The following is a 121,566-nucleotide window of genomic DNA, read 5'->3' as shown; positions in this document are numbered from 1 at the left end:
TTTTTCACTCAACTCATAGTTAACCTCCGGAACTCATCGCCAGAGCAAGTGGTACAAGCAATTAATGTAGCTGGGTTTCAAAAAGGTTTGGATATGTTCCTGGAGCTTAAGTCCATTATTAAAGTAGACCTTGGAAAAGCCACTGCTTACCCCTAGAGGTAAGTATCATGGAATCTTGCTACATTTGGGGGATGAGCCAGTTCAGTGGGTGACACTGGGCTCTTGAGTACCCCAACATTGAGCAAGCTCCTTTATTGTGTCCAGGGATGGGTCATTTGTATTGAGTTTGGCACCCCCTGTCATTCTAGACTGGGCCACTGGGCTAGAAGGACCTTTTTTCTGACCCAGTCTGTCAACTCTTACGTTCTTATGCAAGAGATGAGAATGTGAAGATCAACTGTGGACCGGCAGCAACCTTTAGGCAGGTTTGAAACTGTTGAACAGCAAGGAACAAGGTTTCTTCTCTTTTTGTGATGTTGGTCTCTGGCTGCTTTCGTCGAGGCTCTTAGGCAAGAGACGTCATTCTACTGCTGTCTGATTTCTCATTCTGTGAACTGGCGTCTCATCGGAAGAACATCTGTGCTATGCTATATTTAATAAATTACACACAGAGGCCTATCATCAGTGTGGATTTTCCCAGAAGGGACTTTGTCAGTAATGAGTTAAGAAAATCCCCTCCACCCCCATTCCTTCTGTCAATCTCTGCTACTTACTCTATGTATATCTACAGCCACCCACACAGGAATAGCAGAGGCGTGATGAGACCACTTTCTAGAGGCCTATTTCTGGCCCCCATTGCTGTTTAAACATGTATTAAGGTAGAGGATAATTTTATAACAAGTCACCCATGTGTGAAGGCCACTTAGATGCCTGTTTCTAGTGCAATTCTAGAAGCTGGTGCCTGAATTTAGATGCCAGTAGTGCGTCTGCTTTCTAGAACAGTAGTGTTACATGCGTGATTGGCGCCGATAATTGGTAGTTATGTGTATAAGGGTAGCTGCTATTCTGTGGATGGTGCAGGGGCATAGCTATGTGGGGCCACGGGGGCCCATTTAGCCCTGCCCCCCCGCCACCAACCTCTTCGACACCCCCTCCTGCTGCCAACCTTTCCCCACCACCGCCGCCGTCGGGTACCTTTGCTGGCGGGGGTCCCCAACCCCCGCCAGCCATCCTCTTCTCCGGTGCGGCCGCGTTGCTGATCTGCAAGGGCAGGCTTCTGTTTCTGTGAGTCTGACGTCCTGCAAATCAGCAATGTGGCCGCGCCGGAGAAGAGGACTTCGGCTGGCGGGGGTTGGGGACACCCGCTAGCAAAGGTACCTGGCGGCGGGGGATGGTTGGCGGAAGAGGGGGTCGAAAGGGTTGGCACTGGGGGGGTTAAAGGTGGTGGTGGTGGCGGGGTCAAAAATGGTGGTGGTGGGGGGTTAAAAATGGCAGGGGGGCTCGGCGGTGCTGGGCGGGGCTAAAATGTGTCCCCTCACCTCGGGCTCTAGACCCCCCTCCCGCCGAAGTCTGGCTACGCCCCTGGGACGGTGCACAACTGTTAGAGAGGTAGATATGTGGGCGGAGCATGGGCGTGTCATCAAGTGACCTGTGCAGCTTATGGAATACTCTCAGTGGTGTGCGTTGCACGGCAGACACAGGCATGCACACTTGTACTAGCCATTGACCTGTTGTAAATAGGTGCATCTTACATTTGGTGCACCAATGTGGCTTCGGGCTAGTAATGAAGTAAGAGCTTAGGTGCATTCCTTTGTGGCACCTAAAATAAGGCAGCAATTTATAGATTTGCTGCCGTGGGCTCTTGGTATCACGGTAGTTACAGTGCAGGACACGGGGGCAGAATGTAGCCACAAATGTAGCCCAGGTTGATAGTCCTGTCCCCGGCCCTGTTCCTCCCCTATCCTCACCTAACTTTGATACTGTAACCTCTGCTTCTCCAGGCTCTGAGCCAGGGGTGTCCAATGTTGATCCTTGAGGGCCACAGTCTAGTCAGGTTGTCAGGATTCCCCCAATGAATATGCATGAGATCTATTTCCAAGCAGTGCCTCTATTGTATGCAAATACATCTGATGAATATTCGTTGTGGAGATTCTGAAAACCCAACCTGGCGAGGGCCAAGATTGGACACCCCTGCAACATTACTGTTCCATCCTGGTCTCCTCGTCTCCCCCTCCCCTTACTGGAGTCTGTCCTTTTAAAGTCACAGGGGCTCATAGGCTGGCAGCTAATCCTATATGACAGGCCTGCAAACTCCTGCAACTTTAAGACAACAAATTCGGAGTCAGAGGGGACATACTGCCCGGGACGATCTGACAATGCAGGCAACTAGGCAGCGCCCAAGGGCCCAGAAGGCCTTGGGGACCCCGTGCCTGTCTCCCTTCCCCACACACGCACACTACAGCCGCTGAGCCTCAGTGGGCCCTCCCCAGACCTACTTTGAGGGGTCCTGGTAGTCTAGTGGCCTATTCAGGGCAGGAAAGAACCCCACTCTTTTCCACAGAATGAAAAGCTCAAATACATGAAGTTATCATATCTATTTATATGTTTGTTTATTGAGTCGGTTGGTTGGATATATAATCCTTCTTTTTATAAACCACCTCAAATGGTTTACAACCCTATGAAGCTGAAGAAGGGAAGCTCATAAAGAATGCGAGAAAATGGCCTGGCCCTGATGGCTACAACATGGCAGCACTGTTCCCTAAAGTGCAGAAGGCCCCTGGTTTCATGGAGTCAGGTCTTTGGTGCACCTGAGGCTGGGAATGCTGCAGAAGCAGCATTCACAAAGCCAGGTTGGTATTGGGGGGGGGGGGGGTGGTATGGGGAGTCAAGGTCAATGCTCAGGGTGACACCTAGTGGCCACATTCAGAGGCCATGAGCACATGATTCTTGAGAAACCCAGGTGCATGGCCCCTGGCTGACAACAGTCACTGCAGTTAGCTGACTCAATACGGGGGAATTATAAAGCAGGGAACCCCCCCCCCCCCCCCCCCCCCCCACCAGCAGTGGTAGATGAAGGCTCGTTGGTTCCAGAATCCCAGTATTAGTTCCAGCTGCACTGGAGGCGTAAAAGGTGCAGGAGGAAAGAGCTGAATCAAAAAAACAAAGGTTGAGAGCAAATATTTTTTCAGTACAAAGCTGGTGGACACCTGGAAACAGACATTTATAGTCGCCAAAACAGTGGTAAAACTCAAATGTGCATGGGATAAACACAAAGGAACCTTACTAGCAGAGAGAAGAGCACCGATCCAGGAAACAGAGCAGACTAGACAGGTACAACTGGGCAGTCTGGGTGGATCACACATGGCCCTTTTCTGTTTTCTTCTACTACTACTACTACTACTTAGCATTTCTATAGCGCTGCCAGGGTTACGCAGCGCTGTACAAGTTTAACATGGGGAAGGACGGTCCCTGCTCAAGAGAGCTTACAATCTAAAGGTTACAAACTATGTAGTCAGTGTAGGTAACATGAATGGGGAAGGTGGTTAGGCGCCAAAAGCAAGGGAGAAGAGATGGGTTTTGAGTAAGGACTTGAAAATGGGCAGGTGGCGTATGGGCTCGGGAAGTCTGTTCCAAGAATAAGGTGAAGCGAGGCAGAAGGGGCGGAGTCTGGAGTTAGCTGTGGTGGAGAAGGGTACAGATAGGAGTGATTTGTCCTGAGAGCGGAGGTTACGGGTGGGAACATATGGGGAGAGGTAATGGGGGGCTGCAGATTGAGTGCACTTGAAGGTCAATAGGAGAAGCTTGAACTGTATACGGTAGCGGATCGGGAGCCAGTGAAGCGACTTGAGGAGAGGGGTGATATGAGAGTATCAGTTCACACGGTAGATAAGCCGTGCGGCGGAATTTTGGACAGATTGAAGGGGGGATAGGTGGCTAAGTGGGAGGCCAGCGAGAAGAAGGTTGCAATAGTCAAGACGAGAGGTAACGAGTTTATATGTATGGATGCCTTTTAGTTAATGGTCTCGCAGTATTCCTTAGGACTCAGAAGGAGAGAGATTGTGGCCTTAACTCCAGTCCCTGATGAAAGTGTTTGAAACCCACGGAGTCGGGAGGTTTCAGGGGAAGGCGTCTGTTGAACATTTAAAGTTCGCATCTATTTTCAGCGAGGCAACTTCAAGATAAGTGCACAGTGTTTTACAATTTATTTTTGCAAGTTGATTAATGATATTATTTATAGCACTTGGGTGATGGGGTGCAAATGACAAAAAATACCCTCCCAAAAAAATCTCTAAGAGTACCCCGATGAAAGAAGTGCTATACCACTGAATAGCAGCTTTATTGCCTGCATTGAACAGTGCGTTATATCTGAGGGTACCCTAATTATACTATAATTGACATATATATATTATACTATAATTTACTTTTATATATATATATATATATATATATATATATATATATATATATATAAGTCAATTTAGGCAAACTGTGACACTAAGATATTTTTGTATATATTTTTGGTGGCTCCAATCCTGGTTGTTCTAGTATCCATATTTTAGTTAATTAAAACATCCTGTTTCAGTGGCAGCAGGATCTGGCAGGCATTGGGCACATGCAAACGCTCAAGGTCCCATGCTGGCCATGATGAGGCTGATGAAAGCCTTGGTACCATGGGGGTAGGAGGTGAGATTATGTTGGTCACCATAGGGAGGGGAGGTAGAGAAAGAGAGATGCTGGACACCTGAGGTTGGGGTAGGGAATCATAGCGATGCTGGAGACCTCAGGGAGGGGAGATAGGGAAAGAGAGATGCTAGACACCTGAGGTTGGGATAGGGAATCATAGCGATGCTGGAGACCTCAGGGAGGGGAGATAGGGAAAGAGAGATGCTGGACACCTGAGGTTGGGGTAGGGAATCATAGCGATGCTGGAGACCTCAGGGAGGGGAGATAGGGAAAGAGAGATGCTGGACACCTGAGGTTGGGGTAGGGAATCATAGCGATGCTGGAGACCTCAGGGACGGGAGATAGGGAAAGAGAGATGCTGGACACCTGAGGTTGGGGTAGGGAATCATAGCGATGCTGGAGACCTCAGGGAGGGGAGATAGGGAAAGAGAGATGCTGGACACCTGAGGTTGGGGTAGGGAAGGGGAGATGCTAGATTATGGGGGTGTATGTCTTCTGCTGCCCCTTGGCGGGGGTCGCACAGCTGTTGGATGCTCTTGGGACAGCCCTGCCTCTAGTCAGATGGACTGATCTAGTCTCTGAGCAGATTTTCTTTTTTATAAGTGAATTGAAAAGCACCGTATATAAGTGAAGCTGAGGGCCTCTGTGGTATTATCAACAGCAGTGTTAACAGAAGGCTCTGACTTCACATATATTTAAGAGGAATGGTTGGTGACTTCATTGCATTCCTACTCCAGAGCTGCATTTGAATTTCTAAAGAAACCACAAAAAAAAAATATTAATAAAAAATAAACTTGATGAAGCCCTGTCACATTAGAACCGGCAGTGAAAGAAAAAAAAAATAGATGGTACCAGATTGGGAGCAGCTGCAATGGGGAAAAGAAAGCAATTTCAAAAAGGTTCCAGGTCAATGACCTGTCATGCTTGGGCAAAAAATCCTCACTGGGTATAAGGTTGTGAGGTGTGTTCAGCCCTTGAATAGCTGTGTGTACTGGAAGGTCCTTGTAAATGAGATTTAGAGATTGTGCATGTAATTAGTGTGTGTTAAGAGTCCCCTAGAGATTTTAGTCATGACATAGTAACATAGTAGATGACGGCAGAGAAAGACCTGTACGGTCCATCCAGTCTGCCCAACAAGATAAACTCATATGTGCTACTTTTTGTGTATACCTGACCTTGATTTGTATCTGCCATTTTCAGGGCATAGACCGTAGAAGTCTGCCCAGCACTAGCCCCGCCTCCCAACCACTAGCCCCGCCTCCCACCACTGGCTCTGCCATCCAATCTCCGCTAAGTTTCTGTGGATTCCTGACAATTTCCACTTTTCAGCCCACTTCTACGTTGGCCATTTGGTTTACACCCAGGAGGATAATACAACACATTTCCTGAGAATTCAGTCTTTTCTGGAATCCTTTGTACCATGGGAACAAGAAGAAAACCAATATTTCCACACAAAAGCGCAAGCAATCTTCAGGAGTTGCACCAAGATGATTCAAAGTGGTAAAAAAACAATTTCTTTATTGATGGCTGTATATTCAGTCTTGGTCAACGTTAATTACATCCAGTGCAACACAACATTTTTATTTTTGTAGCACTGAGGCTTACCCGGCGGTAATCGGGCAGTGCCGCGTGCTCCCCAGTTACCGCCGGGTTAGCGCAGGAGCCCTTACCGTGACCTAAATAGGTGACGGTAAGGGCTCCCACCAGGGGCGTAGCCAGACTTCGGCGGGAGGGGGGTCCAGAACCCGAGGTGAGGAGGCACATTTTAGGCCCCCCCTGCTGATGACCCTCTCGACCCCCCCTCCCACCGCCAACGCCGCCGCCTACCTTTGCTGGCGGGGGACCCCAACCCTCACCAGCCGAGGTCCTCTTCTTCTGGCGCAAGGCTTCGTTCAGTTTCCGAGTCTGACGTCCTGTACGTTGTACCTGCAGGACGTCAGACTCACAGAAACAGAACGAAGCCTTGCAGATCAGCCAGCGAGCTCCTCTTTTTCCGGCGCAAGGCTTTGTTCTGTTTCTGTGAGTCTGACATCCTGCACGTACAACGTACAGGACGTCAGACTCAGAAACTGAACGAAGCCTTGCGCCGGAAGAAGAAGACCTCAGCTGGCGAGGGTTGGGGTCCCCCGCCAGCAAAGGTAGCAGATGGCGGCGGCGGGAGGGGGGGTCGAGAGGGTCATCGGCAGGGTGGTACAGGGCCAAATCTACGGGGGCCCCGGGCCCCCATGGCCCCACGTAGCTACGCCCCTGGCTCCCACCCCCTGTGATTAGCGAATGGCCATTTCTTTTTGGGGGGGCGAAAATAACTTTTTATCCGCTACAATAAAAGGGGACCTCAGCGTGTGGCAAATCCATGCGCCAGCACCACTGCAGGCCCCCTTTTACCATAGCTTGGTAAAAGGGGCCCTTAATTCTCTAAATGGGGCCCAAATTTGAGTGCCCAAAAAAAGTGCATTTATGCTAGTCTATAAATGGCAGTCAAAGTTGGACACTGTTTATAGAATAGTACTTAGCACTGGAATCCGCACCCAATTTTGGGTGCGAGGATTTACACCAACTGAACCCTGGTGTAAATTCCTGCGCCCGAATTCTATAGCACTGTGCGCAAATGCTAGAAGTGCTCCTGACCCGCCCATGGCCACTCCCCCTTTTCGGATCTGTGCAGAAAAATGTATACGCACATCTTGATAGAATAGCGAATATACAGATGTGCACGTAAATTCCAATTATTGCCAATTAGTGCCCAATTATCAGCGCTAGGTGAGTCGTTGGCAATTAAATTGCGAGCACAATTTGGGCATGCGCTCGAATTTGCACATAAAATTATTGTGGATACTAAACCCAACATAAAATGACTTCTTCCTGAGCATAATCAAGGAGTTTGTTCAATACTGGGGGTGCTCAAGCATCCACAGCATCTACAGGGCTGGTCCTATGGGAGGATATGTGCGTTAGATCTGCTGGTAACATATTCCGTAGTCTCGTCCTTGCAAAGGAAAAGGAATTCTCGATAATGGTTTTGAAGCAAATGCACTTCAGTGATGGAAAACCTCATTTCAGCGTTCTCGGAAAAGTGATAGACATCCATAAACCATGACTGCTGCAAACTAGGAGGGCTGGGATCATGCCACACCTGTCCACCGCCAGACACAACATTGGGCTTAGACAGACGTTTTTCTAATTCCTATGTTCATAAAGAGGCCCAGTCCTCCGCAACGTGCAGCTCATTGTCCATGTACAGGTGGTTAAGAAGGAGTGAGCAGACTAGGATGTGTCCTTGTTGGCAGACTGGTTTTTCACATACAGCAGCTGGGTTTCTTTTCGTTTTCTGATCTTAATTTCACCACTTTATGTTTCAGGATATCTTCGTGCGCTTTCAGTGACCTGAGTGGGAGAACAAAGCACGAACAAGTTACCATGAGGAATTTAAAATCAATTGTTGTTTTGTTACATTTGTACCCTACGCTTTCCCACTCATGGCAGGCTCAATGTGGCTTACATGGGGCAATGGAGGGTTAAGTGACTTGCCCAGAGTCACAAGGAGCTGCCTGTGCCTGAAGTGGGAATTAAACTCAGTTCCCCAGGACCAAAGTCCACCACCCTAACCACTAGGCCACTCCTCCACTCCGCTCCAGTGTGGAGAAGCCCGATTGTTCACAAAGGCCTGAAGTTCTGGGACTGCACAACTGATCAGACTGACACAGAGTTATGGTGCCTTCAAACCCTGGTGATCTCGCAGTTCACTTCCCAGGGACAGAGGGGTCCAAAGTACTAAAAGTAGCAACATAGCTTAGCAACTAATCAACAAATCTTGCTGAGTCTTATTAGAAAAGCCAAAGCTTCCACAGTCCTAGAGACTGAATGACCCTCTCACTATCATCAGTCTCCTACTTTTCATTACCACTAAACTCAGGGCTTTTTTTGAGGGGGTACTGAGTACCGGCACCTGCTAAAATGGACCCAAGGACCCTGAGTTTTAATGAAAGAGCTCAGGCTCTACACACCTAGGGTTACCATATTTTGTCCCCCAAAGAGGAGGACACATGCTCCGCCCCCACCACACACCCCGCCCCGCCCCCTTTCACACCCTCGCTATGCCCCCTGTCACATTTCCCCTCCCCCTGTCACACACCCCGTCACCCCCTCCCCTTACCTTACTACTGCCCTGGTGGTCTAGTGACCTCTTCGGAACAGGAAAGAGCCCCCTCTTTCCTGCCCGGAGCGCTGCCCTGCATGCATCCTTCCTGTTGGTGATCTCGGCGCCGATTCAAAATGGCCGCCGAGAGTTGAAGTCTCGCGAGGTCACTTCAACTTTCGGCAGCCATTTGGAATCGGCGCCGAGATCACCAACAGGAAGGATGCATGCAGGGCAGCGCTCCGGGCAGGAAAAAGGGGGCTCTTTCCTGCCCCGAAGGTGGAAGAGATCACTAGACCACTAGGGCAGTAGTAACTAAGGGGAGGCTACCAATCTGCCCGTTTGTCCAGAAATCCGGACAAACAGGCAGATTCGCAAAACCCGCCCGGTTGCTCGGACATGTCCTCAAAAAGAGGACATGTCCGGGTAAATCCGGACATATGGTAACCCTATACACATCAATTCTACCTTGTCATAGATTCTGTGACTGGTTGCAGGGGGCCTGGCTATTGTGGGGTGGGTCCCTCAGTGATCACCCTACCCCTGAAGGGTGGCCTGGCATTTGAGTGCCGGCACCTTTTTTGCTAGAAAAAATGCACTGACTAAACTTAGGAGTGCAATCTTCAGTAGGCCAATATATGCTTAAAGATAACCAATTAACTTATCTGTTTATTCTTTATCTGGTTAACTCAGACCTGCAATAAATCCAGGAAGACCACCGTGGTAGTATCCAGAAATGACCCAGGCACCGACGATATTTGACAGTACCCGAAAAACTATCTGGTTTATTTATTGTGTACCACACAAAGGCCTACACATAGACAAAATTGGTAGTTTGCAATAAAAACTACAGGGTTTAAAAGAAAACGAAGCCTACAAAGCAGGGCAGCTAAGCGGCTTACAATAAAAATCAACAGTTCAAAAGCAAGGACAGGTAAGTGCCAGGTAAATGAAAGCAGCTAAATCGACATAGAAAGGAGAATTAGGAAGGAAGGGAGAAGCAAGTGGAGAAGAGGTGGGTTTTAAGAGCCTGTTTAAACCCACCTCCCCGCTCCCCCCGTTTTCTATTTCTGTTGATGGCTCTCTCATTCTCCCTGTCTCCTCAGCTCGAAACCTTGGGGTCATCTTTGACTCTTCTCTCTCCTTCTCTGCTCATATCCAGCAGACCGCCAAGACCTGTCGTTTCTTTCTTTACAACATCCGTAAAATCCGCCCCTTTCTTTCCGAGCACTCTACCAAAACCCTCGTCCACACCCTTGTCACCTCTCGTTTAGACTACTGCAATCTGCTTCTTGCTGGCCTCCCACTTAGTCACCTCTCCCCTCTCCAGTCGGTTCAAAACTCTGCTGCCCGTCTCGTCTTCCGCCAGGGTCGCTTTACTCATACTACCCCTCTCCTCAAGACCCTTCACTGGCTCCCTATCCGTTTTCGCATCCTGTTCAAACTTCTTCTACTAACCTATAAATGTACTCACTCTGCTGCTCCCCAGTATCTCTCCACACTCGTCCTTCCCTACACCCCTTCCCGTGCACTCCGCTCCATGGATAAAGCCTTCTTATCTGTTCCCTTCTCCACTACTGCCAACTCCAGACTTCGCGCCTTCTGTCTCGCTGCACCCTACGCCTGGAATAAACTTCCTGAGCCCCTACGTCTTGCCCCATCCTTGGCCACCTTTAAATCTAGACTGAAAGCTCACCTCTTTAACATTGCTTTTGACTCGTAACCACTTGTAACCACTCGCCTCCACCTACCCTCCTCTCTTCCTTCCCGTTCACATTGATTTGATTTGCTTACTTTATTTTTTGTCTATTAGATTGTAAGCTCTTTGAGCAGGGACTGTCTTTCTTCTATGTTTGTGCAGCGCTGCGTATGCCTTGTAGCGCTATAGAAATGCTAAATAGTAGTAGTAGTAGTAGTAGGTCTGATTCCTAATGAAGAGAGGCAGGTTCTTCTAGAACTTTGGACCAGTATAACGTAAGACAGAGACATGGGAGGAGGAGAGGCAGAGTTGTGTGGGAGGTGGTAAAACTAGGAGGTTATTATCAGCAGCAGAGCGGAGGCATCAAAGGGGTGTCCAGACTTAACTGGGTAACACCACTGAATACTGGTGATGCACGGGGAACTCCAGACAGCCTGCACCAAATATCCAGGCACAATTCAGCAGGAGGCAGCCAGCATTTAAAACTACACTGACCCCTGCTGGCTGAACATTACCTCCAGAGTTACTAACGCGCTGTAGTTAGCTGGATAAAGTTAACCAGATAGTACTGGTTGGCTTCTAGGAACACTTCTTGTCCCTCCTAAAGTTAGCTGGTTAAATTTTAACCAAGGAATTGCCCAGTTAAAACTGATGCAGTGAGAGGTCCGGGAAATGTAAAAACGCGTAACTTATCCAATTAACTCTGAAGGTTAATTCAATACATTTTTTAAAATACCAACCCCACTCATTTTTTTTTTTTAATCAATACCACTTCCTTCCCACCCCATGAGTAGCTTAACCATTAGATAGACTAGGTAATCACTCACACCGCCAGCTGCTGGGGGTGGGGAAAACAAAACAGATCTGCAGTCAAGGCAAAGCAGTAGAAAACAAATAGACCTGACAGCCACACAAAGCACACAACTCAAAGAATTATCAGTGCATAGCTCTACTTGCAGGCACTGTTCCTTCTAAGCTGAGTGGGAGTCCTCCACCTACAGTCCTGCCACTGGGGGGTGCTGTCTCACTATCACATTTTCAATAGTGAACGATAGGCAAGAGCTGAAGAACTCCAAGGAGTCTGCATGTCCCTAGTGATTGAAAATACAATATGGAAACACCGCCCCCGACTGGTAGGACTCTCGAATACCTTAGAGGGAACAGTGCTTGCAGGAAGGTGGGCAATATCCAAGTGAATGGCTACAGTCTCAAGGGGGGGACCTAGGGACTTGAAAGTTAATTGATGGGGCTGCAGGGCTGAGGTTCACCTCGGGCGCCAAATCCCCTTGCATTGGCTTTTGATCCCCTGAAGACGCAGAGCCATTCTGGTGAAACTTGTCAAGGAATTTAGTCATTTGAACTTACCACAGGAGAACTCTGTAAAGAAGGCCAGAGTTACTGAGAACAGGATTTGGTTTTGCAGTTGTGAAATCCTAGCTTGCAAAAACTGCTAAGATTACCGTATTATCTTAAGTTTTGTAGAAGGCTTAGATGTAACCGATGAGTGTAAATACAATGGAAATGGAAAGGTCTTGCCTCATCAGAGGTCGCTGGAATTACTGTACAGCGGTGACGTTGCTGAGGTCTGGGGGCTGCAGGCAGGCAGTGGCGTTCCTAGGGTGGCTGACACCCGGGGAGGATCACCGATGCAACCCCCCCCGGCGAAACGACGGACACCCCTCCCCCCGGGTGCATCTTTTTCTGCTGGGGGGGTGCCGCGCGTCTGTCGGCAACGCTCGTTCCCTGCTCCCTCTGCCCCGGAACAGGAAGTAACCCGTTCCGGGGCAGAGGGAGCAGGGAACAAGGATTGCCGACAGATGCGCGGCACCCCCCAGCGGCGTGCACCCGGGGCGGACCCCCCCCCCCCACCGCCCCTCCCCCCACTTGGTACGCCACTGCAGGCAGGGCTGGACAGGCAAATGTTTCACTTCATCCTTCAGCGCTTGAGAGATACTACTGACAAACACAAAGAGCTGGGGCAAGGATACTGGGCAGACTAGACAACCCATCGGCCTTATCCACCCTTCAATTAACTCTCAGGACTCTAATGTCTCTCCCACTTCCCCAAGAGCTTGGTCATTAATAATCATAATCATTTCATCACCACCCCTCAAATAAGAATCCTGTAAAAACGCATAAATATACTTCACACTTTCAAATATTAAACTCTGCTTTATATGTGTGCGATGAGGGTAACTGCCCACCCTCCCTGCAGGTAAAAGCAGTTTGCATTGTGTGGCTGTGACGCCCCATTGCTTTGCTCTGACTGTAGCTGCTCTGTGGAGTGGAAAAGATAGATATGGAGCGTTTGTTTACGCTTTCCAAAAATACTAGGACAAGGGGGCATGCGATGAAGCTGGAGTGCAGTAAGTTTAAAACAAATGAGAAAATTTTTCTTTACTCAGTGCGTAATTCGACGCCGGAGAATGTGGTTAAGGCGGTTAGCTTAACAGAGTTTAAGGAAGGTTTGGACAGCTTCCTGAAGGAAAAGGCCATAGAATGTTATTAAATGGGCGTAGGGAAAAATCCACTATTCCTGGGACAAGCAGTACAAAATGCTTTGCTCTGTGGATCTTGTCGGGTGATTGTGACCTGGATGGGCCACTGTCGGAGACAGGGTGCTGGGCTAGTTGGACCTTTGGTCTGTTCCAGTGTGGCGATGCTTATGTCTTATGTCAGTGCCCTAGGCAACTTGCCTACGATTATGTCAGCCCTGAACACTGTCAGCCTATTAGTCACTGCACCAATAATCTGTGTCCCTGATTCTTCCAATTTTGTTTTAAATAAAATATTGTCTAAATATGTCTTTGTGGTGTCTTTCCACTGAAGAGACTGAGCCGGACGCTCACCTGGCTAAGTCAGTCATGGTCTCGAAGACGTTGGAGCCATCAGCTGCACTGCATTCAAAGAACAATAGGTTGTGGTCCTGAAAGAGAAAAGCAGACCCCCCCCCACACACCCCCAGAAAACACCCTATATGAATAAATATTCCACAAGTGATCTACCATTAACAAATGTTACTAGTAAACAGGTCTCACTGCATAAAACAGAACCTGCCAGAGCTGGACTGACCATTCGGGGAAATTGGGCAGTGCCCAAGGACCCAGAGGCCCAAGGACCCCACCCCGTCGCACACTACAACCCCCCACCTAGCCCTACCTTGAAAGGCCCTGGTAGTCTAGTGGCCTCTGCATGGGGGCAGGAAAGAACAACACTCTTTCCTGCCCGCTGCTGCTATTCTGCTTGGCACCACCGTGTTTTCAAAATGGCTGCTGAGACTATTGAGACCTGCGAGGCTACTACGGGAAGTCTCAGCTGCCATTTTGAAAACATGATAATGCCGGGCACAGTGCCGTAGCAAGGGCGGCTGACACCCAGGGTGGGTCGCCGCTGCGCACCCCCCTCACCCCCTGGGTGCAGCACGGCGCACCCACCCTCGACGCGCGCACCCACCCCCGGAGCGCATTTTTACCACTGGCGTAGGAAAGAGGACGGGTGGGAGGGCTGCTCCGCCCCGAGTGCACGTCGCTGGGAGCTGCGTCGGCTCCGCTGGTTCCCTGCTCTCTCTGCCCCGGAATAGGAAGTAACCTGATCCGGGGCAGAGAGAGCAGGGAACCAGCGGAGCTGACACCCCTCCAGCGGCGTGCACCCGGGGCGGACGGCCCCACCGCCCCCCTTCCTACGCCACTGGCTGGGCAGAATAGTGGTGGTGGGCAGGAAAGAGTGGGCTTCTTTCCTGCCCCCGAAGAAACCACTAGACTACCAGGGCCCTTCAAGGTAGGACCAAGAAGGGCCCACTGAGGGGGACTGTGGTGTGTGGGAGGGGTGCAGCAGCTGTGGTGGTAGAGGGGGGCGGCAGTGAGGCGGTGGGGAGGCCCAGATCACTCTCAGTCCACCCCTGAGACCTGCACTAAATAATGCCTGTTTGCATACACACCTCTGAATTCTGTATAGGTTACTCAAAATTAGGAGGGCAATTTTGGGTGCAGATTACAGATCTTCATATAAACTAACTGGCTAATTATTGGCATTGACAAGCACTAATTGGCAGTCATTAGCAGTTACATGCAGATCTGCCCTATGCGCTTATCCCATACCCTGTGCGCCTAACTTATCTTTTGCACAACTCCAAAGGGGGTGTGGCTAGGGGAGGGTCATGGATGGGCCAGGACATTCCCCAGATTTAAGTGCTTACATTTCCGCACCCAACTGCAGTACTGTGAGCCTTTATTTGCAACTACGTGAGGGGGAGGGGGCGTATTCTATATCCTCTTTCCATCCACCTAGCACAGCCATTGAGTTCTTTCACAGAAGCCCCAGACCCTGGTTTTCTCTAGAGCAGGGTTTCCCAAATTGCGGGTCACGACCCCAAATGGGGTCACGACCTGTGCAAGCCCTCCATAAAGACATCATTGGCCTATGCCTCCAGGTCACACGCTTTCTGTGGACAATAATGGGGTCACAGCCACAGAAAGACCGATATGTGCTGCTCTAGAATTCAGGTAACACCGACCTGGGTCTGACCCCAAGATGCCAACAGTAAACAGTGGCCAGAACTTCCCAGGGGACTCTGTATGCTGCCTCTAAGTGTCCCCAGCTCAGCTAACCTGGGGCACAGAAATCAAATTCTTGCCATGGACTCTTGAAAAATCTGGTGCGAATAATAGCAAAAAGAGAGGACAACCCAATGGTCTAGTCTAGTGGTTTGCATCAAGTGAGAGACCTTGCTCGTATGATCTTGCTCTTGGAAGAAAGCTTCTCAAAGTGTCTGATTAAGAACAACATGTAAATAGGATGTAATGGGGTCAACCAACTGAAGAGAAGGACAAGCACGTAGAAAGCTGGGAATAAGAATAAAAGCTGTTATGGAAGGAAGACCCTGGGTAGAGCTTCAAAAGAAAGAGGTAGCCAAATGGTTAGATCAATGAGCTCAGAACCAGAAAGGCCACGGTTCAAATCCCACCGTGGCACCATGTGAACTTGGGCAAGCCACTTAACCCTCCACTGCCTCGGGTACAAACTTAGATTGTAAAGTCCTTTGGGGCCAGGAAAATACCTATTGTTCCTATGTGTAATTCACCTTGAACTACTGAAAAGGACCAAATGGAGCCAGTCTCTTTGGTTGTGAGGGCCAGTGGGTGACCAGAACTTCCTTCCACACAAGAGTTGAAAATTCAGAACGCTCACCAGTTCCTAGGATGTCTGGAGGAGGCAGGTGACCACCCTGCCTAGACCCAGGCCTGCGGACAGGGAAGACACCAAAGTAGTGTGACCTGGACCATGAACAACGTGTTAGTTAACTCAAGAAACAAACACCAGCTTCACCCTAACAGTGTAGGGTAGATGTTGATGGCAAACCTTGGCACAGGTCTCCTATGTGGCACTCAGGGGGCAACTACTCTCAAGCAGCTATCAATGAACTCCCACTGTCATTGACCAGTAAATCCATCTGCTTGATACCGTAGACCACCAGATGCTGAAACGATTTCCCCATCCCTACGGCAGGGAAAGTTAGTGTGAAATGGCAGCACCACAAAGGAAGACAGACGGAAAAGAGCAAAGTTCATTTACCAGGGGCAAGGTCTCAAATTTCAGACAGGTGTGCCCCTACCTCAGCCAGCTGCTTTCCCTCCTGGGTTGGCACTTGCCTCTCAGACTCACAGTCAATTTTATTCCCAAGAAGGAGAGTCAACACCTCTTCACCTGCTTTCTCCTGAAAACAAATTCGTGTACCATTAAAGACTGAGATGAATGATGTTTGAAGCCAGATGAAGGCATCCCATTTACATACACAGGAACGTACGTAGTAAATGACGGCAGATAAAGACCTGTATGGTCCGTCCAGTCTACCCAACAAGGCGACCAGAGTTGTACCTGCCACTCCATGAGGGTCACGTCCCTCTTTTCCAGGGAAGGGCAACTTTTATACACAGAGGACCGCATGAATGTCAGTACAACCCCCAGCAACCCGCAATATTATCTAATGTCAGAAATGGACATGCACTGAGCTCCATAGACCTTCTGCAATGAATAAATATAACTAAAAATGATCCACCTGATATTTAGCGCTTTTTAACCGTTCAGAACGAATGCTGACCAGTTAAATAGTGCATAGCCGGCTATCCTCCGCTGAATATCCACAGTTAGCGGCTGGCAGATAACCGGCTATATCACGTGATACAACCAGCTATCTGCCAATTTTTAAACCGAGTTTGGCGGCTCGGCATTGAATATCCGGGTTCAGCAAGGACCACGGGAGACAGCCCAGCTGTCTCCCATGGTCTGAATATCAGGGCCAATGGAAACAAACTCCTTGAGTGCCAAATGAAGTATTAAAAATTGACAAAACCCTGGTTAATGAGGTTTTTTTTAAGGTATATAATACAGTCTCAATGATCTGACCTTAGCTAATCTGACCATCCGGTATATCCAACAGACCCCCCCCCCCCCCAAGTGACGTCATTGCATTGCCGTTAAAAAGTGCACAAGTTCTTTCTGTTTTCCGGCTTCACATGCTGCTCATTAGTGTTAATAAACAATACTGTATTTGAAATACTGATTCCCCTATGCCTGTTCTTTATGCATAAAGTTAGCTTTCCGTGTGTTTTTTAAAGGGGTTACCATTGCTTTCCGTATTATTTGACGTTTCCCTTATCCGACAGTGGATCGGTCCTGTTTAAGTCAGACAATCAAGTCTGTACTGTTTTTCCTGTGGTCTTGGGGACCACATAAAATTCAATGGCAGGCCATATTTGGCCAATGGGCTGCAGGTTGCCCACCCCCGCTGTATCCCCTGTTTAAAGTCGCATAAGTTTGCAGAATTATTTGTAAAGCAGTAGCAAATCTGCCAGTAACAGGGCTTAGTTATAAATAAAGATGTGCTGCACATTGCCCCATGTAAGCTGCATTGAGCCTGCCATGAGTGGGAAAGCGCAGGGTACAAATGTAACAAAAATAAAATAGATACTATTGGAGATTCTACATGGAATGTTACTACTATTGGTGATTCTACATGGAATGTTGCTACTATTGGAGATTCTACATGGAATGTTGCTACTATTGGAGATTCTACATGGAATGTTGCTATTCCACTAGCAACATTCCATGTAGAAGGCTGCGCAGGCTTCTGTTTCTGTGAGTCTGACGTCCTGCACGTACGTGCAGGACGTCAGACTCACAGAAGCAGAAGCCTGCGCGGCCACATTGGTGATCTGCAAGGGCTGACTTCTACATGGAATGTTGCTACTATTGGAGATTCTACATGGAATGCTGCTATTCCACTTGCAACATTCCATGTAGAAGGCTGCGCAGGCTTCTGTTTCTGTGAGTCTGAGGATGTCAGACTCACAGAAGCAGAAGCCTGCGCGGCCACATTGGTGATCTGCAAGGGCCGACTTCTACATGGAATGTTGCTACTATTGGAGATTCTACATGGAATGTTGCTATTCCACTTGCAACATTCCATGTAGAAGGCTGCGCAGGCTTCTGTTTCTGTGAGTCTGAGGATGTCAGACTCACAGAAGCAGAAGCCTGCGCGGCCACATTGGTGATCTGCAAGGGCCGACTTCTACATGGAATGTTGCTAGTGGAATAGCAACATTCCATGTAGAATTTCAAATAGTAGCAACAGTGGAGGAGTGACCTATTGGTTAGGGTGGCGGACTTTGGTCCTGGGGAACTGAGAAACTGAGTTGGATTCCCACTTCAGGCACAGGCAGCTCCTTGTGACTCTGGGCAAGTCACTTAACCCTCCATTGCCCCATGTAAGCCGCATTGAGCCTGCCATGAGTGGGAAAGCGCAGGGTACAAATGTAACAAAAATAAAATAGATACTATTGGAGATTCTACATGGAATGTTGCTGTTCCACTAGCAACATTCCATGTAGAAGTCGGCCCTTGCAGATCACCAATGTGGCCGCGCAGGCTTCTGCTTCTGTGAGTCTGACGTCCTGCACGTACGTGCAGGACGTCAGACTCACAGAAACAGAAGCCTGCGCAGCCTTCTACATGGAATGTTGCTAGTGGAATAGCAACATTCCATGTAGAATCACCAATAGTATCTATTTTATTTTTGTTACATTTGTACCCTGCGCTTTCCCACTCATGGCAGGCTCAATGCGGCTTACGTGGGGCAATGTGCAGCACATCTTTATTTATAACTAAGCCCCGTTAGTGGCAGATTTGCTACTGCTTTTCAAAGAATTCTGCAAACTTATGCGACCCCTGATGCAGGCGAATAGTAGCTGAAACAAGACCCGTGTCGGGTTCTTCAAATAAAGAATTGGGTCTTTCCCATGATCCTGCTCTTGGAAGTCTTTCTGTGCATTTCGTTCTGCTTTGCTCGATTGTGTACTTTGGATCCTCTCTTTTACCTGTTACCATCCTGCGACCTCAATTCATGTCCCTCAGGTTCTACCACTTCCCCGTCTCTGAAAAAAAAGATTTTATTTCTATATTACTTCCTGTCTAGCCCGCCGTTTCCGTTTATTTACCTTGATACAGTCAATCCAGTAGCGCACAGCCACGAACGAGGGCCTTGAGGTGACGTCATACATCACAATCACACCGTCTGCCTTCCGGAAGAACTGCTTGGTGATGCTGTGGTACCTGAGGAAGCCCCGTTACCGCAGACTGTCAATATCAGCTACCAGAAGGATGTAGGCATGTAAATAATATGGAAAACACAACAGGGGCCGATATTCAGACCGCAGGAGTTAGTCTGGCTAACTTCCGTGATCACCGCTAAACCCGGATATTCATAGCCGCCGGGGGGGGGGGGGGGGGGCAGGGGGGGACAAAATTCCCCGGGCCTCCAAGGGGGACCCGGCACCACAGTCCCGCCTGCCCTCTATCGTCGACCATCTGCCACCGGGCTGGGCCCCCTGTATTGAAATCACAGCGCCTCTCACCTCCGTGTGAAAGCGCTGTAGGCAGCAGGGCAGCAGATCACCTCCCTTTGGGCCTCCTTCCCTCCCTGTGTCCCACCCTCGTCTGACATAACTTCCGCGAGGGCGGGACACAAGGAGGGAAGGAGGGCCGAAGGGAGGCGATCTGCTGCCTTGCTGCCTGCAGCGCTTTCACATGGAGGTGCGAGGCGCCATGATTTCAATGCAGGGGGCCTGGCCCAGTGGCGGATGGAGGGGGTGGGTGGAGGAGGGGGAGCGGTAGCAGCGACCTTGGGGTGGGTGGAGGAGGGGGAGCGGCAGCAGCGACCTTGGAGGGGGTGGAGGGGGAGAGCGGCAGCAGTGACCTCTGGGGGGCAGCAGGGCTGGGGCCCGGCCCAGTCTCTCGGCGGCCCTGCGGATATTCAATGCTGGGCTGTTTCCGGTGACCGGCATTGAATATCCGTTTTATTTTTGGCCGGTTAGAAGATAACCGGCTAAGTTGATATTCAGACGTAGCTGATTATCTTCTAACTGGCCAAAGATATCCAACATATTTACATGGCCAAATATAGCCGCTAAAGTGGGGCTGAACATCAGCGGATAGCTGGTTATGTCAGCCAATAAAACCAGCTATCAGCTAGCCACTAACTGGTGATATTCAGCAGGAGATACCTGGCTATTCCCCCCCCCCCCCCCTCGAATATCGCTGGATAGCCGGTTATGGGGCATTTAAACAGTCAGGTGCCAATCCTGGCCAATTAAATGCTTTTGAACATCGAGGGGGAACAACATTTCTTGTTTCATATCGTTTCCCCTCCGAAACAGCACCAAAAAAGCTTCATTGTATCATTTTAGGTTGTGTAAAATGGTTTTAAGCGTATGCTGAAATGCTAAAATGAAATGGAAAAAAAAACTTAAATGAAAAAAAAAAACCCCAAGCCAAAACTGTTTTCAATTCACACCCCCAAAACAATAATGAGTTAGGCCATTTAAAAACCAAGTTAAGCAGCAAATTCCAATAGTTCATAAAGAAAGCAGCAGAGTAGAAATTATTTTAAATAAAAAAATAGAAATAAAAATCCAGGCACCTCTACTCTTGGGCTGATGACTAGAGATGTGGAGGACAGTTTCTTGTTTACTTGGATAAAGTGGCTGAAAATTGCCCTCAGCCGAAGAATGCACAGGTTTTCACAGCGTGTGTCCTTTTAGCCAGGCTGTGAAGAGGGAAACACCACACAGGTCCGCCTTGGGTGTCAACGAGTGATGGGGGTGCTCCGTCCACCCCCCCCCGGCGTGGCCCCCCCCCCCCCCCCCGGCGCAGCGCCTCTCACTCCCTCCCATCCGACAGTCCCCATCTGCCTACCAGCTGAGCTCCATGCACCCGGCACCTCGAATCTGCAGCACTGCTGACTGTAAAAGAAAAAAATTGTCTCGTCATTGGCCCTTTCCTCACTGTGTCCCACCCTCGAGGAAATAGGAAGTTACATCAGAGGGCGGGACACAGTGTGAGGGAAGGGCCAACGACGAGACAATTTTCTTCTTTTACAGTCAGCAGCGCTGCAGATTCGAGGTGCCGGGTGCACGGAGCTCAGCTGGTAGGCAGGTGGGGACTGTCGGGTGGGGGGGAGTGAAAGGCGCTCAGTTGGTAGGCAGGTGGGGACTGTCGGGGGGGGGGGGGAGTGAGAGGCGTTGCGCCGGGGGGTTCACGCCAGGGAGGGTGCCGTGTCACGCCGGGGGGCGCCATGTTGCACTGCACCCGAGGGGGGGTGTGCGCAGCGGCGATCCGCCCCGGGTGTCAGCCAACCACGGAACGCCACTGCACAGGTGTGTGACATTTTCACAACTGTGTGTGCTATTCTTCTCCCTTGCAGCTGCTCACACAAAAAGCACACACAAAGGATGTGGCTACTTTCAGCACACATTCTGCACCCTCATTTTCACAGGGAAATTATCTGCTTTGTTTCTCTTTAAAAATGAGCAAAAAGCGTGCATGTGAGCAATTACTACAGACCTTACAACTATGTGGCCTACTTGAAAATAAACCCCTTAAGAACTGAACAAGATTCCATGGGAACCTGTAAGGTCTGATCTACAGACTGAGGTTCCGGTATTTCACGGCAGCAGTCATCAGTTAAGTAAAATGCCACGGTTAAAATTAAACTGGATATTCGGTGCCGGTCCCTGGATATCGGCCAGCATTCAGTATCTGCTTTCAGCACTGACGCAGAAGTGCTATCTGGTTAGTGGCCAGATTCAGACCCCGAACTGGATAGCTAATCATGTTTACTGTCCGCTCACATGGTGGAGGTGGGATGAGGCAGGAAGAAGGACCTTTGGCAGCAGAGAAAACTTAACACATTAATGCACTAACCCGGGTCCTGGTTGGCACACACGAGCAGGAGACCAATGCAGCCTGAGCCTTTTTCTGCCTGCTTGTCACCAGAAGCCTTGCTGGGCCCCCTCTTGGAGTCTGGACCCAGGAAATCTTGCCCTCACCCTGCCTCCCCCCCTCTCGGCAGCCCTGCACTAGCCAGGTAGTGCCAGGGTGGTCAGAGGACAAATTCAGTGGCACTTTCTGTTAGTGCTACCTTTGAATATCAGCCCCCAAATTTTTACTACAAACCTCCTGGGGGAAAAAAACCGTGCAAACACTTCAGAATTTGACAAAACACCATGGAACTTTACTGACAATCTTCTCCAGATAACAGAGAGATGGCTGGCCTGTACATTTTAAGAAAACCTTGCTATGACGAATGGGGTTCGTGAAAAATCTGCAGGGATGAAACGTGCACAAAGTTGCTGTCTCACTTTTGCTGCAGATAGATTTTCAGAATACCAGTGGCCACCACAGGAACAAGCTAATGCTTAACTCCCCCATCCCTGCCCCCCCCCCAGCCTTCTGCTTAATTCCTTCCATGCCTGTTCCCTAACCTTGTGCTTAACTCTCTCCATACCTGTCCCTCCCATCCTTGTGCTTAACTCCCACTCATGCCTGTCTATCCCCCCCCATTCAGTGGCATAGCCAAGGGTGGGCCCGGGGCCCACCCACTTTGGGCTCAGGCCCACCCAGTAGCAGCATATCTATGATGTGGCTGACAGGGATTCCCCAAGCCCCACCAGCCGAAAACTCCCAACAACTGTCCCTCCTGCATACCTTGTAAGTAGCAGATCTTCACCTGCAGCGAGCAGAGACTGATACATACTACTCGCACCAGCCCCACAGCCTTCCCTCTGATGTATTCCTGCCTATCAAGGTTGCCAGGTTGAAAAAATTTTCCCCACCCAAAACGAGCCCAAAACCCGCACAAAGGTAAACCCCGCCCCCGACGTCATCAACCCCGCCTCCAACGTCTTTAACCCCGCCCCTACGTACCCTCCGACATCATTAACCCCGCCCCTGACGTAGCCGTCAACGTCACTAACCCCGCCCCCAACGTCGTTAACCCAGCCTCTGCGGGGCTTCTAATGGACCAAATTGGACCAATAGAAGCCCCAGAAAACCGCCCAATCCGCAACGTGGCTTTTTAAAAGCCGCCCAATTTCCCGCAGCTGGCAAAAATTGCCCGCAACGGGTCGCGGAAAGCAAACCCGCAGACCTGGCAACGCTGCCGCCTATGCGGAAACAGGAAGTTGTATCGGAGGGAAGGCTGTGGGGCCAACATGAGCAGTGTGTATTTGTTGCTGCTCGCTGAAAGTGAACATCTGCTATTTAAAAGGTATACGGGGGAGGGGGGATGTTTGAGAGACCATATGGCATGCAGGTGAGAGAGGGAGAGACCAAATCATTTGTGGGACAAGGTGGAGTTCTTCTGCCCACCCATCTTGGGCCCAGGCCCACCCAAAATTGGGTGTCTGGCTATGCCCCTGCCCCAATTCAAGTACTACAGCAGCATGCTGAAGGGTGGAATGAAGGTTCTCATTTGGACCATGATGACATCTACAATTTCCCTGTGGGCTGACAGATTTCCCTGTGCATTGTACCTTTCTTGCCCAGCTGTGTCCCACAGCTGTAGGGCAAAGCTCTTGTCATCCACAGTGAGGGTTTTGATCCGGTAATCCAGCCCTAAGGGACAGGGAATATCTGAAGTCATTTCTGGTCTTGCTTTAATTTTTCAGATCATAATGAATTTAAAATATCTTAAAAAAAAATATAAGGTGATTTTATTCAATGGTGGATTTAAGTCAAGACAACATCCAGGGAGAAAAATTAGCAGTTAGGGGCGATGCCTCAATCCCCTCTCATATACTTTTCTACTATTGCATCTTCCATCTAGAGTGGAGCAGTGGTGTAGCCATAAGTGGGCCTGCGTGGGCCGGGGCCCACCCAATTAAGGCTCAGGCCCACCCAACAGTAGCACACGTTTAGTGGTAGCTGGTGGGGATCCCAAGCTCCGCCAGCTGAAGACTTCCCCCTGATGGTAATGAAAACACTATTCTCCATGATACTGGCACCTGCACATGCTCAGTTTTCGGTGCGTGCCTGCTGCCGACTACTAAGGTGGAAAGAAGCGTTTTCCCACCAGCTGAGATTTTTTTTTGTGCTGAGTGAAGGGGAGAACACTTGATGCCCACCCCACTTCTTGCCTTGGCCCACCCAAAATCTGTTGTCTGGCTACGCCCCTGGAGTGGGAGGCGTAGCCCACTGGTTAGCGTAGTGGGCTGTGAACCTGGAGAACTGGGTTCAGTTCCTGCTGTTGCTCCTTTTGATCCGGGATAAATCTCTTAGGGGCCCTTGTACTGAGCCGCGGGAGGCTCTACGCGTGTGCAGCGCATGCTACCGCCAGGCCGGCCCGCCCTCCTGGCAGTAATTTCAGATTTGGAGCCAGCCCGTTAACACCCGGATGAATTATTTATTTGTTTCTTCCTATGCGCGCCAGTTCCAGGGGTTAACTGGCACAGCACGCACCAACCCGTCACCACGCACGTAGCATGCGAGCCTTTACCGCTAGATCAACGGGTGGCATTATGGGCTCAGGCTGGTTTTGGGCACGCGCTGGTTTCATTTTTACCGCAGGCCCTTTTCCCGTCCCATTAAAAAAAAAAAAACAGCAATGTTTTTTTGTAGGTGCGGTAAAAACTGGCTCGGCCTGTGCCCAATATACACGCCTACACTGCCGCAGGCCACTTTTTACTGCGGCTTAGTAAAAGGACCCCTTAAGCCTCCCATCACTTATTCTCTGTACATTACTAATTGTATCTGATACCTCGGAATGACAATGTCATAACAAAACTCTGTAAGCCACATTGAGCCTGCAAATAGGTGGGAAAATGTGGGATACAAATGCAATAAATAAATAAATCACCCCCCAGTACAAAACTCAGATTGTGAGGCCATGGACTGGGGGGGGGGGGGAGAGAAATTGGGCAAGACTGGATGGGAGGAGAGGGAGAGAGGAAAGGAGAAAGAATGACAGAGAGAGATGGGGTGATATTAGATAAAGGGATGGGGAGAGATAGGGAAATTGGGCAAGACTGGATAGGTGGGGACAAAGGAGTCAACTTTTCAAAATGATTGGGGATGCTAAACCCAATAGAAATTACTCCTCCCTGGACACAGTCAAAGGGTTTGCTCAATACAGTGGCGTTCCTAGGGGGGCTGACACCCGGGGTGGATCGCCGATGCGCCCCACCCCCCAGGAGCAGCGCCCCCCCCCGGCGAAAGGACACCCCCCACCCCGGCGAAAGAACCCCCCCTGGGTGTACGCCGCTGGGGGGTGCCACGCACTGGTCAGCTTAGTTCATTTCCATGCTCCCTCTGCCCCGGAACAGGTTACTTCCTGTTCCGGGGCAGAGGGAGCATGGAAACGAACGAAGCTGACCGGCGCGCAGCACCCCCCCAGCGGCGTGCACCCGGGGCGGACCGCCCCCACCGCCCCCCCCCCCCCCCCCGGCTCAATAGCTGGAATAGATCAGTGTTGGAGCAGGTTGTAGTGAAAAAGGTGAAGAAGGCAGAAGACGAGAACAAATGATATATGGACAGGAGACCCTTGGAAAGAGAGTTAAAAGAAGAAGCAGACACTGGGACCAACACAATTCGAAAAATTAAATGGCCAGACAGCAAAGGTTGAAGAAAGAATTTTATTTTTAATTTAGGATTAACTAATGCGGTAGCCGTGTTAGCCCACTTTAAAAGTTAATAAATACAAATAAAAGAAAAAAAATAAGGTGACACAGAAGCTTAGCTAAATTGGGTGGCGGGGGGGGGGGGGGGGGGGGGGGGAAGAGGGGTTGGTGGTTGAGAGGCTAGGATAGGGGAGGGCAGACTTATACGGGGTCTGTGCCAGAGTTTATCGTGGGCAGACTAGATGGACCGTGCAGGTCTTTTTCTGCCGTCATCTACTATGTTACTATGTTACTATGTTATATTGAACTATATACATTTTTTGACTAACTTTCGGAGGCCAAAACCTACTTCTTCAGGTTGGGACAGTATACTGCTGTAATAGTATGCTTGTCCCCTCCAAAACCTAGTCAAAAAAGGTAATAACTTAGCTCGATAAAAATGTATCACCTTATTTTCTGTTTTATTTTGTTAATTTTTAATGCAGCAATTGGAATACGTATGTTTTTGAAATTTACATCTGCTCTCTTTATATTTTGCATGGTACAAAGGGACATATCATTGTTTCTGTTTCTTTGGTTTTGCACTGAATGCAGTATGACTTCTTGGGGGTTCAGTTTAATTTTTGTCTACATATTTCTATTTTTAGTTTGTGGTTCTTATTCTATACTTCATGAGGGGCTACTTCTACTTATGTGTGAAAAAGGCTGGATATTCTGTTAGCATTAAGTGGCTGTGTAGGACTGATCTGTACTAATCTAGCTTGTTTTGTTTTCTAATAGTTATAATTGTATTAATGTTCTTCTGCCCGCTGCAATGTTCATTTGTAGGAAGGACCTTGTGTGACCCCCCCCCCCCCCCCGGAAGTTAGCTTGTAAACTTATTAGATTCTATGATTCTATGGTCCAACTTGTTAAGAATACTTTTTACTTTGTAGTAAAAAAAATAAGTACTTTTAAGAGCTGTACTTTGGGTGGGCCTAGGCAAGAAGTGGGTGGGCACCAAGTGTTCTCCCCCCCCCCCCCCCCACCACCACCAAAAAAATATCTCAGATGGCGGGAAAATGTTTCTTTCGGCCTTGGCATTCTGCAGCAGGGATGCGCTGAAAACTGAGCGTGCGCAGGTGCCAGTATCGTGGAGAACAGCATTTTCATTACCATCAGGGGGAAGTCTTCAGCTGGCGGAACTTGGGATCCCCACCAGCTACCACTAAATGTGTGCTACTGTTGGGTGGGCCTGAGCCCTAAGTGGGTGGGCCCTGGCCCACCCAGGCCCACCTGTGGCTACACCACTGTCTATGACTGGCATAAGGGCTTGCTTGTGGCTAAATGCCAGGTGCTTATATACCCAGTTAGGTTAATATTCTATACAGGAAGGTGTACGCCTACACTCCCTTACAGAACTGACTCCTTTCAGTTGCCCTTTTTGTATCTCGGGGGAAAATGCTTATGCCTATATTTATTCATTTTTTTGAATATGCCGCCTTTCAATTTGTGAAGATCAAAGCAGCTTACAACATCAATAGCAGAAAAGGAAAACAACCACACTTCTCATATAGGAAAGAGAATTAGAGGGAAAGAGAGAAAACTGTCTGGAACGGTAGCCACTACATCAGCCGCCTCCAAAACCCTTCAAGGAGGCTCTAGTCTAAACCAAGGATACCAAAGACTTCCTCCTTCTGGTCTTAGCTTAGAGCCCTGTCTTACTAACTTGGGTTTTAAAAGGGGTCTCTTGGCTCTTTTGCCTCCTTTGCTCCTCGTCCCGGGGGTTGACTGCTTCTGCCAGTCACACTACAAAAAAGGGCCTATGTATGCTTTGAAAACGTACAATTTTAAATGGTGCTTTGTTTTGGTCCAATTAATATGCACAAGGGCACATGCAAGGGAAATCCCCATAAAACAGCTTGAAAAAGTTTCCGGTGGTAATAGGGGGGAGTCTATGTCTGAACTCTGCCCCACAACCAACCATCTCAAATTCCAGGCATATGCTATCAGGACTGACCCTTCCCCTATCACTGACAACATGAGCAAAGATCTCTTCAATGGCCACCAGGGTTTACATTCTGGTCAGAGGCATTAGACTGAAATGAATTCCATCATGGTTCGGAGCTCTCACATTAGTGCACTTCCTAAATCTTTACTTGTAGTACTCAAAGCAAAGGGATAACGTCTTACCTATGGTGGCTGTCATGTCCCTGCGATATAAACCATCATGCAATCGGTTCAGAAATGATGTTTTTCCAACATTAGTATCTCCAACAAATAAAACCTTGTAGACATGGTCAGGGTTTTGCCTGGCTTCTGTTGACGGGTCAGGTTTAACAGTCCTATCACCTCCTGGTTTTCCAGTACTGTGCAGTTCCTCCTCCTCTTGCAGATGGGATCCTCTACTGTGGTCCTTCTCAGGTGCCACCTCTTCCAGGGCATTCTCTAATCTGACGGCTGGATGATCAGTCTCCTTTTCTTGAGCCTCTTCCTCTGATGCCTCCTCCAACGTATTGCTTTTCAGATCTGCTTCTCTTCTGTCCTCTCTTTCGAGAAGATCATCTTCTAACCCCCTTCTCCCGAAGTTATTTCCAGCAGTGGAGGCCTCTGGTACTCTGGGTTCAAATAAATTCTCCTCTGGCTTTGTTTCTAGAGCATCCCTTTGCAGTTTTTCCTTTGCTGGAATGGCCGACTGCTCTGTATGTGGAATAAGAACATCCTTCATTATAGGTTCCTCTTTGGGGGCATGACCTTGTGCCACTTCCTGTTCGGAAACAGCAGGCCACTGTGAATTGTGATCAAGGATATCTTTTTGTGCAGGATACCATTCAAGAGCTTGCTGCTTGGAGATTTCTATCTCAGGTTCTGAACTATCTGCATGCCTTATGTTTTGCTCAGTATCTGTGACCGTGGGAGTAGACATGGTCCCTGGCATTAGAGAACCATCCATTTCAGTCAGTTCTGCTTCCTCAGCAAGAGACTCCATCTTTGGTATCCTTGGGTGTGACAGAGAGTTCTGGAAGTCCATATGGTCCTCATTCATAAATTCTGGCAGGGGATCCTCTTCGATGGAGATTACCCTTATTCTCGGTGCCGAGTTGGCGTCAGCAACCTCGGAAAGGTTAGGTAGCGTACTGCAAGACAAAGGCCAGTGGATTATGTGTAACATGCTATTTTTATTTTGAAATTAATAATCAAATGAACTTATGTACAAGACAGAAGCTGTGGATGCATAATTGTTCATATATCAAGGGCAGTGGAATGCCTATTGGGTTGGAGTGGCCAAACAAACCAACTTCCATCCCTGAGCCTCAAGCTCCCTAGTTTCTGATACTGTGTGGGCCATGGCTCCAAGGAGCCCACCCCATTTTGTTGCCTGTGTCCTGTATAGAAACATAGAAAAATGAAGGCAGATAGCCTATCCAGCCTGCCCATCCATGCAATCTGCTATCCCTTCCTCTACCTTTGAGATCCTAGCTTGCTTAAATTCAGATACAATCTTCTTCCCCACCACCTCCACCAGGAGGCCATTCCATGCATTTACCATCCTTTCCATAAAGAAGTATTTTCCTAGGTTACTTCTGAGTCTGCCCCCTTTCACTTGCATCCTAAGTCCCCTCATTCCAGAGCTTCCTTTCAATAGAAAGAGACTTGATTCCTGTGCATTTGTGCCGTGTAGGGGGGGAGAATATATAAAAACTTGATGACTGTATAATGGATCTGTTTGAAGGGTTCACTATTGGAGAATTGTATACGGCTGTAGAAACTGTCTTTTCATGAAGGCTTTATGCTTTATGTTTGTCAATAAAAAAACTTAAAACATAAAAAAAAAAAAACATTTCTATTATATTTCACTTCTTCTGCCTTTCTTCCAAAGTAGAGGAGTGTGGTAGCCGTGTTAGTCCACTCTTAAGGTTATCAATAGAAATCAAACAAAATAAAACATGGAAAAGAAAATAAGATGATACCTTTTTTATTGGACATAACTTAATACATTTCTTGATTAGCTTTCGAAGGTTGCCCTTCTTCCGATCTGACGAAGAAGGGCAACCTTCGAAAGCTAATCAAGAAATGTATTAAGTTATGTCCAATAAAAAAGGTATCATCTTATTTTCTTTTCCATGTTTTATTCCAAAGTATACAAATTAAAGTCTGTCCCCATGTGCTTTATGATAAAGACCACTGAGCATTTTAGTAGCCTTTCTCTGGACCAACTCCATCCTGCTTATATTTTTTTGAAGGTCTCCAGAATTGCACACAATATTCTAAATGAGGTCTCACCAGAGACTAATACATGGGGCACATCACCTCCTTTTTCCTACTGGCCATTCCTCTCCCTATGCACTCAAACATCTTTGGATGTATAGGAATATGCAGCTGTGATATGTACAGATGTGCAAGATGGGTTCAGGAGATGTTATAAAACCAGGAGCAGAGATAGAAACATAGAAACGTGACGGCAGATAAAGGCCATATGACCCATCCTCTGTAACCCCCAATTCTACCTGTTCCTAAGCGATCCCACATGCTTATCACATGCCTTTTTAAATTCTGAAACAGTCCTAGACTCCACCATCTCCACTGGGAGGCCATTCCACGTCTCTACCACCCTTTCTGTGAAGTAATACTTCCTTAGGTTACTCCTAAGCCTATTCCATCTTAACTTTGTCGTATTCCCCCTCATTCCAGAGCTCTCCTTCATTTGAAAAAGGCTCTCTTCCTGTACATAAATGCCCTTGAGATATTTAAATGTTTCTATCATGTCTCCTCTCTCCCTCCTCTCTTCCAGCATATATGTTGAGGTTCATAAGCCTGTCCCTATAATTTTTGTATTCAAGACCGCTTACTAATTACGTAGCCGCCCTCTGGACCGACTCCATCCTGTTTATATCTTTCCGTAGGTGCGGTATCCAGAACTGCACAAAGTACTCCAAATGAGGCATCACCAGAGACTTATACAACTGTACTATCACCTCCTTTTTCCTGCTGGTCATGCCTCTCTTTATGCACCCAAGCATCCTTCTGGCTTTGGCCGTCGCTTTTTCTACCTGTTTGGAAGCTTTAAGGTCATCAGACACAATCTCCCCCAAGTCCCACTCTTCCTTCGCACACTGAAGCACTTCACCCCCTATACTATACCATTCCCTCAGATTTTTGCAACCCAAGTGCATGACCCTGCATTTTTTGGGATTAAACCTTAGTTGCCAAATATCGGTCTATTCCTCTAGCTTCGCTAGGTCCTTCCTCATGTCATTCACACCCTCCAGGGTGTCCACCCTGTTGCAGAGTTTAGTATCATCCGCAAAGAGGCAAACCTTACCAGACAGCCCTTCCGCAATATCGCTCACAAAGACGTTAAAAAAGAGCCGGCCCTAGGACCGATCCCTGCAGTACTCCACTGACGATATCTAATGCCTCTGCCTACAGGTGTGAGGTAACAGAGACACTTCATGGGTGTCAAATTCTTTGTGGTCTGATGCCCCACCACATCCCATCCCCAGTCCCAAGTGCCTCATCATGATTCACTTCTGTCAGAAAGGGCTAATTAGATCCCCCTTACACAGGCCCCAAAAGAACCTTGGTCTAGTGGTTAGGGTGGTGGACTTTGGTCCTGAGGAACTGAGTTTGATTCCCACTTCAGGCACAGGCAGCTCCTTGTGACTCTGGGCAAGTCACTTAACCCTCCATTGCCCCATGTAAGCCACATTGAGCCTGCCATGAGTGGGAAAGCTCGGGATACAAATGTAACAAAAATAAAATAGATACTATTGGAGATTCTACATGGAATGTTGCTATTCCACTAGCAACATTCCATGTAGAAGGCTGCGCAGGCTTCTTTTTCTGTGAGTCTGACGTCCTGCACGTACGTGCAGGACGTCAGACTCACAGAAGCAGAAGCCTGCGCGGCCACATTGGTGATCTGCAAGGGCCGACTTCTACATGGAATGTTGCTAGTGGAATAGCAACATTCCATGTAGAATCTCAAATAGTAGCACTAGTGGAGCAGTGGCCTAGTGGTTAGGGTGGTGGACTTTGGTCCTGAGGAACTGAGTTTGATTCCCCGCACAGGCAGCTCCTTGTGACTCTGGACAAGTCACTTAACCATCCATTGCCCACCGCATTGAGCCTGCCATGAGTGGGAAAGCATGGGGTACAAATATATATATATATATATTTAAAAAAAACAAACAAACCTAACACTGGTGTTAGAGCCAAGGCTAGAGTTAACCTGTGCAGAATGTTTAAAGGGGTTTAGCGCAGAAAACAAGGTGCACGCCAAAGATGGCTGCAAATTGTATTTGAATGTAGTTAAACAGATGTTAACGAGGTTATTTGCTATTCCCTCAAAACGTTCACACAAACCAACCCTGTTCTTACCGCTGGAAACCTGCCACCAGTTCAGAGCTGGGGGGGGGGGTCGAAGAGAGGATTTCTTAAGATTTTTTGTTTAAAATCTGCCGGTTCTGATTTATTTCAGAAGTGGAAGGAAGCTGTGCAAGCCTCTAAGCGCTGGTACTGAGAAACAAATATGTGTGATGACCAAGCAAACCCGAAAGTGAAAGCACACATTGGCTCCTGTTTTCTGCGTTTAAATAGAAGCCTTCCAGGTGAAAAACCTTACATTTAAAGGTGCAGATGAATGGCATTGATGTGTGCCTCACGTCAGGGTTTGCCTGGGCATGCGCACAAGAGCTGAGCTTACTGCAAAACTCTTGTATCCATGTGCCAGGCATGTTCCTTCCCCTTACTTTCATCTCACAGGGCCAGGGCTGCCGAGAGGGGGGGGGGCAGGGGGGACAAAATTCCCCGGGCCTCCAAGGGGCACCTGGCGCCGCAGTCCCTGGTCTCACCTGCCCGCCCTCGGCTCCGTCGACAGCCCCCCTCCGTCCGCCACCGGGCCGGGCCCCCTGCATTCAAATCACAGCGCCTCACCTCCGTGTGAAAGCGCAGCAGCGGCAGATCACCTCCCTTTGGGCCTTCCCTCCCTGTGTCCTGTTCTTGTCTGATGTAACTTCTGCGAGGGCAGGACACAGGGAGGGAAGGCCTGAAGGGAGGCGATCTACCGCTGCTGCGCTTTCACACGGAGGTGAGGCGCTGTGATTTGAATGCAGGGGGCCTGGCTCAGTGGCAGACAGAGGGGGCTGTTGACGGGGCCGTGGGTGGGCGGGTGGAGACTGGGGACTGCGGCGGCAGCGGCGGCGACCTCGGGGGGGGGGGGGGGGGCCAGGCCCAGTCTCTCGGCATCCCTGCACAGCACGTATATCATTTCAGTGCCATTAGCTTTGAGCATTGGATAGTTATTTTTCTTCACTGTTCCTGCAGTAGGGAGACGGGCGCTGTTGGCTTTAGCACCGAAGCTTTGAGCATTGGGACCACAGTATTGTATCTTGATCCAGGGGCGTAGCCAGACCTCACGGTGGGAGGAAGCCAGAGCCAGAGGTTGGGGGCACATTTTGAGTGCTGCCCCCCCCCCCCCCCCCCCCCACTGCCTCACTTCGCCTCACCCCCCACCCCTCCCACCGCCTCGCCTCCCTTCCCTCCTTGCCGCTTCCCCCTCATAAACAAATACCTTTGCTAGTGGGGGTCCCCAACTCCCGCCAGCCGAAGCCTTCTGCAGCGCTGGTCTCCAGCATAGCCATGTTTGCTGCCCTGCTCTTCTTTCTTCTTGACGCGGAGCATCAGCGTGCACAGGAGGAGCAAGAAGAAAGATAAGCAGGGCAGCGAACACGGCTGCACTGGAGGCCGGCGCTGAAGAAGGCTTCGGCTGACGGGGATTGGGGACCCCCGCCAGCCAAACCAGGGGCCCAGATGAAATTTGAGGGGGCCCAGGCCCCCCATAGCTACGCCCCTGACTTGATCACTCCCCAAAGGCAACTGGTGCACTTGAACTGTGTTTCCCAGGCTGGTCCAGCATCTCGGCAGTAAGTGCCAACTGGTAAATAGAATCTGTTAATGAGGAAGTGCTAAGCTGAAGTGCTTACACATGAGAGACCGTGTCTGGTACCGTATTGTTTGGCACCGGGTCCACTTTCTGCTCCGGTTCTAGTTCCAGACTCAGTACTTCATCTTGCTGAGACATCAACTGAAAGGAAATATATGGGAATTATTCGATGACCCATGTACTTTGTTGTCAGATAATACCGCAAAATGTACTTATGCCCATGTCACAGGGTGACAAGACAAGCCCAGGATTGATGGGATTTTGTGTATTCATCCTGCCTCCTAAAAGCTCCCTACACAGAGGTGAATATGTGTCGATGTTACAGCGCTCCTAGAAACACAGGTACTCAGAGTAGAGACAGAGACATGCCAAGTCAAATGCATTCGGGCCCCTTCTCCAGCTCACCTGTTCAAGTGGCCCGATCTCATGCACTGACTCCCTCTGGCTCTCTTCAGTTTCCTTCCCCTAGTGCTCCCACAGCTTGGCATCTCTCACATTCTGCATCCCCTGCCCCCGTGGTCCTCCAGTCTTTGTGGCAGTAGTGCTGCAGAGACAAGGCTCACAGCCAGCGTTGGGTCTTTCTTCTGCGCCTCTGATGCTACTTCCAGTTTCTGAGGCGGGGCACAGCAGAGGGAAGATGCCGGGTGAGCAAAAAGCTGTGTCTCTTCAGTGCTATGGACCAAAATTAAGGTTGGACGATCACAGGGGCGGGGAGCAGAAGAGAAAGTGAGACACTGGAGGGGACAGAGGGAGAGATGACAAGATGGTGAGAGGAGAGAGAGAGAAAGAGATGCCATGATGGTGTGTGTGTGTGTGTGTGGGGGGGGGGGGGGATAAGAAGATATGCCAAGGTGCTGGGGGGGGGGGAAGATATGCCAAAATGGTGGGGGAGGGAGAAGAAGAGATGCCAAGATGCTAGGAGGAGAGATGAGGAAGAGATACCAAAATGCTGGGGCCAGTGAGAAAAAATTCACTCATTGGCCTTCAATCTCCAATATAGCGATGGTAAATCTCCAGCTTTGGGATGGGCCGCCTTTGGCATCTCTGGAGACAAAGCCCTCCTTGATGTAGCTTTCAAGCTAGCCAACACATGCAGACAAGACACATATGAGGTTTTGGGAAAGAAAGACTCTTGTAGGGAATAGTTTTGGAAAGAAGGGGACTGTATGAGTGCTCTTCTTAACCAGTACATGTGGGAGCTGAAATGCCTGATGTCTTTGGAAGAGAGATACTCCTTGATATCACTTAGATTGTAAGTCCTCTAGGGTCAGAGAAAGTATTTGAATATAATATACGTAAACCACTTTGTTTGTACCACAGAAAGATAATATATCAAATCCATGACCCTTTTTCCTGTGTGTCTGTTTACTGAACCGACAGATCATTATAATTACAGTATCTGTAAGGCATGGCACAGGGTTAGATTTGTGCCATGCTGGGCATGAGCCTCCTCTCCTTCAGGAGCTTTTCTCTTCCCTTATGTTCCTGTCTTGGATGGGTGCACACTCTAGTGTCTTGTCATTGTCTGTCTGTTGGGTATGAATGTTCCTGTGCCTTGTCTGTCTTGGGTTGTCTGGGTTTGTCTTGTCTTGTTGGGGCCAGTCAAGAAAGCTGGAGGCCTGGTGGGTTTATCTGCCCTGCCTGCGGGCTGGCTCACTGTTGGGTCTGTCACATTCCTGTCTGACCTGTTCCCTGCCTTGCATCTTGTTCCGGTTTCTTGTACAGTTCCTGCTCTTGTGCCACATTTTGTCCAGACTCCTGTCTTTTCTTGTTCTTGTAAGCCTTTTTTTCATAGGAATTCTTGTCTTGGACGCTTTCTATGGTAATAATGCTTGCTTTTACCTTACCCTTAGCACTAAAGCTAGAGCTAAATCCAGCCTTTCACCAGCTTTGCAGGTCTGCTCACCCTTTCTCATTTTCTCCTAAAGGAGCTCCTTCTCAATGACTGTCCATGCCCTGGAAATGGTTCCTGAAGCTAAAAATCACCTGAATGCTATGCAATGTGATGTTACTATAATCACCTGGTCACTCAAGATGATTAGATCTCGCAGTATCAAACCCCATTATGAATTCTGGATTACATTTACCCACTAAACACTTGAAAAATATATTTTGATCCCAATATGCAACGTACCTGTGGGGCTGAACCTTCCCTGGTCTCCTCAGAAGGATTTTTGTCCCTGGAAAGAGAGATGTATCAATGCACCGTGAGCAGGGAATTGGAAGTTTTACAGCCTCCAGGAACTAGGGATGATCTGCTCTTTTAAAATGACAACGAACAACTCAGAAATATGTTCCTTCATTTTGTGTCATTTCCAGGATGAAACAACACACAAAAAATCATCTAAATTTCGTTTCAGTGTTTTGTTTGATTTTAGTGCATGCTGAAACCATTTATGTTTGTTTTTTCCGGCTTGATATACCGTTGTTATGCCAAACAAAGTCAAAGCAGTTTACAATAATACAATAAAAACACAAAATAAAATACAAAAAACTATCAATATAAAAGAACGCCAATTAAAGAAAGGAAAGAATAACAGCATTTTGCAGGCTCTAAAATACTCTGCAGCCCCCCATTACCTCTCCACTCTCATCTCTCCCTACATTCCTCCCCATGAACTCCGCTCACTGGACAAATCTCTCTTGTCGTCCCCCTTCTCCTCCACTGCTAACTCCAGGCTTCGCTCCTTTTTGTCTCGCGGCACCTTATGCCTGGAATAGACTTCCTGGACCTATACGTCTAGCTCCATCTCTTCCTGTTTTCAAATCCATGCTGAAAACCCACCTTTTCACTGCTACCTTTTAGCTCCCATTACTTCCCTCACCCGTAACTGTCTCGTCTGTCTGTATTATTTAGATTGTAAGCTCTTTTGAGCAGGGACTGTCTCTCTTTGTATCAGGTGTTCAGTGCTGCATGCATCTGGTAGCGCTATACAAATGCTAATAATAATAATAATATAATGTTATTCCATGCAGATCCTCACTGGTCAATATTCAGCCTACAGCAGTTAGTGGTTTTTAAAGAGTTGATGTCATGAGCTGAATTAGACTCAGGTATTCACAGCCAAACCTAATCCTGGTACCAGTACTGAATATCCAGGAATTTCATGGGCTCCGGAAGTTATCCAGGTCTAGCTGATATGCAATGCAAATGCTAACCAAGCATCGTTAAGACTGTGTTTTATTTGGTCCCACTTGTCTGCATAGTTATCTGAGCACCTGCACTGGGTAGCGAGTGTCCGGATAACTTCTAGGCTGCTCCGACTCCATCCCCTGATCACCCCAGTACTAACCGAAGAGTGCCACAGTGGTCAGAACAGAGCAGATATTTAAAGTCTCCCTCTGGTTAAGAGTCACTGAATATCTGCTCCTGACCCGCTCAGTGTTATTTAGCTGGGCAAGAGTCAGTGGCGTTCCTAGGGGCGCTGACACCCGGGGCGGATCGCCGATGCACCCCGCCCCCCCGGGTGCATCACCCCCACCCGGAACAGCGCGACCCCCCCGGCGAAATAACCCCCCCGGGTGCAGCACGACCCCCTGGTGAAAGAACCCCCCCCCCCGGGTGCACGCCGCTGGGGGGGGGGGTGTCGCGCACCTGTCGGCTCTTCGTTTCCATGCTCCCTCTGCCCCGGAACAGGAAGTACCCGCTTTGAGTTTACCAGAGGGCTCCAGATCATCAGGGATTTAGGGTTTTCTAGTCCGGCTTTTCTTAGGGAACTCTAAGTCCAATGCAAGACCCACTCCGCTCATCTTTTAGTTCTACCTGTGAAGAAAACCATGGTTTCCATCTAGTATCTGCCCCTGCGGATGCATCGAGCTGAAACTTCTGTTTCCCAAGGACCTTTCTTTCTAATCTAATTAAAAGGACAAGGTTGTGCACGCATTTTAACAGGCCAGAGGAGAATCATTTTACCTGGGTACATTTGTCCCTTCCCCGTACATTAATTGTACATTTAAGTAAAAACAGTCAGCACAGGTTCAGGTCAAAACACAGACTGTATCAGTGGTGTAGCCAGACCCAACATTTTGGGTGGGCCCAGAACTAATATGGGTGGGCACTGTGCATATGAGTAGTGTTTCTTGGGACACTACAAAATAATGCCTTAGAATGCACTTGATGATGGAATTGTAAGTAGTCTGCATCAATATAAACCACATACATACAGTTACATTATCCCATATCTTAAACTTGACCAGACTTAAGTCTGCAATAATGGAAAACATCTCATGACAGGATCCTGCAATATAACAGCAATGGCATATATCCTTGAAACAAAACATTTCAAAATATAGAACTGAGAGCTGCCTGTTGCTTGGACTGGAACCAAGACTACGCCGAATCCCGATTGGAGCATCAAGAGAAACTGGGTGGGCCTGAACTCTGATTGGGTGGGCCTGAGCCCACCCAGGCCCACCTGTAGCTACCCCCTGGACTGTATCATTTTTATTATACACTGGTTGATCTGTTTTGCTCATGCATCTATCAAAGAAAGACTTCCACATGGCTCACTGTCACTGTCAATATGGCATAGAAAAAAAAGAGAGATCCAGGTACTCTGCAATCCAATTGTATCACAAACCTAAAGCAGCAATGATGATCCAGTAGCTCTTTATTAGAATCCTTTAATAAATTCAGAAACAACCTTATAATAAGTGGGAATTTCGAGTCAAAAACACTTTTATACTAGCCCATCAACCCAGCATGTTTCGACAGCGAAGGGTGACTAAAATGATAGCGGGGATGGGACGACTTCCCTATGAAGAAAGACTAAGGAGGCTAGGGCTTTTCATCTTGGAGAAGAGACGGCTGAGGGGAGACATGATAGAGGTATATAAAATAATGAGTGGAGTGGAACAGGTGGATGTGAAGCGTCTGTTCACGCTTTCCAAAAATACTAGGACTAGGGGGCATGCGATTAAACTACAGTGTAGTAAATTTAAAACAAATCGGAGAAAATTTTTCTTCACCCAACGCCTAATTAAACTCTGGAATTCGTTGCCGGAGAACGTGGTGAAGGCGGTTAGCTAGGCAGAGTTTAAAAAGGGGTTAGACAGTTTCCTAAAGGACAAGTCCATAAACCGCTACTAAATGGACTTGGGAAAAATCCAAAATCCCAGGAATAACATGTTTAGAATGTTTGTACGTTTGGGAAGCTTGCCAGGTGCCCTTGGCCTGGATTGGCCGCTGTCGTGGACAGGATGCTGGGCTCGATGGACCCTTGGCCTTTTCCCAGTGTGGCATTACTTATGTACTTATAGTGCCTGCTTCAGGGGCAGAATTTTAAAGTGTAAATTGGACAGACAGTCCACCTAGGCAGATGCCTATAACACTGATAAAGTTGCACTCGTAGGGGTCTCCAGCCCCTAATGTGGAACTCAAATCAAGTCCCCAAGGGGTAAGGAAGCTCTACATTTGGTCTGACCCAGTATGGCTATTCTAGGTCTGACTCAGCCTGTCCTTCATAATCTGTAGCTCCCCAGCGGAGAGGGGAGAACCTCTTACCTCTTCTCTTCCTTGGTCTGTGGGCTCACTTCTTTTCTTATCACAACCAGACGTTGCTGAGCCTCCACCAGCTGCTCTCGGATGCCTTCCAGCTGCTGTGCCAGGTCTTGGTTGGTGCGTTTCAGCTGGGCATTCTCCGTACTGGTCACATGCTGCTTGCTCCGTAGCCCGTGAAGCTGTGCCTCCAGCTTAGAAGAGGAAAGATTATAGTTTATCGTTTATTTATATTCTTCCCTTTACAAGGCGGAGCACATAAAAACATTTACACTAAAACTTATCAGCATAACCAATAACATGCAATTAAATAATGATCCACGAGATTCCAGTGTAATAATGAGACATACAAATGATTGATTAGTAATTAAGATTCTGAACTGCATTTTATTGAAATGATCTGATCTGCAGCCCCTCATTACCTCTCTACCCTCATCTCCCCTTACGTTCCTACCCGAAACCTCCGCTCACAGGACAAATCCCTCCTCTCGGTACCCTTCTCCACCACCGCCAACTCCAGGCTCCACCCTTTCTGCCTCGCCTCTCCCTATGCTTGGAATGCTTTAGTATTTTTGATTGTGTATGTTCTTAATTGGAAACCACCTAGTCACACACCCCGTCACCCCACTTCCCTTACCTGGTCTAGTGACCTCTTCCGCCTTCAGGGCAGGAAAGAGCCCCCTCTTTCCTGCCCGGAGTGCTGCCTTGCATGCATCCTTCCTGTTGCAGATCTTGGCGCCGATTCAAAATGGCCGCCGAGAGTTGAAGTCTCGCGTGGTCAAGTCAACTCTCGGTGGCCATTTTGAATTAGCGCCGAGATCACCAACAGGAAGGATGTATGCAGGGCAGCGCTCCAGGCAGGAAAGAGGGGGCTCTTTCCTGCCCCGAAGGTGGAAGAGGTCACTAGACCACCAGGGAAGTAGTAACTAAGGGGAGGGGAGGCTAGCAATCTGCCCGTTTGTCCAGAAATCCGGACAAACGGGCAGATTGGCAAAACCCGCCCGGTTGCCCGGACATGTCCTCAAAAAGAGGACATGTCCGGGTAAATCCGGACATTTGGTAACCCTACCCTTAGGGGGTTGTGACGGGGTGGTGGTGGTGAAAGGGGTGTGGTGATATGTGACAGGGGGCAGGGTGCGGGTGTGAAAGGGGGCGGGTGGGGGCGGAGGTGTGGTGGGAGCGTGGCATGTGTCCTCTTTTTGGGGGAACCAAATATGGTAACCCTAGTCCCACTTCTGTTCTGTGCACTGTTAAATAGGGGTTAATACTTCACCCTGAGTTCAGAGAACAGGAAGATCCTTATCCAGGTTCTGCCCCATTGCATGCAGGGAGTTGCAGTTCTGCTCCTCCCAGAACTTAGTCTATAAAAAAGAATCAGACCTACAACTCCACGCATGCAGGTGGGAAAAACATCAGCACTGGATGAGCCTATTTGGACGACCTCAGATGAGGTGGCGCCTCCTGCTAACACTGCATGCCAGACCCAATACTTATTAATGGTCTTTGCTATCGGTCCTGGAGTCCCAGGCTCACCTCATTCTGGACAAGCACCAACTGGCGGACTTCCTTGTCCTTGGTGTCCAGCGCCTTCCTCATCTCTTGGCTTAGTATGCTGCTCCTGGCATCGCTCTAGGTGTAAAAAGATAGACCAGTAGAGTGAGGTCCCCTTGCTGCAATGACCCCTCTTTGGTTAAAACTAAATGTGCTTTCGGCAAATGAGGGGCAAAGGCTGGGATGAGCACAGAGGATCTTTAGCTGTGAGTGGTAAAGCCTTAGGGTTGGCATTCTTCTTGGGGAGGGTTTCGGTAGCTTTATAGCAAATATTTTTGTTTTATTCCAAGTTTAAAAAATTGGGTCTGTAAGTATCTGGCTTTTCTAGTCACCTGGCTGATTATGAGGCCAGTGAGGACTGCTGGTCCCTCTGCATTCTCACTGGCTCTGAGTAAAAATGTGCTTTGATTCCGTTTCTTGCATTGTCCTGTGCCGTCAACAAAAACAGAGGTTTCCCAATAGCCACAGAACAGGCAAAAGTCATTTTGGAATAAGACCAGGTGACAGAATGGATACAGACAGACAGGCAGGCCATAAAGACAAAGATTTCCAGAGAAGAAGAGGGAAAAGGTACAAATAAAGTTGTAGAAAGGGAAAAAAAAAAAAGAGGAACAAAAAGGGGCGGAGCTCAGGGTTTAGGGGAAGGACTGGATTTAGCTCCGCCTAGTTTAGCCACACCTTGAGGAACCTGTGAAGGAAAAGACTATGAGGTAGCAAAGAGGAAGGAGTGATGAAGCCTGAGCAAGGAGCATGAGGAGATCAGGGGGTCCGGGAGCCAATGGACTCAAGAAGACAAGGCACTCGAAAGGAGCAGCACACCTCTAAAGATGACAGACCCACGAGGAGACACAGACAAAGAGGCTGGAGGGCCTGGAAGGTGTAAAGAATACCAGACACACCCAAGCTGATCTGAGAGATCTGAACCCTAGCATAAATTCTGCCCAAGCAGCCCCTGCTGTCCAAGAGGGCCACAGAGCAGTGTATGTGTGTGTGTGGGGGGGGGGGGGGGGGGGGGGGAGGGGCCACTGCACATGCTTCCAGGATTTTTCTCACATTTGTCACTTGGGGAACTTATGCCCCTGGATCTGAAGGAAGAACAGGCCCCTCTCAGACACTTTGTGTGAGAAATGAGCTGCTCCTCTGCACCTGCCTCATTCCGCATTCTCTCTCTTTCCTGATTTAGCTGCTCTTGCATTTCTTCATACAGCTGCTTTACTTCTTCATTGTGCTCTGCTATTCTCCTGTTGGAAGCAAAAAGAGAAACTCAATTTTAATATGACAATGTGTGGTTTTTTTTTAATTTCTTTGCGGCAGTGCCGTAGCGAGGGTGCCTGACACCCGGGGCGGGTCGCCGCTGCGCACCCCCCCCCCCCCCGGTGCAGGGCACGGCACCCCCCCTCCGAAGCACCCTCCCCCCCCCCCGAAACGCACCCTACCTTGCAGCAGGGGGGCAGGCGGGAGGGCCGATCCACCCCCAGTGCACGTCACTGGGAGCTGCGTCGGCTCTGCTGCTTCCCTGCTTTCTCTGCCCCGGAACAGGAAGTAACCTGTTCCAGGGCAGAAAGAGCAGGGAACCAGCGAGCCGACACCCCCCCCCCCCCCAGCGCGTGCACCCGGGGCGGACCGCCCCCCCCCTTCCTAAGCCACTGCTTTGCGGAATTAGAAAAGGTTCAAAGAAGAGCGACCAGAATGATAGAGGGGATGGAACTGCTCCCATATGAGGAAAGGCTAAAGAGGTTAGGGCTCTTCAGCTTGGAAAAAAAACAGCTGAGGGGGGATGTGATTGAGGTCTACAAAATCCTGAGTGGTGTGGAGCGGGTGGAGTGAATCGATTTTTCACTCATTCAGAAAGTACAAAGACCAGGGAACAGTCCACAAAATTACATGGAAATACTGTTAAAACAAATAGGAATAAATATTTTTTCACTCAAAGAATAGTTAAGCTCTGGAACTCATCGCCGGAGGATGTGGTAACAGCAGTTAGCGTATCTGGGTTTAAAAATGGTTTGGACAAGTTCCTGGAGGAAAAGTCCATAGTCTGTTATTGAGATGGACATGGGAGAAGCCATTGCTTGCCCTGGGATTGGTAGCATGGAATGGTGCTACTAAGTGGGTTTCTGCCAGGTACTTCTGACCTGGATTGGCCACTGCTGGAAGTAGGATACTGGGCTGGATGGACCATTGGTCTGTCCTAATACGGCTATTCTTATGTTCTTATGAGTTCTTCCTCTGATACTCTGTTTTATTAGCTTCACCCATTGGTGTAAAAGCTTTTAATTAGTCAGAAAGCTGGTAAAGTTGAAAGGAGAATCTCCACTAGCTAAAAGGAGCAGTAACGATACAGGTCGCTGACCTTTAGAGGTTAGAAAGGAAGTCTTTCAGGCCCAGGGGTGCCGCAGAACTCACTTTTTCAGGGTCAGCTCCAGGGCCTCTTTCTCTCTCCGCGCCTCTTTGATTTCATTCGTCACTTTGGCCAGGAATTCCTCCAAGTTACCAAGCAAGAAAGGCTCATCATGTCTCAGCTTGGTCCACAGCTTCCAAATCTCTGACTCGCTGGAAGGAACAGGACAGTCAATGTGGGCATTACAGGGCAATTTTCAAAGGCAAACGTGGGAAAATAGCAAATATTAGGGTAATTACAATTGCCCTTCTAGATATACCTAAACGTAGGGACAGGGTGTCATTTCAAATGAGCGTTTGCCAGTAATAGTGAGCATTATCAGGAGTGTGCACTATCCCTGGATTCTATATTTGAGCATGATTCTGAGATGTGCACACAACTTAATTGGCTAACGAGCTGTTAACCATCAATAATTAGATGCTAATAACCAAGAACTATCCGATCAATCAGTGACTATCTACCCTTCCGGAAATCATTAAAAACCCATCTGTTCAAGCAAGCCTACCCAAATGAGCCAAACTAATCCTATGAACCCATCTACCCATCACATATCCAGGAGAAAATGACATTGACCTAGACTGCTTCTCCCACCAAATTTTCCTATGCTTATCCCATGTCCCATCACCCTCCGCCTCCTCTACCCCTCCTCCAATGCTCACTTACCCTTGATCATACCTCTCCTACTCCCTTCACTTTTGCCCCTCTCTACCTACCTATCTCTTTTCTTATTCTGCTATACTTAATTTATATTTCTTCATCATTACTCTGTAATCCCTGTTACTATATAAGCTACATTGAACCTGCTTTGTGTGGGAAAGTGCGGGGTACAAATGTAATAAATAAATAAATTATTGATGTTAATTGGCACCAATTAGGATTGGAGCATGTACAGTATATGGCTATGTGCTATTATATATATATATAGTGATACCTCAGTTTTCGTCGATAATCTGTCCGAAAACAATCGGCGAAATCCAAAACCGACGAAAACCGAGGCAATTATTTCCATATGAATCAATGTAAATCCAATTAATTTGTTCTAGACACTCCAAAATACATACCAAAAACACATTTTATAGAGAATAAATATAGTGTTTAATACTAAAAACAATAAGAAATTAATATAAAATGAATATAAAAGACTAATGTAAAGAATCTGGGGTCACTTCCCTTCTTGGTCTTTTGGCACTGGGACCAGCTTCAGAGTCAGTGGACCCCATGTCACACAAGAAAGCTGTCCAAAGAGGTCTGTTTCTGCCACCTCTTTAAGATTTGCCTAAAATGGGGCAAGACATTATCATTAAACAAGTTGCAGGTGATTTTTCTCCACAAACCCCTGTACCTTACTCCACATGGAGAAGATGTCCTTAATCTCTGAAGAAGGCACATTCTCCCCTGTCTCTTCCTCCTCATCTGAAGCAACTTCTTCATCTGCCGTCTGTTGTGTTAGACGCGCAGGGTGATGCTCACAAAACGAGAAACAACGCCACAATGAGCAGGAGAATGCGTGGGCTGCCCTTTGTTTTCGCAAAATTAGCAGCGAGGTCACGTGGACACGCCGACAAAATCCGAGACAAATTTTTCTCGCAAAAAATCAATGAAAACCGAAACCGACGATAACCGAAGTCAACGAAAACCTAGGTATTACTGTATATATATATATCTTTATTGGGACCAAGAGCAACGAGCTAAAAGCAAAAATTAGAAGGGTGACAACAACAGCAGAACAGTACAGAGACAATAACAATGGAAACCCCAGAATACAATAAGAACAGGAGCTGCCGGAGCACATTTTTCTCCTCCCCACCCTACCTTCCCACCCTCCCACTCTCTCCTTACACACAAGGGCTAGTCCAAGCGTCCGGGCTATGCCAGATAAAGCTCAAGCAGTTTCTTCCAGAAGGCCTGGTATTGACGTCGACCCAGACAAAGGCCGATGCTGATGGGATTGAGCCATTACTCATGTTGACATTTCTCGCATCAGATTGAGCCAAGCAGTAGGAGAAGGTGCTGTGGGAGCAATCTAGAATTGTAATATGCACTTTTTAACCAACAAAATTGCCAACTGAGCAAATTTACGTTGGGCTGTGTGCTATTCTATGACACAAGGCGCTCAAATTCCATTGTGTACAACTCAAAAGGGGGCATGGCCATGAGAGGGATAGGAGCATGTTGAGGTGATCCAAAATGTTGCGTGCGTTGTTAATACCTGAGTCTCCATGCCTACCTGCATTTACACCAGGTTTCAATAGGCGTAAGCCTGATGCCCAAGGTTAGGGAGTGGGAATCTATGCTAAGCACCTGCCTTCTTGCAAATGATACCAAGATTTACAACAGAGTGGACACCCCGGAGGGAGTGGAAAACATGAAAAAGGATCTGCAAAAGTTAGAAGAACGGTCTACTGTTTGGCAATTAAAATTCAATGCAAAGAAGTACAGAGTGATGCACTTAGGGAGTAGGCGGTGAGAGGCTGATATGCACAGACAGGGAGAGGGATCTTGGGGTGATAATATCTGAGAATCTGAAGGTGACAAAACAGTGGGACAAGGTGGTGGCCATGGCCAGAAGGATGCTAGGCTGTACAGAGAGAGGTGTAACCAACAGAAGAAAGGAGGTGTTGATGCCCTTGTATAAGTTATTGGTGAGGCCCCACTTGGAGTATTGTGTTCAGTTTTGGAGGCCGTATCTTGCTAAAGTTGTAAGAAGATTTGAAGCTGTTCAGAGGAAGGTGATAAAAAATGATACGGGGCTTGGGCCAAAAGACATATGAGAATAAACTAGACAACCTGAATATGTATACCCTACCGGAGAGGATGGACAGGGGAGATATGATACAGATGTTTAAATACTTGAAAGGTATTAATATAGAAATAAATATTTTCCAGAGAAGGGAAGGTGGAAAAACTAGAGGACATGAGTTGAGGTTGCAGGGTGGTAGACTTAGGAGTAATGTCAGAAACTTATTCTTCATGGAGAGGGTGGTTGATGCTTGGAATGCTCTCCCGAGGGAGGAGGTGGAGAAAAAAAACTGTGGCAGAATTCAAAAAGGTGAGGGATGACCATAGAGGATCTCTAATTTTATATAATTCATTTTCTAATTAGAGATCCTCTATGGTCATCCCTCACCTTTTTGAATTCTGCCACAGTTTTTTTCTGTTTTTGCATGCCAAGTGGTGCGTAGGTGGCAACTCTGACTGTATCAACTAAGTGCTGGGCTGGTTTGTACGGTCTAAGTCCCGCATATAGCAATCTGGTTGTAGGTTGGGCTGGAGAGAGCTTTGACGGAGACTTCAGTAAATTGGAATGTGAGGACAATGCCGGGCAGACTTTTATGGTCTGTGTCCCGCAAATGAGAAGGCAGATTTGGATAGGCTGGAGTGAGCTTTAATGGCAACTGCAGTACAGTGATACCTGGTTTTCGTCGATAATCCGTCCGAAAACAATCGGCGAAATCCAAAACCGACAAAAACCGAGGCAATTATCCAATGAGCAGGAGAACGCGTGGGTCGCCCTTTGTTTTCGCAAAATCAGCAGCGAGGTCACGTGGGCACGTTGACGAAATCCGAGACAAATTTTTCGCGGAAAAAATCGACGAAAACTGAAACCGACGATAACCAAAGTCAACGAAAACTGAGGTTTTACTGTAGTTGGAACCTAAGGACAGAGCTGGGCGGACTTCTACAGTCTATGTCCCAGAAACACCAAAGAAAGGATCAAGTATATAATCTCATGTTCACTGTTGATTTAATCTTGAATTGATAATGAATGGGACTGTTGGGCAGACTAGATGGAAAGAAAAAGCAACACTGGGCCTTCAGGATTGAGATGATCAAAGTCTCTTGTTTATTAATTGACGTTTTTTTAGACTGACAGCGTTGTCCGTGCTGATTACACTCTCGGAGCAATTGACACTCTATTCCATATCAAAGGTGCTACACTGTGACAGTACCACCTACAATTTTTGATCAGGATTAGCTGACCCCTGAGGCAGGCGCCAGTGCGCCGAAACACAGCCCGTGTTGGGTCTATCCATCAATTCATAAACAAGAGACTTTGATCATCTCAATCCTGAAGGCCCAGTGTTGCTTTTTTGTTTCTGTATTATTTTGTATGCTGTTTTACCCTCTCTTTTGTGTCTGGGCAAACTAGATGGACCATTCAGGTCTTTATCTGCCGTCACTTACTATGTTACTATGTTAATGGAATCACGCTTAGCAGCTGATTTTTTCTGGCGTCCATTTTTGAGTGCCATTTGTAGAATCCAGCTGTATGTGCATATAGAGATAAACTCTATATAGGTCACCAAACACTGGGCTTCAAATCTGTTATAGAGTACCGTGTAAGTCTGCAGTTACTCACTAAACTTTAGGTGTGGCCACACACGCCATGGTGGCACCGAAATGTGACAGTTGGGCACATAAATGCAAGTATTCCATAAACTGTGTGCCAAAAATAGTTGGCACGTCCCGACATGTCCACACCTCTCCCATGTTAACTCCCCCTTTGCATTTGTACATGGGAGACGTTAGGCACGCGGTTTATAGAATACGGCATACGTCTGTTACACGGCAACTGCAAATTACCACTAATTAGTGCTTGTTAATGCCAATTATTAGTACTTAGTGCCAATTAGTTCATGATGTTACATGTGTAACTGGTCCTATTCTATAATTGTGCACCTAGTTATGGTCACCATTTACAGAATTTGGGAGAGAGTGAAACAAACAAAAAAAAAAAGACAGATATAACATGAACATTTTCTGGCTCCCCTCCTTTCTAAAGTAAACCTGGCCACCACTGCAGACATCATTCTAGCCGCTGAGAGGGGGAGCAAAATTCCCCAGGCCTGGCCTCCAAGGGGGGCCCGGTGCAGGGGTTTGTCTCTCTTCTGCGATTGGGTTAATGCGATAACCCGGTCCCGGGACACAGAAGCAGGAGTGTGACAGACCGAGGGAGGAGCAGATGCAGGAAAGTAGGGGTCAGGGGCGGTGGCAGTCCGAGTTTGGGGGGGGGGTCGACGGCGGTGGCCGCAGTCTCAGTGGGGGGCAGCTGCGGTGGCCCTGCCCCAGGCTCTGCTCTGTCTCTCAGCGGTCCTGCCTGTAGGCGGTATTAGGTCAGAAGACTAAGTTAGCATGAACACAGGTGATTTTGGGCTGTCTGTGTACTACTTTGCTCTCGCTTTACCACCCACATAAAAAGGAGGTGAAATACATGTGGTCACTTTTACTTAGCATCTTTTGCATGGTCTACTTTTCACAGAGAAACAGCATGAGGAGTTTCTCTTTAAAAACGTCCTTGCAGTACATGTGTTAAAACCACCAGAGTAGCTTGTAAGTACAAGGGCTGCATATTGGAAAATGACTCTTTTAAAGCTAGATTTATTAAAAGGAGCCACCACATTACCACACACTGATACACATTAAGGTGTGGCATTTACCACAGGTCCTACTGATTACAAACAGAGCTTCTTTTCTGGGGGAAGGAAGAGCCTGGAAAGCAGTCCCAGAACTGCAGGGGTCTTATAATCAAGGAGATTTAATTGCCAGGAGAGGACGGGAGCGTGTTTGGTCTCTCATCTGTCCTGAAGCAGTAGGCGGAGCTTGCTGCCATATTGAGGCACTCAAAACAATAGCAAACGCTTAATAGAAATAAGTGTGGCTTGGCGTGGACCAATAGTTTGCTTTGGTTTGAGTGTACAAAGATGGTGGCTACGGCTTCAGCCTTGTCATGTGACACGACTTCTGTCAAGTAAGTAAACCTCCTTGGTTATAATCCAGCTCCTCCCTTCCAGGCATCCTTCAGGGAAGAGCAGAAGAGGGGGTGAACCTGGACCAGAGCACAGAACAATCACTCAGTCCAACCCTTCTTCTTCTCTTGCTCCTGCCCCTGGCCCCAGAATTCCACTTCCTTTTTATCTACAAATTAAGCCTTGTTTACTAATAACATAGCATAGGTGATTGGGGGTGCCAAACACAATACAAATGACCCCTCCCTGGACACAATGAAGGAACTTGCTAGATATTGGGGTGCTCAGCAGCCACTGCACTCAGAGCTGGTCCTATGCATGGTAGCATCATGCTTTAGTAAATCCAGCCCTTACTGAGAGAAAAGGACAGTGAGAAGAGACAGTCAAGGAGAGAATAGAAACCAAACATCTCAGGACTTTCCCAAAACATTTCGCTAGCCCACAGCTCCTCTCTAGCCACCTGACTCAAGACTCTAGGCAAAGAGTCCAACAACAGTTTGTAAAATCTAATTTGTGACCGTGACCCAATGAATTTTGCAGCAGAGAGATCAGGGGTGAGTTTGTTATGCTCCTTTTTGTGGTTCTCCTGAGCTTCCTGTGTTATCGTTTTATCAATTCCTGTCTGCTGAGACCATAGACCAAGGTTTCTCAAACCTGCCCTAAGAAACCCACCGCCAGTCAGATTTCCTCAATGAATATGTATGAGATAAATTTGCATACACAGTGGAAACACATTCATCGTGTATATCCTGAAAACCTGAGGGGCTGTGAGATTCCCAGGACAGTTCTGGAAGCCCAGGTGTTAGGGCTGAAACTGCCAGAAACTTGAAAGAACCATGGGGATGGGAACACATGAGGACCACTGGGAGTCAGGATGCCATCACAATTAGGATTTGAGAGGGTGAGGCTGTGTGATAGATGCCCAGGAAACTCAGCTCTTGGATGAGAGATCCACGTGAAAAGGATACAAGAATGGAGAGACTTGTTCAATCAGAACATACTTTAGAAAGTTTATGATTCCTGGTGCTGGCAATGGAGTTACCACATGACTAGGCCAATTCTCATGGGTTGGTTCAGTCCTGCATGGATTTTGCCCAAATTCTCTACAAAAGGTAGGACTACAGTACGTAGTAAAATGAGTGAATGAGAGCAGAGAAAGATCTGCCATCCAGTCTGCCCAATTATTTTGTCTGCACTGCTAAGGACACCTCCCAGCTGCTAGTATGGCCACCTGTAAGATTTCTCCTTATTTAGGTCAATGGTGCAGCCTGATGGACCTAGCTGCTAGTTGATTCTACCATTGCAGCCTATCGGACAAACCTGCCACATAGATTCCTATGTTTCTACAAGGACTTTTATCAATTACTATTATCCGCATTGCCGTCCATTCTGGCAACTCCAGCACTCAGCCTAGCACGGTGCTACCAACACTTAAACACATATCACTAGGTCAGTAGGATGCCAGGTTGTGCCTTCTGCTTTCTCCACTTTTAGCAATGAAGGCTACTCTGTGCTTATCCCGCACTCTCTTAAACTACTATTTTAGTCACCCCCACCCACCCCAGGAGGGTGGTTCACACTTCCACCACCCCCTCCCCCTCCTTCCTCCACCCCCTGAGAAGCCTCAAATGATGATCCCTTGTTCTAGAATTGTCTTTCCCTTGAAACCAGTTTGCTGTTTGTATATTATTAATACCTTCTAGTATTTGAATGTTTGTATCATGTCTTTTTTGTCTCACCTCCTCTGAACCAGTTCTGGTTTTGCCCTACCTCATTTACAAGGCAAAATCAGTGGATGCAATGGGGGGAAAAAACAAAACTGGATCATCCTGTGAGGGCTGAGCTGGTCATGTGGCAGCCCTATCTGGCAAATATATTTTCTGTATTTCTGTCTCCAGAGTTTATCACATTAAGGATTATTAGCCCCAATGCAAAAGTTGGATAATTAATGTGCTTCTGAACCAATCCATCACATACTCTTCCTACCAGTACAAGACCTCCCCCCCCCCCCCCCCCCCCCCATTTGCTGTATCAAACTTAGTACTTATGGGAAGTGGTTGTGAGGTCTTCTTATGCCAGATCTTTCACTACAGTCCTAGGAAAATTAAGGGCTACTTCCAGAAGATGAGTCTGAGAAGTCAAACGTGGACTCTAATTCCCTGTAGAAGATTTGTAAAGGAAGCAGTGATTGACTTAGTCCATACTCTTCAAAGATGTTGTTGGCTCCCAGTTGTTCCATAAAGGAGAGGAAGTACTGTCGTTCTTCACTGTCTGCTTCATGTAGGGATGGCAAGTTGGGAGCCACAGATATTCTCTTTGAGGATGGCCTTTTTCTCCTTTGTTCTTTTATGACATTTTGGGATTCAACAAAGGTTCCTAAAACCAGGAGATCAAAAGGACTTTATCACTATTGTCCCAGCACATCACTATAGACTCATAACTATCATCATCACATCACCATAATCCCTCCTCCATCATTACCACACCACCACAGTCCAATAGCCATCGTCTTCACATCACCATCACACCATAACATCACTATAGTCCCATCACTATCATCATCACATCACCATAATCCATCCATCTTCACCACACCACCATAGTCCAATAGCCATCGTCCTCACATCACCATCACACCATAACATCACTATAGTCCCATCACTATCATCATCACATCACCATAATCCATCCATCTTCACCACACCACCATAGTCCAATAGCCATCGTCCTCACATCACCATCACACCATAACATCACTATAGTCCCATCACTATCATCATCACATCACCATAATCCCTCCTCCACATCACCATAATCCCTCCTCCATCATCACCACACCATAACATCACTATAGTCCCATCACTATCATCATCACATCACCATAATCCATCCATCTTCACCACACCACCATAGTCCAATAGCCATCGTCCTCACATCACCATCACACCATAACATCACTATAGTCCCATCACTATCATCATCACATCACCATAATCCATCCATCTTCACCACACCACCATAGTCCAATAGCCATCGTCCTCACATCACCATCACACCATAACATCACTATAGTCCCATCACTATCATCATCACATCACCATAATCCCTCCTCCACATCACCATAATCCCTCCTCCATCATCACCACACCATAACATCACTATAGTCCCATCACTATCGTCATCACACCACCATAGTCCCAGCATGATTGCCATTATCATCACCACCATCATTTCATTCTCGTTGCTGGCACTGACTTTACAATTCATCTACACTATTATTGTCAACATCACCATCATCAATTAGATACACAGTCATGGCCCCTCTGTGTAACTACCTCAGGCTGTTAGAAATAAAACCATACTCCCCACCTACTTGGTTCTTGCACATTAATTTTTATAGTGGACACATTCTTATTTAATTCCTGGGCAGAAATACCACGTAGAAGGAATAGCAACGGAGGCGTTCCACCAACAAGTATATAAGTGCCTGAGCAAGCAGCATCTAGTTCCCTCCACCCTTCTATTTATGAATTAACCCCCCCACCACCACCACCAAATCTATGGTACATACTTATTCCTGCTGTAAGTTCCTCGGTGGTGATGTAGCCTTTCCGGTCTGTATCGAGCCCATCAAAAAGCAGTTCCAATTCTTCGGAAGAGCAGGGAAAGTTCCCCGTCACTTTCTAGGGACAGAAGTGCAAACGCGGTAAGGTTTTGTTAACTTAGTGCCGCTGGCCTCTGCAGGACCCCCTCCCCAAATATAGACCAAGGATGTCAGTACGTTATGGTTATTTTATTTGTTTTTAAGTGACGTTCCCAGTGCGAACAAATGTTTTAAAAAGTCATTGCTCATAATTGTTTAAAAAATAAAGGGGAATTTTCAAAAGTTGTTCACTGTTTTGTTTTTTTTACAGGACTGTTTACCTGTAAAAGGAGTTTCTGAATACTGTGTGCCCGGTAGGTGACATAAGTATGTGGGCTATTTCACCCACATACAATGGTGGCATTATCAGGGTGGGATTAGGCCAGAGGAGGTATCAAAATGTAGTTTTGCATTTTCAAAACTAAGCACTTTATTTTGACCCGCAGAAGAGGCAGATACAAATCTCTGTGGGTAATGAGTTTTTGGGCAGTTTTCTGAGAGAATCCAAACCTTTTCTTTCCCTTTGAGCAGTGGAATAAAATCTGCATAGTGATAGAAATTAAGGGGTCCTTTTACAAAGGCACGCTGAAAACTGGCCTGCGGTAGTGTAGGCGCGGGTTTTGGGCGGGCGCAGAATCATTTTTCAGCGCACCTATAAAAAAGGCCTCTTTCTTTCCCCCCCCCCCGAAAATGGACGTGCGGCAAAATCAAAATTGCCACGCGTCCATTTTGGGTCTCAGACCTTACCGCCAGCCATAGATGTAGTGGTAAAGAATTTGGGCGGTAATGACCTACACGCATCAGACGCTAAATGCGCCAGAAAATAAAAAAATATTTTTCAGACACGCGTATCGGACGTGCACCAAAAATGGAATTACCGCGGTAGTCGGGCGGTAAGTCCATTTTGGCGAACGTTGAGCGTGCGTAGGCGCCTACGTGGCTTAGTAAAAGGGGCCCTAAGTGTCTTGTGTAAGCTCTCCAGTGCAGGGACTACCTCTGATGTATATCTGTCCAGCCCTGCACAGATCAAGTAGCACTTTAGAAAATAATATGTAGCATTAGTCAGGGGCGTAGCCAGACACCCAATTTTGGATGGGCCTGGGCCCAAGATGGGTGGGCAGAAGAACCCCACCCCATCTCACAGGTGATTTGGTCTCTCCTTCTCTCGCCTGCATGCCATATGGTCTCTCAAATATCCCTCCTCTCCTGCACACCGTTTATATAGCAGATTTTCACCGGCAGTCCCACTGATACAGCCTATTGTTTCTGCAAAGGCGGGAATACGTCAGAGGGGAAGGCTTTGGGGCCGCTTTGAGCAATATGTATCAGTCGCTGCTTCCTGCAGGCGAAGATCTGCTATTTACAAGGTATGCAGGAGGGACAGTTGTTGGGAGTTTTCAGCTTGGGAATCTCTGCCGGCCACATCATAGATGTGCTGCTACTGGTGGGCCTGAGCTCAAAGTGGGTGGGCCTGGGCCCACCCAAGCCCACCCTTGGCTACGCCCAGTGCCGTAGCGCGGGTGCCTGACACCCGGGGCGGGTCGCCGCTGAGCACCCTCCCCCCGGGTGTAGGCACGGCGCCCCCCCTTCGGAGCGCACGGCGCCCCCCCTCTGAAAACACACCCTCCCCCCGAAATGAAGCCTACCTTGTAGCGGGAGCTGCGTTGACTCTGCTGCTTCCCTGCTTTCTCTGCCCCGGAACAGGTTACTTCCTGTTCCGGGGCAGAAAAGAGGAGGGAACCAGCGAACCGCCCCACCGCCCCCCCTTCCTACGCCACTGGCTACGTCACTGGCATTAGTAGTAATGCAAGCTGAGCCTTGTGACACGATGGCTGTACAAGTGGTTTCCTGCCTACCTTTCACGCTTTCTGATTTACCTGCATGTCCCTGCGCGTGATGAACCCTTTCTTATCCCCATCACACTCTTGAAAGAACTCCTGTAGCTTTGCTGTCATATCAGAAGGCACTGAGTCTTCTTCCTCTCCTCTCTGTGGCTCGGCTTCCTCGGGATCTCTTGGCTGCTTCCGTAACTTCCTGCTGGAACCAAGCTTTCTGCTTTTCACTGAGGCTTTCTGCCCTTCCATTGCTCTCCTTTAACATGGAGCTCAGCACTTTGAAAACAGAAGGAAAGAGCCAGTTACTTATCTGTCTTTCATCACTCAGTATCTCTTAGCAACATGTTCTTAATCAGGTATGGTGCGGTTTACCCTATGACCAATGTACCAAGAGAGAGAAAAATGGTTATCGGCAATGGACGAGGGAGAAGTAGTTTTGAAATGGTAAAAATAATTAACAGAGACGAATGACCTTAAAAGGAAATTGTATAGGTCCAAGATCATCCCTTAGCAGCTATCATTTTCAATGATTTTTTTTTTCCAGGAGGGTAGGGCTTGCATGCTAAGGGATCGATATTCAAAAGCACATCAGGATAATGACTGGGATATTCAGAGCCACTATCCAGATAGGAATTCTGAATAGCCTTAAAAAGCACCTCTGCACTACGTGGATAGTGCCTGGGGTGGAGCCAGGGTGATCCTGGAACTTATTCAGATAGTTGAAATAGTCAAGGTGCCATCCGGATAACTTAGCCGAATAGCTGAGGCAGCCTTCTCTCTCTCTCAAGTTATCCGGATAGCAGACTAAAATATTACCAGTATCAGGATAGTGCCTGGTTCTAACCACCTTATTCGGAGAATGTCTTGTTCTGACTACCTTCTCTGGATATTTAGCACGAACCACTATCCGGATAGTGTCCAGTTCTGACCATCTAATCGGATAGTGCCCAGTTTTGACCACCATATCCGGATATTTAGCACTGGCCACTATCCTGATAGTGTCCAGTTCTGATCGTCTTATCCGGATAGTGCCCAGTTCTGGCCACCAAATTAGGCCACCAAAATAGCATAAGAACATAAATGTTGCCATACTGGGACAGACTGAAGGTCCATCAAGCTCAGTATTCTGTTTCCAACAGTGGCCAATCCAGGTCACAAGTACCTGGCAAGATCCCAAAACAGTACAATACATTTTATGCTGCTTAACCTAGAAATAAGCAATGGATTTTCCCCATTTTAATAATGGCTTACGGACTTCTTTTTTTAGGAAACTATCCAAATCTTTTTTAATCACTGCTAAGCTAACTGCTTTTACCACATTCTCTGGCAACGAATTCCATAGTTTAATTACACGTTGAGTGAAGAAATATTTTCTGTGATTCCTTTAAGTTTACTACTTTGTAGCTTCATTGCATGCCCCCTGGTCCTAATATTTTTGGAAGCCTCATTGCCTATCTTTGGCCAGTTTCTACTTTATCAGCCTCCTCTGAATATCAACTTGGCCGGTTAAGTTCAAACCGGCCAAAAATACCACCTGGATATTCAATGCCGGTCACTGGAAACAGCCTGGCAATGAATATTCAGGCTCAGCGCCGACCGTGGGAGACAGACCCAGCTGCCTCCCACGGTCTGAATATCAGCCCCAAAGTAAATACATAAAAACAAAGCATAAATATTACACTTAGAACTTATAATTACAACAAACAGTCCTCGCCCCAACCCGAGAAGCTTAGTATCAACATCCATTAGCTCCAGAAGCAGTACATATGAAACATAGTTCAAGATTTAAGAGGGAATGTGCAAATATGCATTGAAGGGGTGAGGGGTTTGTTGGGCTGATCATAATTGTTCAGTTTAATTATTAAAGTCTCGGGTGAGGAGGAATTGAATTGAAGGGCTCACAAAATAGAACGTTCAGCTAGGGCATCTGATATCTGATCAACCTCCTTACCATTAATGAATAAGCATAACCACTTCAGTCTCTATGTCGAATATGGTCTCTTCATAGTCGATGACCTAAAGAATGATACAACCCAATTTCATACTCAGGAACGTTCATGTATTACCATAATTTATTCTTCCTTAACATATATATGCACATGATATATATCTATACCATGATCTGTTCATGTATGTTATGTTACATGTATGTTACCATGTATGTATGCAACTTATCACATTACCATTTGTAATTCTGTTACCCCGGAAATGGCAACCGCCATTACGGCAAATGTAAGCCACATTGAGCCTGCAAATTGTTGGGAAAATGTGGGATACAAATGTTACAAATAAATAAAAAATATCCACGGACCCTGGCCATGTCAGATTCTTTTGGGCTTCGAGAGGAAGGGGTTATGTGAACAGGGATCACTAGTGCTACGGCTCTGTGCGGAATAACCTGCTCTGCTGCTGTGGAGCTTGCCGTACCTCTTTCACTGGGAGTTCTGGACTGTTGCTGTCGAGGGTTGCTTGCTGACAGTTTTAATTCCAAATACGCTTCAAACACTAGTGGAAAAAGTGATTTCAAAATTAGCCTGAAACCCAGAGGAAGTGAAACTGCAGGCCAAGCCTGTGAAATCGAACTGTTGGCGTAACGCTTATCTGCGCCTACTACCTCTTTCAACTCAAACTGCTAAAACTTTTAAAAACCTCAAGAGCTGCACATTCCTTCCTTCCACTTCACAACGTTTGTCATACTCTCTTTTTCAAAGCGCTTTCCTTACTTTGTGCTAAAGGGGTAAATAATGACCAGATGATCTAAAGTTGCCAGCTGGCTCCAGTTCACACAACAGCTCTAATCCAGTCCTGGGTTTACTACTCCATTGTATGCGGGGGACTTGTGCTTCTGATTCCTCGATTGCAGTCCCCTAGAAAAACCAGACTACAAATCCCTGCATGCACTGGGGTAAACCCAGGACCAAATCAACTCTGGCAAATTTGGAGCCAGTTGGCAATCCTCATTCACACCTTGTTCAAAATGAGAACCCCCCCCCCCCCCCCCCAAAAAAAAAAAAGACATTTTTGGCTAGAGAATAAGTTTACAAGATATTTTTTCACTCCTGGGTACAAGAGTATGGAGGACCAGCTGGTGCTTAATGCAGCTGAGGCCTAGGGCACAAATTTGGGAGGTTGCATCTCCTTCAGCTTCAGGCAGACTTGTGGGCCCAGATCAATGACCCTGTTGGCAGCTCTCTAATGGCAGCCCTGAATGCAGCAAGCTGATCATCAGGGAAGTCCACGTAGAACAGAGAAGACTCAGAACCCCACAAGTTGAGAAGACAGATCTAAAACAGTGGGGATGACCAGGCAAATGTAGGCAAGGGAACCTGAACCACGTAGGCGTCCTTTATGGGCATTATTCTCAGATCGAGTACATAAGGACCGGACACTGCCCGTGTTTTGACACTACTGTCTGCATCAGGAGTCCATAAATTTGGAGATAAATACAATAAGCTGAACTGGTAAAATTCTCTACCCTTCAAAACAATAGTTATAATGGTGTTCCTTTTGGGAGAAGTTGCAAAGCGGATCGATATAATGCACATCTCATCTTCCGCCAGGGTCGCTTTACTCATACTACCCCTCTCCCCAAGTCGCTTCACTGGCTCCCTATCCGTTTTCGCATCCTGTTCAAACTTCTTCTACTAACCTATAAATGTACTCACTCTGCTGCTCCCCAGTATCTCTCCACACTCGTCCTTCCCTACACCCCTTCCCGTGCGCTCCGCTCCATTGATAAATCCTTCTTATCTGTTCCCTTCTCCACTACTGCCAACTCCAGACTTCGCGCCTTCTGTCTCGCTGCACCCTACGCCTGGAATAAACTTCCTGAGCCCCTACGTCTTGCCCCATCCTTGGCCACCTTTAAATCTAGACTGAAAGCCCACCTCTTTGACATTGCTTTTGACTCGTAACCACTTATAACCACTTGCCTCCACCTATCCTCTCTTCCTTCCCGTTCACATTAATTGATTTGATTTGCTTACTTTATTTTTTGTCTATTAGATTGTAAGCTCTTTGAGCAGGGACTGTCTTTCTTCTATGTTTGTGCAGCGCTGCGTATGCCTTGTGGCGCTATAGAAGTGATAAATAGTAATAGTAGTAGTCTCTTGTAACCAGAGCTAATATTGTGATGTCATAATGCCTCAGTCCACCAATAAGAGCCAACCTCATCAGTGATGTCACAATGGCTTGATTGTCCTATACTTGGCTCACTTTTATTACATAGCTCTTTGAGCAGGGACTGTCTTTCTTCTATGTTTGTGCAGCGCTGCGTATGCCTTGTATTGCTATAGAAATGCTAAATAGTAGTAGTAGTAGTCTCTTGTAATCAGAGGTGATATTGTGATGTCATAATGCCTCAGGCCACCAATAAGAGCCAACCTCATCAGTGATGTCACAATGGCTTGATTGTCCTATACTTGGCTTTTATTACATAGCTCTTTGAGCAGGGACTGTCTTTCTTCTATGTTTGTGCAGCGCTGCGTATGCCTTGTAGCGCTATAGAAGTGATAAATAGTAATAGTAGTAGTCTCTTGTAACCAGAGCTAATATTGTGATGTCATAATGCCTCAGTCCACCAATAAGAGCCAACCTCATCAGTGATGTCACAATGGCTTGATTGTCCTATACTTGGCTCACTTTTATTACATAGCTCTTTGAGCAGGGACTGTCTTTCTTCTATGTTTGTGCAGCGCTGCGTATGCCTTGTATTGCTATAGAAATGCTAAATAGTAGTAGTAGTAGTCTCTTGTAATCAGAGGTGATATTGTGATGTCATAATGCCTCAGGCCACCAATAAGAGCCAACCTCATCAGTGATGTCACAATGGCTTGATTGTCCTATACTTGGCTCACTTTTATTACATAGCTCTTTGAGCAGGGACTGTCTTTCTTCTATGTTTGTGCAGCGCTGCGTATGCCTTGTAGCGCTATAGAAATGCTAAATAGTAGTAGTAGTAGTAGTACATAAGAGTAGCCATACCAGGTCAGACCAGTGGTCCATCTAGCCCAATATCCTGTTTTCCAAACAGTGACCAAGCCAGGTCACAAGTACCTGACAGAAACCCAAATCTTGGCAACATTTATTTATTTATTTGTTGCATTTGTATCCCACATTTTCCCACCTTCTTGCATGCTCAATGTGGCTTACATATTACCGTTAACGGCGTAGCAAGAAAGTAGTAAAAGAATCTGGATTTTCAAAAGGCGTTTGACAAGGTCCCTCATGAAAGGCTACAGAGGAAATTGGAGGGTCATGGGATAGGAGGAAAAGTCCTATTGTGGATTAAAAACTGGTTGAAGGATAGGAAACAAGGGGTTAAATGGGCAGTATTCACAATGGAGAAGGGTAATTAGTGGGGTTTCCTCAGGGGTCTGTGAAAGGACCGCTGCTTTTTAATATATTTATAAATGATTTAGAGATGGGAGTAACTAGTGAGGTAATTACATTTGCTGATGACACAAAGTTATTCAAAGTCGTTAACTCGCGACAGGATTGTGAAAAATTACAGAAGGACCTTACGAGACTGGGAGACTGGGCGGCTAAATGGCAGATGACGTTTAATGTGAGCAAGTGCAAGGTGATGCATGTGGGAAAAAAGAACCCGAATTATAGCTACGTCACGCAAGGTTCCACGTTAGGAGTTACAGACCAAGAAAGGGATCTGGGTGTCGTCATCGATAACACACTGAAACCTTCTGCTCAGTGTGCTGCTGCAGCTCGGAAAGCAAATAGAATGTTGGGTATTATTAGGAAAGATATGGAAAACAGGTGTGAGGATGTTATAATGCCATTATATCGCTCCATGGTGCGACCGCACCTTGAGTATTGTGTTCAATTCTGGTTGCCGCATCTCAAGAAAGATATAATGAAATTGGAAAAGGTGCAGCGAAGGGCGACTAAAATGATAGCGGGGATGGGACGACTTCCCTATGAAGAAAGACTAAGGAGGCTAGGGCTTTTCATCTTGGAGAAGAGACGGCTGAGGGGAGACATGATAGAGGTATATAAAATAATGAGTGGAGTGGAACAGGTGGATGTGAAGCGTTTCTTCACGCTTTCCAAAATACTATGACTAGGGGGCTTGCGATGAAACTACAGTGTAGTAAATTTAAAACAAATCTGAGAAATGTTTTCTTCACCCAACGCATAATTAAACGCTGGAATTCATTGCCAGAGAACGTGGTGAAGGCGGTTAGCTTGGCAGAGTTTAAAAGGGGGTTAGACGGTTTCCTAAAGGACAAGTCCATAAACCGCTACTAAATGGACTTAGGAAAAATCCACAATTCCGGGAATAAGATATATAGAATGTTTGTACGTTTGGGAAGCTTGCCAGGTGCCCTTGGCCTGGATTGGCCGCTGTCGTGGACAGGATGCTGGGCTCAATGGACCCTTGGTCTTTTCCCAGTGTGGCATTACTTATGTACTTATAATCAGTTGGACCGCTATAACATTCCATGTAGAACCCCAAAGAATAGCAAGATTCTGGAATCCTAAGACCAGTTTCACACACATTGGGGGGTTCAGTTCAGTGTCTCTCAGGGTCTTAGTCTCCATTAGATCCATTCCTGTTCCAGTCCAGTATTTTAGTGTCCCTCTGACAGGGCAGGAAACTTGTTCTACAGATTATTCAGTCAATAGTTCAAGTACACAGAATCAGTGTTATGAGTATTAATTCCTTCCTGAGAAGCTGTTTATATTTAGTGATTTGGAAAGCACCTCAAACATAGCAACTTCTACTATTATGAATCAAAATTAATCGGGGGAGGGGTACCGCCTACTGATTATCATCAGAGTCTCAAGCAGACATCACACTGATACCAACAAAATAGGAATACAGCACAGATAGCTGAAGAGCGGATTTTCATAAGAGTATAACAAGGTTATACATACATACATACATACATACAAACAAACAAACAAACATAAAAACAAACAAACATAAAAACATAAGAATAGTCATACTGGGTCAGACCAATGGTCCATCCAGCCCAGTATCCTGCTTCCAACTGCGGACGATTCAGGTCACAAGTTCCTGACAGAATCCCAAATAGTAGCAAGATTCATGCTACTGATCCCAGCCCAGGGACATGCAGTGGCTTATAGCAGACTACGGACTTTTCCTCCAGGAACCTGTCCAAACCTTTTTTAAACCCAGATACACTAACTGCTGATACTACATCCTCTGGCAATGAGTTCCAGAGCTTAACTATTAACCGAGTGAAAAAATATTTCCTCCTGTTCTTTTTAAAAGTAGCACAGACAGCTGAAAAGTGGAAGAGCCCCAAGAAACCATCATGCCAGTACAGGTAAAGCATGAATACAGCACAGACAGCTGAACAGCAGATCTTCATAAGAACCCCAAGCAGGCATAACACCAGTACACGTAAAGCACAAAGACAGCACAGACAGCTGAAAAGCAAATTTGCAAAGGCTCATGCAGGCATTAGACATGTATACAATTAGACATGGGATACATGCAGTTTAAGGCATGTTCTCCATTTTGTATCTAACAGGATATGTTTAGTAGAAGGCTGACTCTGTCCTTTGTAGCAGTATTTCCTAACCAGTGTGTCTTCAGGTCCTGCAGCAGTGGCGTAACTAGGTGGGGCCATGGGGGCCTGGGCCCCCCTGATTTCTTCTGGGCCCCTGGTTGGCTGGTGGGGGTCCCCAGCCCCCGCCAGCTGAAGACTTTGTCCAGCGCTGGTCTGCGGTGGCGCCGACGCATTGCCTGCCCTGATCTCTCTTCCCCTCATGCCAGGCACTCTCCCTTTAGTGAAATTGAGCATGTGGCGACCAAAATGTGCACCCCCCACCCTGGGCTCTGGCCCCCTCCCACCTCGAGGTCTGGCTATGCCCCTGACCTGCAGGTGTGTAAAACTCCCCAGGGACTGATGCTCAGGTCCAGACCAGTTCATGGGCTCTGCTATCAGCTCATTACAGGAATGAGAGACATTAGTGATGGTCTTAAACATGCAAGAGCACCTTTCTGAACACCTGTAGTCACACAAGCCTCTTTCCTTCCTAGACACAGCAGGAGCCTTATGGTTAGTGAATCAACCTGGAGCCAGGCCCCACCTTATGCAGAACACACATTACACATGGCCTGTCCTCTTCCCCTTCCAGCTTCTCATGGGGCTTTTCATGTGCCTCTGTAGACTTTCTTTTAACCCTGTGTATCTCGTCCTTCCCCAGGTCCACATTGCCTGCTTGGTAGAGGCTGCCGTGTTGCACAATAGTTTTCAAAATGTGGAAACATTAGTGTATAGCAACCTCAACTGACTTCTGCAAGAGTTCGGGATACTTTGCATCTGACAATTTCCAGCACTTTTAACCCTTGATACAGAGTGAGGGAACAATTGCATTCAAAGCTGAGTCTGCCACAGGAACAGAAAAGCAGTAGGTCTGAGTAACCTTTTGCAGTGACTTCCCACCACAGAAACCCAGAAAGACATAACAGTAATATCAGCAGGGCAGGATTAACTTTGCAGTGGTCCCCCCTCCAAAATATAAATACATTTTAAAGGTCCCACAGAGGCTTCTCCTCCCTCTGTGATTCTGACCGTGAAGCACTGGGCAAACCGGTGGCGAGCCAATTCCTCCTACAAATTAGGACAATGCACATGGAGGGGGTGGGGGGGGGGGGGGGTTAGGGAACATAGACCTCTGAGAGTGGTGAAGGCTCCCCTCTCCCCCTTCCAATTCTGCCAGCAGCTAACAGGGCAAAAATCTACCTTAGAAGACATAGAATTAGCACATCAGAGAGGGCCCAGGGTACCTGCCTGGCTGTGCCTTAATCCTGCCCTGAATACCAGGCGGCTGTGGCCTTCTGTCCGGCTGCTCTTTCCCTGGCTCTCCCCACCGCCCTCTACCTGCTGGGGCCAGACACAGATTCAGAAGCAGCCCTCAGCATATGAGAAGCGCTGGGCTCTTACCCCGGAGCAGATGCTGCAGTCCAGCTGCGTCTCTTTCGGTGCAGAAGTGGCTGATGTGTGGTGTTAGGAGCTAACATCCTCTGCCCTTGTGTCACCGCACTAGGTTTTTTTTTTTTTTGCACAACTGACTTTTCCGTTGCAGATCCTGGAACTTCACTGTGATGGTTTCTGAGTTTCCTCATAAAGGCTTTGACACCTTTGCTCCCCGCCTACCCCAAGGGCCTCAGCTGCAGGAGAAGCTGACTGTCAATATATCAATGACTGCAAAAATAATAGAGTGAAAAACATGAGTCATCTATAACAATGCGCATAATTATTAGGATCACCCCTACCCACCCACCCCACCCCCGTTCTGCCCATGACCCCTCCCATTTCCACGTCCCCCACGCCTAACTTTAGGTGCAGTAGTGGTAAAAGAGAAACCTGTACTCTGCAAAACACAAAAATAAAAAAAGATGTACATTTCCCAAAGCAGGCACATCCCAATCCTTTAAAAGTATCAAATTAATATTTTCCTTTTCTACCTTTGTTGTCTGGGCTATTTCCAACTGGGCTAGTCCCAGTCTCTTTTCCACTTTCTTTTCCAGGTTTGCCTTTCCATTTTTTCTCTTGCCTCTTGTTTTCCTCTTTTCCTTCTCTACATCCGTCTGCCACTGATATTTTTCATGGATTCTTTTTTCACTTGTCTCTGTGTTCAGTAGCCTAGTAGTTAGTGCAGCAGACTTTGATCCTAGGGAACTGGGTTTATTTATTTATTTATTGCATTTGTATCCCACATTTCCCCACCTCTTTGCAGGCTCAATGTGGCTTACAATCAGTGGTGTGCTGGAGCAGGCTCTCTCAGGCTCTCGAGAGCCGTTTGTTAAGTTTTTAAGAATTTTGGGAGCCGGTTCTCCATGGATAACAAATGGATCCCAAAATGTGGGCTTGGGCCCCTCCTGAATTCTCTTTTACTTTGCTGGTGAGTGAGAGCCCCCTGTTAACAATTTACCAACACCCCTGCAAAATACATCATGATTAGTAGGGGGGGGGGGGGGGTGTGGGGTGTGTGGGAGGGAGGGAGTTGAAGCCAGCAGCTGTCATCACTGTACACTCAAAACAAACAAACCTATGAGCTGCCTGCATCCACATTGCTCTTTGTTGTTAGTAGCATTTTTATTTAAACTGACTTCTATTTTCAAACATACTGACTTTCAGCGTACGGCTGTATACAGAGGAAGTATAATAATGGAATAACGTTTCATAGAATAGCACCCTTCTCCACCACCGCCCACTCCAGGCTCCGCCCTTTCTGCCTCGCCTCACCCTATGCCTGGAATAAACTCCCTGAGACCATACGCCAGGCCCCCTCCCTGCCCATCTTCAAATCCTTACTCAAAGCCCACCTCTTCGATGTCGCCTTCGGCACATAACCATTATACCTCCATTCAGGATATCTAGACTACCCCAACTTGACATTTCGTCCTTTAGATTGTAAGCTCCTTTGAGCAGGGACTGTCCTTCTTTGTTAAACTGTACAGCGCTGCGTAACCCTAGTAGCACTTTAGAAATGTTAAGTAGTAGTAAGTAGTATTACAAAAGGATCTTGGGTAACATGATAATGATAAAACATGATAGTAGTATGACAGCAAATATTGTAAGACAATTCTGGATATGTGTGTAGGAGTTCACATTTGTTGACCTTTGTGGTATGCCTTGTTAAAGAGATGGGTCTTCAGTAGTTTGCGGAAGCTGGTTAATTCGTAGATCGTTCTTAGGTTGCGCGGCAGCGCGTTCCAGAATTGTGCACTCAAATAGGAAAAGGTTGACGCATGCGTTATCTTGTATTTTAGCCCTTTGCAGTTGGGGAAGTGAAGATTAAGGAATGTGCGGGATGATTTTTTAGCATTCCTGGGTGGTAAGTCTATCAGGTCAGACATGTAGGCTGGGGCCTCTCCGTGAATGATTTTATGAACTAGGGTACATATTTTGAATGCGATGCGCTCTTTAAGTGGGAGCCAGTGTAGCTTTTCTCGTAGGGGTTTAGCACTTTCATATGGGTTCAAGTCCCACTGCTGCTCCTTGTGACTCTGGGCAAGTCACTTAACCCTCCATTGCCCGGGTGACCACAGATACTTGGATATTCAATGCCAAATGCCAGACGAGCCCTAGCATTGGATATCTGGGGTTATTTCCGCCTGCGGATGTGACAGGCTTATAAACCACTTACTGCTACATCCTGAATAACGAGCCTTAAATATCTGGGTCTATGGCAGTGCCAGAAGTTATGCAAGGTGCAGCAGCTAATACTTGGTTCTGTACCCGCATAGCTAAGTGGGTATAGTTAAAACAGCCATTTCTGCATTCCAACATCTTTTGTTATCTATACATTTATTGTAGAATAATCCCATAGAAACATGACACTTAGAGAACCTTTTACAAAGGCACGCTAGCGTTTTTTAGCGTGCACTAAAAATAAGCAGGCGCTAAGTTATAGACGCCAGCCAAAAGAGGGTCCAAATCTCCCGCAAAGCGCACAAGAAACCACAAGAAGAGCGGAAGAAACCAAAGGGACCAGACTGAAGACCACAGATAGTAAGAGCACCAAAATAGTTTTATTGGGACCCTACACGGTCCGTGTTTCGGCCAAAAAAGGCCTTCCTCAGGGGTCTTCAAATTGACGTATACAGATGTTCCTCCAAAATTACATAGAGGCATATTTTCAAAGCACTTTGGGAGGCTAAGTTCCATAGGTTTCTATGGAACTTTGGGAGGCTAAGTGCTTTGAAAATGAGCCTCATAGTGTCTATGCTCCGTTTCAGATAGCACCAGCGTTTTTGTGCTTATTCTTTCTACCCCGTGTAATTTTGGAGGAACATCTGTATACGTCAATTTGAAGACCCCCGAGGAAGGCCTTTTTTGGCCGAAACACGGACCATGTAGGGTCCCAATAAAACTATATTGGTGCTCTTACTATTTGTGGTCTTCAGTCTGGTCCTTTTGGTTTCTTCCGTTCTTCTTGTGGTTGCTAAGTTATAGACGCCCATATATTTCTACGGGCGTCTCTAGCATTTAGCTCATGCTAAAAATGCAAACACACCTTTGTAAAAGGACCCCCTCAATAACTTATGAGTGTTAAATGTGCTCAGAAATGTCGTTGGACAACTGCGGTTGTTTGTAACTGTGAAAGAAGAATCGTCAATGAGAAACGTTATATACCAAACAATTCAAGTACATTGGCTAAAATCGAGCATGCACGCGACATGAGGGGAAGCAGGGCAGGCAATGCGCAGAGAACAGCGCTGGAGAAAGGCTTCAGCTGGTGGGGGTTGGGGACCCCCGCCAGCCAAGGTATGTGGGGGGGTGGGGGGGTGGGGGTTGAGGCAGGGAGGCGGGCCAAACTGTGCCACCCCTCCCCCACTTTGGGCTCCAGACCCCCCCCCCCCCAAATGTTGAGGTCTGGCTATGCCTCGGCTTTCTTCCGTATGGACAAGAACTGAAGATCTCACCTCATACCACTTGCAGCAAAAAAGTACCACACCTGAATGTCGTGGAGGGGCATAATTGAACGAAAACGTCTATCTCCATGGGCGTTTATCTCTGAGAATGGGCCCGTGAAGGGGCGAACCGAACCGTATTTTCGAAAAAAAATAGACGTCCATGTTTTATTGGACAATTTGTGAGCTGGGCGTTTTTGTTTTTCAGTGATAATGGAAAATGAAAGCGCCCAGCTCAAAAACGAATAAATCCAAGGCATTTGTTCGTGGGAGGGGCCAGGATTTGTAGTGCACTGGTCCCCCTCACATGCCAGGACACCAACCGGGCACCCTAGGGGGCACTTTTACAAAAACAAAAAAAAAAGGTAAAAGAGCTCCCAGGTGCATAGCACCCTTCCCTTGTGTGTTGAGCCCCCAAATCCCCCTCAAAACCCACTGCCCACAAGTCTACACCATTACTATAGCCCTAAGGGGTGAAGGGGGGGCACCTACATGTGGGTACAGTGGGTTTGGGGGGGTTGGACGACTAAGCATTAAGCAGCACAATTGTAACAGGTAGGGGGGGATGGGCCTGGGTCCACCTGCCTGAAGTCCACTGCACCCCCTAACAACTGCTCCAGGGACCTGCATACTGCTGCCAGGGAGGTGGGTATGACATTTGAGGGTGAAAATAAAAAGTTGTGAAACATCATTTTTTGTGGTGGGAGGGGGTTAGTGACCACTGGGGGACTCAGGGGAGGTCATCCCCGATTCCCTCTGTGGGTAATCTGGTCATTTAGGGCACTTTTTGGGGCCTTATTCGTGGAAAAAACAGGGTCCAGGAAAAGTGCCCTAAATTCTAGCTACAAACGCATACTTTTTTTCCATTATCGGCGAAAGGCGTCCATCTCTCCTCGGCCGATAACCACGCCCCAGTTCCACCTTCGCCACGCCTCCGACATGTCCCCGTCAACTTTGTACGCTTCCGCGATGGAGTGCAGTTGAAAACGTCCAAAATCGTTTTCCCATTATACCGATTTATTCGTTTTTGTGAGATAAACGTCTATCTCCCGATTTGGGTCGAAATCTAGGCGTTTTTCTCTTTCAATTATAAGGTGGATAGTCATGCACAGATTTCTGCAGCAAATGAAAGTGAAAGGGGGATGTGATTTTTGATAGTCCACCTTTCTGTAGTTACATTCAAAGTGGTTTACATATATTCAGATACTTATTTTGTACCTGGGGCAATGGAGGGTTAAGTGACTTGCCCAGAGTCACAAGGAGCTGCAGTGGGACTTGAACCCAGTTCACCAGAATCAGAGTCTGCTGCATCAACCACTAGGCTACTCCTCCACTAGCAACATTCCATGTAGAAGCCTGCCCTTGCAGATCACCAATGCGGCCGCGCAGGCTTCTGTTTCTGTGAGTCTGATGTCCTGTATGTATGTGCAGGACGTCAGACTCACAGAAACAGAAGCCTGTGCGGCCGCGTTGCTGATCTGCAAGGGCAGGCTTCTACATGGAATGTTGCTAGTGGAATAGCAACATTCCATGTAGAATCTCAAATAGTAGCAACAGAATCTCAATAGTAGCAACATTCCATCTAGAATCTCCAATAAGGAAAGGGAAATGGGACTTGATATACCGCCTTTCTGTGGTATTTTGCAACTACATTCAAAGCAGTTTACATATATTCAGGTACTTATTTTGTACCTGGGGCAATGGAGGGTTAAGTGACTTCCCCAGAGTCACAAGGAGCTGCAGTGGGAATTGAACCTACGTCCTCAAAGTCAAAGTCTGCTGCACTAACCACTAGGCTACTCCTCCACTAGCAACATTCCATCTAGAATCTCTAATAGTAACAACATTCCATGTAGAATCTCAAACAGGGAAAGGGAAATGGGACTTGATATACCGCCTTTCTGTAGTTACATATTATATACAAGTACTTATTTTGTACCTGGGGCAATAGAGAGTTAAGTGACTTGCCCAGAGTCTCAAGGAGCTGCAGGAAAACAGGCCTCAAGAAACATTCATGTATCTGGTTTTAATAGCTCAAACTTGGATCCCGAATGGGAAAATGTAGGGACTGGTGTGTCGTGGAGGGGCATAATCAAACGTGGCGCCCACGTTTTCCTGAGAACGTCCTCACAGGATGTCCCCGCGAAGGGGCGGGGAAACCCGTATTATTGAAACAAGATGGGCGTCCATCTTTCATTTTGATAATACGGTCGGGGACGCACAAATCTCAACATTTAGGTCGACCTTAGAGATGGTCGTCCCCGGTTTTCGGCCATAATGGAAACCGAGGACGCCCATCTCAGAAGACCAAATCCAAGCCATTTGGTTATGGGAGGAGCCAGCATTCGTAGTGCACTGGTCCCCCTCACATGCCAGGACACCAACCGCACACCCTAGGGGGTACTGCAGTGGACTTCAGATAAAGCTCCCAGGTGCATAGCTCCCTTATCTTGTTTGCTGTGCCCCCCAACCCCCCCAAAACCCACTCCCCACAACTGTACACCACTACCATAGCCCTTAGGGATGAAGGGGGGCACCTACATGTGGGTACAGTGGGTTTGTGGTGGGTTTTGGAGGGCTCATATTTACCAACTCAAGTGTAACAGGTAGGGGGAGGATGGGCCTGGGTCCACCTGCCTGAAGTGCACTGCAGTACCCACTAAAACTGCTCCTGGGACCTGCATACTGCTGTCATGGAGCTGGGTATGATATTGGAGGCTGGCATACAGGCTGGAAAAAATATTTTAAATTTTTTTTAGGGTGGGAGGGGGTTAGTAACCACTGGGGGAGAAAGGGGAGGTCATCCCCGAGTCCCTCCGGTGGTCACCTGGTCAGTTCAGGCACCTTTTTGAGGCTTGGTCATAAGAAAAAAATGGACCAAGTCGGCCAAGTGCTTATCAGGGACGCCCTTCTTTTTTCCATTATCGGTCAAGGACGCCCATGTGTTAGGCATGCCGCAGTCCCGCCTTCGCTATGCTTCCGACAAGCCCCCATGAACTTTGGTCTTCCCCGCGATGGAAAGCAGTTGAGGACGCCCAAAATCGGCTTTCGATTATGCCGATTTGGGTGACCCTGGGAGAAGGACGCCCATCTCCCGATTTGTGTCTAAAGATGGGCGCCCTTCTCTTTCGAAAATAAGCCTGCAAGTCTTCAATGCCTAGAGGTGCAAAAACATCTCTGAGAGAAGGACACACCCAGCCTGAGCCCCAACACAAGAGAAACAATTAATCCAAGAGACAACAGTGTTGACGATATTCTGATTTATTTGTCATAAATAGTTACAGTTATCACTAGATTTTATTTTTACACACATAATTATATTTACAAATAATAATTATTAGTGCTGAAAAACTGCAAAATTATTCACACAAAGTGCACAGAATGGGAATAAATTTACCTAGAGAGCCCAGATGTGGCTTGAGCACAGAAGGATCAGGAACACCAGTGGATTGCAGTTCTGATTCCTGCTGAACACAAACTATATAATGTTTCCATTGCTTCTCAAGAAATGCCTGAGACTTTTTGCATTGTCAGGTGGTAATGGTGGTGGCAATCGCTGCATCAGAATATTTGAGCTTCTTTTTTTTCTTCCCTGATTTTCATTTAACCCCCTAAATCTATAAACTTGTGTACACAAATTTACACTTGGGGTGAATTCTACACATGGAGCCAAAAAAAGTGCTATTCTATAAGCTGTGCTTAAAGTTAGGCATGGTTTATAGACCACTGCTTACGCTCGGGACTCACACCTAAATTTAGACACATGATTACATGCCTAAATTGGGTGCATATCCTCCGTATTCGATAACAACGCGCATAATTATTAGGATTGCCCCCCGTTCCGCCCATGACTCTCAATTCCACGTCCCCTTTTTTTCACTTGCACGTAAAATTTAGGTGTGGATCCCATGCCCAACTTTATGCACATAAGTTCCAATTAAATCTAATTAGTGCCAATAATTGCTTGTTAAAAAACCAATTGGTGCAAATTAGCTCATTATTCAATTAAATTATGCACGCAAATTTATGCGCGCAATTTTTGGTGACTTTTATAGAATTGGGGGTTGGCGTGCAAAGTTGCAGGCACAAGCTGTAGAACAGTTTCAGTTACGTGTGTAACGTGATTTAATAATTTGATGATAATTGGCTTTAACAACCAATTAGAAGCTATAATTGGTGTTAATTGGCATTAATTTGCAGTTACATGCCTGACTGCCCTTAGTCGGGGTTCTGAAATTTGTGCACTCAAAATCCAGAACACGGGACTGCAAGGAGGGGGGCAGATCTGGGAGGGGCACATGCAGGTCATGGGCGTGCCTCGCACATATGCGCACAGGTTATAGATTAGTCAGTTATACACATGACAACAGTTAGGCATGAGCATGTATACAAGCCACTGGGCTACCTTTAAATGCTCGCACCTAAAGTTAGGCGTGTAAATGTGAACTTACGCTAGTATTGTATAACAGCAATTGTTTAGCGTTTAGTGCGCATCATCCCATCTCCGAGCTTTAGGCAAACTATAGAGTGTTACTCACTTAGAGGACTAAATGCCTTTCTTTGTCTTGTCACAAAGTAAATGCAAAATTCAATCAATCATTTAAAAATTCGCAATCTGAAATATAATTTACCGGTGTCCCTAGAACCATCTGGTCAGCCTCAACTGGGCTCCATCCCATTTGCTTTCCACTGCATTACCTTAAATAAACGCTGAACCAGGCACAGACCTACCTGGGCATTAACCACTAATGCTCCTGCCGCCTTCTTCACACAGTCTCCAACTCCGAGACTCCTAAACCTGCCCCTCTCTAACCCGACCCTCTCAGGAGTTCCCCAGCTCTGTTTAACCACTTGCAAATAAAATTATCACATGAAAATATTAGCACAACAGACAAAACAAGTCACATACGAGACGATTGTTTAACTTTACCATATGCCAATAGGTAGGTACAGAAGAGCACAAGACAAGCCGGCCGATACTTAACCAGGCCAGGAACAAGCCGACTGTCCACTGATAATTCAGCGGGAGATAACCAGCTATCTCCCGCGGAATATCCCAGTCAGCAACTAGCCCGGTCAGCGGCTATAGCCAGTTACCGCCAATTTTCATCGGCTGACTGGTTTTTAGTGGCCAAACAGGCCCACGTAAATAGCAGTCAGCCTATGAATATCGGCTTCACCGGCTAGGTTTGCAGCGACCAAAAAAAACAGCCGGAAATTCAATGCTGGTGGCCAAATACGGCCCCGGCATTGAATGTCTGGGTTCGCCAGCGACCGCAGGAGTTAGGCGGTCTATCTCCCACGGTCTCAATATCGGCCTCAAGGATTACAAGATATTTGGATGGTCCTTCCATAAAAAAAAGAGACGCTGTCCTATGATATTAGTTCTACATAGAAACACATAATGTAATCATTTGTGATTTTATTCTATGTACAGTAACATGGATTAAAATACTGAGGTAGGCCAGAGCGTCCCAGACCTGCACTGATGACTCCATAGCCAGCTAGGTTTTCAGGATATCCATAATGAATATGCAAGGATACATTAGCATATATGGGAGATCCCAGGATATGCAATAGTTGTTGTGAAAATCCCCCAAAACCTGGCTGGCTGTAAGGTCAACAGGACAGAGATGGGAAGCCCTGAGGTAGGGAGATGAGACATGGTGGGCAGAGGGCTTCTGCACAGCTTCAGATCCGTAGGGACAAGCTGAGCCCTGCCCTGGATTTCAAACCAGAAACTGCAAGGGAGGGTAAGACCGAGATAGTCTCAATCTATCCCTGATGACCTGGAATCATCAGTCACCCTGTGTGTAGGAGACCAGACAATACACCATAGATAAAGACATCCCAGTGGGCTTTGGGATTTCAACGATGTGGATTCTAGTCACTGCATTAATGAGGTGACCTGTTGAAGGACCAGTAGCTTGCAGTGTTCCAGTGAGGTATGTTAAAAAGGAAGCCTCTTGAGAAGGTATTGCCCTAACCTAGACCCCCTCCCTTGAAAGAAAAGCAACACCTGGACCTTCTAGGGACATATGCCCCCAGGCTGTGCTAAACAGGTCTCACCATCTCCTCCCTCCAGATAAAGCGTGGAGGGTGCACTGATGTTTGTTCTTATCCGTCAGGGGAACATCAATGTCCTCTCAACAGGCTTTGTGATAGAAATTGGAGTGTAGCAGCTTTTAACTCAGTGGTTTCGGTGTGGCAAAGGAACACTGTCATAGGCTTTCAGTTTCTATTCCAGCAAGCGGTTTTGCTCATGGTCTTTTAAATGCTATTCATGGCTCCTCTGTTTCCTATTACCTGGGCAGAAAAGTAGGGATTTGTTTTGGTAAATAATGTCACCTTTTTTCATCATGAAGGGATCCTTGCAATCCTTCATTGGAAGGAAAAGGCAACAGCACCACTTAGTGGCCAGCAAGAGAGCGGCAGTGGAACTAGTTTCACAGGGATATATAATCCTTCGCTCTTGTCATCACGACTATTAAACCAACGGGGACCACAACTGATGGGTCCTTGATGGGAGCCATAAGGAAAGATTTTTTTAATAGACACATGTCTTTGCCTGTTTATATAACCTGGGGTGAGTTTGTGGAATTGCAAAAGCCCAATGGGGGTGAGAAAGGAAAACTGCTAAGAACAAAAAATAACAGATCATCAGAAATGTGAAAGCACTTCTCCCTCCCTGCAGTCCCACAAACCCTGCCAAGGTTCAAATTTCTCTGAGAAATGACCAGCGTGATCAAACGAGATTGATTTGGAGAAGTTCCAGGTTTTGAGATGTCAGAAGGTCAGTGTGAGGCCAAGACCATAATAACACCATCAGATGGTTGGGGTTTGATTCTAAAATAATGAGTATGAATTTCTCTAGTGCCTCTCGCCCCAACCGGATCTCAACACACATTACAACCGAGTGCCATACTTTAAAACGCTACGCGAGCCACCTCTGAAGGCTGCTGTTATCCTGGCGCTCCAACTGCAGACAGGTTTTGGAAGGGGGAAGAAAGAAGGAAGGATGTAGTTTCTCGTTATTGTCCAATTACAGCTGGATACACTGAGGTCCGGGAAGATGAGGTGACATGTCCGAGATCACACAGAGAGACGTCAGCAGGAGGGGAAATGAATGTCCCAGGACTACTTCGATGTCACCCAGGGGCTGATGATCAAAAGTAAACGCAGGCACTAGAGAATATTAGCGCTGTACTAGCGCCCGTAATTACCAGCGCAGAATGATCAGAGGGGTCTAGCGCAGCAAACTAACGAGCAGGCCAGGTCTTAGCGCAGACAGCACGCGAACGTAGTCAAGCTCATTTAAAGGAAGTCATTTTGTATTTCCTGCCCAATGATCAGAAAAGAGCGCCTTACAGCTGTAAAAAAAGTAACGCCAGGTCCGAGCAGGCGTTAGGGTGTTGGAAGAGAGGATTTCCCACGATTCTCTTGCTTCTCTCATGATTCTTTTTGCAAAATCTACCAGTCTTGATTGCTTTGGGAAGCGCTGGTTGTGAGAAACAGCTGACCCAAACGTGACGCACACATTGGCGTTCCAGTCCTGTGTCTAATTTTAAAGAAGCCATGTTTGAAAAAAAAAAAAACCCATAGCGCACATTGGCGTCCATTACTTCCATCTAAACATTAAGAAAAAAATGTGAAACACTTATATTTATGCTGCAGGAAACAGATGCCAATCAGGGGCGTAGCCAGACACCCAATTCTGGTTGGGCCTGGGCCCAAGATGGGTGGGCAGAAGAACTCCGCCTTGACCCACAAGTAATTTGGTCTCTCTCTCTCTCTTGCCTGCATGCCATATGGTCTCTCAAACATCCTCCTCCCCCGCATACCTTTTAAATAGCAGATTTTCACCAGCAGTGAGCAGCAACTAATACACACTGCTCATGTTGGCCCCACAGCCTTCCCTCTGATGCAACTTCCTGTCTCTGCATAAGCAGGAATACATCAGAGGGAAGGCTGCAGGGCCGGTGCGAACAGTATGTATCAGTCGCTGCTTGTAGCAGGCAAAGATCTGCTATTTAAAAAGGTATGCAGGAGAGGGACAGTTGGGAGTTTTTGGATGGTGGGGCTTGGGAATCCCCTGCCAGCCACATTAGAGATGTGCTGCTATTGGGTGGGCCTGAACCCAAAGTGGATGGGCCTGGGCTACGCCACTGATGCCAATGTGTGTTTCACGTTCGGGTTTTACCAGGCGCACGTGTACAGGAGCTGAGCTTTACCGCCGAATTCGCCAAGCACAATCCTCCTGCTGAACTCCCTAATGCTCAAAGCTACGAGCGTGCCTATATTTGCATCTCATTAGCTTTGAGCATTAGGGTGTTGTTCCGCGCTGTTCCGGCAGTATTTTGTTATGGCGCTATTCAGAATAGCGCCGGAGTTTTGATCATCAGCCTCTTAGTTCCAACATTAGACTACATTTAATAAAAGATTTCTTAGATACATACAGATATATATTAATGATATCAAACATATAGTATTAAGAATACCCCATATGTACAGAGTTTTGTAAAAGAGCTTATACAAAGTTGGAGATTTAAATAAAACCATCGGGACGTTGTTTCTGCAGGTTGTAGTGATCTGTAGAAGACAAGCTCCGGGCAAGCTACAGAGGGTGCAGGGGTGGTTCCTCTCTCAGACCATCACTTTCTGTCTTTAGAGGATCGCTGGACGTTTCGCCTCTTTGAATGGTAAAAGTCTAAAAGAAGTAGGGGAGACAAAAAAAATACGCACTCTTAAAACATGGTATTTTCTTTTCATCAGTGCCGTAGCGAGGGCGGCTGACACCCGGGGCGGTTCGCCGCTGCGCACCCCCCCCCCCCCCCCGGGTGCAGCATGGCCCACCCCCTCTCAGCACGTGCACACACACCCCCGGAGCGCATTCTTACCAAATAGGACGGGCGGGAGGGCCGCTCCGCCCCGAATGCACGTCGCTGGGAGCTGCGTCGGCTCCGCTGGTTCCCTGCTCTCTCTGCCCCGGAACAGGAAGTAACCTGTTCCGGGGCAGAGAAAGCAGTGAACCAGCGGAGCCGACACCCCCCCCCCCCAGCGGCGTGCACCCAGGGCGGACCGCCCCACCCCACCCCACCCTCTTCCTACGCCACTGCTTTTAATGAAACTCCAAAGTGTCGAACAGAAATAGATGTAGGTTGTTTTATTTTTCAGGGTATAGAGACTGAATAATGTTTATAGCGGATAGACTGTAATTTTCCTGCATTTAAATCCCTTCTGGTACTTAAACCCCAGACTCCACCGCTTCTCCCTGGCTGTGTACCTGTAATCTGGACCTCCCTAAACTGAGCGGGAGTTCTTCCAACTGCCTCCAATTGCTGCCAGCGGGAGGTGCTACTTCAATATTGTGTTTTCAGTCACTAGGGACAGGCGGGTTCCCCGGAGTCCTGCAGAGCTTGCCTGTCCCTCACTATTGAAAATGTGATTGTGAAACAGCGCCACCCACTGGCAGGACTGTGAGTGGAGGACTCCTGCTCAGATTAGAGGGGAACAGTGATCTGGACTGGCCACTGTTAAGAGACAGGATGTTGGACTTTGGACTCATCCAGTTCAGCCTCTCTTATGTTCTTAGGACTTTTCTTCATCTCTTCCACTTTTACCCCTCATTTTCTTACATCTAAAGAAAATCTGTGCTTATCCGAGGCTTTCCTGATTTTTCTTCCTTTTTTATGCTTCCTGCCCTGGGAGGCTTTTTCATACATCCACTGCCCCTTCTGTGAAGTGGTGAGAAAAAGCCCAGGGTATGATTTACATGTTGTGACAGACAAACACAGCTTACAGAGCTCTGGCTTCTGCTGGCCCTGTTACTGATAACACTTTGGTTTTAGGAAGTTGCTGTCCCTTGCCTGTGGGGTTCTGAGAGACCGTCTACCACACATCTGTAGAATTGCACACAAAAAAAACCCAGAAGTGTCACCTCTTAAAGACCCGGGGCCTGATATTCAGCCAGCGGTGGTTTGCTGTCCACCCTTGGTGTTAAATCCGGACATCCGGCATTAAACATCCAGGTTTACATTTTGGCCACTAAACAGTTAACTGGCTATGCCGATATTCAACGCTAACCAGCAGGGCCGCTGAGAGACTGAGCCAGGCCCGGGACAGGGCCGCCGCTGGGCCCGGGGCAGGGTTGCCGCCCTCCCCAGGATCATCACCATCGCTGCCAGGATCATCGCTGTCGCCCCCTGCACCTGCAAATACCTTGGCTGGCGGGGTTCCCAAGGCCCCCACCAGCAGAAAAGGTCTTCCTCTAGTACCTGCCCCACGTGAAGAAGAGCAGCGCTGGAGGAAGATCTCGTCTGCTGGCGGGGCCTGGGAGGGACCCCCACCAACCTGCTGTGTCTGCTCCACCGGGTCCTCCCCAGCCTCCAAGGGGGGCCCTGGTGCCAGAATTTTCTCTCTCTTCTGCTCCTGTCAGGACGCGATCACCCGGGTCCCATCAGGTGCAGAAGAAGAGATCCCGGCGCCGGGCCCCCCTTGGAGGTCTGGGCCCGGGGAATTTTGCCCTCCCTCTTGGCAGCCCTGCTAACCAGTTAACTTTTTTAACAGTCAAAGACAGGCCTGCTATTTAATTGCACCCTTCTCCTCCATCGCTAACTCCAGACTCCGCTCCTTCTATCTCGCCGCACCTTACGCCTGGAATAGGCTTCCTGAGCCATTACGTCTAGCTCCATCCCTCGCAGCCTTCAAATCCGGGCTAAAGGCCTGCCTGTTTCATGCTGCTTTCGACTCCTGACTTGTAACTTTTATCTTATCCTTATGTGTACTTCTGTCTGTCCTTCCCTTATCCTTTTTGGTCCTGTCTGTTTGTCCTGATTTAGATTGTAAGCTCTTTTGAGCAGGGACTGTCTTCTTCATGTTCAATTGTAAAGCGCTGCGTACGACTGGTAGCGCTATAGAAGTGATTTATAGTAATAGTAGTATTTAAGCGGCCTATTTTGACTGCTTAGTATAGCCGATTTGGCAATGAAGAGCAGCACCTAACTGGCTATGTCATAAGATAAAGCCAGCTAACCGGGATATTCAGTAGGAGATAACCGGTTATCTCCTAATGAATAGCCATAGATCCATGGTTAGGTACTTAAATGCTATTTAACCAGCCAGGAGCCAGTCCTGGCTGGTTAAATAGCTCTGAATATCATAGGGCCACTGATATTTTTAGGCCATGGCCCCATCAGTTGTGGTGATGGAAGCAGGCATGTAGCTCACGCTTTTCACTGGCATGCGGGGAGGGGGGGAATGGTGGAATGGGAGGGGGGTGAAGTAAGAAACAGTGAAATGATATCCTCTCCTCCTGAGCGACTGTTTCTCACACTTTTTTCCTGCTGGCCTGTCATTAGTTGGCCCTGCTAATCATATCATATATATTTTTTTAATCCATGCAGGCCCATATTCCATTTTGATTCAATATAAAAAAAAGTGAGATCAGCTCTTCCTAAGAACAGCTGAGGACGAAGCACCCTAGGCCAGAAGAAAGGGCCTTGGATCTGCTTTTGCCCTGGAGGCCATAATTTGCCCACCTCTGCGCTAGAAGTAAAATAAAGCTGAGCGTCATTTCACGTTACCTGTGATAACAGTCTGCTTTCGTTTCGCTCGTCTTGGGGACTTCACTGCCGGAAGCGAAGAACCCTGGGAGATGGCAGCCTGAGATGGCTCTTCTGACAAAGGAGAACCGCAAACCTGTCTGATGGCAGCTGATGCGGAAGAGCTGGGATTGTTCTGTCTCTCATTCTCTTCCGGGCAAGTCTGGGTAGGACACCCGTGGAGAAGAGGCAACCGATGGCACACTGCTGGCACGTCCACCTGTGCCACGACTCTCTCCCATTTGTAGGCTCCTTCCAGTGGCATCTCATTGACAAAGTCAAAGTTCCACTTCTGCTTTGCCTCCTCGTGGAAGCTCTGAAGAAGCTCCTGGCAGTCATGTTTCAGCTGCTCATGATCTACAGGTCCAAAGAGATTTCGACAGACCTTTTCGCTGACCGTGGCATGGAGGATGTTGTTCCTCGATGAACCCATGATAACACTTTCTGGAAGAGAGAGAGAACAAAGTGGAAGAACGGAATAGTTGTGGACCATATGCACATTACCTACATACTTGGAGAGCAAAGAGTAAAGATATCATATCAACAGTGAGCATAGTGTTAGCACCTCCAACAGTTAGGGGGCGCTGCTCAAGGTACATGTGTTGCGTACGCACCCCCTCCCTTCTCTCTCCCACCAATTTCTCTCTTCCTTTCCTGGCCCGGCCACACAAAGACCTGCAATTCCCTCCCTCCCCCTCCCCATGCCTTAAAATCATTTCCAGTCTTTGCCCGGGTAGCACCAACAGCAGCGGCACTCATAGGCTGCCTGCGACCTGCACCGGGGCTTTCTCTCTGAACCGTCCCGCCCCTTCTGATGCAACTTCCTGTTTTCTGAAGGGTGGGATGGTTCAGAGAGAAAGCCCCGGTGCAGGCCACAGGGAGCCTATGAGTGTCACTGCCTGTACGAAGACTGGAACTGATTTTACGGTAGGGGGGGGGGGGGGGGGAATTGTTAGATTTTTATGGGGCCAAGAAGGGGAGAGATACGGTGGGAGGGAGAAGAGAGGGAAATGCAGACGCCTCCTCTGTCGAAAATTCCTGGCTATGGAATTGGCACTACCCACCCCCTTTGCCCACCCCAAACTGTCTACGCTGTGGATTGAACACCTGGTAGGATTATACACATGCTCTATCCATGGCTCTGATACACAGGAGGTGAGGAACCTCCCCCCCCCCCCCCCCCAACACTTGTGATCAGAGAGACTGAAAGCAGACAATGCAGGTAAAAGGTGAGTCTTTAAGCTGATGCCTAATAGTAAACACAGTTTATAAACTAGCACTGTTTATAAAGATGGATTGACACCAATAAGTAATTCACGTAATGCATAAACAGTGCACCTAAATCACATACCACCCTCAGATTCTAGATATGGCGCCCAGATTTGAGCGTGCTCCTGAGAAGCGTGCACAAATGAATTCAATAACCAGCTCAGAACCATCAATAATTAGGTGCTAACAACCAATTACTGAAGCTAATTGGCACCCATTAGAATTTGCATGCACATCTGGCTGTGCACTACTCTATACAGCAGGGCACCTAACTCCCATCTCACATGGGAGGGGCATGTGCGCGTCAGGGACGTTCCAAAAATTGTACGCGTAGTTATAGAACAATGTTTCCTGATCTACTACGGTCTCTTTTGCAACCTCACTATCAGGATACCCTATCTTCCCTGTTTTGGTGATATCTTAGAAAGATACCTTATCCCGAACCATGTGCTTTTGAGCGACTGTCGGCCTTCCCCCCATTTCTAGTTTAAAAGTTGCTCTATCTCCTTTTTAAATACCGATGCCAGCAGCCTGGTCCCACCCTGGTTAAGGTGGAGCCCATCCTTTTGGAATAGGCTCCCCCTTCCCCAGAATGTTGCCGAGTTCCTAAAAAATCTAAAACCCTCCTCCCTGCACCATCGTCTCATCCACGCATTGAGACTCCGGAGCTCTGCCTGTCTCTTGGGCCCTGCGCGTGGAATGGGTAGCATTTCAGAAAATGCTACCCTAGAGGTTCTGGATTTGAGCTTTCTACCTAAGAGCCTAAATTTGTCTTCCAGAACCTCTCTCCCACATTTTCCTATGACACTGGTACCCACATGTACCAAGACAGCCGGCTCCTCCCCAGCACTATCTAAAATCCTACCTAGGTGACGCGTGAGGTCCGCCACCTTCACACCAGGCAGGCAAGTCACCAGGCGATCCTCACGTCCACTAGCCACCCAGCTATCTATATGCCTAATGAATGTTCAAAAAGGAAAAAGATTTGCTGTCTTAAAGGAAATAGGAACCTTTAGATTGAGGCAGGAACACTGAGCTCTGCCTTTGGTTTGAAAGATTCTAAAAACAGCCCCCTTTCTCCATGTACCTAAACTCCCCTTACATATCGATGCTAAAAAAAAAAGCCCTGTAGTCTTTTTTAAGTTATGATATCCTGTCTCATTCTGTGCATCAGTCTTAAAGGAACGTGTTCACACTCATTAACACATCTCATGGTCAATAATCTATAGAGTCTCTGCAGACAGGAACTGGGAAATTCTTTGCAGTATTCCAACATCTCCACAAGGTGGTGCTGCTGTACCATAGCGTTTATCTTTTGCTTACTGGATTAGCGTAGAGCAACATAATCAGGGTACTTCACATCTGGTTATTTTGAACTCAGTTTTAGGCTGTGGAAATCAGAGGTGTGGAAAACATTAGGCACAGTATTACATTTCTAAAGCTCAAATAAGCTTTTATTGCACCAGGAGAGATGGTACAAGGAATTCTCTCCAGGTATTTAGACATTTCCACAGGTCAGACCTTAGTAACTGGTTCAGGGGAGACCCAATGCAGAGATGAGATGCCGTCCAAGCTGCCACCCGGTCTGGTATTTCCTCCTTTCCCTCCTCAACTCTCTTCCCTGCGTTTATCTTATTTTATTCTTTTCCAAAAGGCAGCAGAGGCAGCGATTCCCATAAGCTGCCCTGCCGCAGTGCTGGCACCGGTCTCTTTACCCTACTATGTCCCGCCTCGGAGGAAACAGGAAGTTATGTCAAGAGGCGGGCCACAGTATGGAGAAGAGGCCGGTGCTGATGGCAGGGCAGCCTATGGGAATCACTGCCGCTGCTGCCTTTTGGAAAAGAAAGAAAATAAGATAAACCTGGGAAGGGGTGAGTGCCGCTCCCTGGAGAGTGATGCCTGTGGCCCCCGCCTCAGCTGGCCTAACGGTAGGGCCACCACTGAGCTGATTCATAACTTCCTTCAGCCACGTAGGAGGGCATTATGCACCAGAGGACCCTGAACTGGCCAGTCAGGAATGACTGACTTGTGCTTCTCTGATACATCGGAGGTAATTCTATAACTTGGTGGCCATAGGGCATCTGGTAGCAGCCTGCTTTATTTATGTGTTTATTTCTGAATTTACATGTCTAATCAAAATACAGTGATACCTCGGTTTTCGTCGATAATCTGTCCGAAAACAATCGGCGAAATCCGAAACCGACGAAAACCGAGGCAATTATTTCCATATGAATCACTGAGCAGGAGAACGCGTGGGTCGCCCTTTGTTTTCGCAAAATTAGCAGCGAGGTCACATGGGCACGCCGACGAAATCCGAGACAAATGTTTCGCGGAACAAATCAACGAAAACCGAAACCGACGATAACTGAAGTCAACGAAAACCGAGGAATTATTGTACAATTAAATAGACAATTAATGTAAACCAAATAAACAAACAGAAAAAATATATAAAGTAACAGCAAAACTATGTGTCTATAATTAAGACATGAGCCCTTGTGCCAGTCATAGAACATACGTGTGTGCACCTAAGTTCTCCTGATATCCACATAACTTACAGTATTCTGGAAATTATGCACACAACACTGGTTCCACCCAGTGGCGTTCCTAGGGGGAGGGGCGGTGGGGGCGGTCCATCCCAGGTGCACGCCGCTGGGGGGGTGCCACGCGCCTGTCGGCGCTGCTCACCCCGGAACAGGTTACTTCCTGTTCCGGGGCAGAGGGAGCATGGAACGAACGAAGCCGACAAGTGCACGGCACCCCCCCAGCAGGTAAAAATGCACCTGGGGGGGGTGTTGTTTCGCCGGGGGGGGGGGCGCATCGGCGATCCGCCCTGGGTGTCAGCCACCCTAGGAACGCCACTGGTTCCACCCATGCTCCTCCCAAACTACACACTATGTAAAATACACATGTAATTAACAGTAAGGCAGAATATTGGCAATATGTGCACAAGTATTCTAAACATTTATGCACATAACTGCCCCACCCCCATAAGAGTAAGAGTAATCTCGGGGAGAGCAATTTTCAGAAACATTTATCCAATGTAAAATGGTCAAACTCAAATGCAGCCAGAAGACTGTGTGGGTTCCATAGAGTACCTGCTTTTAGCTACTGAAAAGGAGTTCAGATCAGAGAACACCACACACGTCAGTGTTTCCATTCCTGGAGTCCCCCTTGCCACTCGGGTTTTCAGGATATCCACAGCGAATATGCATTAAAGAGATTTGCATATAACGGAGGCAGTGTGTGCAAATCAAGTTCATGCATATTCATTGTGGATATACTACTACTACTTAACATTTCTAGAGCGCTACTAGGGTTACGCAGCGCTGTACAGTTTAACAAAGAAGGACAGTCCCTGCTCGAAGGAGCTTACAATCTAAAGGACGAAATGTCAAGTTGGGGCAGTAGATTTCCTGAATAGAGGTAAAGTGGTTAGGTGCCGAAGGCAACATTGAAGAGGTGGGCTTTGAGCATGGACAGGGAGGGGGCCTGGCGTATGGGCTCAGGGAGTTTATTCCAAGCATGGGGTGAGGCGAGGCAGAAAGGGCGGAGCCTGGAGTTGGTGGTGGTGGAGAAGGGTACTGAAAGGAGGGATTTGTCTTGAGAGCGGAGGTTACGGGTAGGAATGTAGGGGGAGATGAGGGTAGAGAGGTAGGGAGGGGCTGCAGATCGAGTGCATTTGTAGGTTAGTAGAAGCTTGAACTGTATGCGGTACCTAATCCTGAAAAACTGACTGGCAAGGGGAACTCCAGGACTGGTCTTGGGAAACACTGTGCTATGTCATCCGCCCCGATCCCTCCCACAGGAAGACTAGCCTAATCTGAGAAAGCAGCAGCCAGGATGAAAACCAGAGAAGCCCAGTTCAAATGCCACTACAGCTCCTGGTCACCTCGGGTAAATCACCTACCCTGGGATTCTAAATAGGTTGTCCAAATTTGGGTGCGGATCTCAGATCCATGTGCACAGCCGTGGCCCGACCATTAGACCACCTGAGGCGGGAGTCTCAGGTGTCACACTTCGGGGAGCAGTATCTCCCTCTACCTTCTTGCACCCCATCCCCCTAGATTTACCGTCTTTCTTCATGTTCCAAAAGTCGGAGGCGGCAGCAATTCCGATACGCTGCCCTGTCGCCAGCACCCGCCTCTTCTCTTTACTGCGGCCACCTCTCTGATGTAACTTCCTGTTTCATCAGAGGCAGCTACAGCAGAGAAGAGGCCGGTGCTGGTGACAGGGCAGCGTATCGGAATTGCTGCCAACCCCGACTTTTGGAACACGGAGAAGGTAAACTTGGCACGGGGTGGGGGAGGAGTGGCAGCATCTCAGCCCTGCCTCAGGTAGCATCTTGCTTTGGGCCATCCCGGCATATGCAAACTAATTAGTTATTGAGCTATTAATCAATAATTGGTGTAAACTGTCACTCATGTGGGTTTACAATGGACCTGTCCTGCCCCCCCCCCCCCCCATTCTATAAAATACACACCTACATTTTATAGTGCTCAACTCAAAAAGGGGTGTGGCCTGGGAAAGAAAGGGGCGTTCCCAGAAATACTTACACACTCAACTGCCATTAGATTCGCAGCAGCAGGCGTGTCGCACGCAAAGTTAGACATAAGAGGAGGAGTGGCCTAGTGGTTAAGGTGGTGGACTCTGGTCCTGGGGAACTGAGGAACTGAGTTCGATTCCCACTTCAGGCACAGGCAGCTCCTTGTGACCCTGGGCAAGTCACTTAACCCTCCATTGCCCCATGTAAGCCGCATTGAGCCTGCCATGAGTGGGAAAGCGCAGGGTACAAATGTAACAAAAATAAAATAGATACTATTGGAGATTCTACATGGAATGTTGCTACTATTGGAGATTCTACATGGAATGTTGCTATTCCACTAGCAACATTCCATGTAGAAGGCTGCGCAGGCTTCTGTTTCTGTGAGTCTGACGTCCTGCACATACGTGCAGGACGTCAGACTCACAGAAGCAGAAGCCTGCGCGGCCACATTGGTGATCTGCAAGGGCCGACATCTAGTGGAATAGCAACATTCCATGTAGAATCTCAAATAGTAGCAACAGTAGAGGAGTGGCCTAGTGGTTAGGGTGGTGGACTTTGGTCCTGAGGAACTGAGTTCGATTCCCACTTCAGGCACAGGCAGCTCCTTGTGACTCTGGGCAAGTCACTTAACCCTCCATTGCCCCATGTAAGCCGCATTGAGCCTGCCATGAGTGGGAAAGCGCGGGATACAAATCTAATAAAATAAATAAATAAATAAAGGCCTAACATCAGGCTCCATTTATACGTCCCTCCTTAACTCTCCACTGCCTCAGATTGGGACAGGAAAATGCTCAGTGTACCTGAATGCAACTTGCCTTGAACTCTGTCCTGTGATTGAAAGAGTGGGCTGTCATAGTGATATTAATCTAAATTAATCTGCACAAATTTGTAACTGATACTTTGTATTGTCGTTCGAATATTTTTACTGCTCATGTTTGATCTTATTCTTCCTGTACACCGCCTTGAGTGAATTCCTTCGAAAAGGCGGTAAATAAATCCTAATAAATAAATAAAAAAGAGGCAAAGCATAAAGGTCCATTTCTCTTTGAAAGCATGTGTTTTGAAACTGTTAAACTGAAGGCTAGTGGCAGAGCAGAGAGATGCTTTCACCGGAATATGTGTACGTCTGCTCTAGTGCCGGGGATGCAAAAATACATAGTCCGGGCATGTTCTGCTCTAGCGCTGTCACAGCTGGGCAGAGTCTACAATTGCACATCCCACCAGGGTGACGTGAGTCACCTGACTGGGTAGCCCAGACAGTCACAGCTTAGTCACACTAGGAGGGAACGCAGGTCCTATCCTAAACATGCCCAAGCATATCCCTTCCAGCCCCAGAGGACTTGACAGCTCTGGAGCTTTTCCAGGGTTTGTGCAGTCTCAGAAACTTGTGAGTCAGAAGATTTATTTCCAGACAGCCCATCCTGAGCGGACAAGGGATTCCCAGTAAACACAGACTGCACAGTTTACAACTCTCTCTGTTCTTTTCCAAGAAGTCTGACCAGGAGCTGGTCATGAAAAGCAAGCAAGCAATCTCTCCTGCCCACTCACCCCCTCCTAAGCTAACTTCCCCTTAACCATGGGAGCTGGGCCTGACTTACCTACCACTTACTTAACCTCCCTTCCCCTTTCCTTACTGTTACACACCTTATGTTAACATGAATCCTCCCCCGTTCATACTTTTTAACCTTCAGCACTGTGTCACATAATTCACAACCCACCAATTGGCAGTAAACAGTAGGCCACAGCTTTGTTTATTAGCAATTGTAGAATTTGAACAGTAACAACCCGAGCTACACTTAAAATATTATGACAAAGAACCCTCCCCCCTCACCACCACCGAATACTCGCTTTGCCAGCTAAGTAGCAAGTCCATCACAGTTCCTTCTTCGCCGATCTCCTATCTCATAGATCTGCCTTGACAGCAAGAGTCTTGGAGCAGGCACGGGCCGCTATGCCCAGTAATCTTGTACTTTGCTTATGGTTAGGACTCATGCCCCATGAGTCACAACCCCCTGTAGCTTTGGGACAACCCTAGCCACTCCCTCCCCCACCCTTCCCATTGGCACATAAACCAGGCCCAGGACAAAAGCTGCACAAGTGGGTAGGTAAGCCACCTTTGAGGAGCAGGAAAGTCCTGATCCTTGGAGACAGCTGCTTAAATATTCTTGCCCCAAAGCCCATCATCCCTTGAGATCACCTGCCCAGTGGAGTCAAGCAGGGAATTAGCGTTTTGATTTAAAGAAGCCAATCCCTTGACCGGAGCCCAAACCCACCTCCTGCAGTGACAACATTTCCACACAGAAATTTTGCAAGAGCCTGAGTTCAAGGTCTAAGGTAAGGTAAGGAGCCCAGCCCATGGTTGACAGAAAACAGAGAGTACAGTGGGCCATTTTTCTCAGTGGAGGAGGGTGAATAGTGGAGTGCCACAGGGATCTGTACTGGGACTGGTGCTATTTAACATATCTATAAATGATCTGGGAATCAGAATGACGAGCGAGGTGACAGCATGCTATACTAAATGTTTTCCCTATACTTCTCCACTATTCAATGATGTATTGTGAGCCACATTGAGCCTGCAAAGAGGTGGGAAAATGTGGGATCCAAATGCAACAAAATAAAATAAAATTTGCAGATGACACAGAACTATTCAAAGTTGTCAAAACGAATGCGGATTGTGAAAGACTGCAGGAAAATTAGACGTCCAAATGACAGATGAAATTTAATATAGACAAATTCAAAGCGATGCACATTGGGAGGAATAACCCAAATCATAGTTACCTTATTCTAGGGACCACCTTAGGAGTCAGCACTCAAGAAAAATATCTGGGTGTCACTGTAGACAATACGCTGAAGTTTTCTGCCCAGTGTGTGGTGGCAGCGGGCAAACAGGATGTTAGGAATTGTTATGAGAGGGATGCAAAATAAGACCAAAATGTTATAATGTCATCTTAAGTACTGTGTTCGGTTCTGGTCACCGTATCTCAAAAAAGATACAGCGGAATTAGAAAAGGTTCAAAGAAGAGCGACCAAAATGATAGAGCCCATCTGAGGGAGATTAGGGCTCTTCAGTTTGGAAAAGAAATCGTTGTGGGGGGGATATGATTGAGATCTATAAAATCCTGAGCGGTGTGCAGCAGGTAGAGGTAAATTCAGTGGCGTACCAGGGGGGAAGGTGGTGGGGGCGGTCCGCCCCGGGCGCATGCCACTGGAGGGGGGTGCCGCGCATCTGTTGGCAATGCTCGTTCCCTGCTCCTTCTGCCCCGGAACGGGTTACTTCCTGTTCCGGGGCAGAGGGAGCAGGGAACGAGCGAAGCCGACAGGCGCGCGGCACCCCCCCCCCCCCCAGCAGGTAAAGATGCACCCGGGGGGTCGTTTTGCCGGGGGGGGGGAGGTCGTGTCCGTCGTTTCGCCGCTGAGGGGGGTGCCACGCGTGTGTCGGCAACGCTCGTTCCCTGCTCCCTCTGCCCCGGAACAGGAAGTAACCCGTTCCGGGGCAGAGGGAGCAGGGAACGAGCATTGCTGACAGATGCACAGCACCCCCCCAGCAGGTAAAGATGCACCCGGGGGGTGTCTGTCATTTCACCGGGGGGGGGGGGGCGCATCGGCGATCCGCCCTGGTGTCAGCCACCCTAGGAACACCACTGGGTAAATTGATTTTTCACTCATTCAAAAAGTACAAAGACCAGGGGACACTCAATGAAATTGCATGGAAATACTTTTAAAACAAATAGAAGGAAACATTTTTTCACTCAAAGGCTAGTTAAGCTCTGGAATTGTTGCCGGAGGGTATGGTAACAGCAGTTAGTGTATCTGGGTTCAAAAAAGGTTTGGACAAGTTCCTGGAGGAAAAGTCTATAGTCTGTTATTGAGATGGACATGGGGAAGCAGGATACAGGGCTAGATGGATCATCGGTCTGATCCAGTATGGCTATTCTTATGTTCATATGCTACGTTTTTATGTAAGTGGGGCCCTTTCAAGACAGGCTTTTGGGCTGGTCTCTTCCAGGGAGCACAGATTCTAATCACAAAACGTCCTGTAACTTCTTGGAAAACATCTTACAGCCAAAAGGAAAAAAAAAAACCCTGCTTCCTGGAAAATAGTGTTCCAGGCTGCATGAGGAGGGGTTGTGACAAGGAGGAATCCGGGGTGGGTACTTACTGATGTAATCTCTGGCAAACCCGCAGGGCTTTCCAGAGGAGGAAGAGAGATCATTTACTACGAAGTTCAAGAAAACAATCTCAGCACTAGGGCAGCCCTCCAAAACAGAGGAAGGAGCAGCTTGAGTGAAAAAGGAAGACGAGACCGACAGCCAGGCTCGGTTCTTTCTAAAGGGGCAGAGAGGCTGCCTTTAAGCATATCCTGGGGGTAGTCCAGAGAGGTACTGGATTACTGGACCCTGGGTTTTTTTTTTAAAGTTTTCTATTGATGATATGACAGTAGAGAGCTGTGTAATGATGTGGATAATAAGGAAGTCATGTAAATTCACAAGACCATGCACTCCCTGCCCCTGAGAGCTTATAATCTATGACAGAGGCAGAGATCCCTGGTGGTGTGGCTACACCTAGCCACATATTGGCTACCAGTTGAAGAGAGCCCTTTCTTGGCCTCCTAAGCTAAGACTGAGAACCTGGTGGGGGAGAGCTGGGGTTCACACTCTGCCACTGAGGATACAACATTGGAGCTTGGCTTTCAAAACTTCCCATTAAAAAAAAGAGAGAGAAAGACACTATATATACCCCTGCTGAAATCTCAGAGATGCCTGGGCCCCTTTTCAAACCCTCTCCTGGCATCAGACAGCCCAGGCTATCCCTGATGACTGGGGTGTGGGGGAGGGGAATGTTTACTAAGACCTCTCCATGACAGCTCTTCAGTGAGCCACTGTCAGAGTGCAGGACTAAGGACCCCCATGGGTGGTGGCTGCTGCACCCTCCCAAGGAAGTACCAGGCAGGCCCACCCTCCCCGCTCCGACCCCCAGAAGAACCAAAACAACAATTCTCAACAAAGGAAAGACTTGAGGAAGCAGCCGTAGCAGTGTCCGGCCCTTCTCCGCCCCGCATTCCTTCTAGCCTTCACCTGCTAAACCCGGAGGACTTCCTCGTACATCACAGCCTTCTGCCCTCAAACCCGGAAAGTTAAACCAATGTTTCCCCTTACTGCAGTGCCGGCACTGCCCAACCATTTCCGAGCCACAGCGCCTGAAGTGGGTACAATTCAATCTCACAAAACTCCAATCCAATCCAATTCTGGGCAAAGAGAGATCGTGCAGGGTGAGAAAGTAAGCCCAGGCTTCCGAGTCTAGTTCCTCCATGCAGGATCCCCGTCCCTACATCCAGTCTCGGAGGTGCCGTTCGTTTCTTTCTGCTCACCTTACGCCTTCCTCCTAAGTATTGCCACACTGGGACAGACCAAGGGTTCCCCTCCCCAGAGCTGACACTATCCCGAGAAGGAGCCTTTAATTAACTGCGTGGAAGGGACCGGGCACTAGACAGGACTGTGGGAAGGAACGTAGCCATTGCTCGTGGCTCGGTGTGAAAGAATTCCTGTCCAGATGTTCAGTGCCAGCGGATCCTCCAGATGTTCCAGGTCCTCAGAGCAGAGATGGAAAACGTCTCTCTAAGATGCTTGCTTTTCTTCCGGGAACAGGCCAGATGGAAACTGCTCTGCAGCGTCTCTAATGTGAGATGGGGGGGTCGGTCCCTGCTGCAGTGACAGAGGGGGGGGGGGAGAGGAAGGAGTTGCCCTTGCTACCGTGATTCTGTTCCTTCCCTCACCCCCAGCTTCTGAGATGAGGGGGAGGGGGGCACAGGCTGCCTCGCAGTCTGCACTCAGCTAGGGGAGGGGGAGGGGCGATCCATCTGCAGGACCGAAAAGCAACGAAATAGTGACACTGGTGCTAGTAAACAAGTCGCTTCCTACCTTCTGCCACTTTCCCCTGAGAAGAAGTCGATCCGCAGCTCCCGTAATGCTGAAGCAAGAGGGAGGCAGTCCAGCCTCTTATAGCACTGGGGGTTGGGCACAGGATGGGCTGTTTGTGGCAGGGCGGGGCTTGTGAAACCCGATCTGCAGGGTGGCAGCTGCCTGCCCGCTTCGCCACTCCACGGCTGGCTGCGCTCCCCATAGCCCAGTGGCACTGGTCTGGGTGACTGACGCCTATATTTGAGACCAATAAATAGCTCCCTGATGAAACCCGTCCAGAGACCTTTATAAGAATGCTGCAATTCTGAAAAACAGCCAGGAAAGAAAAAAAAAAAAAAAGCCCTACAAAAAAATCTCAGAGCTTGCTGAAAATGAAACTCGAGTCACCTTGTAAGATGAGCTGCTTGGTTGTTTCTGCAGCCTGAATCCCTCAGTGGTCCTGTGCTGTCACCGGCCTGCATTTGTCTGAACTTGGCTCCCCCATTCAGCTGGAGTGGAAGGTAGAAGCTGCCGGTGGAAAAGTAGGCTCCTAGGCCAGAGGTTCATAACCAGTAATGCCCACACCCCCCCCCCCCCCAAAGGGTGCAGGAACAGGTGAAAGGGGGTCTTGAAATCGGGGGGAGGGGGCAAGTTATTGGGAGTGGAATTGTGTTACTACTATTGTTAGCCCCAGTTAGTGACATGTGTAGCTGTCAGTTGTTCACTAGTTGACATGTGGTTTAGGAAGGGGGTGCCAGGGTTTCATTGATCAATTATAGGGGTGCAGGAACCAAAAAAAGGTGAACAGTTGCCCTAGGTCCCTGATGGCGAACCTATGACACGCGTGTCAGCACTGACACTCGTAGCCATTTTTGATGACACGCGGCGCCGCCGCAGTGTGGTCCGCCCTCCCTCCTTGCTCCCGGAAACTAACCTTAAAGCCTCCTTTCACGTCGCAGCAAGCAGCAGCAGGGCAGGCCACTCCTTCCTTCCGTGTCCCGCCCTCGCCTGACGTAACGTTCGTGAGGGCGGAGCACAGAAGGAAGGAGGAGAGGTCTGCCCTGCTGCTGCTTGCTGCGACGTGAAAGGAGGCTTTAAGGTTAGTTCTGGGCCCGGTAGCGGGTGGAGGGGGGCCCAGCGACCTTGGGTGGGCAGCGATCTTGGGTAGGGGGGGCCCGGGGGCGGTCCTAGTAGCAGTGATTTTTCTCGAAGTGACACACCACCCGAGTTATGCTCGGTTTTTTGGCGAATTTTGACACACCAAGCTCAAAAGGTTGCCCATCACTGCCCTAGGTGAATCTTCAGCTTTAGGATCCTCCCAACCCCCATTTAATTTTCAGACCTCTGACCAAGATTTTGATAATTAAACTCTACAATCATGATCACCCTTCAACAATTCAATTAAAATGCTAAATAGTCATCAACTCTGCCACTAGATGGCCTAGGCATTTACCTAGGGCAGATGTATTGGGTGGGGGTGGGGGAGCATCATCTCCTTTCCCCTTCCTTACCCTCCTGTTCTCTGTCCAGCATCGCTCCCCTTCTTCCCTGATCCTGCCGCTGCTCTTATCTTTTTCCAGACCTAGGCCAAAGTTGAAAGCAGGCTCAGCGCTGTTGCAGAGTCTTTACACACAGACCCATGCTTAAGCACTGGCATGTATCCCCCTTCCTCCCAGGAACTCCAGTGACAGAGGGGCACAGGACACGGGCAGCATGGGTCTGTGTTTAAAGGCCTCGTGCCAGCCCTGAGTCTGCTCATAGGCACCCGGCAGGGACGTAACCAGTCAGCCAATTTTGGGTGGGCCTGAGTCCAAGGTGGGTGGGCATGGAATTGATGCCCTCCCCCTGTCCCTAGCCCCCCTGTGCTCGGCTCTTCATCCCTCCCTCCACCTGCTAGCTCACAATATTAAATACCTGAGCAGGAGGGGATCTACAAACCCCGCCAGCTGAAGATTTCCTCCTGTTCTTCCAAACAAGCCAGCAGCACTTTCCTTGAGCTGATGCCACGGCCAGCAGGCTGTGCATGCATGAAAACTAAGCATGTGAAGAGGGGCTGGTGTTGGTTTCAGCTCGAGGCAGAAAGAGCACTGGCTGCCTGAGGAGGAAATCTTCAGCTGACGGGGTTTGAGGACCTCTGCAAGCCATAGCAAGAGTGCACAATTTTGGATGGGCCAGAGTCCAAATATGGTGGGCCCAGGCCCACCCATGGCTACGCCACTGGCACTCAGTATAAGAGACTTGGGAAGCAGCAAGCGCAACAAAAACTGGCGGCAGCCCACCACAGCAACCAGCAACAGGGGATCTGAGAGGACCTTCTCTCTTTGCAGCAATTTCTCCTCTCCCACCCCCACCCCCAACTCTCAGTTCAGGACTGGCATCTCTTCCACTCCTTTGATCGCTGCGGGTAGTGGCACTAGTCTGCCTCAGAGCCTCGGACTCCCCTCCTCCTCTGATGCAACCTCTTGTTCTGCAGAGGCGGGATGTGTGGTAGGGAAGGCCAGAGCCCTGAGGCAGACTGCTGTAATCACTGTGGTGCCGTTAACTGCAGCGATCAAAGCAAGTGCGAGAGAACATTGGACCGTGGAGAGGGTGGGAAATGGAGAGATGTTGGAGTCACACTGGGGTGAGGGAAAAATGGACAGAGAGGAAGAGGTGAAGAGCGGTGCTGGGTGGGGGGAGGGGAGTTGAGTTACAGATGTGGACCAGCTGGTGGCAGGAAGGGGGGGGAGAGAGAGAGTGACTGGACTGGGGAAGATAAAGAGAGGGGGAGAGACACTGGACCATGAAGGGGTGTTTGGAATTCAAAGGGAGAGTTATTGGCCCCAGTGTAGTGGGTGCAGGAGGAAAGGAAGAGAAAGGGGAGTGTCAGGGAGACAGAGAAGAGATGCTGGGACAGGGACAGACAGGGACAATGCTGGGCACAGACTGGTGAGGGGAAAGGAACACAGGGGCAATGTTCATCACAGGGGGAGGATTAAGGGACAGAGGGGGAAATGCAGGATAGGTCAAGGTAGGAACACAGAGGGGAGATGCTGAATACAGGGGAGGATAGAGACACTGAGAGCCTCTCAGTGAGAAGGCAGATGCTGAACATGGAGAAAAGGATAGGGACAGAGACACAGAGAGAAGACACGGACAGGATGGATATGGACTCAGAGAAACGACGGACAGTGGACATGGATAGAGAGGAAATGTCAAATGGACAGGAGATCTTGCAAAGACAGGAAAAAAAACTGAAAAAAGCAGACAGGAGATTCTGGTACTAAAGCAAATAGAAAAATAAAATACCCAGACAACAAAGATAGAGACAAGGTATTTTATTCTGAAATTATTAATTGGAATATGTTAGCTTTTGGAAATGGGTATAGGAGAAAGTGGGATGTTTGACCACGGAATACCAAAGCCTGGATGGATTGATCTTAAAAACACTTGTTTATTGATGAAAAAAGACTCGACACAACCATTGTGTTTCGGCCGTTAGGCCTGCATCAGGAGTCTCGGTCGATGGAGAACAGCTGATACACACGTTTAAAAGTATGCGGTAAGGTGATCCATATTGTTGGGTCTGTAGCTCAGTCACTGGAAAACAGCTGATGCAAACGTTGAAAGACACGTGATGTGTTGATCTATGAGGTCGGTCTTTAAAAAGACCTTTTTCGAAGAAACTTGCTTGTAGACAACATGTAGACAACGTGTAATTAAACTCTGGAATTCGTTGCTGGAGAAAGTGGTGAAGGCGGTTAGCTTAGCAGAGTTTAAAAAGGGGTTGGACGGATTCCTAAAGGACAAGTCCATAAACCGCTACTAAACGGACTTGGAAAAATCCAAAATTCCAGGAATAACATGTATAGAATGTTTGTACGTTTGGGAAGCTTGCCAGGTGCCCTTGGCCTGGATTGGCCGCTGTCGTGGACAGGATGCAGGGCTCGATGGACCCTTGGTCTTTTCCCAGTATGGCATTACTTATGTACTTATGGAATGCCAGCGTAAAGCAAAAAAAAAAAAAAAACATGGAAATGTGCATCTCTGACATTTTGCATTTCAGTTTCTGTTTCTCTGTTAGTGCAGTGTGCACAGTCAGACATCTTGAGGTTTCCAGTTCAGGTTTTGCCTTCATATCTGCATTACTGATCTGTGGTTCCGTGATTCTTATTCGCGAAGGATCTGTGTTTTGCGCATGTGACCAGGAAGCAGCATCCTGCTATCATGTAGGGTCTGTGAAGAGATCGTGTTGCCGCAGTCCTGTTGGTTTTGGGTTTTTTTTTCTTTCACTAGGTAGTGCATTGGTGTTTTAGGGCCTGATGTAATATTTACAGTACTGGAAAACAAACAAAGCAGATCGCAAAAATAAAACAGTAATTTATTATTAAAACCTGAAGTTATAGATACATAAATAGCCCGACACAGGCCGTGTTTCGCCCGACAGAGCTGCTTCAGGGGCTATACAACAATCCTTTACTCACAAGTTTCATTGATAATATTGGATATGTGCTGAGATGAACTGAAATTTTATACATAGGAGATCACCTTGATTAATTTAGAAAAACAGCTCTATCAGAGATGCCAAAAGAGTATTGACATAACGTCAAACGATCAGTCTCTTATCTCTGAAATCACTGACTTTTCATGTGTAAGGTTGCTGCCGTTTCAGTCCTGGGAGTTAGTGCTGTCATGGTATGATAAGATTCTTTTTTTTTTTTTTCAATAGAATTTTATTTATTTATTTATTTATTTGTTGCATTTGTATCCCCCATTTCCCCACCTTTTTGCAGGCTGAAAGTGGCTTACAATACATCATGATTAATGAGAATACATGAGAAAGTATACATTTAGTAATAACAGAAGAATTTTGGGTAATATAATGATAGAACATGGTATTATTTAACAATCAAAGGTAATAATAGAAATTTAAGAAATATATCAGAATCATAAAGAAATTGTACATTTGATAATGGTGGAAGATCTTGGGTAACATGTTAATGAAGGACACGATAGTAGTTTGGCAGCAAATATTGTAGCGGCAATTCTGGCTGTGTGTACATAAATTCATATTTGTTGATCATTGTTGTATGCCTTGTTGAAGAGATTCTGAGTGTATTTTTACACAAAATTTGAGTATAGTGTTTTGCAGTGGTGGGTTTGTGTGTTGGTCTTACTGAGGTGACATCAAAACTTTAATATAATTTTAGTTTGTCATAACATCTGGCAGGATCTGATGACTGAGGGCAAATGAGATGTGTAAGAGAGTAGACTGGCTTCAGCCAGTGGCGTAGCGGGGGGGCTGCCACCCGGGGCGGTTCGCCGTTGCACCCCCCCCCCCCCCGGGTGCAGCACGATGACATCCCCCCCCCTCTGAGCATCGAACCCCCCCCCGACCAGCTCCTGCACCCTACCTTTAAAAAGAATATCGGAATCCGAGGCGCAGCGCCTCGCGCCTGCCCTGCACGTAAAAGAAATGTGGACCGTCGGGCCTTCCCTCGCTCTATCTGTCCCGCCCTTGCGGAAATAGGAAGTTGCGTCAGCGGAGGGCGGGACAGATAGAGCGAGGGATGGCCCGACGGTCCACATTTCTTTTACGTGCAGGGCAGGCGCGAGGCGCTGCGCCTCGCCTCGGATTCCGATATCCTTTTTAAAGGTAGGGTGCGGGAGCTGGTCAGGGGAGGTGTCGATGCGCCGAGGGGGGGAGCTGGCAGGGAGCACCCCCCCTGAGCTGACACCTGGGACGGACCGCCCCTCCCGCCCCCCCCCCTCCTTGCTATGCCACTGGCTTCAGCCCTCCATGGAGGCCTAGGCATCCTCTATTAACATGTTTTTTTTTAAATCTAGCCCCACCCACTTTAGTTTCCCCAAGCAGCTGAGTGACTTGACTGCCTATGGGTCTGCTTTCAACTTTGGCCCAGGTTTGGGAAAAGGCAGGGCAGCAGCAGGGTGATGGACACAGAGTGGCTGGGAGGATTGAGAAGGAGAGAGGAGATGCTGAATGGGGGGGAGGGGGGGGAAGAAGTAGGAAGGGGAGAGGAGATTCTAATTGAGGGGTTGAGAGTGGAAAGGGGGATGCTGACCACCTGAGGGGAGGGAAGAGAGGGGCAGGAGGTGTTGGCCATCTGTTGGGTGTGTAGGGATACTAGCCACCAGGGGGATTAGGGAGGCAAAAGGGGAGTGGGGGAGTGGCCTAGTGATTAGGGTGGAGGACTTTGGTCCTGGGGAACTGAGGAACTGAGTTCGATTCCCACTTCAGGCACAGGCAGCTCCTTGTGACTCTGGGCAAGTCACTTAACCCTCCATTGCCCCATGTAAGCCGCATTGAGCCTGCCATGAGTGGGAAAGCGCGGGGTACAAATGTAACAAAAATAAAAAAAATAACTAGCTACCAGGGGGACTGGGGAGGTGATGGCCACTTAGGGGAGATGTGGGCCACCTGATGGCTGGGGAGAGAGGGGGAAGGAGGAGGTGCTGGCTACCTAGGGGGATGCAGACCACCTGTAGGGGATATGGAAGGAAGGTGGGATGCAAGACCTTTTGTTAAGAAGTAGGGAAGGGAAGGGGATATGTTGGATTACAGGGACAAAGGCTTTGAGCTGCCCCTGGGGAGGGGGGCACACAGTTGAAGGGTTGCCTAGGACATCAGATACCCTTGGCCTGGCCCTATTTGCAGGTACAAGTATATCCTGATAGCTCTTTGAGTTTGTCTGGCTCTCAGGACTTCTTTTGTGCTGCTCTCCTAGAAACCTCTGCCCTAGGTGACCTACTAACGGTTAGGCCAGCCCTGATCTACCTTGTAGGGTTTTTTTTTAATTTTTTTAGAACATTACTGTTGGGATAGACACAGGCTAAAGGGAGTCAGAAAGTATTCATTATTATTACCTAGAAATTGAACAGGCATAGCGTCAAGCTCGAATTTAGGGAAGCAGCACAAGTGACTGCCCAGGGCACTGAATTTTGAAGACACCAAGAACCGTCCCAGGCTAAAGAAGAGCTGCTCCCATGTACTTCAGCTTCAGAGGGAACCATCGTGGCATCAGTCTTTTCTGCTCTTCTGGCTCCCAAAATTTTTGGAAGGGGGGATCTTTGGCAGCCCCCGCCCTCATTCCCTACTCTCTGGTATTTGCTGTCTAGTCTTGGCTTTGGGCACCAATTCTTAAAGTCCAGCTCTTCCTAAGGCTAGATTTGGAAAGCAAGTCATAAAGTCCAAATCCAAATGTTAAATTGGTCAGGTGCGTGAGGCCAACTAAAGAGGGGGGTTGGGGTGCCCTCATTTTTTCATGCTGTCCACCCTCACTGCTTCTTTGACTCCGGTGTATATCTCAGTCACCTCTGCATTTTCCCTCCAGCTCTCCCTATTAGCTACTTATCAGCTCTAGGAGTGTAAACACTGAGCCCTCCTTGCACCCTGGCTTTATTAGTGTGTGAATAAACCCCATAAAAAGCTCTAAATCCAGCTATCGCCAGTCTCCTTCTTTGTACTCCTATGCAAATCGAAGAAGAGCTACATGAAGGGACATTTATCTAAGTTAACAAACATTTATTCCCACCTATGGTGACTGAATAACTCTAGTGTAAGTAACCTGTCCCTGTGGCTTGCTGGAAAAAAAAGAAACCTTTCCCTGGGTTTTCATCACATGGAAAATAAAGCATTACATTCTTCTGGAAATCACAGGGGGGGGGGGGGGAAATCAACTTTTTTTTAATGATTAGATTCTTATTTATACTGCCTATCTGTGGTCCAATCAATTATCAAAGCAGTTTCTATATTGTATTCAGGTATGGTTGCTGTCCCTAGTGGACTCATAACCTAAGTTTTGTACCTAGGGCAATGGAGGGTTAAGTGACTTGAGCAGAATCACAAGGTGTTGCAGTGGGAATTGAACCCCATTTCCCAGGTTTGCAGACCACCACACTAACCATTAGGCTACTACTACGCCAATTTCTTTAGCATACATAAATTGCTGGGGTGTGGTTGTTATTATTATTTTAAACTCTATTGATGTAGTTAAACTAAAATTGTAAAGACTTTTGGTCTCTGCTGGGTGCTTTGGAAACCACTCACAATATTAACACTCCCTGGCCCTTGGTGATCATTAAAATCTTTAAACATGACCCCCCAGAGCTATTGTGAACTGTCCCAAACCAACCTATGATGACTGAGTCTACCTGACAAATGCCTATGATGTCACAAGTGACATCACACACCTGCACCCACTGCTTGAGCCAATCAGCTCTGGTTCCTAGAGATGCCATGTCGGAGAGGACCTGCAGGTCACACCACCTAAAGAATCTAATACCTTACTGATAAAATTTGCTAAATTAATAGCAGGCAAGTGTGATTACTGGAGCCCTAGGATTGCCACCTCATTCTAGGTCAACTGCACGGACCGATCCAGTTTGCTCCAGTACCCGAGGGAATTTGCAATTCTGATTTTTCCATTCATTTCTCTATTGAAATCAGGAGGAGGAAACCAGGCACCCTAAGTCAGCTTTTCTTTAGATTTTTCCATTAATTTCCCTATTGAAATCAGGAGGAGGAAACCAGGCACCCTAAGTCATTCATTCAGCTTTTCTTTAGATTTTATGCAGGAAGTGACATTTTAGTTTACGTCCAGCGTTGTGGCGAGTTTGTCTGCTATGCAGAGCTGCCAAGTTACCCAGTTTCAGGAGGGAGACCTTTTGGTCAATCCTGGTTTTGAACTTACATCCCACAGCAGTGTGGGGTTTGTAGTTCCTGATTCTACCCATTGAAAGCCATGCTGCAAGTCCCATAATGCACAATGATAGGTATGACAGAAATCCAGGACTGGCCTCCGATACTCCTCTTGGAACCAGATTACTTGGCAGCTCTGCTTTTTTTTTTGACCAGTTCATGTTTAGAATTTATATCGCAGAGCGGTGTGGAATTTGTGTAGTCCCTGATTTCAACAGATACAATCAGATGATGTATTAGGATGGGGATGTTAGCAGCGGAAGTTCCACCCCCTCCCCCTCCCCAGCGTGCGGCATTTCCGGCACTAGCAAAAAAATGTTTCTGCAGGGGGTTACCCAGCAGTAATTGGGCAGCGCCGTGCTCTACCCATGCTCTACCGCGTGGCCATGTCTTTTTTCAGCCTTTTTACCCGCTGTGGTAAGAAGAGCCTCAGAACGCGGCAAAAAAGGCCCTTGCCGCTAGCACAGGGTCCTTTTTACCGCAGCTTAGTAAAAGGGCCCCTTGGAGATGGTTTTCTGCCACCCCGGTAGGCATAGACGGTCAGTAGCCAACTGTTTTGGGGAGGCTAAAGGGGGCGGGGCTTACCTCCGTAGCGACGTCAATGATGTTGCTGCCAAGGGGGCGGAGCTGACCTCTGTACTCTCCATGGAAGCAACGTCAATGACGTCGCTGCACGGAAGTAAAATAATTAAAACGCACACGCGAGGGGGGCGGGCGCAACACCCAAACGGAAGTTGACCATTGGGCTGGGGAGGCTTAGCCTCCCCAAGCCTCCTATACGGGGCGCCTATGCCGGTAGGCAAGATGAGAGTCAGAAGTGGTGAAGTATTAACTCTTTCAGGGACCCTATGCTACTGGGCTCTTTCATGACCCTGCATTCCTAAAGAAGCTATTTTTCAAAGCCCTGCAGTTGTTAATACAGGGCCAGCTGGGAGCCTGAATGGACCCTGGAAGAAGCTCCTGTAATACTGAAGACTAAATCATACTTTTTCTAACATTATTTTCTCTCTGAGGATCTGTAAAGAGGTGCAGGAGCAGTTTGGCAAAGATCAATTTCTGCTCCTTGGGCACTTGGTCCAAATTTTCTGCCCTTATATATAAAGAGCCCAAGAAAATCTTTAGAATTATGCCAAAGGGAAAAAACCTCTCTTTCACACCTCACAAACAAATACAAGAAAAAAATATTTTTCATTTGTTCTTTCCAAAATTTACCTGACTCATTACACCACCTGGATTTTCCCTTTCCCAGAGGGTGGTGGTGTGTCCTATCCACAGGGGCAACTGAGGGCTTCCTTCACCTGGAGGCGTAGAGGATGATGTCAGGGAAGCCCTTGAGTCAGCGGTTTTACTGCAGGCTGACACTGAGCCAGGAGGAGAAACTACCAGGAAGCAGTGAGCTGATAAACATGCCCAAGCATATTCCCAGTGCCAGAAAGCAAAGCCAACATAAGGGGGCCACTGGGTTTTGGTCACCTTTTTGACTTGGATTCCGAATTGGGACCAAATTCATGAGCAGCCAGTACTGAATAAATTATCGATGCTGTCTGCTTAGGACTTGAGCCTTTGATTAAGTGTTTCTTTGATCAGTCTGAGGACAGTCTCTATACAAATGCTATAGACGCCTACAAACTAAGATGGGAGAGTCAGAATATATAGCACTAAATGAAAAGGCATCTTTGAGACCTGGTGGAATGAGGAAAACCAACGGGACACTGTGGCTCAGATTGGAGGAGAAGGTGCTGGCTATATGCAGTGGTGTAGCAAGGGTGGGGAAGTGGGTGATTTCTGAAGTCTCATGTCTGTCGGCTCTGCCAGGGGTCCCCTGCCCTGGAATAGGAAGTTGACGTCAGAGAGGGCAGGGGACCGGCAGAGCCGACAGCTGCATGACTGCTCAGTGCACCCCCTTTCTTGGAGAAGGGAGGGAGTGATGCACCTGGAGGAGGGGGGTGCTCCGCCCTGAGTACACCACTGGCTATATGTCAAAGAGGGAATTGAGTCAAGCCAGGATGTGGGCCTGTAGGTGGGTGAATGGGCAGCTGGCTGGCTCCTGCCAGGATGAGGGTGAGCAGGGAGAATACGATTTATTTATTTATTTGTTGCATTTCTAGCCCACATTTTCCCACCAATTTGCAGGCTCAATGTGGCTAACATTGTTCTGTCATGGCAGTTACCATTACAGAGTAAAAGATACAATTAGTATTACATAAAGAACATGGGTGACATAATAGAATTAAGCAAGCAGTATGCAAAGGTTGTGTTCGGAATAATAGATAAAGCGTTAATGCGATACAGTTCTTATGATGGATCGTTGGAGTATGCTTTGTTGAAGACATAAGTCTTCAGTGATTTCCGAAAGATGATTAGATCGCGTATTGTTTTCACATCAAATGGTAGTGCATTCCACAACTGCAAACTCATGTAGGAGAAACTGGACGCATGTATTAATTTGCACTTTAGTCCTTTCATGTTTTCGGTTTCAGCTTTGGTTCCAGCCAAAGCTGAGTAGCAGATTTTGGCCATGGATTTGGTTTTGGCAGGAACCAAAACCACTGGTTTCATGTGGCCTCTATCAGAGCAGGTGTAAAGTTGAACGTCTATGTTCCCCAAAGCAGATGTGGATCTCCTATATGAAATAGAGAATACATGTCTGTATTGTAGTCCCACCCAGACCACTGCCTCCCTCCGCCCTCTCCATGCCCCCTTGCCATCTACATGTACTAAGCTTCCCCATGTGTGAATGGCCACTATTCTATAGAAACATAGAAGCATAGAAAAATGTAGGCAGATAAATACCATACGGCCTATCCAGTCTGCCCATCCATGCTGTCTACCCTCCCTATCAGGGCCGTGCCTAGGGTCTCCGGCGCCCCCCTGCAGTTGGCCTCTCCGGCGCCCCCCCCCCCCCACGAAAACGAGCGCTACACTACCCGCGCTCTTCTCCCCAGATCCCTTTTATTTGTTTGTTTAAATTTACCTCTCCAGCGCGTGGCAGCGTTAGTGAGAAGGAGGCGGCGCTCCCCTGCCCCGACGTGTCTTCCCTTCGCTGTGTCCCGCCTTCTTCTGATGTCAGAAATGACGTCAGAAGAAGGCGGAACCGAGCGAAGGGAAGACACGTCGGGGCGGCCGGGGGAGCGCCGCCTCCTTCTCACTAACGCTGCCTATGCTGCCGCGCGCCGGAGAGGTAAATTTAAACAAAAAAAAAAAGGATCTGGGGAGAAGAGGGCGAGGTAAGCATGGTGCGGCGGGGCGCCCCCCAGAGGATGGCGCCCTCCTGCCATGCTTACCTCGCTTACCGCGTCGGCACGGCCCTGCTCCCTATCACTCCCTTAGAGATCTTATGCACTTGTCCCAAGCTCTCTTGAATTCAGATACTGTTTTCGTCTCCACCACTTCCACCGGGAGGCCATTCCACAAATTCTCCATCCTTTCCATGAAGAAGTATTTCCTCGGGTTACTTCTGAGTCTATCCCCTTTTCACCTTCATCCTATGCCCCCTCGTTCCACAGCTTCCTTTCAATTGAAAGACTCACCTCCTGCGCATTTCTGCCGCATAGGTATTTAAATGTCTCTTATTTATTTGGATGTAAAAAAATAAATGTACAATACAACTAACATGGTCCTTCTTATTGGCAATCAACTTGTAAAAACTTGAAGTAGTTCTGCATTTTGGCGCAGAAGGCGCCTGCCTCAGGAGTCGCAAGTACTTTGGTCTAATTGATAATACAAGAACATCAGTCACTAAGTCCAAAACAAAAAGTAGCATCGTCAGGGCACAGAGAAAATCTGTGAAACAGCAATCTAGAGAGACATCTGTCTTCAAAATGATCTATGCAGGAAAATCAGGGTAAGGCTCACTGCACAAAACAGCTGTAGAAAAGGTTATCCTGAGGCAGATACTTACTGCGCCAAAACGCAGGACTGCATCAACTTGAGGCAGTTCTGCATTTTGGCGCCACCCTCATCCAAGTAAATGACTCTGTCCCATAGGAGCCGACTCTGTGGGTGCTGTGGGTGCTTGAGCACCCCTAATATTGAGAAAATTCCTTGTATGTGTCCAGAGAGGGTTTATTTCCACTGGGCTTAGCACCCCCAATAATTTTGAAAAGTTGGCTCCTATCACTGTCCCATCACTGTTTTTCATTTTTTCTGTCTCTCCACTCCACTCTGGGGACAGCCGTGCTCAGAAAAGTGTCACACGTCATGACCTCTCCTGGAATGGGATCTCATTGGCCTTTTGCAGTGTTTGATGTCATTAGGGGCAATCAGCTCTCTGAAAGGTGCAGGTGAAACTGCTGACAGGGTGTCAAAATAAAACTGATTTGACAGAAAAGGTGATGTTCCTGCTTAGCCTGTGCATTTTTGAAGCCTTGCACAGGATACGGACAGTACAGCTGACTTTGAACTGGCAGAACGTTCTAGCCCAAAATAGCTCCTAACAGTGCCAGAGATGGGGCTTGCAAGGTGTGCTTCGCTGTCCTTTTTTTGGTGTACCTCACGGGTGTCTTCATATGACTGCAGAACAGTGTCCTGTGCTGTCCTATTACTCAGTGGATGTCATTGTATCTGATTTCAACCCCCCCCCCCCCCCCCCCCAACACAATGTAAATAACCACAAAGCCATTCACACACACACTGAAAAAGACTCTGGGTATAACAGTGAATGGAATGCAGATCTGGCATCTGCCCAGATGTGCCGGTTATAATGTAAGAGGTTTACCTGGGAAATGTTGTATTTCTTAAGCAGAGCCTGCGGGCTGTTTAATTTATTCTTTGACTTGATTTCCACCTTTCAGCCTGTGCTGTGCGAGACAGTCCAAAGCGTTTTACAATTAATCGTTATACCATGAGAGAGGCAAAGGTGTTGGCGGGCCTCGTCTCTAGCCCTCAACTCACTGCACGTGGGTAATCACAGCTCCAAAATCCTGTATGCCTATGCTTTCCTGAATACACAGCTAGCCGTATGCTTGTGAAAACAGCCTTAATATAGTAAATGATGGCAGATAAAGTCCTGCACGGTCCATCCAGTCTGCCCAACAGTCACATTCATTATCAAAGCATTATAGAACCAGCATCCAATAGTATTATTACAACATTTGACTTGCTATGTTCCAGTGGCATAGCCAGACCTGAATTTTTGGGTGGGCCCAGAGCTAATATGGGTGGGTACTATGTATATAGGTATGAGGAGTGTTTCTTGGGATACTATAAAATACTGCCTTAGAATGCACTTGATGATAGATTTCTCTGCCCAACAGCTGCCCTGCATCAACAGAAACCACATACATACTTAAAAGGAAAAAAAAAACAATAAATATAGTTACATTATCCCATATCTTAAACTTGACCAGACATAAGTCTACTATAATGGCAAACATCTCAACACATGTGACAAGATTCTGCAATATAATTACAGCAATGGCATATATACAGGTCTTTATCTGCCGTCATTTACTATGTTACTATGTATATATCTTTCAAACTTTGCTTTATAACAAATGTAAATGGCTGATTAAGCATAACAGGTAAATACCTTACTTTTTTCCAAAATGTTAATCTTCGTCTATTCTTCAACACATCAAAACCCGAATGGAGCAAAAGCCCCGGATTTCTCACTGATGAAATAAGAAAAAATCCTACTGTCGACATCAAGATTTTTTTTCCACCTGTGGAATCTGGAGCAGACAGAACATAGCTAGAATGTTTCCTCTTACAGTTTTCCATAGGAAAAAATGTATTCAAATTCTGGTAGCACCTCAGTAATAGCAACATAAAATCCCTTCACTGCCAGGTACGTTGTGAAGTAAAACTAAATCCTGCAAAAAAGCTTCTTACAACCTGTATCGCAAACCTTAACACCAATTCTGAACATGAATACCAATAGCAGTAACTTTAAAAAGACAGCAGTGTACAGATTAATCAGTGGCGTTCCTAGGGGGGGGGGGGCAGTGGGTGCGGTCCGCCCCAGGTGCACACCACTGGGGGAGTGCCACGCACGCCTGTCCTTTGTTTGTTCCATGCTCTCTCTGCCCCGGAACAGGAATGTTCTGGGGCAGAGGGAGCATGGAACGAACGAAGGACAGGTGCGCGCGGCACCCCCCCCCCCCCAGCGGCATGCACCCGGGGGGTTCTTTCGCGGGGGGGGGGGGTGTCCTTTCGCCGGGGTGGGTCACGCTGTATTCGGGGGGGTGCTGCACCCGGAGGGCAGGGCGCATCGGCAATCCGCCCCGGGTGTCAGCCCCCCCTAGGAACGCCACTGAGATTAATACCACGTCTGAGAGAGGGTCAGGAGTCTCAACTTCAATTGGACTTGTAAACCCCTTGTACTGTTTAGAAACAGATATAAGCACAACACCATCAACCAGCCAACCATAATATGGGCAGTGGCAGCAAAATGACACCAACTGCTGAAAGTAACACAACTGATGGACAAACTGAGCATTTTGTCTTAACAGCAGACAGAACACAAAAAGAAAAAAAATACCCCTTTGGCTCTTCACTGGAAATATTTTTAAAACAAATAGGAGGAAAGGTTTTTTCACTCAACAATTTGTTAAGCTTCCCATGTCTGGGTTTAAAAAAGGTTTGGACAAATTCCTGGAGGAAAAGTTCATAGTCTGCTATTGAGACAGACATGGGAAGCAACTGCTTGCCCTGGGATTTGTAGCATGGACTGTTGCTACTCTCTAGGGTTCCAGAATCTTGCTACTCTTTGACATTCTTCATGGAATCTTGCTATTCGTTATGATTCCGGAATCTTGTTACTCTGTGGGGTTCTGGAATGTTGCCACGATTTGGGTTTCTGCCAGGTACTTGTGACCTTGCTTGGGCACTGTTTGGAAAACAGGATACTGGACTAGATAGACCACTGGTCTGACCCATTGTGGCTACTCATATTATTATAGTTGCTCATTGTTATTATTGTTTTCTATTTGTGATTTATAAACAACAGTTGCACAGAATATTGTTCCTTTTTATACTTTAATAAAAAGATTTAAATATCAAATCATGTGTTTGAAGCTTCTGCAGATGAGGACAGAGCCTGCGGGGACAGGGTGGGGACAGAGACAGGGCCTGAGGGGGTGAGGCGGAAACAGAGACAAACTTTGTCCCCCCCCCCCCCCCCCCCCCGTGTCATTCTCTAGTCCGGAGTCCTTACCTGGGTCCATGTTGGTGGGCAGCAAGAAAGGGATAGAAGCTGAGTCACCTGACTCACTTCCTATGAACCTCTCTGTAGGCCCAGTCCTGCCTTCCCCTTGCCTCAGGTTTCATTGCCCACAAATTGGAGCCTACCATTTGCAAGAGGCTCTCCCACCCAGGGCCGCTGAGAGACTGGGCCGGGCCCGGGACAAGGCCACCCCCGGGCCCCCGGCCCCGCCCCCTGGGCCCCACCCCCACTGCCACCCCCAGGTTGTCGTTGCCCCCCCCTGAGGGGGGCCCGGCGCCACAGTCCCACCCGCCTCCGCCACCGGGCTGGGCCCCTTCCACCCAAACCCCCGCCAGCAGAAGTGCTGTCTTCTGACTCCGGCGTGCGCGGCCCACACAGACGCACTCCTCTCAGCTGATCTTCGCTGTACTCTGCAGGGCTTCTGTGCGTCTGACGTCCTGCATGTCAGATGCACAGAAGCCCTGCAGAGTTCAGCGAAGATCAGCTGAGAGGAGCACGTCTGTGTGGGCCGCGCACGCCGGAGTCAGAACAGAAGACAGCACTTCTGCTGGCGGGTGTTTGGGTGGAAGGGGCCCGGTGGCGGTGGCAGGTGGGACTGCGGCGCCAGGCCCCCTTGGAGGCCCGGGCCCCAGGAATTTTGTCCCCCCTGTCCCCCCCTCTCAGCGGCCCTGCTCCCACCCGCCTCCAAGGAAGGGCAACAGCGCCCGTTTGGCTATCTTTGCCTCCTGGGTGCCTCAGTCCAGGGGCTTTCTCTTTATTTTCATAGCGCTGCCCTGTTCCTCTGTTCACTCATAGCTCCCCAAAAAGACTGGAATCCAGACAACTCTGCTTGGAAATGCAAACAGGGCAGGAGGGAGCTGAAAATGAGAATAAAATTCATACAATGTAAAGCATGCATCTGTCAATGGTTATGCCTTGGCTTTGTCTCTGTGCTCACCTTACCTCTTGACCCCATACAACTGACGGCAGCTTAAGCTGTAAGCTTTATGGGAAAACAGTGTCTTGGTGTTTAGCTTGTAGATAAATACACTGATCATGAAAATGTGAAAATTTTACTGGAAGTTACAGTGACTGGAGGCCTCCAAAGCTCTGTGCTGGAAAGGATTGTGAAAGGCTGGTTAAGGCAATCAGAAAAGGGTCGGCTTGAACTGTTATGATTTGACGCTGTGATAGCATTGATAACCGCTTTATTTGTTTGGTCCTTTTATAGTGAGACGTGCAAAATCACATGTTATGTTGGAATAAGAGTGAATGTGAATGAGTGAGCTTAGGAACCTGAGTGGGTTCAAGTGAGACTGGTGTTTCAGGCAGGATGTGTTAAAAACTGGTGTGATGTGGGATCTGTGAAATACACCTTGCTGATGAGAACCATATGGTGCCTCAGGAACAAGAACTGGCATGTGTGTGTGGGGGGGGGGGGGGGGGGGGGGAGGACATGGGGTGAATTGTTACAGTGGATTAATGGGTGAAAAGGTTTATTGGCAGCAGGGGCGTAGCCAGACAGCAGATTTTGGGTGGGCCTAGGCAAGAAGTGGGTGGGCACCAAGTGTTCTCCCCCCCTCCCCCCCAACACCAAAAAAAATATCTCAGCCGGTGGAAAAATGTTCCTCTGCACCACGGCAGTGGAAACTATGGTGGAGAGCAGTGTTTTTGTTAACATCAGGGGGAAGTCTGGCCAAGCTAAATGTATGCTACTGTTGGGTGGGCCTGAGGCCCACCTGTAGCTACGCCACTGATTGGCAGGGAAAGTGAAGACACTTGAGGCAGGTTTGCCCTTCCCCTATATGAGCTGACACAAAGTATGGTCTTCAGGCACTCCTGTGTGGTGGGGGTGTAGAGAGAGGAAAGGGGGGAACTTATTGGCCAACGGAAGGGAAAGGGGGATGTAGGCTATGGGGGAGAGGACGGGGAGATGCTGGACTACAGCAAAGAAGGGAAAAGATGTCCTTGACTACTCATTTGGGGAGTAGAGAGGGGAATTGGGGGGTGGTTAGGAAGGGGAAGGGAGATGCTGGCTACCTGAGGAGGGGTATAGGCTTGAGCTGTTGTGAAAGGGGGGGAGGGGTTACATGGCCTACTCTTGGGTTAGCTCTGATTCACCACTATCGTTTGAGCGCAATTCAGCAAAAAATGTTTTAAACAATTTGATAATTCTAACCAAAAATAAACAAACAAAAAATCCCTTCCCCCATAATTTATAGAAATAGTTTTTAGAAATCAGTGCTCCTTTGATGCTGCTTCAGAACAGCACATCCCATACCATGTAAAATGAGTTTATCTTGTTGAGCAGACTGGATAGACCGTTCAGGTCTTTATCTGCTGTCATTTACTATGTTACTCTTTGGGGTTCTACATGGAATGTTGCTACTTATTGGGATTCCAGAACCTTGTAACTCTTTAGGATTCTAGAATCTTCAGAACTTTTAGTACAAGAACAGTGCAGGGCAGACTTCTATGGTCTGTGCCCTGATTGTGACTGAATAGATAGGGATGGGCTGGAGTGTAAATTTTAAGGGGCTTTGACGTTAGCTTCAGAACTTGGTACAAGAAGAGTGCTGGGCAGACTTCTATGGTCTATGCCCCGAGAATGGCAAGGACAAATCAAACTGGGTTATACATATAAAGTATCGCATACCATGTAAAATGAGTTTATCGTGTTGGGCAGACTGGATGGACCGTTCAGGTCTTTATCTGCCGTCATTTACTATGTTACTATATATAATACATGAAGCTTAATGGCAAGAAAATGCCTTGGCGGATTAGGGAATTCAAAACTGGCATTTAACCGGTTAACAGTGAAGTGTAAGAAAAATAGCAGCCGGAAGTGCTTGCTTTAGGGAACAGAGTGTCCTGTCCTCGGACACGGATGGTTTCTCTCTGCGCAAATTGCTGGGAATCAGTTTCCCGAAAGGTCTGCCATCCCGCTCCCCTGGGGAAAAAACAGGGCCCGCAATGATGTTATTTTGTGGCTGCTAAAAGTGGAAAACTGGGGAGATCTTATTGAAGCACCTCCTGCCCAGGACAGGGGACCGATTTCGTGCATTTGAGCTGCATCGTTCAGTGAGTTTTATACTAATAGGATTGTGTCTGGACATAAAGACAAGGGTGACAAAAAAACAAAACAAAAAAACTAACCCAACTGCTTCATTAACTCTGTAATGAAAAAGAATGTTTAACTCTTTGAGTGCCGTAGTCATTCTTTATTCAACTGAGCTCTGCAGTCGCAATCAGTCCTGGCAACGTGAACATGAATCCAGTCCTGGAGAAAAGGACGTTCTGTTTTAAACAGAAAGATTTGAATGACCTGCCAGACATGTGTCCTTAAAGCCACCATTCCTTCATCCAAAAAAACGGATGAGTCTGATAGCGGTACAGTTAACCCATTCCAAACTTGAACGGTAAAACAGGACAGCTCAGAAGTAGAGCTGTGTAGCCAAAGTACTTTCATTATTTTGAGTTTTCCATGTTGTTTATGGATTTTTTTTTTGTTTTGCATTTCAGGAGTAACATCATAAATAGTGGAATGAGAGGGGAACCCTCCCCCCCCCCCCCCCCCCCCCCCCCCCCCCCCGATATTGTAACATTTTTCCTGTCATTTCAGGCATAAAACAGCATGGGAGATTGAAAAGACTCCTTTGGCTGTTTCATTTTGGTGACTCAGAAGGTGCCTCCTGTCAGATGCTGAGCATGAAATATTGTCTCTTGCATGGCTGGTGTAAAACCTTGCCCTTGCTGATTTCCTAAATGAAAAACTTTCAATGATCACTATTGTTGGCTGGCTTTTATAGATCCACATCCAAGACCCACTGCATATGAGGTATTTTTTAGCCCCCACAGAGGTTGCTTCACAGACTGAACCAACATTAGCATAGTTTGGGGAGGGGGAGGAGGTCAATTCAACATTAGGGGAACAGGGATGGGACTTGATATACTGCTTTTCTGGGGCTACAATCAAAGCAGTTTACATATCATATACAGGTACTTAGGGCAATAGAGGGTTACGTGACTTGCCCCACCCATCCCCACTGGAATCTCCTCCATCCCTGCATGTCCCCTATGCGAAAATAGCCTGACCTGTGATAAAATAACTCAACTTAACAGAAGCCTATGTTGATAAGTTCCCCTCTCAGTGCTTATGGGGATTTCAATGTTATCAACCATGGCACTAGGCAAGGATAAGTAGGTTGGCCTGGCACTACACTTCCATGGGAACCCCACAGGACCTGCATCCATCCCCACAGGAGTCCTGTGGACCTGGAGGGGATCCCTGCAGGAACCCTGTGATTCCTGCTAAAATTTCTGTTCTGCTTTTTAGCCCAGAGTTACAAGGAGCTACAGTGGGACTTGACCCAATTCCCCAGGCTCAAAGTCTGCTGCACTAACCACTAGGCTACTTACCACCATAAGCATCTGAGAGGGCTGCTGTCCCCATAAAACCCAAAATACACCTATGCAAACCACCTTGCCACAAGCTAGAAAATGGCAAGTATGACACTAAGAGGTAACCAAAGTTAGTGGCACCAGATACAGGCATGTGACTAAACTATTATTCCCCCTGAGAATTTAGATAGATTATAACCTCTGCTGAGATTGACTTCCGGTGACGTCATGAGCTCGAGTGCAGCTCGATACTGAAGCTCCGAGCCTAATCCCCCTTAAACCATCGCAATCCACAATAAAAATCAAAGCAAGGTACTTACTTTATATGGAAAAATACTTAACAAGTTCGCCCACAAATATGGCGCAAAAAACGCTGAAAAAAGATAGAAGCAAAGCGAGTAGCGGCGACACTAAGACGCTGGAGGAAACCGCGCCAATAGGGCCTATATTTACAGAGGCTCAGCTCCACCAACTGACGCAAGCGACCGAGAGGGCCTGGGAACCCAAATGGATAAGCCTGAATAGCAAACTGGAGGCATATCAGACGACCCTGGACGGGTTCAGTATCCGGCTTGGAGATTTAGAGACGAGGGTCTCGGCAACGGAGGATGACACGCGAGGATATGGCCCCGATATCGCAGAATTAAGGCAACAAGTGGTGGAGCAGCGCAACCTCCTAGATGAATATGAAAACAGAGCAAGAAGGAATAACATACGCATTATTGGACTAGATGAATCTGTCCCGGAGCGCAACCTTGAAACATGGTTGGAAACTTGGCTATCTAAAGAGCTGGCGCTTACGGACACGATGGGCCCAATGGTCATCGAAAGAGCACACCGCATGGGCAGGAAAATGGAGAATAGAAATAGGCCACGTGCCGTCATAGCGAAGATAATGAACTACCGACATAAAGTAGAGATAATGCAAGGCTTCAAAATTAAAAGGGACTCGCTACAGTATAACCAGAGGAATATTTTGATATTTCAAGATTATTCTACTGCTGTCCAAGAAAAAAGAAAACAATACCATCCGCTTTGCTCAGAACTGGCACAGAAAAAAATTCGATTTCGACTACAATACCCAGCTCAATTAAGAATATATATACAGGAGAAATGGCAGCATTTCTCAACGGCAACTGAAGCCAGGAAACATTTAATGGACAATAAAATCTTGGAGGCAGTTTAAGTTAGCCATCTGGCACAACTGAAATAACATACCAATCACAGCAAGTATTACTGAATATGTGGATAGCAAGATTATTGTTTATTGTTTAAAAATGTTGGGGAATCGGGAGCTCCAGGTGATCACCGAGGTCACAGGACATCCACCTGGAATATCCAGGTGGATGTACAAAGGTCACATGCGTGGATGGGATGGTAGGGAGAGGGGGGGGATTAGGGAAGAAGAACCTACTCTAAATATGGTAAATAAGGGACAAAAGACAGAACTCTTCAGAAATATTGAGGTTATGGTAAAACATGGAAATATGTTGATCAAGATGTATGCAAGGTCCCTAGCGGGCGCAAATGTTATGGGTTATAAGCGTAAAAATATGTGTATAGCCATGCAACAATGCCAATTAGAATTATAACATGGAATGTAGGGGGCATAACATCCCCTATAAAACGGAACAAAATACTCACAGCCCTCAAGCGACACCGGGCAGATATAGCCTGCATACAAGAAACCAGATTAAATGATATAGAACATTCTAAATTACAAAGATTATGGGTTGGAGAATGCTATGCGGTGAATGCCCAGGGGCGGAGGGGAGGAATTGCGGTCCTAATTCGTAAAGGGTTGGCCTGTAAAGTAACAGTGGTAGAAAAAGAGAAACAAGGTCGATATATAACACTACGAGTATGGCTACAAGGGTTTGAATTTTACTTGATTGGGGTATATGGGCCTAATGAATATGATAAAGAATTTTACCGGACGCTGGGAAGTAAATGTCTCCAATACCAACAGGGTAGGATTTTAATACTTGGGGACCTCAACTTAGTTCTTAACCCAAGAGAGGACACCACTAATCCGCAGTCGGCACACTACTCCGGACAACGAGCAGGAGAGCTGCCAATGTTGTTAAAGACGTTAGACCTGGTGGATGTGTGGAGAACACTACACCCTGGGGAACGTGATTATACACATAGATCAAGGGCCCATGACACACAATCGAGATTGGATTATATTCTCTTAGGTCGTACTATGTTCCACCAGGTGAGGGGGGCAGCCATAGGACCGGAGGAGATCTCTGACCATACTCCGGTATGGATGGATTTAGAGTTACCAGATGACAGGCCGAGAGGGGCAGGGTGGAGATACCCGGCATATTTAGACGGAGACCCTCAATTTCAAAAATATCTACTGGATAAATGGGGAGAATACTCATTTCATAATAAAGAACATGCAGAGACAGACCCAATCTTGTTTTGGTCCGCACTAAAGGCGGTTCTTAGAGGGAATATTATTGCATATTGTAGTACCCAAAAGAAACGCCGAATGGCAACAATATTACAACTGGAAAAACAGCTCTCCAAAGCTAAGCGCATGCACATTTCAAGACCCTCCCAGGTCACATTGGAGCATTTAAAGACCATACAGGTCACACTTAATACTCTGCTCCATGAAAAAGAACAAAGATCAGCAGTGTATTATAAATATAAATTACACAGATTTGGGAACAAAGCGGGACGCTTACTGAGTAAAGTCATAAAACGTTGGGGGGGCTCCCGGACGGTGGCGGCCCTGAAAGATGAGCAGGGTAGGCTTAGAGTAACACAAAGTGAAATTGGGAGAATCTTTACTACACACTTTACACAACTGTACACATCAGGAAACCAAGTAAATAAGCAGGTGATACAAGACTATTTAACTCAGGCGGGTCTGCCCATTATAACACCTGAAGACTTAGCTATACTCAATGCTCCATTAACCCTAACGGAACTCCAACAGGCTATAAAAAAATTGAAAAACCGAACGGCACCAGGGCCAGATGGATATACTGGGGAATTCTATAAAATCTTACCCCTAGAAGGCCAAAAGACACTGTTGGAGTACTACGAAGAGGTGATCAATGCAGGGACATTTCCCAAATATGCAAATACAGCTTTAATTACTTTAATCCCTAAACCAAGGAAATCGCTGGCTAAAGCAGAAGATTATCGCCCAATATCCCTCATAAACGTTGACATTAAATTACTGGCAGGAATGTTGGCAGACCGAATGGCAAAATGCCTCCCTAACCTAATAAGTCCGGAACAAGTTGGATTTGTTAGAAATAGACAAGCCACACACAATGTCCGGCGGTTGTTATTGGCTATAGCGTCATGTCAGGGGCAGGAAACGCCAGCGGTAATAATGAGTGCAGATGCAGAAAAGGCATTCGATAGGGTGGGGTGGGACTATCTCTTCCAGACTATGAGAACGATGGGGATTGAGGGCTGGTTCATGCAAGCAATAGAAACACTATATTGTAACCCGGGGGCGAGTATTATTGTCAATGGTATAAAAGAGACTGAATTTAAAATAATGAGGGGAACTAGACAGGGGTGCCCATTATCCCCTGCCCTTTTTGTGATATCATTGGAGCCGCTGTTACATATATTAAGAAAACAGACAAGCATCACGGGAGTACAGATAGCAGGTCAACATATAAAGGTATTAGCTTTTGCAGATGACTTAATGATGACCATAACAGACCCCCCTAGATCCATGGCACGTCTGATACAGGAGATCGAGCGATTTGGACAAATCTCAGGATTTAAATTAAATTTGACTAAGACTGTAGCCCTGGAAATAGTAAAACATCCACACAGGGGATGGACTGCTGGATTTCCCCTTGTCTGGGAATTAAATTCTGTTAAATATTTGGGAGTGCAAATACCGGCAGATCTTTCTCAGCTATACGATCTTAATGTAAACAACTTACTCAAAGAGACCATACAGACATTGCGGACCTGGGGCGCCCTTCCAGTATCCCTATTGGGTAGGATTGCACTCTTTAACATGGTCATTGCACCAAGATGGACATATATATTCCAAACCTTACCTCTATACCTGAAAAAAAAAGATGAGCGCACATTACACCGCCACACGCAACGATTTCTCTGGCGGGGGAAGAAAGCACGACTACCGATCTCTATATTGACTATCCCGGTGGAATATGGGGGGCTAGGACTATTGAATATTCGCTTCATGAGTATAGCTAATGGCATGAGACATATAAATGACTGGTTCAGGCAGACCAGTGATTATACTAACACAGCCCTGGAGCTGGGGGTGTCCCCGGGGATGCATTTTAGTAACTATCTGCATGGCACTGGAGTGGAGGTTCCATACCCCCTGAAGCACTCTGGGATAATGACAACTGCCAGGGCTGTCTGGGAATGGGTGTGCCGCCTCCACCATTTTTCACCTAAGGTGACACCATATTTGCCTATCTGTAACAACCATTCCTTTATACCCGGACAAATGTACAGTGTATTCAAGAGGTGGGAAAGGAAAGGTGTGGTATACCTTCTCCAGGTGGTGACTGCTGAAGGCAGACTTAAATCATTCAATGAACTACAAACCAAATATGGTTTGCCTGCCAGTGATGAGTTTTATTATAGACAACTGCGACATTACGTGTCATCCTTACCATGGACATCATTAACAGAAGACGTACAGGAAGAAATCTCCTCAGCATATTCTTTGGAATCCCAGCAAAAAGTACCTATGGCATATCACCATAGACATATACGAGATACAGCTTTGGAACTGGACTATGCCAAATTAGCACATACCTGGACCCTGGATTTACAAACTAAAATAACTACACAGATGTTACAATCTCACATATTGCAGATTCGGAAGACCACAAATGCAGCTGCACACTGGGAACTACAATATAAGGTGGCTTTGAGACTTCACGTGCCACCGAGAAGGGCATTCCACATGGGACTATCCCCTTGGGGCGAATGCCCAAAATGCGGAGCTCCAGGAGCGACAACGGGACACATGCTCTGGCATTGTAAATATACGCAAAGTTTTTGGCGGCAGATTGTGACCCAGGTAACCACTATGTGGGGACAAACGTGGCATTATGATGCCCAATTATTATTTGGACAACCAAAACTGGGGAAAAGACCCAAACGAGGATACACAGCATTTGTGATGCGAGCCACACTTGCAGGTAAAAAGACAATACTGTCAGAATGGATATCCCATCAACCCCCCAGGGTGCAACAGTGGAGGACACATATGATACACATGATGCGAATGGAACGCATGGCTATAAGGGACATAGATTCTACAGAAGGAACACAATTCCAACAACGCTGGAGCCCGTTTTGGATTACCATGACAGCAGCAGCGAGAAGTCATATCTTAAATCCCTGATAATAAGACTTTGGAAATAAGTGGATGTAGGAGTGGGAAAGAGAGAGGGAGGGTAGGGGTGGGTGGGGGGGGGGGGGGAAGTTAAGGGCAGGGGGGGTGAAAATTAAAAACACTGTTTTCCAAATATGGTTTAATATGAATGATTGTAGAACTGGTAGAAAACATACAATGTATATTTACCATGTGTTGTTTATTAACAATAAAAAAAGATTTAAACATAACCTCTGCTGAATCAGCTGAATACATCAATAGAAAGTGTGTGGGTGTTCCTGGGAGTGTTGCTCTGCTGCTCACTAGACATTACTCCTGCACCTTCTCATTTCTGTGAAGGTACCAGAAAGGATGCAGGTAGCCTTGAGCAGTGCTAATCTGGACACATTTTTAACAATGCCCTGAAGAAAAGGGGCAGAAGTAGCCTAGTAGCTAAAGCAATCAGCTGAGAACCAGGGAGCCCAGAGCTCAAATCCCATCTCCTCCACAGACCACCCCTCCCATGGCCCTGAGCATGCCACACCATCCCCCACCACCCACCCAGATTGGAAGCCACCTGGGGTCAAGGATATACCATCTCAGTTGCTCATCATGATCACCACAAAGCACTACATATGTTCAGTAGCACTGTAAAAATGAGGGGCTCACCAGTCAGCAATTTATTTTATGGCACTGACTGACACTGGGATGATCAGATCCAGATATTCAATGCCAGGCCTAATCCAGGTCACGCATGAATATTGCAGGTCACGCATGACTGTCGAAGTTATCTGGGTGCTGGCACTCGGATGAATGCTCCAAAAAGTTAGGAGAGCCTTTTTATTGTGTCAAAATTACCTGGACCCTTACCCAGTTAGCACCAATAACCAGGTAAATTCCAGCTCTGCTCAGACTGTTCCCCCAGACTCTACCCTCCCAGTCCTCCCCCTTTCTCCTCCTCCCCCTCCCCAAATTTGCAGCAGCACTACCAGCAGTGGCATGTTTAAACTAGGTGTGTATGTTGTGTATGTACCCCTTGTCAGACCTAGCCCCCCCACCTTAAAATCCTCTCTGCTTCAGTCTTCACCCAGGTAGCAGCAGCGGCACTCATAGGTTGCCTGCAGCCTGCACTGGGACTTCCTCCCTGAACCGTCCTGGCCCTTCAAACAGAGGGTAGGATTAAATGGTCCTTTCTCTCAATGGAGGAGGGTGAACAGTGGAGTGCCGCAGGGATATGTACTGGGACCGGTGCTATTTACCATATTTATAAATGATCTGGAAATTGGAATGAGTGAGGTGATTAAATTTGCAGATGACACAAAACTATTCAAGGTTGTTAAAACACATGTGGACTGTGAAAAATTGCAGGAAGATTTTAGGAAATTGGAAGACTAGGCATCCAAATGGCAGATGAAAATTAAATGTGGACAAATGCGAAGTGATGCGCGTTGGGAAGAATAATCCAAATCACAGTTACCTGATGCTAGGGTCCACCTTGGGGGTCAGCACCCAACAAAAGATCTAGGTGTCATTATGGACAATATGAAGAAATCTTCTGCCCAGTGTGTGGTAGCGGCCAAAAAAAGCAAACAGGATGCTAGGAATTCTTAGGAAAGGAAAATAAGTAAAATAAGACCAAGAATATTATAATGCCTCTGTATCGCTTCATGGTGCGACCTCACCTTGAGTATTGCGTTCAGTTCTGGTAGCCATATCTCAAAACAAAGATATAGCAAAATTAGAAAAGGTTCACAGAAGAGCAACCAAAGTGATAAAGGGGACGTAACTGCTCCTATATGAGGAAAGGCTAAAGAGGTTCGGGCTGTTCAGGTTGGAAAAGAGATGGCTGAGGGGAGATATGATTGAGGTCTGCAAAATCCTAGAAGTGAATTGGGGGTCGGAGTTTACTTATTAATGCTTGTTGATTTTGGATGTAGAGTGGGGGGGGGGGGGGGTTCCACCTCCTCTCTGCCCCGTAGTAAGCTGCTTTTCCTAGTGTACAAAGGTAATCACGTAGTCTGTGGGCTGCCAAAAAGTTCTGGATTACTGGTACTGTTGTACTTCCTTGAATTAACACGGATAGCGACAGGAAGGTTCCTGAGACTTTGGAAATTGAGTGGTACAGGGGTTGGGATGGAGGGGATGGGAAGGGGAAAAGGGCGGTTTACAAGCTGTATAGTTAATGCATAGTATCTTATTGTTTGTAAGTTGGCAATATTGAGTATGTTGTGTGTTGTGTTGCTTAACTTTGAGTTATCAATAAAATTACTTTAAACTTAAAAAAAAAAAAAGGTTATATAAACCACTTAATGCGTGCAGTAATAAAAATAGTTATCCCGATCATATATGATCATATGGGGGGGCTAGTACGAACATTATTTTGATATGTTTTAGCCTTGGGCTTTCTGCTGCCTGTGAATGGGACTTTATTCTTTTTATTATGTATTAAATATTTGGCTATTTTTGTTCCTGGGGAAAAAAAAAAGTTCAGACTAGGAGACTGGCATTCAATTAAGTTACATGGAAATATTTTTAAAACAAATAGGAGGAAATATTATTTTACTCAAGGAATAGTTAAGCTCTGGAGTTCTTTGCTGGAGAATGTATTAACAGCGGTTAGAGCATCTGAGTTAAAAAAAAAAAGGTTTGGACAGGTTCCTGGAGGAAAAGTCCATAGTCTGCTATTGAGACAGACATGGGGAAGTCACTGCTTGCCCTGGGACTGGTAGCATGGAATGTTGCTACTATTTGGGTTTCTGCCAGGTACTTGTGACCTGGATTGGCCACTGTTAGAAACGGGATTCTGGGCTAGATGGACTATTAGTCTGACCCAGTATGGCTACTCTAATGTTCTTGTGGTTTGGGAAGAAACAGAGGACTGTGAGCAAGTTAATAATAGTGTTGACTCCTGCAGGTACCAATGGATGGAGGAGATTAATTGTGGGGATGGAATTGATTTTAGCGGGTACAGGTGGGATTGGATGAAATTTCTGTCCCTGTGCAAGTCTCTACGTTGTACTTACCTCACATTAAGTTTCACAAATGAGAGCAAAAATGCAAGAACTTGCCAAACTTTAGTAAACAGGCATAGTAACACACTAACAAACACACACTGTCTGAAACAACTAGGGCTGTTTCCAGGTTAAAACTGTGGAGGAGTGGCCTAGTGGTTAGGGTGGTGGACTTTGGTCCTGGGGAACTGAGGAACTGAGTTCGATTCCCGGCACAGGCAGCACCTTGTGATTCTGGGCAAGTCACTTAACCCTCCATTGCTCCATGTAAGCCGCATTGAGCCTGCCATGAGTGGGAAAGCGCGGGGTACAAATGTAACAAAAACAAACAAAACACTAGCAACATTCCATGTAGAAGGCTGCGCAGGCTTCTGTTTCTGTGAGTCTGACGTCCTGCACGTATGTGCAGGACGTCAGACTCACAGAAGCAGATGCCTGCGCGGCCACATTGGTGATCTGCAAGGGCCGACTTCTACATGGAATGTTGCTAGTGGAATAGCAACATTCCATGTAGAATCTCAAATAGTAGCAACAGTGGAGGAGTGGCCTAGTGGTTAGGGTGGTGGACTTTGGTCTTGGGGAACTGAGGAACTGAGTTTGATTCCCACTTCAGGCACAGGCAGCTCCTTGTGACTCTGGGCAAGTCACTTAACCCTCCATTGCTCCAGGTACAAATAAGTACCTGTATACAATATGTAAGCCGCATTGAGCCTGCCATGAGTGGGAAAGCGCGGGGTACAAATGTAAGAAAAAAAAAACAAAAAACCAGCATTTCCAACTTTCAGTGACAGCTACATCACTGCTCTCCCTTCTTTGGTAACAGTGGTATACAGGGGGGGGGGGGGGGGGAGGCAACCTGGGCAACAGACTTTGGATTCAGCCCCTCCTCCCAAATTGCAGCACCACTTGCTGCTATTCCCAATCTTGGTGGCCCCTTTCATGGGCTGCCAGTGCACCCTCTCCCGCATGCTTGGTTTTTGTGCATGCCCAAAAACTAAGCATATGCAGGGGTAAACCAGTGTGGAGGTGGTCCGTGGAAAGTGCCCCCAACTGCCAGGCTGCTGGTGGGTGGTCTCTTACAGTGGAGAGGTTGGGGATCCCTACTAGCTTATGGCAATGGTTCTGTACAATTTACCCATCTCTCTTTCCTCCCTGCCCACAATATCTAGTATCCCCCTCTGTCTTTCTCTTTCACCCTCAGCCAGGGCCGCTAAGAGCTGGAGCCGGGCCCGGGACAAGGCCGCCCCTGGGCCCCCCACCCGAGGTCGCCGCCCACCCGAGATCGCCAGGCCCCCCCCGCTGCCCACCCACCCACCCGAGGTCGCCGGGCCCCCCTCCACCTGCTATCGGGCCGGGCCCTCAGAACTAACTTTAAGCCTCTTTTCACTTCGCAGCAAGCAGCGGCAGGGCAGACCTCTCGTCCTTCCTTCCGTGCCCCGCCCTCGCGGACGTTACGTCAGGCGAGGGCGGGACATGGAAGGAAGGAGTGGCCTGACCTGCTGCTGCTTGCTGCGAAGTGAAAGGAGGCTTAAAGTTAGTTCTGGGAGTGACGGAGGGCGGGCCAGGCGGCGGGCCCCGGGACTTTTGTCCCCCCTGTCCCCCCCCTCTCGGCAGCCCTGCCCTCAGCATCCTTTCCTTCCTTCCTCTCATCTCTCTCTCTCTCCTGTCCATGTGCAACCCCATGTCCTTGATGATTTTCTGACAAGTCATGCAGGTCACCTTTTTGTCACTGACCTGAACCTTTCTGAAGTTATTTCCTTTTATACACTGCAGCTAGAATATAAAGGCTTCTACCAGCCTTATCTCTCTCTCTCTCTCTCCCTCTCTCTCCCTCTCTCTCTCCCTCTCTCTCTCCCTCCCTCTCTCTCCCTCTCTCCCCTCTCTCTCTCTCTCTCTCCCTCCCTCTCTCTCTCCCTCCCTCTCTCCCTCCCTCTCGCTCTCTCTCTCCCTCTCTCTCCCTCTCTCTCTCTCTCTCTCTCTCTCCCTCTCTCTCCCTCTCTCTCTCTCTCTCTCTCTCCCTCTCTCTCTCTCTCTCCCTCCCTCTCTCTCCCTCTCCCTCTCTCTCCCTCCCTCTCTCCCTCCCTCTCTCCCTCCCTCCCTCTCCCTCCCTCCCTCTCTCTTTCTCTCTCTCTCTCTCTCTCTCTCTCTCTCTGCAGCTCAGCACAGTCTTCTTTCTTCCTTCACTGGTGGCTCTGGAACAAGTTAGGTGATCATTTGTACCCCAGTATTAATGGGATCTTCAGCACAGAAACTACTTGCGGTTACAGCTCCATCTCCTGTATGCATTTTGCATCAGACATCAAGTTCTGCTTTTTAATATTTTGGTTTCAATGACATGTATTATCATCTACAAGCCAAAAGCTATCAAAGCAGTGTATATTCCGGAACAGTAGGAAAGGGCATCGAGCACAGATTGGCTGGAAGGGCCCAATGGGGAGGAGGAAATCAGTGTCCCCTGAGCCTGCTTGACCTGAGCTGCTGGCACTGCTCACACTCCCGAACAGCTGGTCTTGAAACCATCACACAGTATTGAATCAAAGAGGTACCCACAGAAGAACTGGGGATTAACCACACTCATTTCCAGTGGAACTTCGGTTCTTTCTGTGCTTACAGGATCAAGGTCCAAATGCATTGTGAGCCTTTTCTGACACACAATCCTAATTCACTGTCCACACTACACAAAACGCCTTGTCCTCAGGCATAAAATTGAAGCTCTATCTCTGCAAGTTAATTAGGTGCTGGGGTCAGCAACCCAAATATATCTGATAGGTAATCAGCTGGACTCTGCCTACCTTAACATTTGTGTGAAGCCTTATCAGCTGACAGCAGCCAAGGACACTTATGGCCTCCTGCCGCCCCCTTGTCCTCACTAGTGGTCATAAAAATAATGACCTTTCCCTCCTGAAGAGAGGACAGATGAATTCAGGATTTACTCAACAATGCTGAAAAACCCTGGGTCTTTCAACCCAACCAATCTTGTGCTCTACGCCCCTCCCCCTTCACCTCCCGAAAACCCCCTTAACATCTCTCAAAAACTCAGGCTGGACTTGCCACCCAATAAAATCAAGGCTTTGAGATTTGGTTTTGGGATATAGTTAGTCACCTTTATTCCTCCAAAATATTCTTACCAGTTTTTAGACTGTACAATCAAAGCTGAAAATTAAGAAATAAACTTAGGAATTGTCAGTCAACTTGTTTGATCCAAGATCCCTGTTATGTAGCTGGATTTAACCCAAGG

The 121,566-nt window shown here is 47.6% G+C and overlaps 2 protein-coding genes and 1 long non-coding RNA gene across 5 annotated transcripts; all 3 read right to left on the bottom strand.

Moving 5' to 3' along the window:
* Positions 1–7,134: 7,134 nt before the first annotated feature.
* Positions 7,135–63,116, bottom strand: RAB44 (RAB44, member RAS oncogene family). Of its 3 annotated transcripts, XM_030221635.1 has the most exons (17): positions 62,940–63,116; positions 56,431–56,508; positions 54,046–54,279; positions 52,097–52,208; positions 50,730–50,901; positions 42,784–42,930; positions 41,528–41,618; positions 40,360–40,455; positions 38,833–39,020; positions 35,464–35,509; positions 33,370–33,470; positions 27,578–28,521; positions 23,324–23,405; positions 18,950–19,064; positions 16,069–16,170; positions 13,307–13,383; positions 7,135–8,007 (listed from the first exon to the last, which is right to left on the bottom strand). In XM_030221635.1, exons 3-17 carry the CDS (start codon positions 54,250–54,252, stop codon positions 7,920–7,922), a joined length of 2,568 nt encoding a protein of 855 aa, XP_030077495.1. In that variant the 5' UTR covers positions 54,253–54,279; positions 56,431–56,508; positions 62,940–63,116; the 3' UTR covers positions 7,135–7,919. The 3 variants fall into 3 exon arrangements, with proteins under 3 accessions (XP_030077495.1, XP_030077494.1, XP_030077496.1); XM_030221634.1 differs by lacking the exon at positions 56,431–56,508; XM_030221636.1 differs by lacking the exons at positions 56,431–56,508; positions 62,940–63,116 and adding an exon at positions 55,955–55,985.
* A 7,288-nt stretch (positions 63,117–70,404) lies between these two features.
* Positions 70,405–79,436, bottom strand: LOC115481416. Its single transcript, XR_003943960.1, has 3 exons — positions 79,425–79,436; positions 78,837–78,839; positions 70,405–71,394 (listed from the first exon to the last, which is right to left on the bottom strand). It is a non-coding gene; the product is annotated as an uncharacterized LOC115481416 (long non-coding RNA).
* Positions 74,553–89,814, bottom strand: CDKN1A (cyclin dependent kinase inhibitor 1A). The gene is made up of 3 exons (XM_030220503.1): positions 89,746–89,814; positions 77,998–78,459; positions 74,553–75,122 (listed from the first exon to the last, which is right to left on the bottom strand). Exons 2-3 carry the CDS (start codon positions 78,446–78,448, stop codon positions 75,067–75,069), a joined length of 507 nt encoding a protein of 168 aa, XP_030076363.1. The 5' UTR covers positions 78,449–78,459; positions 89,746–89,814; the 3' UTR covers positions 74,553–75,066.
* Between the last annotated feature and the right edge of the window lie 31,752 nt (positions 89,815–121,566).

The sequence above is a fragment of the Microcaecilia unicolor genome, chromosome 12 (assembly GCF_901765095.1).
Source record: "Microcaecilia unicolor chromosome 12, aMicUni1.1, whole genome shotgun sequence".
Lineage (NCBI taxonomy): Eukaryota > Metazoa > Chordata > Amphibia > Gymnophiona > Siphonopidae > Microcaecilia > Microcaecilia unicolor.
The sequence above is the reverse complement of the archived record's forward strand: the minus strand, read 5'-3'. Positions and strand labels throughout refer to the sequence as shown.

Excerpts from the sequence above, each read along its gene's own strand:
- RAB44 (XM_030221635.1), bottom strand. The coding sequence starts at position 54,252 with ATGGAAGGGCAGAAAGCCTCAGTGAAAAGCAGAAAGCTTGGTTCCAGC. Across the intron at positions 52,209-54,045 it reads TCACGCGCAGGGACATGCAG|AAAGTGACGGGGAACTTTCC; the intron begins GTAAATCAGAAA and ends TTCTGTCCCTAG. Across the intron at positions 19,065-23,323 it reads GACACAGCTGGGCAAGAAAG|GTACCACAGCATCACCAAGC; the intron begins GTACAATGCACA and ends GGGCTTCCTCAG.
- CDKN1A (XM_030220503.1), bottom strand. The coding sequence starts at position 78,448 with ATGGGTTCATCGAGGAACAACATCCTCCATGCCACGGTCAGCGAAAAG. Across the intron at positions 75,123-77,997 it reads AAAGCAGACTGTTATCACAG|ACTTTTACCATTCAAAGAGG; the intron begins GTAACGTGAAAT and ends TACTTCTTTTAG.